Source organism: Anopheles arabiensis, chromosome 2 (assembly GCF_016920715.1).
Source record: "Anopheles arabiensis isolate DONGOLA chromosome 2, AaraD3, whole genome shotgun sequence".
Classification (NCBI taxonomy): domain Eukaryota; kingdom Metazoa; phylum Arthropoda; class Insecta; order Diptera; family Culicidae; genus Anopheles; species Anopheles arabiensis.
Genome location: NC_053517.1, coordinates 46,471,799 through 46,615,977, shown reverse-complemented (window position 1 = coordinate 46,615,977; position 144,179 = coordinate 46,471,799). Strand labels below are relative to the sequence as shown.

Here is a 144,179-nt window from a genome sequence, read left to right as displayed (position 1 = left end):
ACGTTTGGCAGAAACCATTCCCAAGTCGCACAGACACGCACATGTGCATCGAAGAAAGGAAGTCGAGTCCTTTTGTTTGGACGCGACAGGCAGTGCTCGAGCTTCGGTGGCGGCGGCCCGGCCAGCAGAACAATGGTTCATTTAAATATTAGATATGGCCGTTGAATGAACCTTTCTCCCCAGTAGCAGCCCCGTGCCCGAGCAAACCGAAGCATAATGAGAGTCTATTATTATGCTGAAAGTGAACCGCCGCCGTCGTTTCGCCGAATTCCGCAAAAAGCTCAGGCGCCGGGGGAGCGGGACGTGCACCTATTATCTGCGCCCTCCGTTTCGAATGTGCGCGGAAGTTGCTGCCACGGTGGAAACAGACAGATCGGGGAGGGAGTAAATTAATGATAATTGATAGCCGTTCCGTGGAGCGATCCTTTTCGGAACCGAGGGAACCACCCACAAACCACTATGGTGTACGTTGGACGATCCACGCTTGGGGGATGCAGAAGAGCCCATCTAACGCGAAACCTAGAACCGGGGAGTGCGGGCAGCATGAGTAGGCTAACCCCTAAAGTTTTGCTTCTTGTTAGCTATCGATTTATTATCTCGCAAGCACCTTGCTGCAAGTTACCGTTAGGAAGGAGAACAGTTTGTGAGCGATTGAAATCAGCACTAGATTAATGTGCCAAAGTATGAAGGTGGAATCGGGAACGAAGCGGAGAAATAATGAATAATGGGGTGTGGTTCGCTCTAGGATTGCAAAACTGTTCGGAAGGGACAAAAATTCAACGTGTTTCTGTATTGTTCTTCAACTACTACTGCCAACTTCGTTTGAAAAACAGTTCGATAAACTAATATTTTCACTACAAAGCTAGTAACTAAGATAAAAAAAAATCATAAATGGTAAAATCTACGGTTGTTTGGATTGTTTCTGCTTAATAAAAAATAAATAAAATAAAAATCGAAAAAACAGCACATCGATTCTATGAACATGTCACACGTCCGTCCTACTAATGTACAATAGTAGTCTGTCAATACAACCGTCAGCAAATTGGCCAGGATAAATGTGTCAATTATTTCAGTTGAAAATTCAACCACACGGAACGACACATGACCGAACTGAAGCATCATACAATAAGCAAAAAAAAAACACAACACAAAAAGGAAACGTTTTCCATCATCATTTGATATCCAACATTAATAAGCAGAGAAAGAATGGACAAGAACGAAAGCAAACCAGTCTTGCCGACCAGACCGTTGCTCATATGATTGACACGAGCGGAATAACGAACGAAAAAATGTTATTATCAGATGACCGAAGCAAATGCCACTTCCTGCCTCAATCTATCTATGCGTCGTGAAGAACCCTTCAAGAGTGGAAGGAAATTAGGACTCAAGAGGAAGTGAGAAAGATAGAGAGAGAGAGAGAGAGCGAGAGAAAAAAAGAGAGAAAACACAAAATTTTCCTTTCCCGTCTGTCAATCCTTTTTCGATCAATCAAGGGACAAACATTTATACGCTTCTTCCCATACCACTGTGGGGTGAAACGTGTCACTACTTTGCCTCTTTTTTTTCTCCGTTAGACAAGGTCGAACATTTAAACCCAAACAAATGTACAGCCGGGACAGTTTAGGGGTGTATTTTGTTGCCTTCAGTAGGGTAGAGATTTCGGAAAGTTTGTGACATCTATTCGTTTATTTGATCAAATTGATTTGCTTTATTTTAGCATTTCCGAGATTTGATCGTTTTGATAGTACTGTAAAAAGAGACGATTGAAACATTTTACGCATCCGTTTGCAATCATCTATTGTTTGGCGGAAAGGATGAACAGCTGGCAGTTACATTGGAACTTTGCCGACCTTTTCCAAATGTTTTAGATACAGCACAGATAGTTGAGATTACCTTTTTGTGTGCCAAAATATTAAAGCTTGACAAAGGAAAGCATAACACTACTTCACTTGTTACCCATGCTTTTTAAACCATTATCTTTGGACGATGCATTTCTCGTTAGCTCATGCATTAAACTCGATGCGAATGAAAACACGGCGTATTGAAACGTATTGGCCGCTCACTCGAGGCTTCTTGCACCGATGTCTTAAAGCACCAGACAAGAAACTTGAGACTTCCGTTCGAAAGAGCAAAGGCACACAAAAACAAGCCACCCTCCAACGTCGTGTTTTTTATTGTTTTCTCTCACGTTCGACGTTGCTTTCTTCAGATTACAACATCCGCCGTTGATGAAGTCGTATAAGGAATCCATAATTAATGACATCAATACGCCCGTTCTTTGGTGTTGCGGTTTGGTACCAGATACCAGGCTTCTGGTACGCCCGAGCAGTCCGAGAAGTCTTGCGCCATTAAGGTGCTGGTGCGTCTCACACAGCAAACCTCCGCACCGACCCGGAGGGAAAGGAGCGCACGCATCCGGAAACAATGATGACAGCATGGGATTTCATTAAAATTGATTGCTTTTGAATTGAAGTCAATACTGCACATGCGGCCATTCGGTGCGGGATGGCAAAGGGTTTTTTTTTTGTTGTTCACTCCCTTCTCAGTAGCTTCCACCTAACGATGGCGCCCCTCCATGGCTTCCGAACGGCAATGTCGGCAATGCCGCTCTTCTGCAATCAAACGCTATCAATCGAAACGAAACGACCGAAAAGGCGAGCTAAACTTGTGCCATTACCATCGGTGGATGTGAATTTGAGAGCTTTCCTAAAGCGATTCCGGGGCAGCTGGAGCACCGCGTAAGTGGTTCAAGGAAGGATTTTATGTAGCATTTGGTTCCTTCACTATCGGTGAAGCTAATGCTGTCACGGTCGGTAATGACATGTGTCGCTGATGAGAGCCGAATTTCCCTTCCAGCAGTGCGCCAAACCCATCGGTGTGCACGGCCAGAAAAATCAGGAAACCAAAAATATAAAAGAAGCAGCACAAAATTGAACCTCTGTGTCTTGAAAATCGTACGACATCAGAACCGAAATCGCTTTTGTTTGAACGTAGAAGCCAATCTACCATTCCATCAAAAGGCGCACCCGTGTTTCGATCGAGCAGTGGTACCGTTTCGCTTCCTTCTGCTTTTTTGATTTCACTTTCTGGGTTTCTGATTCCTTTGAGATGAATATTTTATGTGCATTTACCGGCAGACAGAAGCAGAAATTATTGAATCGAAGACGCAGAACCACGATTACCATCTCCACTGGCAGGCACCACTCCCGCTTCCACATCCAATCAAACTCGTGACTTTGGTGCGATTGTTCGGTCCCGGATGGAGCAGCCAGGGTTATAAATTTATGAAATGGAAATTTTTATTTTCTCTGTGTGTGTGTGTTTTTTTTTATTGTTGGTTTTGTTGATGGTATAAGCGCAACATCCATTCCCACAACGCTGCGCACTGCAGATCGGGGGGCATTGTGCATACGCGTATGTGTCCGTGCGACGGTCACAGGAGGGCCATGAATAATTCATCCGCAACCGGGCCGGGTGACGGCTGCGTCCCTCGTGACCGGGGAGCAGAAATTAGCCTGCCAATTGTTTCACGAAATGGCCACGTATGTGTGTGACAGTGTGTGTGTGATGTGTGCCCTTTTATAGGAGCTGCGTTGTGTTGTAATCGGACAGCATCGACACACTGTGACAGACTGGTGGTTGGCGGTAATCCTTGCTTTGTTTAATTTTTGAAACGTTCGATGCAGTATGCTATGCGATCGTTTAGTAAAAGGGCTTTTGTTTCATCATCATATTACCGGACGGAAAATTACCGTTTACCGATGTTAGGTAAGCGATTGTTTGATGAATAAATCTGTTTGCTTGAAGCACAATTGGCTACACTGAACTGCATTCGTTGACAGGTATTTAGACGATGTTTGGGTAAAAACATTGCTGGCTTCATTGAAAAAATATACATAAATAAAGTTTAACGTAATGTTCACGTGAGGAAACTGTGTGTCATAAATGATTTGCACAATCCTTTATTTATTGATTTACTGCTTAGTTGCCACCGGAAATAGCTTCTGTGTGCATCATTACGTCCGGTGAGGAGATTAAATTATTGATTTTCCTTCATTTTAATTGCGGAAAACTGATGTCAAGAATTGGTGAAAAATAATTTTGATTAAATAACAATACTATTGCAACAAAAAGCCGAAGTGTAATTGTTTTAATTATTATTGAGCGAAATAAAGTAAAATCACTTTCGAAAAAATGCAGAGAGGAAATGTGATATTGTGAGACAAATTTTTTTTCAAACGAAATGAGTATCTGAAATTGGACATTTAAGCATTTTTTATATTAGTTGTATGCAATACAAGTTGTTTGCGAGCTATGAGATGATCTCACTGTCGCCCTACTGCGGGATGGTCTTCTCGTAAATATGGCACTGACTGAAATAAGATTTTTCGTTAATATCACGTCCGACGCTGATGCTTGACAATAAAAACACGATATCACGTAGCTGACTACAATCCGTTCCAAACGTTGGAAGCTACACCAAGCGAAACATCAGAACTCCAATGGATGTTTAATTTATGTAATACCTACTTATCACATTCTCCAGAATAGTTTCAAGTATGTTCCGATGTCTTTAGCGCATATTTTTAGCAATTTGGGATATAAAGTTTGTTGCGTGACTTTCAAGGTATAATGAACAAACAGAATCTGACCCAGCATCAAAATAAGTTTATGTAATAGTTCAAATAAGGTTTTTGCAATGTGATTCACTGTCATTTGTAAAATCCTGAATCGAAGATTCCCTAATTAGGCAAATATATGGTTGGTTTATAGAACTGCTACATTATAGGCTATTACTAGCAGAGAAGAGTTAAATGGTTACGCTTTATTAACAATATAACACCTCTTCCTAGCTTCCTTCTTCTATTTGGCGTAACGTCCTACGCGGACATGCCGCCGACCTATACAGGCTTTCGAGACTTAATTCAATACCACGCAACCGGATAGTAAATCCTTGCTACGGGGACACGGTCCATTCTAGGCTTGAACCCATAACGGGCATGTTATTGAGTTGTTCGACGACTGTACCACGGGACCGCCCCAATTATCTTTCTAGCTAATACTAGTTAATAATGTAGCAATTGTACAAACCATATATTAGACTGACAAAGGAAACTTTCGCGATTCGCTGCGTTTATTTTTAAAACACTTTAAGAAAATTGCAATTATTCCGTAATAAAAAGCGATTTAGTCTCCTCACATTTTTTGCATAGATTCCAACGCATAACAGGCATAACAATTCACAGCTATCAAATCGCGATAAACAACTGGTAACAGCTCTAGCAATGTACCACTGAGACCGCCCAGTGCGATAAATGTAGCACAGAATAGCAAGATCACGAGTGCACGAATTCAATCAGCGGTTTGCCTATCACCTCGTGACTGTGGATCGATTTTTGCATGCATTGTTATTGCGCCTGAAATTGGATCTCGAAAGTTTCCACATACCCTAGCGGCTGCCGGTGGAGAATTTACTTTCCCAGCGGCAGCTGAATTCGTTTCAGCTGGGGTGTGCTCTCCCACTCTCTCTCGCTTTGGAACACGATAAAAATTAATATCGAATCCAATAAATTTCCCCCCATTTTCACGCAAGGTCACCTACCGCAGCCCCCTCGTTTGCATCCACAAACACTGGGCGGCATGACGACAGCGACCACCATCATGCGGCCAGCATGCATACCAACGTGAAAGTGAATAAATCATGCTACCGAACTGCCGCCGATTCCCAACTGACCCGGAACGGATGGCATGAAAGACAATAGAGTGCAAAAACGAAAAGCAAGACCAACAAACCGAACACGGTTGGCCAACCGATCGACTCTGGAATGACGTGCTTGGTGGCCCTCGTGTGCATGGATAACGTGCTGGCGTGCCTAAGAACAGCGGGCTGCCCTCCCGAGCACGGACGCTTGTGCGCGTGTTTTGCTCTTCCGATTATGTCCTGGTTGAAAAGAAAGTGAGCCTAAGCACGGTCGAAGCCCATTAGGCGAAAGCCGCCGTAACGCAGCCCCCAGAGCACTGCTGCAGGGGATTACGAAATGATGAGCATTGCTAATGCTTCTAATTACCAGCACGGCCGACGCGGTGTTGCTGCGTACGATGGACCAGACCACCAGTAGGTTGGGCATTGTGTTTCCGCGAAGTTTGCTGCAGTCGGTTCCGGCTTCCATCGCCAGCGAAAGGTTAGAAGGGCGCACGGGAGCTGGCAAAAAGGTTTCCTACTGACCCTGTTTGCATGCGCACGCAAAGAATGGTGTGCCATAAGGTGTGTCTCAGAGCCTGTGTGTTTCTTTTTATTCTTATCTTCTATTTCCAATTTAACCTTCTCCCTACAGACATCCGAGATTTTCCTCAAGTATTAATTTTCTCCCAATAGCCCAGGTAACTAATGCGTACCGTCGCCAGCCGCCAGAAAGAGTCCCCTGCTCGTAGACTACGCGAACCAGCCAATTAAGGTGGGCCGGAAATTAAGCCTTTCGGTTCGCAAGGGAGGGTAGAACGCTCGAAAGCCACTCATCCGCAGGAACATCAATCAATCGATCGAGCTTCGGACGGATCGATTGCTGGTCGCAAATCGCCTTAAGAATCGGGGATGGGTCTGTTGCGAAGCGAAACAAACGACCTTAACGACGGCCTGAACCGACGACCGCACACTTTTCCGCCGGACGGGCGGGATGAGCTGTGCAAGGATACAGAAGGACGAGGGTGCCGTAGTGCAGCAAACCACTTCACTTGACTAATACGGATAGCAGCTGTTGCCTGCCTGCCTGCTTCGCAGGGTTGGCTCGCAACAGTCTGTATTTTTTAGAGAAAACATGGATGAGAGGATGATTTGAGCATATTATAGATTTTTTTCCACGCCGTCATCTCGCTCTGCAGCCATTCGGGATTCGGATTTCATTTCGTCAAATTTCTGGCAGCGGGGCGGGACAGGCGGGCTTTGAAAGATCGATTCCGCTGCAGACGGCGGACACATTTCTCACACGGCACGAAACGGCTACGACTGCCGGTCATGTCTCTAGCGGCGGGATGGGACCCCCGATATGCACTAATTATTTAAATTTAATGGTAAAACACTTGAGTCGGCCCCGAACAGTGCGCGCACACACTCGGCGGGACCGGATGGAGTGACGTTCGAACGATCTGTGTTCGGAAGCTAAGTGCTTTCTGTTATTGTTGCCATGGTACTGTGGCCCAGAGTGTTGTTGCCGGGGCATGGTCGTTTCAGACAGCTCAAAATGCGATCTCTCGTTCACGCTCATTAATGCAGCGCAACGTCAGCGTGCCGGGTGGGGGCGAACTTGAAGAGGCGAAGTTTTCCCAAGCACACACTTCTTCGCTCGGTTCGCTGTCTGGCAGAGTGATTAGAGAGCGCACGGTGCTGAGTCTGTTCAAGTACTTGATGTTAAAGTTTAGTGGATTTGTGAGTTGTTGCCTTTTTTTGTTGATTTGAGTTTTTTTTTTATGTTTTATGTGGCTATCAAACGAGAGGCCTCTCGGGGTGCTTTGGAAGCCCCCCGGTCTGTGAGCACATGACATGGCCACAGAAAAGCGAAAAACTTGAAGATGGGGCAATGCATACAAGTTGCAAACAGAACGCGCACGCGGGACCGAGAGCGAAACGAGGAATAGCTTTTTACCTAATGGCGAAACCGGCTGTTGGAGTGTTAGAAGTTTTTTTTATATTTACCACCCGATGTTGTACGTGCTTGGGTAAAGAGAGAGTGATTCAAAAATATGTGTACTTGGCCAAAAAAACAAAAAATAAAACACGCTACTACTTTACCAGCAACTAGAAGGATGGAGCCGACGGGTTACGTTTTACGGCCAAACTGACATAACGATGGGCCATGTCTTCATGAAGATTTGATGTGAGCATGTCTGGTTAAGAATTTGAGGTCATTGCTTCAAAAGCTATTTATGTAAACTTAATCTCTTCTTTCACTCTGTCCATTTGCATTATTTTTCTGCAGTTTTGAGGATCTCAAGAAATAAAAAATCATTCGTTTATAATATTATGCGATTTTCCCTATTTTTTGTCATCATATATACAAAAAAAACATCCCTCTTCAGGCCCTATCAACAATATTGAAATTTAGATTCCACATATAAACGTTACAATAAACACAATTGCTATTACCACTGCCGGCTTACAAACGATCCTCGTGCTAGCACTTTCCCTAAGCAATATGCCATAAAACCCGGGCGAAATTTTACCTATCGGAGTTTTGTGGCCGACCTCTTGAAATATGACATCATTCTGAAACGAGTACGGCTTCGGTAGCTCTCTTACCATCCTTCTAAAAGACACCAGCGTCCTTAAAGATCTATTGCCGCACGTAATTTCGGGACGCACAAGAAACATCCCTCGATAACCTGCCGCACATCCATAAAATTTAACACTGCGTCCACGCTGCTCAACGGTAAAATCGGTCTCATTTATATGATCAGCAAGCATAAGATTGGCGTCAAAGCTGTCCCACTGTTCCAGTACGAGGTTGACGTACTGCCGGTCAATGTCGAACATAATCACGATGCACTGGTTGTGCAAGCTAACTGTGTAGTAATTTGTAGCAGAAGCGCTCGATCCTTCCACCATACCGATGAGCTCGCCCCGAATCGAGAATGGATGCACCCATCGAAGGGCGATCCCTTTTTGCCGGAAGCAGCTTATGTTCTTGTTGCCGTGAAGATTGAACTGAGCACTGACCAACACGATGGTGGGCAGTAGAACAAATCGGTATATTAGTGGCATTGCTTACACACTACCTTTCGGTACGCTAAAGTGATGTGGACTAGTGAGGCATGCTGGGTTAAGGGAACCTTTAACTCATGCAATACTGCCTAAGGGATTGGAGATTTTTGTAGGTAATGGATTGGAGTAATTGCTTTGGAGTGTTACTTAGCGCATCAATTCCGTTGGGATGGTAAAATCATTATACATTATACCTGGACGGTTAACAGGGAAGGTAATTTCTTATGTGTGTGATTGCTTAGAAACGACTATATTCGCCTTGGTATTTTATAGATACTCAAATAGTAGGACATTCAAAGAAATATGTTTTAACAAATTAAATTGATAACCGACAACGGTTGTTGAGCCAAAATAAGAAAATGATGATATTCAGATAGTTTAGCTATACAAAATCAATTCAGTGCTTCCTATAATTCTTGCTTTAAAAGATTATGAAGCATTTAATTCGATACAACTTTTTAAGCGGAATTAATATTCTTGGTAAAGTTTAGAGACTCTTTTTGGCAGAATAGTTCTTTTGGCTAGCGGGTAATAAAGCAGACACAGTTCTGAACTTGTATGAAACGATGTAGATTTGTACTATATTTGTAAATTTGCCCTGAATTTGTATAGATTTTCCCAAATAAAATAAATAATACCTTCAAACATGGGAATCATGATCGAAATGATGGTTTCATGTTTCTCATTGTTATTAAAATTTTAGTTGAAAATGCTATTCAATATGCTGTGCAGTTACTTACCACCATTCAAACCACTTTAATGTTTGGTAAAAAAAAACACAACATTTTTCCTTTGCTCAACCATTTTATGTAACCGTTTACGACTTATTTTGCTACAGCTTAACTGCGGCACAGATAGAACACCCAAGTGAACGATGTGAACGACCCGATGAGCCAAAGATTTGGATGAATCGCCACCACGTCAGCTCGTCTTTGGTGACCTTTCCTGACGCTCCGGTAAAGAAGCGGTGAGACGCGATGTGCTGGCAGCTTTTCCCTCGTTAGACCAACACCGCTGTTGTACGCCGGATGAAATGAGTACGGTTCGGGCAGTTTGCTTTTCTCGCTCGCATACAAAATTATCTGCTGGCAGGCGGCCTCTATGCAAGACACGTTCCTTCCGATCTCAAACTCCACTCGGTAGCCCTTCGAGCAGCCATAAAACGTAACCGACTCGTTGTCCCAGTCGACGGTAAGGTCCAGCCCATGGATTCGGTCCGGGAGTAGCAGCGCTGGTACCGCTCGGTGTGCACACCATTCGAACGTGATGTTCACGTGGGACACGGTAGCACTGGCGCAGGCTATCAGACAGTTGCCCTCCAGACACAGTGGAAAGTGCATCTCGAGAACGTCCGGGTGTTCCCCTTCGGCCACTCCATACACGTCACCGCACAGCGCAAATGGCTTTATCCACTTGAGGGCTATGCCTTTCTGCTCGGTGCACTGGACTGCGTACGAGGTGCCTGCGGTGCCTGGCGTACGAAAGTACATCAAAAGGACAACAGCAACTATCAGCACCATAGTACCTGCCGACGGACGAACCGTTACTCTGGTCACGGTGGCTGCTCGGTGTACTGGGGCACATCGGTAGCAAGGTTGATTATGAATTGGAGATTGCACGACACCAGGGAATTGGTGTAATTACCATTGGGGCACAATGACGCAATCGAGCGGCTTCGGTGCTTTGGTCCGAAAATCCATAAGACGTCAATATGGACTGTCACCGTCGCCTGTAGACCGATGGAGAGCTGATGTTGTGCATATTCAAACAGCACAATAATGATGGCAATGAGGATTGAAAGATGAACAATATTTGGGTTGAAATGGCAGGTAAGAGGTTGTTAAAAAGGTGCCAAGATGTTCAAGTTGGCTGCATTCCAGGAATAGTTTGACAAATACAAGTACGTTCTAGGACACTTCTAGAACACTTCTCACTTCAGTACGTTCCTATTTAACAAAATAAGTTCCTTTTAATTGCACCTGGCTTTGAGGCATCCAGCGACGCTATTACAAGCGTGATACGATACATATTAACATTTAGAGCATCTTGCGAACATGAAGGAGTCCTGGACTACACACAGAAGCGTAAAATCACGTACATGTAGCTTTCCTTCCATTCTGGAATGTTGAATAAATTGAACTTTCTCTTCCAAATTCAGTCATTGTCGCTTGAGGTCATTGTGCATTTTTTTGCAGTTACAGCAGAATCTAGTTTAATCAAACGTCAAGACAAATGTTTCAAATACTCTAGGCAAATGCTGCTCTACGGGACCGTCCAGATCTTATATGTATCTTTTATAGTAGACAAAACTTTTGTAGAAACCTCTAACGCTGATTTTGGAAAGAAAAACGACAAATGCGGAAAGCCAAAGGCCAATATGGAGTTATCTCAAACTCCACTCAACACTGACATAAAATGTGTGACTGGTTTTATGTGATTAACACTATTGTTAAGTTTCTATCGTTCAGGCTTTTCAGTTTTTATCGATAGGCCCCACCAGCTTAAATGTCTTAATCAAGTCAGCGAAGGATCCGACCGAAAGATCTTTTCCATCGTGACGTGACGACCGGACTCAGAATAACGCTCGCAACAATGCCATGGATTAGTTCCAATCCAAGGAGCTGGGCAAAGGGAAAGGCTTTGCTTACCTCCCCCTTGATCCCTCGGCTGTACGTTTAGAATGTCCAAACAGGCGGCAGCGAATGCTACCGGGAACGGATTAAATCATAACACGAACACGGACAAAATTTCCCCGAACGGTCATTAAAACCCTTTCCCTCCTCGATTGCTGCCGCGTCGATGCGTCCCTTTAACAATGTACGATTGCCGTAAAGTATTTATTTATGTTTTCTCTATTTTTTATTATCTTCCCGCACTGACAGTCCTTCCCCTCAAGCGGTTGCTTTCCGTTCTCCGACAGGAACAAATTCTTCCCAGCTCGACCGACCGGGCCAATGAAACCGAAAGAGAGAGAGAGGGAGAGACAGAATTGGAAGAAAATTCCCCTGGCAAAATAAAAAAAAACACTTTGTATACGAAATGGAAAAACAATAAACCGCCAACACCATGTGCGACATCGTGACGATTGCTTTTGCGTACTGCGGCCGAGCATGAAACGGTTATGGCCCCAGTTGGCAAGCGAATGCAGGGGGAAATAGGTTTGAAGAAGGAGCTCGGAGCAGAAGAAAATAAATAAACGAAACGATTTCCAAACGAAAATGGTAACCGATTTTCGGTAATTCTGGCGTGGAATCTTTACCGAGTTTTCTTCTTGCCCTCCCTCGGTGCAGTGCGGTAACAGTGTTTGGGTTATCGTCAAAAAACTAGCACCGCCTCGCTCGCTTGCTCACGCATCAATCAGCCACGCAAGGGCATTGGCGTACTGCGTGGAATGGCTCTCGTTCGGCAGCCGGAGATGCACGTCCGGGATGGTTGCGTATAAAAATGTAATGATCCGAGAGGCAATTAAAGTTGTAAAAATTAGAGAACCATAAAACATCCCCCCGGCTTTAGATGCACATCCGTGGCCCGGTTGTAGCATTGTGCTAGAAAGCACGCAGCAGCACACGAAGAGGTTGCGACGAGGTCGGATTCCGTAAATTCTCTTCACTACCCCGATCACGGGCCGTGCCTTTCCTCGGGGTTGTGTTATTGTGCCGTTCGGATCATTTCAGCCAGATAACATCGCTAGGACGTGGAACGAAAGGGAGGGATACAGAGAGGATGGGAGGGAGGAATGAGGGAAAATTTATCACAATGCCCTTTGCACAGACACACACATAGTAGTGCGCGCAACGACAGCCTGGATAGCTGTTAAAATTATTCCACTTTACCATCATCTCTCGGCCGGGCACGCTATATCGGCTTTCTTTCGGTTGGCCTGCCTAGACCAGCAGCAGCGGCGGCAGCAGTAAAACGCTGCAGAAGGAACCGCCGGGCCCCGGAGGACGATTTTTACGACATCCCGAACTCCGCGTGTACTGGGTACGAAATGGGCCGTAAATAATCGGAGAACAAAAAGGGAGTTAATTAAATATAAAAACTTGCCAAGGCCCTCCAATGCAGACGGCTCGAACCGTGCCGTGTTTGGGCCGCATTCGTGGAACTAGCCAGCAGGGCTGGAGAGACCGGGAGGACCCAGCACGGGCAGCGAGCACCGTTCCAGAACCAAGAATGCCGGAAGAAGGGAAGTGTGGCAAGGGCAAGCAAAATATCAAATTTACGAAACGATGCCAACACGGACACGCAATCGATTGCCTTCATCTTCATCGGTTGCCCCGTCATCTTTATCCTCCCCCACTTCAGGCGAGGAGAGGAGAAGTGTGCGATCGGCCGGCGTTCCGTCGAGTTCGCACACTTCGCAGAAGGACTCTCGAGAGCAGCAAAAGGCAGCCAGGCCGCGAACCGTGCCATGTTGGACGGAACATTACGAATCGGCAATGGCAGGGCGCAGCAGTAGTGCTTGCTTAACCGTTTCGCTTGACTGGGTAGTGAGCCATATGTAAATCACGTCGGGCTTGGGTTGGATCGGTCGAGATCTTCTCGTTCACGCCCGGAGTCCCCGCAGTGTGATTGTCTATGGCGTGCCGGCACACACACACACACAAGTTACAGACAAGTACGCTGTGCCGCTGGGTGGGTGTTTTTGAGTACGGGAAAGTGAATAAAAAATTGAAATAAGCCCGGGTACGGACGTACGCAACGGGCGGGCCGCTTATTGCGTATGAACCGACTTAGTGTCGGAGTTAAACAGCATGCATGTACTATTCTTGTAATTAATGCCGCATGGCAGTCCACGTTCAAAGCATTTGCTTTGAAAGGCGCTATACATTCGCATTGTACGGTTCAAAAATTAAATGAATGGATTCAGCGGCGAGATGCTGTATTTTATGTAGACTTGTGTCACAAGTAATCTAATCGGATTTGTATTGGAAATAATGGGTGGACTTAGTGATCAATTTTTATTAAAAATATGCATTGCCAAATAATGGAAAAGGGATGCCGTGGTTCCTTTCGAACACTTTCTATACTGGTTCTAATCTATCTATTAAATCAGAGAGAGTTGAGTTATAGGTTTGTCAACTGTATGAGATGATTTGCAAAATCTTGTGTTAATAAGTTTTAGTTCTCTTCTTGATATAGGATATTTCTTAGGATATTGTTTTTAAACTTTTGAGATTTATGCCGTAATGCCTAGCTTTATACAGCTTTGCTAGGATTAAGTGTAGGACGCTTCAGGATAGAGCTAACTACGTGAGGACAGTTCAGATGTGAAACGAATAACATCCGGCTTGCTGGCTTTAGATTACCCAGCTGTCTCTTATGTTTACACATACCTTGTTTTTTATGGTATTCTACTTAAATAGCTATGATTTTCATTATAGGATTGTTTTGATGTTGCTTTTGCCATGCTCTAGTTTGTTTCTTTCTTCACATTTCGATGTATACACAATGATTGAGATTACTCCAAAATTCGTTCGATATTCGATGATTTAGTTAATATAACAGCTTTACGATTAATTTGAGTTATTTTTCAACTTCTCTGTGAACTATTACAACGAAAATCGCTGCACTGATTATTCAAATATCGTCGAAAAAGCTTATTTAAACCATTCCTTTGTAGATTAACCTTTCTATGAACTGCATGTTATTGAGTGTTCGAATGTTCCTTAGAACAGGTATGAAGTAAAACTAAATAAGCTCTAATTCTAAAGAATAAGGTGTTCGACAGCGATCTCCAGTTCGGCAAAAGGCGCAGGAGAGCACAGCGTACTCGATGGCTGGATCAGGTGAAGTGAGACCTGTCGGAGATCGGGTGTCTACATGTATGGGAGGCTGCAGCCAAGGACCGAGCATCCTGGAGAATGATTGTTGAACGGGCCATGTCACACCGACGTGCCCTAACGTGAGCAAGCCAACAAGAGATAGAGAGAGAGAGAGAGAGAGAGAGAGAGAGAGAGAGAGAGAGAGAGAGAGAGAGAGAGAGAAGCTCTAATCCTTCATTTTAAAAATAAAAACCTTTTTTTTATTTTTAAAGGATTTTTTTTATGGATTTTGATTCCATGGATGGATATGAGGTACACGAGGTACACGATCCTACGTAAGCAATCAACGCATTTTACACCTCATATCCATTTCTATCATAAAGTAAACAAATTAAATATTTACAAAATCAATAAATAAGAAATAAAAAGATGTTATCCATACACAATATTCAGTCAACCCCATTATTCACTCATTTTAAACTATTAAATCTCTAAGAAGTAACTACATTTACAGAAGCAAGTTTATGCTCAATCATCAACAACATCCCTTTTTCCTACATAGCATATAACGTTTAGAAATTTGCAACCTCATACAGAGCGCAATTTATTACATCGAAAGCGCACAATAATTGTATAAAATTCAGCTTCAATTAGATCCACATTCAAAATTCATTGCATGACGAGTTAGGTTCGACTGAAAAGTTCAGTTCCTATTACAGAAGACCGTACACAAGGGACGTTGTGTGCTTTGAGAAAAACATTATCCAGATGTGCTTGATTGCTTATTCTCAGCCAATTTTCAGATACATTGTGATACGGTGAGCAAAAGTGATTAAGAATAAATTCATCCATTTCCCGTGCAGCGTTAGCAAACTTTCATTGTTCGTACCATGGAACCCTTAATTTCATTCGCTCAAAAAATCCTCCCTTGACGTGCAGAAATCGTTTGCATCTTACAGCACGTCACGTTCGAGAAATTTGTTTTTGAGAGTGGAAAAGGGAAATCAAAGTTGCAAATGAACGGTTTTTAGTGGTGCGGGCCCGACCGTTGCACCGTTGTGCTGTTTCGCATTCCTACCGTCCTACCGAATGTCGGTGCCTCGCGGGGTCGGGTATCAATTTTCCTTCCCCGACTCCCATTCGGGATGAGGAACGCGGGAGCTTCGTGTAAATATTTGATTATCGTCATTAAATTCTCGCCCGTGGCAACGGTTTGGAATTGGTTCGCACGGGAGGTTGAAGCGAAGTGCAGCGGTTTCCAAGGACGTAGTGTGTGGCTCATAAGACGAAACATGAAGGGGAGGAGGTGTGGTGAAGGACGGCTGAGAATGCTTATCCTTCTGTCTCTTGCCAGGCAACATGCTACACGGTTCACATCCAGCATGTAGTTTGTAGTGTAGCTGAAGGATGGCACACCCGAAACCGACGGTGATAATCCCCGGATGTTTGGCACACAGATGAGAAACCAGATCAGAAGGAAGGCGCAAGGCGAAAACCCTTATCCCGGTACGCGGCAGAGCACAATCGCCCTAGAACAGGCTCGTGTTCGTTAATGAATTTAAAATCACTTTCCCAATCCCCTGCGGGAACGTTACGGGCAGCGTAAGGGACAGCACAATCCGCTTTAATATGTCATCATCAGGCCGGTCTATCCGGTCGGGTTCTTTCACCGGCCGGGACGGTACGGCTTTGGGCGTCAAAAGCGGATCAATCGTCAAGTTTTGTTCCGACCGGCCGGTGAACACAATTACGGAAATTCGGGCAGCTCCGGTGCTGTTTCAATTGTCCTTGGGATAAAACGGTTCAGTCCGCCATAAGCTTGCACTGGGTCGAATCCTTACCGCCGGAGATAACTGTCAAAAATATTGAGCTCGCGATTACAGCACGATCCGCGTCCTGCTGTGCATTCGATGTCTGCAATTATGATATTCCCTCTGTCGTAACCGAAGCCGCTTCTGCCGGGCTTCCCGAATGATTGCGCCTGAATGTATACATGCAACCGTGGAGGGTGTCAACCAATATCGCCCGAGCCCTAGACGTGCTCCCAGAAGCGTTTTCAACGGTGACGATGCTGATGGCGACGATGACGATGCGGTGGCATTTAAATTGTTTTAATATATTCACCCCTTTTGAAAACCCCTCGTTTCCAGGGCAAAAGAAAACTAGCACGAACGAAAAGGGTGGAAACGGTGGAACGTGCCCCGCGCGGACACTGGGACCGGTCGCAGCCTGCTCGGATGTACGAAATTATGGATTCAAATCGGTCGCCACTGCATGTGGCATTCGCTCGGTATGGAGTGCAGTGAACTCGAGGCATCGGCAATCGGGTGCATCGGAGAGAAGAGCAACCAACAACAACAACAACAACAACAAAAAAAAACAAAAACAGGGAGCGGGAATTAATCATGAGCGCGTGTGGATTTTCCTGATTTTCCATTCTACCTCCGGCCGGTAATTGATACTGACAGGAAGCCACCGCGTACAGTGGGTGTGTCCGTGGGGAATCCGGGATTCGTGCATCTCAACCTTTCAACCATGGTTAGGGAATATCCGTGGGTGTGGGCACTCTTCATCGGCTGGCGGGTTCATTTCCGGTGTTTATCTGACTCGTGGTCGTTGCACGATGCAAACGTTTTGATGTGGTGATTTTATTATTCCTTTGGACGGGTTTTACAAAACTGCTTCGCCAAGGTGGCGAACCACGGCCAGAATTTGAGGCGGAAATTTAAATGCAAATGCATCACGGTTCGGTATCGTATGCTAGCACTGCATGGGAGCATAAGTGTGCGATGCAACTAAAGCAGCGGGAAAAGGCCATGCTAATGATGGTGCATGATAAGCTAATTTTGATTGCGGTGTAATGGGGTTCGACGGTTGTTATGAAATTATGATCGTTCCGTGATGGTGCAAGTTTGCAGTTTAGTGTTTTTTCGTTTGTTTTGTGGTAGTGATTAATTGAAATTAGCATATTGATATTATTACACAGCAGATAATGTAGCTCAGTAAAATTATACAGTCTCCAATAAAACTTATGTATTAAAAAATCTTGCTATAAATCAAATTGGAATAATCTTAAAAGTTCCCGAAAATTGGCATCTTAATGCATTTTTATATACCTTTGTATACGCTGCAAATCAATCGCAGGAATAAAAAAATGTTTACTACAATTTTGAATTTTGCACAACATCCTTGCTAGCTGGAAAAATTAACCTTTTTACCATACATGACCTTAAACTACAAGACGTTACCTTGAGATCTGAGTTATTGATCACATACTGTTAATTAAAATTACAATAAGAATGTATTGTCTTTATGAATCATACAAAACAAGTCATATAACGCCACACAATATAAAATACATAAACTACAAACTGTAGTGTTAAGTTTAAAAAAACTAAATTGACTTAATAATAAGGTAACTGCCAGCAGGGAAGTAAAAGGAAAGGAATGATAGGTATCAATTTTAATTTTATGTTAGAAGCGTTATGTGTTGTATTAAGATTGGGAAATATGTGTTTTATAAATTTTCACAGTCTCTACTGTATCTTTGGCTCAACCTTTCAGAAAAGGATGACTTGACCATACAAACATAACTATTTAAAATACATAAATATAGAAATCCCATATGCCTGTTATGGCTTCAAGTCTAGAATAGACCGTCCCCTCGTAGCAATGACTGACTATCCGGCTACATGATGTTGAATAACTCTCGAGAGCCTGTATAGGCCGACATGTCCGCGTAGAAAAATACGCGAAATAGAAGAAGAAAATTAAAGTAAAATAATGACAAAAAACGTTTAAGTAAAACGTAAAGCATAAAACCTTGAAGTAAAATCAAATGAGAAGTTCTCATGCAATAAGAGCACACTCGTTTGTGGTACAAGCTTCATTAACATTCAGATCCAGCTTATTATTATTATTCAAATATCAATCATTATCGTAATGCCATGCTCGCGAGCAGCGTTCAACATCGCATTGAATTTCGCTTCCCTGTTCGGCATGAATAATTGTTTGATTGATGGCAGTAACAAAAACTCTGCAAAAGGACAGATGCGCTCAATGCATCAACGAGCATCGCTAGACAATTCTTTTGTGTGGTGTACGTACGAGGGCATCTTAGCCAGAGTTGCTCGTTGGACGCTGTATTAAACAATGATTCCGGCAAATAAATCAGTACGCCACAGAATCTGTGAAGAAAATTAATTCACTCCGCTCCGATTGGTAGTTGGTTTGCCTGTTTGGCCACGGGGTGGAACTCCTGCTGGGAACTGTTTTCCTCGACCGCACACAAGCGCACATACAATTTGCGTTTCCTCTTCATGAGCCCTTTGCATTAGTGATGCATGCGTACCGGGGCCAAAAAATACTCTCGCACACACACACTCAATTAAGACCATTACCGGACCGGCGAAGGAGCGCAATGCAAAAGAAACATTCATTTCATTCCGTGACAGATACTAGGAGTTTGTATTGAAATTCGTTCCCATTCTTTTTCCCCGGGCTTGGGTCGGGTTCGTCCGTTCGTTTGCGTTTGAATTGCAAATTTTGCCTCCGCGCGAGCTTTACGGCCGAAGGAGTGGAAGGTTCGACCCGCAATACAGTCGTCTCCCTCCGCTCCCTGTCTGTGGCCATGTGCTGGCGGCTTGGGGAAGCATAACGCAATGCCATGCATGTCTGCATTTGATCCGGGCACGGCCTCCCCATCACCTGCACATCTCCACACCAGGCACTGCACGCCTGGTGCATATTAAATATAATCTGTGCCACTCGAAGTCCCTGCGGGACGGTTCCTGTTCACATGGCCCGTTCGCTTCGCGTGTATGGCTTCCTTGTAGCGCTAGCGCGCGTACGGCGAATGTGTCCTCGGGGGATTTTGGTGGCCTCGGTCGCTCCGTAGGTTTCCGTTTCGATCTCGTGCCCGTTCCCTATCGTTCGCGAGAGACTTTCCGCGTGTCGCTGTGGCAGCGGTACGGAATAGCATCAGCGCTGAAAACTGATTAGACACGATTGAATTTAGTGCCCCGTTCGCCCGGCTGCTCCGGTTCGTTTGTCATTCAACGAGAACATCCGGTGGTGTGGTTGGGACCGGGCGAATCGAACCTCTGTGACCTACATCCTGCTGATGGTGATAGACAGACGGTGCTGCTCTGATAAAATGCTCCGACACTGCCGGTACATTATTAGTCCTTGCCGGGCGAGCGTGAGCAAAGAATGGACGCACACGTATTCTCGGTTCACCGGTGTGTTCGGTGGTAAAAAACTAATCCCTTACAACAGTAACATGAAGTCGGTATTATTTTTTTCCGCCCTGTTAAGATTGTTTCCGGTTTATCGAATCTCGAAAGGGGGCCAACGGCTCATCTTGCTCGCTCCGTTACATGGACCGCTCTCGCCTTTAACTTGACCACGGGCAACGTAAGAGAGTGCACGTAACGATGTCGTTACTGTCGCGCGGCGTAAAGGTTTTTGCCGGGCTCCGGGTGCCACACAGCGCAGTAATTTAAAACCCTCGAGCCGCTTACCGTCCTTTCTCCCATCCACTCGCCCACCGCTCCCAGGGGTGGGCACGGTCGAGCGGTTCTAAATGATGCGGCTCGAATGCCCATGCGAGGCCGCGTTCCATTTCAGCTGAAACGGGAAACGGGCCACAGATTTGGATCGATGAGTCCGCAGGTCTGTGAAATCCCATGCCCGCGCGCAAACTGATCCCGACAGCCCATCACCTCTTACCGGGCGGCGCACAGTCCCGGGGAGGTCCGTTCGCGTTTGGCTTTGATGGAAATATGAACCATTAACCACATGCACGGTCGGTTGGACGGGCGCGGGACTAAAGTTCAGAAGGAAAAATCCATCCCAAGAAAAGAACCCCGTCAAGCAGGCACAAGATCGAAAAAACTCGAGCACAAACACACACACTCATTCGATGTGGACGTAAAATTGAATTCGTCCAAGATCGGTTCCGCGGCATAGACAGTCAAACGGACCGCACCGGAATAATCGCTACCGTTTGTAGCGCCCCGGGGGGAGGAGGATTGAACTAATCGGGAAACGGGAAACGGCAGAATTTATGACAGAGTATCTTCAAAGAAACCCACTGCTTCCGCTGGGTGGAGGGAAGAAGGCGAAGAGGACAAAGCGAAAGATAGTTTTGTGTTGTTTGGAAAGCATTAGTTTGGCTACAGCATCAGTTTGCTAAAGCACTGTGGTCGAAAAGGATTCGAGGCGAAAAATATGGCACTTCTGATCGTTCTAGAAGTCGAATCGTTTGTGTTGTTCTTGGAGAGATATTGTTGTGATTTGTGGTTACGTTTGCGCTAGGCAGAAATATATCTTCTGCAAACATTTCTCCCCAGTTTAGAGATGTCGGGATGAACAAAGCCAGTAGAAGAGATTTATGGCAATCGATTTTCATGGTGTTTTTTTCTATTCATTGTGTTTCATGGATTGATGAGTTTTTTTTTTATTTGAAAATCCTATCAGTTTTATAAAACTTTTGTAATATTGATATTAAAACGGGTCTATAGTTGTGTCCTTTTCTCTCCTGTCTTACATTTACTATTTCCATGGGGCCGATGCAATGTCAAGTAACTTTTTCCCTGAAAGAAAAGGAAAATAATTGTAGGTTTTTTATGGGTTTACACTAGTAACCCAACAGTCAGCAGCCAAAATTTAACTGTATCTGTCGAACTTCAACAGTGATGACAGAAAAGTGAAGCAACTTCTTTCAGAATGGTTTACGATCAAAGTACGGCATCGCGATACGATGGACGGAAGAAACGGACATCGTGAGGCAGTTTTTGGATGACGGATAAGTACATTCCGACATCTACAACATCTTGTCACTATTAGACAACAATCAGAGCATCGATAGAAAGACCGGTTCCGAATGGCCGACAAGAAGCTCCAAAGGAAGCTGAAGAGGAAGGCCTAAGGAATAGTGGATACATTACTGCGTTCGCTTGACCGGGGGTTGCTGCAACCGGCCAAACAATGAGAAGGTACTTGGGACATGTCAGAAAGCGGAAATCACGTCACTGGTTTCGCAGAGGCAAGCAAAGAGTCATTGCCAAAGTGATCAATTGAAGAAATGGAGCAGCTAAATATCGATCTGACCTTAAGCTGTGTTCCCAGCTATCAAGAATTTATGAACCAACATGAAGAGTAAAATCTACTCCTACTATTTTGTAGCGAAAACTTAGGAGGAGTAGGTAAAACAGAAGATAGAAGCTAAAAACATGTCTAAACGCATGTCTTTGTAAGCAGTGGTGAAAGTACCGGATAATTGACGGAATGCAGCTCGCAAAGGTTTAGATTTTTGGCATCAAGCTTTAAAGATGACTTTAAATGGAAGATTTCACAAAATCAATTATTTGTCTTAACTTTTTATTTATCAGCCATTTGAAGAAGTTTTGTTTGTTATGCAAACGTTAAGAACAGAACCTCTTTTATAAAGAACATCCACACACAAAGAATTACTAAAACTGGTATTAAGCAAAAAGTTTAGACTTGCGATTCAGAATGAATTAAAAAGAACTCAATTGATATACCTGGATAGTGAGACCTGGATAAGATAACGACTCGTCGAAAAAAGTTAACTCGACATTTTTCCAACTATCCCTAACAAAACTTTTACTTCGCTTATACGACCGTGAAGATATGCCCTTTAGATGGTGCTCAGTTTTTCGTTAACATGTCACTGAAAAATAACATAACAAAAAGAATAATATCTTTGTTGTTTTAATGTGTCAGTAATGTGTAGTTTATATTCCTTGGGTAATATTTATTAGGTCCAATTAAAGCAATGAATTATGGTGCATATGAATTGAGTACAATACCTTAATAGTTAAACAATTGAGGTCTATACCGAATACAATATAATAAAAAGTATAGAAATAGTAATATTGAATTTAGCTGATAAAATAATGTTTATCGCCATCAAAAAATTACAATGAGCAAAATTTAACTGTGCTTCTTTTATAAGCCCAAAACAATAGAAAGAAAACAATAATTAACCTTCCAGCAGGGCAAGTCGAAATGAATATCATCTATTGACTTTTCTGTAATATAAAAGGCCGGGAAGTATATTCCGCATCTTTTATACGTCTTTGCTAAACGACCTTGGAAAAAACCGGAGAAACGTAATTAGAGATTTGCCCGTCAGGTAGGTTCAAATACGACCGTACGAAGATCTAGCCCTGCAGATGATCCGCACCGTTCGCTCGTTGCTTCATTACCCAATCAGCCAAAACAATAAAAAATAAAAGCATCCCTGCAACGTTCAACAGCGCGGCATACGCTGTTGTCCCAGGGAACAACTCTATAAGGCAACTCATCATCAACTTTGCGAAAGCACACTTGGTCTAACAACCGACCGTAGTCCTTGAGGGTTAAGGGAGCAATTTCCCCGGGACAATGCTATTGTTTGTTAGTTTTTACGCTTCGGCCGACCGACAATAGCGACGAACATTCATAAATCAATTTATGGTTAGATGAGACTGCACCTTGAAGAACACACACACACACACACACACGTGAACCCTGTACCCATACACATTCTTTCACTTCCTATTGAAGACCGAAACTGGGCAGCATTCCGTCCCAAAGCTCCCTGTCCCCCCTCTGAGGATGGCAATTGTCACTTTTTCTAACTGTGTCGTTTCCCTTTCAATGTTTTGCACCGAAACCTCCCAGCTCCGGCATGGCAGTCGTGGAACAGGGCGGAAGGCAACCCTAAGGGGGGGTTCTTTTATTTATCCATCACCGTTCCCATTCGCCCGGTTGGGCCGGGTTGCCCGCCGCGCCATTTATTTTTATTGTTGTCGCAAATAATAATAGTAGCAGCACGAGAAACAGAGCAACACACAGCACACAAAACAGAGATACACAATCGAAACAACTGCGCTGCCAAACCACCGTCAACGGTTCGTTATGCTAGCGCGTCACACAAGTCATGTCTGGCGAAAAAGGGTGTGGGCATGGCAAGGATGGAACGTTCTTAACAAGGTTCGGTTTCATTTCGAACTCGCGCACAATTCTTTTGCACTCGCGCCAAGTCTTCCAGCAGCAACGGAGCACGGCGCGACGCTAAAAAGACTAGCGGAAAAGTTCTTTTTGGCGTGTCACGATGAGGAATAATGGTACAATAATAGCTCTTTACGCTTTCAGTAAAGCTCCGTGACGAATCTGCCACCGTTTCGCTACTCGCCGGAGCTGCCCGGGTGTGTTCTTTATCGTGTCCTATCGCATTCGCCACACGCAGACACACAGACCATTTGGGTGCTATTGTATCTGCGAAACGATGGCATTACGGGGTGTGCTTCCGCAGTTTCCGCAGCCGCCCGGTAGGGCATTGGAAACGCGAAGGAGCATCAGCTCAGGCCGGTTTGGGGCCATGATTTCAGCTCCATTTGCCCCGAGCAACTCAGGATGCTATGACGTGCGGCAATGCTGGCAACTTTAACGCGAACGACGCCAATGGCCGAATGCTGGAAGCGCACAGGTGCAGCTGCAACTCGCTGCACCCAAAATCGGCTACAGTGTCGCCGTTCATCCAAACCGTTTGCTACAAACTAATCATTTCACGTTTTGCTACATTGCACTTCATTTTGCGCAGTTTGGCGAGTGTGTGTGTGAGCGATGGAATCGAAAAGTTGATACCGTTTACAGTGTGCGCCGAATAGTTCCAATTCGTGTCGAATGCGGCCCAGTCAGCCGTTCGTAATTCGGTCGATTGTAGCAATCATCTGCACCCGGGACACGAACAGAATCTCAGACAAAATCCGTGTAAACTAACGTATCGAGGGGGAAAAAAGGTCAGAAGAAGCGAAACTTTGTACCGAACGTTGTACCGGGGCTGGATGTGTGTATGGATCCCGCTCGGTACTTATGGGCTACAGCAATCTCTTTCGCTCGACAGCTTGAGCGTAACAATAAACACATTTTCGCTTGCGCTGTGACTTTGTCGGAAGGTTTTCCCTCCAACTGCCGGGCTGTGCTGGTAGAAAATTAGTTTGAAAGTCGTTTTTTTCTTGGTTCTTTGTTGCCGTTCGTTCGTCCGTTCAGCGCCTGTTCAGCGCGATAATGGGAAGACGCAAATCGGTTAGAAGCAATTCTAACGGCGCAGTCCGTATGATGGCCGCTAGTGCTTATCTGGGCGGAGATTTGGAAGTGGAATAAGGATAAAGCAAACATTAGTGCAACCGAAAGCGGTACATTCGCTCAGATCCTGGTGCCTAGGTCGTAAGAGTGTGTTCCATTACGGCGGACGGCCTCCCTCTCACGGGGCTGGAAAATGTGGCCCGGACACGGCTCGTAACATCGGCGGGAAATTGTGTTACGACCATTGCTTCCACACGCTGCCACACATTTTACGATTTTCGATGGAACAGCGCGTGAAAAGTCAGACACATTGTAATGATTTCGGTTACGGGCTTCGTGGGTGATGGCAAATGGTGTTTTTGTTTTGTTTCGTGGTTGTTCTGAGATGAAAAGTCGGTAGAACCCTCCTTTTTTGTTTCTCCATTCGTCTAGCGATAGCAATGGGACGTGATCGACGCATACGAACGTCCTGTCGTTGGAAGTTTGTCCGTGCCGAGGGTGGTTTCCATTAGAACGCGTAATGAGGTTAGACGAAGTAACCGAACGCTTCGTGCAGAAGAGGAACTTTCTATGGTGAGTGATATGATGAAATGCCACAAATTGAGCTGTCGGGCTTAGATGCCGCTCGGAAACGGTAGGCTCTCACCCAAATGGAGAAATTCACACCAATTTATTCGTCTAATCAACAAACTAAGTTGGTTAGCGTTTTGGCTCAAAAGATATCGCATCTGGTTCATCCTGGTATGTTCATCCTATATGCTATAAAATGTGTACAATGTTTCAGAATTGGAGATTTGCGACTTAACGGTTTAAAATCGACGTATCTAGAGCAAGATAACAACCCCGGGCTATAGCGATTCCCCTGAATTTTTAAATATTTTATATTAAAAAAGTTTTTTACTTTTAATTTAAGATTCATACCACATTTGTTTTTTGTGCTTCTAGTATAAGCGAATGGAAGGCCATCAGTTTAGCTTTGGTTACTTTGGGAATTAGCTGAGCTTTGGTTTTTGACCTCATGCTTTAGTGCTCAGTCATGAATTTAAAGAACCAATGAGATAAATGATTTCCGCACTTTTTAAACAGCTTTCTTTTTCCTTACGCGTTTTGTTTTTGGCATCAATCCTTGCTTTTTTCTAGTATTATCTTGGTGGATATGCTATGAATACTATCTTTGTTGGTAATCAAATGTTATGTCCCAGGTGTAAACCAAAAGTTACTACCTATGTATAACGATCCCTTTAATCTGATTTTAGCCTTTTTGACATAAAAGGAGGTTGCTATACACGCGAAAACACGGTTATCAGTTATCAAGCTAAGATTATTGAAAATATTGATGACATACTAAAAAACATAAAATTTCTTTTAAAAAATCTTAGAAACACGCAAAAACAGGAATTAAATCAAAATTAACTCAAGAATTAAAAATTATGGGATACAATCATATATGCATGAAGTATATGAAATGTTGTGGAAAAGGAAAGCTGGAACAAATTCGAGTCGATGCATCTTGAATACTCTGTTGTAATTAAAGAATTGACAGAAATTGAGATAAAATAGCGTTACATCTCACAATGGGGAATAAATAAACAACAAAGCATAGTAAATATTATGTTGTATAATATGACAGTTTCAAAAAACCGGATAAAAAGACATACAAATAGAAAAAATTGTACAATAAAAGTATTTCACCAAAAATATTATTTATATAATGTACGTGATACGTACTATACGTTATAAAATATTTGTTTATATTCGTAAATATTCGTTACGTACAAGTTATAAGCAACGTTATAAAATAATAATAACGTAGACTAAACAATCAAATGAAAGGCTAAAATTAGCAGGAATGCATCAAATAGTTGAAAAAGATATAAACACATGTCCAATCCCAAGGAACATTTTAAGTCTTATCATAGTTGATGTTGCTTTTTCCTTCCTTTATTTAAAAGTCGTTTGGACTTTAACTTAAGACCCTTAGTTTTTGTTTTAGTGAGTATATCTTGGCTGGATATGCTATGCAATACTATCTAATTGGTTGGTTATCAAATGTTATGATCCGCAGGTGTAAACCAAAGTTACTACCTATGTATAACGATCCCTTTAATCTGATTTTAGCCTTTTGACATAAAAGGAGGCTGCTAAATACCACGATCGAAAACACGGTTATCAGTTATCAAGCTAAGATTATTGAAAATATTGATGACATACGCATAACAAATCATAAATATTATTCTTTTATTAAAATTTAGACATACGACCTTGCAAAAAACCAGCAAGCAATTAAATCAAAATCCCAACAATCGAAGAATTAAAATACTCATGGAATACAAAGTACATATATGCATGAAGTAATATGCAAATAAGATCAATGATGGAAAAGGAAAGCTGGAACAAATTCGAGTCGAATGCATCTTGAATACTCTGTTGACAGTCTTATATTAGAAGAAGATTGACTGTTAGGAAATTGAGTATAAAAGTAAACGTTACATCCTCAAAATCAATTCAAATAATATAATAAAGCATAGTAAATATTATGTTGTATAATATGACAGTTTCAAAAACCGGATAAAAGACATACAAATAGAAAAAATTGTACAATAAAAGTATTTCACCAAAAATATTAATATTATATAATGTACGTGATACGTACTATACGTTATAAAATATTTGTTATATTCGTAAATATTCGTTACGTACAAGTTATAAGCAACGTTATAAAATAATAATAACGTAGATAATAAACAATCACAAATATTAAGACAGGAAAAAGGTTCAGTTCCGAAAAATGATATAAAAACATGTACACAAAAGAATAAGGACCCCTTTATGTTTATATTTGATGTTTGCAAAGAACTTTAGCAACGTTATATATTCTAAACAGTCAGATTTTTTTGCAAGCTTCAACCAAATCAAATGTGATTTCAGAACTGAACTGTAATACATAAGCCTTCTCGTGAGCTTCCAATGACAGCATCCCCATATTGCACAAAGTTGACCGGTAGAATCTTGTCGCTTGACGTAGTACGTATTTTCCACAGAACTACGTATCACGTGGCCAAGGTAAATCTGACTTTAACGTCTTGCAAAAGGCCACTGCCGGCAACTCTCGGGCAAAATGCAAGGGTCGCACTTGCCATGTCGGGGACGATGGACGGTGGCTCAACCAAATCGAGCCGGCATGTCATACGCAAACACAGCGCACAAGACCCCGGGGTAAAAGCATTCATCTCTCCGAACGGCGTACCGTACATTCACCCTGACAGTGGCACAACAGCCCGGGTTGATGTCCCACCCGGTCTCCTTTAGCGTGTGTTGGCGTGGAATTGTTTTCGAGAACGTGTATTCAATAGTTTTCCAGCACCTTGCCACCCGGAACACGGACACGGGTACATGGTGTGCAGCTGGTGATTTTTCAACATTTTCCCACGCGCACCACCAACTGTCTGCACTAACCGCCTCACCTGCTCGCTCCGCGGGCACCGACCGATGTGAAAAGGATCGTAGCCGGTCGAGCCGGTTTAAAATGGGAACACACGAGAATAGGATGGACCAAAAACTCCAACCAGACCCTGGGAGCCCAGGAGCGGGGAGAAAAACAAAGCCCAAACAGCAGTTCAAACACATGATCGGGATGTTACGAAAGGCAGAGGAAAAATGGCAAGTAGGAAAAGCGAAAACAAAACCTACAAAAAACGCGTACAATTGAGGAACACAAGCAGAAACAAAATAAAAACTTGCACATGCCGGCGTTTTGGCGAACCCGAACGAACAAACCGGGCGAATGGTTGGTGAATGGCAGAAAAACAACACGACGGGGCAAATGTTGGAACGAAAATACGGCCCGGGCCTGTCCCTTTCCTGGCTCGTGTTGCGCGAACACTTCCCAAATACAGGGATCGTTCTCGCTCGTGCACAAAACCCTGCACCGTACTTGGAAGGATTTTCCACGTGTTTCGTGTACTGTTTGTTCCTTGCTGTCAGATCGGGTAGATGAATGAACCAAGCCGGCAAAAAAAAGGGATCAGGCAAGGATGTGTGCCAATCTGTGCGGTACAAGAAGCAGTCGAAGGAAAGGTCCCGTAGCAAATTTGGGTTTTTGAAGCAGTGCGGTAGGATGAGCACATAAATCACGGGCTAATCGCTTGAATGGATCATTTTGGGCAGTTTTTCGGCAGATCCCGTACTGCGCTCTCAAGCGAGCGATGCTTTTGGGCGGCGAGGTGCATAATCAGATTTTGCTCTCCTGCTTCCTTCTTCGTTGTGCAGGACAGACTTGCCAGGCGGTAAGAAACGTGTTGCGATGCATATTTATAGAGAGTATCGATGAAATATGAGAGCTTGTTATTCGAGTGAGCGGATAAAGGAAAGCCAGCGTGCAGTGGTTGGGCCGAACGAAATGGGTCGATTGTAAAAATGGTGGAAAAAGGAAAATTAGACAAGCATAGTCTGAAGATAAGTACACTATTTCTGTTGCATTGGTCGCTTTGAAAGTGAAATGTTTTTATTTATGGTATACGTTTTTACAGCACCATCTGCCATATATCTTTTGATTTACCTTTGAAAAGTAGCAAAATCGTCCCGTTTTAAAATATTGCATAAAATAAAGTATAGAACGTAAAACAATAAAATTCGGAAAAGATGAATTCCATTACGGAGAAAACTATTTGTCACACTTTTAATAAAGCGACCCATTTTAGAGAATTAAACGTTCATTAAATGATATGACTTTTTTCATTACTTCGTAGATGTTCAATTATAATCGAAAATACCTTAATGCAGAGCCAGATAAGAAATTATTAAGAAACAATGTTTTTAACGTGCTGTGTTACAAACCGATCTTTCAAAGTGTGTCTCAGTACAACATCTTAGTAGCTAAATAATTAAAACAACAAAATATGGCAGAAAGTTATCGAAAAAAATGGAAATAATTAGAAGAAAATATAATTTAAAATATAGCACATAATAAGAAGTAAGCCTAACTAAGGTTCCTTGGGATCTCTCTTATCCAGGATTTACTGCAGTTGCAAATCTACATATAGGCTTACAAGAAAATGTTTAGGAATTTAGATACGAACAGAGATCGATTCTTCGATTAGTTAGTTTATAATTACGGCCCTGCCGTATTGTCGGAATTTTTCCAATGAATGTGCATCTGCCTTATCCTGGACATACACGGTTGTGTGAAATTTTACTCAATAGGATCGGACTAATTTTGCGCTGGCTGATGTTACTCGTCGTTATCCTCTACGGGGATCCATTTGCATCTTTTCCTGGCTTCTTGTTGAGTAGTTTTGTTACGGTATTTGCAGGACATTTTAGATTCTTTCCTCCTTAGGAATTCTTCTATAGCAAAGGTCTTCTGCCTCTTTGCGGGTATACTTCAATATGATATTGTCGTTGTGTTATGTATATTACATATAACGTTCATTTGATTACCACATTTTGTATACGTTTACACAACTCCATCTCGATATTGATATTTCTACAACATTCAAATGACATGATATGATTTAAGGTTGTCTATATCTTTTAAATAATTAATATTAGATTTTATTTTTATTTATCTATTATACGGAAGAACGAACCCGAAATATTTAAATAAATAAGTTATAAATGTAAAATATTGACATTTTGCTCATTCAGTTTGCATTGCATAAACTAAGATAAAACACAAAACTTATCACATTGAATGGAACCGTTTAATATTGCGCTATTTGATTCAATATTTTCTATCCTTAATAAATCTTTTAAACCAATGACCTTTTTCAGATCCTTCCTCAAAAAACAATCATAAACATTCGTATCATGAATAATTTATGCTATCTAACTGCCATTCATTATACAGTTCTTCTGTATTCGTCAACGTATCTTATATGAAATTATTACAATAGTAACCGACGCAAGTAAAGATATTACACTAGGCCGCTCGTCATCATTATCCTTCGTAGGATTTGCTTCAACATGACGGGCTGCTAAACATCAGAATGAATAAAACACGCAGACTTGGCGCGTTGTGCTTACGCGAAAGAAAAGGCTACAATTGACAGCTGCCACGGGCAGCGACATTAGCAAAGCTGGCGCGACCATTCATCCTGTAGTGATTGGACTTTTATCCTTCCCTTGCTTGTACGCTGGTGTTGTTTCTTCCATTCGTACGAAACCGGCGAAGCCGTACGTAACAAAAAAAAAAAACATAGCTGCACCCTTCATTTGTTTGTCTACTCAAACAATAGAACAGCGTTTTGTGTGAGTGCTTTCCATTGCAAGCTTTATTTCATCAAACGAGCAAAGATGAGCGAATCCGATAATGCCCATTTAAGTGTCCTTCACCCTGACAAAAAAGAAGCCAAACCGCCCCAAACCACCAACGGAAGACCTTCGCTTCGTCCTTCCGGGTTCGGGGTGGCCCCCTAAGGAGCGAGGAACTGGTGACGATGACATCGAATCAACATAAAACTGCCTCCCCCACGATGATTAAAATGACAATGGTGCTGTCGTCAGCGTGCAGTCTTAGTGCCCGAACATGCTGGTCGGTCGATCGCCGAAGCCGTGGAATGTAGCAGAACGGAAAACAAAATAAAACCCTAGACCTGGGACCCTAGGAATGGGTTTTTGGCGTTGGCAAGCGGTACTCCCATCGGGCCGGGCCATTATGCTGCATGAAATTGAAGCAAATCGTAATTACTGTCCCATTATATAATTTATTCAATGGCAATGACACGACGAAAATCGGTCATTCTATGGCAGCTTCGTCACAGCGCAATTGTGCTTCTCTGTCGGCTTCGTGTGCACACATTTGCAGTGTTCCTGCACACGGCGCGAATGGATAGAGCAATGCAGGAGGGGACGGAAGACAGGCTTCAGGAAGTGTACAGAACACAAGAGTCGTTATTTTGGAATGCTTTTTTTATTGGTCGTGCCCGGTCGGTTCCGTCGTTGTCGTCGTCTGTTTTGCGGATGGATGCATTCATCCAGTAACGACGTTGGCGCACTCTGTCAGTCGACCAACCAATTTGGCCAGCGCAATTCGAGAGCGTAGCAAATGGGTCGCTTTTGTTCGCAGCATGGCCCAGAGATCGATTCGCTGCACAGCCGATTCTAATCGCTCTGGTGTGCTACTGGAGGGACACATACAGCGATGCACAGATGGACAAGCAAACGAGCCAATAGAGTCTGGATGATGGTGTACATGTGTTTACCAAGTTCTGCTCGTTACGGGTGGGTCAAACACATGCTCACAGAGCACACAGAGTTACAAAAGTGCGATATTATTAATTCCCCGTGTGCTTTAGAATATGGAGTGAAATAGTGAAAATAAAAGGACGATGCCTCCTTAGACAAACATCGATCGTTTCGAGCAACAACACGAACCGAAACACTGTAATAACTTGAAAAAACGGTCGTATTATTTCGGTTTCTATATGAAGCTCCAACAGCTGAACAGAAAACGGAAAAGCACGGGATGAAGCAATTGCGATTCGGATGAAAACATTCACAACACACGTCCTGATCGAAACCTTCAACGGATATGATACTAAAAACATAACATGTTTTCATTACCGAGAAGCTGGCTGGCAATCATAAAACAAATTTGAAAACAATAATACAGAGTCGCAGTAAAAGCGAAATTTCGAATGAATAAACTTCGATAAAGATACAAAGCAAACAAAAACTAGAAAAGAGCCAAACTTTAAGGGGGATGAAGTTTAATAGCGTACGATGTAGGATGCTAAAAGGGGAATGAAGTTAAATGATTGGAGCATGATGGCGAAAATCGTATCTTTATCATATGCATAACCTATCCTAACTATTTTTGAAGGCTACAAAATGTCCTTCAGGCCTTGTTCCTTCATTTGATCAGAGTTTGGCCATTTTTCTGATTCTAATTGTGTGACAAACTGTCACGTAAGCAGCCATTCTTAACCGTTAATCTAACGAAAGAAGCGGTTTAATGTCCAAAACATCTAATATTACTCAGTAATCAGTGCATTTTGTGATGGCCAATAAGATCATAAAAGAGATGGGTCTCATTTTTTTGTTTGCCATACCACGCAGCATTCTAAAGAATAGCTGGTCAGTCCAATAAGCTTGAATGAGTGAGTTTTTACAAACATGTTTTGGCCGAATAATACCATACACAGAAAGTGGCCAAATCTGATAAGGTGCATCAAATAATTCAAAAATTTATTTCAAATTAGGCTCTACCAACATATCAAAACTATGTCGTTCGATCGCCAAGGTCATACGTCCATCTAGCTTTTTAATTATTGACGCTGGACAAATACTACGTAGACGTGAATTAAATTTATTATTATCAATCTACTGGTGACTTCCTTCTAAAATAATGCATTTCTGTTGTTTCAATTGCTCATTGAAGCGGTAAGGTGCACTAAAGGATTCAAAATGATAGGAGACATGATGGCGAAAATCATATCTTTATCATGCATAACCTATCCTACCTATTTTTGAAGGCCCAGTGTCCTTCAGGCCTTGTTCCTTCATTTGATCAGAGTTTGGTTATTTTTCTGACGATTCCTAATCTCACCTATAGAAGCGGTTTAATGTCCAAAACATCTAATATTACTCAGTAATCAGTGCATTTTGTGATGGCCAATAAGATCAGCAAAAGAGATGGGTCTCATTTGGTTAATGGGTCATGCTGCATTTCATCGTAGCTGGTCATGTCATAGCTTGAATGAGTGAGTTTTTACAAACATGTTTTGTTTGAATAATACCATACACAGAAAGTGGCCAAATCTGTTAAGGTGCATCAAATAATTCAGGAATTTATTTCAAATTAGGCTCTACTAACATATCAAAACATGTTTAAATCGCCAAGGTCATACGGAACATGAAAACATGATCGAACAGAAACATGATCAGGACATTTTTTGATTCCATAACCTTTGTTTTCTTACGCATATTATGCCAAAAGTCTGATGGACGAATACTTTTTGCGCTCCCCTCAAACGACTGTTTTTAGTGTTTTATGTATTTTGGTTCCTATTGCACTATTTAAATACTTTTATTAGCAAAACGTGTGCATTGATGGTCCTTTTATCAAACCCCGTGATTACTTTTACCACCCCATGCCTATTGCGGCCATTATTCACCTTTTTCTGCAAAATATTCAGCTCGACGAATACTTTTTGGACTGATTGTAAACCCGTCACTGCTCACAGTACCTTCTTATGTGTGAACAAGATTTATACTCACTAGCTGATTTATACTCCAACAATGACGCAACTGTACAGATTATTTAATAAGAAACTCGATCACGCATTTTTAGAATCGATTCTCATAACCTTTGGAATACTTGACGCTATTATGCAAAAGTCTGATCAGTCACCCATAGCAAAATTCTTCAATCTTCATACATCAGTGCGCTCTAACCTTTTGAGGATCATGAACCACTTAGCTTTGCATAAATATTTTCAATGAGCCACATATATTGAGGATATATTTTTTGAAAACAGTTTTCTAAAGCTTCTTGATCAATTAAGTTTAATTCTTATTCTTGACATACCCATTGCAAATTTAATTTTGTCGAGAAGGAGAAAAAATACAATATGTATTGTTATAAGCTTTTCTTTTAAAAACAACAATTCAAGGGGTCTGTAGATCATTCAGAATCATGCATGACCTAACTCCACCTTCGTATCGTTTTCAAAATTACAAAATAATGAGAATTTGTAATTGCCACCATTTGTTACATCTAACCATTTATACCACATTCGAGGTCCATCGTTTAGAGTCGGTGGCGTGTAGAGGCTTTGTTCCTTAACAAAATCTTATTTTTAAACAAATCTTTCCATCATAAGTTCACAAGTTTCTCACTTCCTCAGAAAAGAATGATTTAAAATTGAATACTTTATATTTTCAAACAATACTTTAATTAGGAGTTGTATGAAGCAATCCGTCTCGATTCCAGCAGCGAATCACGTCCCATAAGATTGATCTCTTCCAATATCCTAAGGCATCATTATTCTCCTCGACTTTGAAATTCAGCTAGATTGGCAAGTTTGTCTGCATTAATCATGCAAACTGCAACAAAGAAAACAATTATTCCTCCCCCTCTAAAACTCTGATTGCAGCCATTATTGCAAACGGTAGGTTCTGCAGTGAACACGCCACCTTGCTCTGAACAAAACCATCGATAGCGCAAGGACAATGGACGTTGGGAAAGTTGAAGAAAAATCGAATGCATTCCAGCAAAACCGATCGGCACCGGATAATAAAACCCTCCCGCTGCTCCCTTCCTTCTTTCCACAGCGAAACGATTATCTGCTGCACAAACGCACCCTGGAATGCTGCGAGAACAAAAACATTCACCATGGAAAACAAAAGCCTCAATGGCACAATCATTTCCAGCTCGGTGTGTCGGTGGCCCGCATGTCTTCGAGTTCCGAAAACTTACCCCGGGAAATTCCACCCGGCGCACAACTCTGGGGTCTGGAAATTTTCTGTCGACTCATGTCGGTATCAAGTGCACAGCTCGGAACTTTCAATGTGAAGAACGAAACGGGGTCGGTACGCGCCGCAGTGTCCTTTTCAGTCCTTGTCCTTTGTTTGTCGCCCGGCTGTGTGCGCTCGGCGAGGCACTTCTTTTGTTGTCCCGGCGAGCCAAACGAACGTCAACGGGGGCGTAGCTGGCCAAGCAGAGCAACAATAGTGGAGTGGAGCAGCGCGCCCGGTTCCTTTTTTCCTCTCTGCCGAGGACAGTTCAAGCAGCAGCTCTTCTGCTAGCTTCAGAGAATCAGCCCGGATGAGCTGACTGCGTTGGATTGAAGGACGGGAAGATGGACGAAAGATAGAGCAGACAGAAGGAAGACGAAACCAAAAAAACAAAACGAAGGAATCCCCTAATTTATCTTCCATAGCAATCTCTTTCACATTGCTGAGCTGAGCCTTCAAAAACTTAAACCTTCGTCTTTCTGGTGAGTCAACACACCGTTCGCATTTCAGTTTAATCGATATGCTGTAATGAGGGTATCAAGTTGGCCGTCCTTGCCGTTGTCCGGGGCAATCCCAAAAGGCCCAGAGCCCCTGGCAGATTCTTTACAGTTTTATCTCTCCTTCTCTTGTGGGCGGGATGGTTATAGTACGCCAGAACGCTTGTGCTTGTCATGGCCTATTTAATTATCATTTCCATATGTTTTTTTTGCTGTTGTTTCAAACTTCATTCTACTCTCACATGCTCGGCGTCTCGCTTCCCATGCCCTTCTTAAGCTCTTTCAATATTATTATTGTTGTGCTGCTATAAATGCTAATCCACACTCGGTCGGTCATGCTCGGTTTGCCAAATTTTTCACAGTTTCAGCCCAACAACAAAGGGTATTAAAGTCCGCCTCAGAACCCGGAAGGCAGAGATCGTGTGTTGTTCTTGCACTGTACGCTTTCTCCCAGCCCTTCCGACAACGACAAGAACTTAATCCACCATTTCAATTCCCCCCAGGTTGCATCGGGCGCAATCAATAGTAAGAATAATGGCCGCTTTCAGTACGCCTTGGCAGAAAGTACGATTACGGATTTGGATTTTCGTTTGTTACGCCATAGTTCGTTACTCAGTCATGCTGCTTTCTAGCTTTCGCAGCGGCCCAAAGCAAATCATTCATGCGATATTAACGGCAATAATGAAGCAAGGCACCATCTCCTAAAACCCCCTTCCTGCAATCGATAATCTGAACCGTGCAAAGCGGTTCCATCCCAATGAGATGCTGTGCTGCTGCTGCTGCACGCCATCCTGTGATCGAATCCCGCGAGAGGAACACCATCAACCCCAGAGAAGAACACACCCGACCTTAGGGCGAACGAACGGGGGAGGGAGAGGCAAGAAGATGAGGATGATGATGCATATTGATGGGCGTCAGCTGTTGTTGCTCGGGCATGGATAATGATCGCCTCCGCGCCTTGTCGTCGCTACGTACCACGGATTTTTTTCTCTCTCTCTCTCCTGTCGCATTTATGTAGTCATGTGATCGTGTGCTGCTGTCGTAACTCATAAATTAATCCTTTCCCATTCGGGCCCACCCATCCGCCCTGCTGCACTCTCCCTCCCCGGCGAAAAACACGAATGCCGTGTTTGTCAAACATGGTATGCTTGGCCCGCACTCCTCTCGCCATGGATGGCCCGCGATGGTTAATGTACTACTGGTGGGTTGCTCTCTCGCTCTCTAATCATCACCACGATAAATAAATGTGCAGAATGAGCAAACGGTTTCCGACCGAGAACGGAAAACGGTTTCATGTTACAGGGGCGCAGTTTGGAATTCTGGTTACGTTACGTACCGCCGCTGTCGCAGCCATCCGCCTCCCGGGGCTGTAATAGCGTTGGAAAATCAGTCGATACGGCGGACACCCACTTGACGATAGCCAAATGGCTCGAGGGAAGAGAAATGGCACATAACACGGGGTTCGTGCCTGTGCGTGTGTTCTGCGCCGTTTGAAATACAATATTCATAACGACAGTTTGTTGAAAGTTTCTTTCCATTCGCAAGATAACGTAGTAATGAGTATTCGTATTCTGGTTCCCTCTCTAACGCGCGTTGTCTGGAAAGTGTTTTCAGTTCTAGTGCCGAGCCCGCCATCCCATAACTGAGCGTTTTCTGGCTGGGATGACTCTACTAGGATTCCGAGTCGCGTTTTAAAATTGTTGAATATTTGAAAACTGTTTTACGATGCAGCAAATGATCATTTTGTTAAGATTATGCCAAGGTTTGCTTGCAATTTAGTTGTCCCATTGTTCCACCGTTTCCACGCCCTTTATAACGAGTTTAATCTGTTCCAGTGACTCTCTCGTAATATGAAAAACTCGTTATGTGGAATGCTCTTTTCCGTATGATTTGTATGAAAAGTGAAATAATTGTTTCTAGGACCGCAAATGTGGCGACCAAAAAGGGATATACGAAAAAAGGTTTATTATTAGTATGGGCCAAATATGTATAGTTCACTATTGCTGTCGTTGGAGTGGTGGTCGGTTGGTTATGTCTTTTCTTTATATTTCCCAAGTACATCGTTTTTTGATATATTTTGGTTTGTTTCTAAGAAAGTTTTGGTCCGCAGATAGACATTTCCTGCTTGATTTTTTTTAAAGCCGGTTTCATCATAATTTAATTTTTGTGGTTCATATTAGTAGTCACATATAGTAGTCATATGGATGTCATCCAAGTGGCTGCAATTAGCAGGAGAATCTCTCTCCCTCATGAGTAAGTAGATCCAGAAAAACGCACTAGAAACACTAGTTACCATATAGCACACACTTGTGCCTCACTCAATTATACGGCGCTTCTCCTCGTGGCAATAGTTTTATATTAAACGATTCCTTATATCAAAACTATTATTTTCCTAAGCGATAATCAAAATTAAAGAAATGCTTAATGTTATCGCGATCTTGATTTCACAACGGCACCATAAAATGTGATAAAGGAACACAAATGATATTGCTCGTCATGCTTGTATTTGTTGAGCATTTAGATTTTCTCGTTATCTGAAAAACTAGTTATAAGGGGTACTCGTAATAAGGGGATCCCCTTTTTTTATTCGTGCCTTATACTGAAGCATTTCAAAAATCATACGTTCAGCTGTACTTTCCGTAAATTGTTCGTTGATTGTATATCACTATATACATTTAATTGTATTTTAGCGAAGCAAAGAATCAAGTAGAGTTATTATTATTTGAAGACAGGGTACATCAGTCTGTTCCTTGGTTACAATATTTCTCAAAACATCTTACAACTATCATGTAAGGCATCTACTTTTATACAGAATAAACATAGACATAACACAAGATACATATTTTAATTCTAAGCTGGGACAACAATTGTCGTCAATGTAGGTCACCATAATCCACTAATGCTTGTTGTTTGAGACTAGTTACAACAGTCGATCAGAGAGTTCAATCCATAGCGGGCATTAACGAATAACGGCTATTGTTCGGACGTAACATGGCGTAACATGTTAACGTTAACATGATGTTAAATGAAAGTTTACGTCCCGTGGTATAGTCGATCGGTGTAGCTTAATACTCCTCATGGGTTCAAATCTCTAACGCATCGTGCTGCTAAAACGCAGGAATGCCTATCTCGCTAACAGGGCACGACATTCAGTTACAATAGCTTAAGCAGACCTTTAGTCTTATTACAATTATTGTGTCAAATAAAGTACATTCTCATTATCTACCTTTATGTAATAATTAAACAATTTTAACTTGAAATTAATATACATACACCTAGTGAATATATTTAAATTGCATTGCGATCGATTTTTCTAAAAAGATAATAAGCATGGCAATATACATTGCAGAGGCGAAAGAACTCCGTCGGAGCAAAAGCCTCTATTAACTGTATAAACAACAACAACATGAAAATATATAAGCATAGTTATCGCATGAAATGGAAACACTCGTTATGAACCTGAGATAAGTTTTTTTTTAACTTTTTTATGTTTCTTCTTTTTTATATTGCTTCCAAAATTTCTTCTTCATAATTTAATTTATAGCCTTTTCTATTTAATAACCAAACTTGCACCACGTAACCGGTTAGTCAAACCCCTGGGGAAACAAACCCATCCGTAGCAGGCCGGTAGCCAGCATGTCTTTGCAAAATGTAGTACCCCGTCGCCTCGGATTCGATTTATTTTAACAATATCTGTTAGCTAGATTGTGAAAGCGTTGTGTTATTGAATAACAAAAAGTGCAGTGCTGTTCGGGAAGGGTGAATCTACGTTAATTCATTTATACACTCGTTTCCCCACAAGGGACGATTGCTTGGTCGCATTGCTGGTTGTATTATTATGGTTATTTATGGCATTTCGCAGAAGTGTAATTTCATACATCACACTCGACAGTGACGAAAGCCGCATATAATCAATTAAATCTTGCACCAAAATGGTTACTCCAAACCATTTTCTATCGTCAGCAAACCAACCAGCCATGGCCGCGGGATTATGTGCACAGATGTGTGTGAGCGCGTTTTAAGAATCATCCTTCACAGCGCACCGAAATGATCGTTGATTGATGGTAAATACATCTTTTCAAAACTTTAACGTTCCCGGCAGCACCGGTTGAGTGATCGCCACAATCGTCAAATTCAATTAGCGTAGTCCCGCTGGCTTCGCTCTACAGATTCCCCCGCTCCTGGTAGAACATCCTGGCGGGCCAATGCAGCTCGGAAGCGCGTCAGGTCAATAGCGAGCGTTTGACACACACCAGTAACAAGGGGGAAACAGAGGAGGTGGAAAGGGAACGCAAAATAAATACACCACTCGTGCGATTCAGCGCGCTCTTAAGTGCCCTCAGCCACTTACGCCATTCAATGCTCCCGGGACCGGGACCGGTACCGCATCACCCAGCGGATGGGTGTAAATAAATAAACTGTTCAAATGGAAACGCCGGAACCAGTCACGTGAAATTTTAAGCGAATGTTGGGACTTCCGAGTTTTTGGGATAGATTTTTTTGGCAGACTAAATGCAATTCTAGCTTAGAGCATCACCCATACCACTGTTGCTGTTCAAAATCGAGGTAGAGTGAGAATTAATAAAGAAATTCTCTAAAACCCTGTGCTCTTCTGTTCTGAAGAGCTAGTCAGCGCTTTACCCTACATAACGTTTTGCTCTGGTGTGTGACGTGCGAGATGGTGCCGCCCTCTTTCCGAGTCGCAACGCCAGCATGATGTTACGAGTGCTGAACGCGTGGTCTGAGGAATTAGCCGCTCGTTGGAAGGGCGTACCATCGGTGCAATTTAGTTTCGCTAAGGAATGTTAATTTTGTCTCGTAACAAATCGGTTTCAGCAGATTAGGCTTGAGCAGTTATTTGCCTGTCGGGCGAGGCGAGTTTAGCTGCTTAAAAGTGATTGAACATGTTGCTCTCGTCGTATGGTTAACACATTACATGAAAAAAAAAAGTTCCAAAGCAAGCAGATTTTGCTTAACACAGCACAGCAAATGGGTTAACATTATCTGTTCGGGGTTCCGTACGGTGAAGGAAATACACATACACACCCGCCATTAGATAATATTTCCCCCAAAAAGCCCTACAACGCACACACCGTAAAAGGATGCCAAAATGAGCATACATTAATTTCGCATTATTCTCCACACAACCGAACGCAGTTTTCCCATTATTCTCTCCCTCGTTCCAGGCCTGAGCTCCGTCCCGTGGCCTGGCCCCGTACCTCGTCGCGCTCGGCCTTCCAACCGCAGAGTTTGATGGTTATTCGTGAGTGCGTGTAAAATGTTTGTACTGCGAATAATTTATCTTGCCGTTGCAAAATTCTATTCACCGTGACAAATTGTGCGCCGCTGCTGGCGGAAAGGGCGACGGCAAAGTTGGCAAACATTCTAATCGCTCCGACCGCTTTGGAAGGAATTTATTTATGCAACGTCTTCGGCGTACACCGAGCTGTTGGGGGAGGGCAGAGTGTGGTGCTGTGTGCTGTGGAAATCCGCCCGAGAAGCAGTTTCAAAAGCATTCATCCCAATAATCCCAATAATGGCTTCGAACTGCTTTACGGTTGAAGCGGAGAAGCGGCTTGGCACACACTCGACTCGGTTTATGCAAACTGGGTTGTAGAGTATGGGGAGGAGGTGAATTTATTAAATTGTTTTAAAATAGAAATGCTTACGCTGCTGGAAAAGAGAATAGAAATATTTACGTTATAGGCCATATTTTATTGTGATCCATATTTGGTGATAATCTTTGTAAAAGATAACAGTTTTGTTTCATACTTGACAATGAATAATGAGTGTAAAATCACTACTAAAAGATTTACATCTCTTCGTTTCAATGATTTGCAGATGGTAAGAAAAGAATAACATTTTCGAAGAATAAAAAAATAATGAAAAAAAACTATCAACAAAGAGTATCTCGTTATAAATAGTGGAGTTTTGGTCCTTGGTAACACTACTAACTATTGTGAGATTCGCGACGAGAATTATTGATAAAAGAAACACGAATAAGAAAGAACACTCAATAATGTTTTATGGTGATTTGGACTCGCTAAAATTATTAATCTTGTTATGCGAGGGTCTAGTGTTTTATTATTGAGATTTAACTATGCATGAAGAATTCTTCCCACCACTTTGATTATCATCTTTCCCTTCCCAAGCGACAAAATCCACATGCTTTCTCGCTCTCTCAGGTTTACTGATCTATTGGGTAGAATGAGAAAGCATGTCGATTTTGTTAGTTGGGTTACATCCTTTCGCAATCGCCTAAAATCCTAACTATTTGTACCCTGCTTGATCCCGCGGTTGTTGTCCCTATGCTGCCCTTTAAATTTTACAATGTTTTATAAGTCTTAATTGCTAATTACTTTGTTAAGATAAGAGGATTAGATCTAGTAGCGTATATCAGTTCATAAGAATATGTTATGTAAAGCCTTATTGGTAAAGATTGAAATACATCCAAATATGAAATATATATGAAACAGTCACATCCTACAATGTGTCATACTGTTGTAGCAACAAACGAATACAATGACTATCGGTAGTTCTGGACCCATTCATCGATTTAAATTTTTGGTGAGTGTTAGAAACTGCCGCTCTAACTAAAAAAGAAAACAAAGAAAAGTATTTAGGCTGCCACTAAAGATGCGCTAACAAAATAGTTTTTCATTATTTTCTTATTATCTTCGCTCGTAAATATTTTTGATAGCAATCAAACCGTTTCCGCGGTTTTTTCCCCTTTTTAATATGCTTGCACACAACATCGCCTCAGCTGACAGTCCGTTGGAAACCTTACAACAGTTTCCAGCAGTGAGTAATAATCAATTCAATATTTTTAAAAATTTAATTCAATGGGAAAAAAGCAAAAAACAAATTTTCTTCTAGCATAATTAAGTTTTAACTTTACTATACAAACACTTTCCGCGCAACCACCAACTAAGTCTATGAATCACTGCAAGCATAAACATTCATCTAAATTAAACATTTTCTTCAACTTCTTCTGTTTGCAACTGATGCTCCAGATTTGAAAAAACAAATCTCTTTCGCAATTACCATACTTTCCGGTTACATCATACTACGGGAAATAAGAAGCACAATCTTTTGCTAGCTGTTCATTAAGTGCAAAGATTTATCGCAACGCGCAATTGTACGAATGTGTACTTAAATCAACGATATTAAATGCGGCTGCCTTTCGGCCGGCGCCTTGGCCTATGCATTTGAACAATATCCCTTTACAGAGCGGGAAAGAGAGAGGCACACACACACAAGCAGTTGTGATTCATGTGCCTTTACATAAATGCACAAATTCGCATTGTGACATGCTAATAAAAGTCTGCTTCCTCTACGCCGAGCGGGGCCGGAAGAAACTGTCCTTATAATTTACGATGTTCTTCATTTCCAAGCGAAAAACCATTCCGGCAATGCTGCCATAGGATGGCCGTAGTAGAAGGGCAGACATTTTAAGAAACTAGAGTCGCGAAAGAAGACGACAAGAAAGAAAAAACAAACTACAACTGGGGAGACACTAGCGTCAGCAAGACGGCAAAACTTTACTTAAAAATGTAACAAAAGCGATCCAGTTTTGCATTGTCAGTTTCAGGTTCTAGTCGCTTGTTGTCTTCCTTTCCTTACCAAAAGGCCTTGCCGCTATGGCTATGGAGAGGATGGCTTTTACAGTGTTACCGAAAATGTATACGGTCGCACACATCGCATGCGGCCATTAGTTACCGGCATAATGGTTTCAAAATGTGTAATAAAAGTGAATAAATCTCCATCGGCAAGCGGCTAGAAAGAGTGGACCAGACACGATGCGAGATGCGTAAGATGTGGAAATAATGAAACTAACAAAGTTCGGTCTAGTGTGGCCGTATAGAGAACCCTTTTTCCCCCTCCGGTAACTGTCAACCTTGTTGTTTGTGGCGATTTGAAATAAGCAATTGATAAGCACCCTGAATTATGCGACTCATGGTTCGGGCGAATGTTTGCAAAAAAGAGGAAGATAAATCGAACAGCAAACAGCTGAAACCAACAACAAATAAAAAGGAAGAGATCACAAGCCCAACTGCAAAGGATCGGCAAACGTGGCTGCGGCTGTTCTAACCCCTTTACAATAACAGAAGACACGGGCAAGGATCCCGTTTCTGGCCCATATCCCGTGCTTCAAGTGGCAAGCGGCAGGTCTGAGACGGTTTCGCCGAGGTGGGCAAGCAAATGGGGTGGCATTTTATGGCTCAATAAATTCAGCACGATGCATATCGCGCGTGTCGTCTACCCCGTTGCTGTCGGTTCTCGTATCTCGTAGGGGACACGGCACCAGGAACACCGAGAAACCCATTTATTTCTGCATGCTTCTCTCTCCCTTTCTATCTCTGCCCGTGTGCGATGTAATTTTGAATGAAAATCATGCACCATTCATCACGAAATCCGATAGTAATGTCGGTTTGGAGTTGTTCATGACGATCATGCTGCAGAAATGATAATATATAAAAAAAAAAGCAAAAGGGAACCATCGAACATCGAACCGGGTGGTGGTGCGGTGGAACAATAGCGGAGAGAGAGAGAGTGAGATTATGCAGCAGATTATAAATGAAATGTCGGCAGCAGATGTTTGCATCCTTTTTGTTGGAAAGCGGGACAAGGACACGAGCTGAATGGGGTTTGGTTTTTTCGGTGGGTAAAAGTTCATTTGGAAATCGTCGAGCTCCGGCTACGGTCGAAGGAAAGCTAATTATGCTGCCATTGTTTTCTTACTTGTAACGCAGGCAGGAACGCAAAGAATGTACTCGAAAGCAAACGTCCTTTCAAAGGCACTGCACAGTAGTGTATCGTTAGTCGAGTGTCCCTAAAATATTGCAAATGTATGATAATGTTCGTTTAGAGAATTCCACCCATTTCGAGTGTGAAATGTCCCATGTGTTGTTCTTAATGTCTTTTTTTTGATAATATTTTTGAACCATATCTTTTTACAGCCATAGTAGGGAGAGTAGAGAGTGGGGTGGACAGTTGTTAGAATGTAGGGAGGAATTCAAACGCCTAAATATGCACCAGTGTACGGATGTTAATGTAAGCGACTATTTTAGGGCTCGTGAATAAGTTTGAGTTTGGCTTCTTTTTGCTTTCTTTTTCTCACAGATAGTGTTTTTTTACGTTTTAAATAACAACATTCACGACTCGATGACAGTTCGTCATTTTATTCTATATCACTAACGCACTCGGCCATCTAATTACACGTTTGGCCGGGTAATTTGACAATGACCTTATGCAAATCCATCCAACTGACCACTCCCACAAAGGGGGACAAAACGGTTGTTTTACTCTTTTTTGTGCTTTTCCGTCAACTGTTGGTGTGAACAGTGTGCGGACGAGGGGACATATAATTTTCAAACATTCCAAAACAACTGGGTACGTTTTGGCGCGGCGAATCATTCATTTCCATCTAATAAATAATGAATTCAAAGTGTATATCCGGTGCAGTGTTGTGATTGACGATTGACGGCAGCGTCGGCCGGCCGCCTTCTCATGCATTCACACTCGGGGCGGTGCTTGGCTATCCCTTGAATAGTCATCAGGTCGGACGGTCGGTTCATTTTTATTTCATGCGGAATTTGTTAATGTAGTTTTTGTTTAGTATTGTTGTGAAATATTTTATTGTTTTTAATTAAACCGTCCAAACACGGACAGTATGTTAAATGAGAGAGCCATTAGCATATGTTTCCATTCGCAATGAACACAACAGACGGCGATTATTAAAGAAGGAGCCACAATGTCGTTTCACAGTGAAGGTTGTCAACAAAAAGTTAGAAACATTAATGTTTGTAATGTTTTGTACCACACAATACAGTTAATTTCAATCGAAGGTAGTATTCCACAGCTAAAAAGAAATAAAAAAAACTACATCAAAACCGTGTAATAATATCCAACAAATATTGCGTTTTACACATTTTCTTTGATGTATATCGTTAGACAAAACACCATATCACTCTGTTCATAACAGCCACAGAAAATGCGGTCCGTGGGAGTCCAGTAAAGCACAAACAACCCGTCGCCGTCCCTCATTTGTTGCGCGATAATTGATTGATCGAATGCACGGGCGAAGCGAGGACCGTTACCGTTCACAGCCCTGACAGTTACGAACGCATCTGATGCACTTCAATATAGGATGCGATAAAAAAGAGGGCAAAAATATATACACACAAAAAAAAGGCAAATAAATATATTACAGGATATTGCTTTGCGCTACGGTACGAAATGATAAATGCATCGAGCGCATTGATGGGCAGAGATTTATTGACGGTTGTTTACTTCCCTGCACCGCGGTTGGGTTGTGGTGTCCCCCGAAGCATTCTTACTCATCGAAACTCTGCAAGCCCTTCCCGCGGTCCACTGCGGTATGGAAGGAAATGCCACACCATCATCATTCGGACGGCGCGCGATGGATGAATACCGCCCTGTAACTGGGTCAATGTGAAAAGCCATTTTTGTCCGTTTTCTAATGGAAAGAATCAACCCTCAACTCGTCCATCCAAAGCTGGGCGTTCGGGGCAATGTGAAACGAATTATTTATGTTTTTTTTTTACTGCATCACACAACCCCACACAACCGGTGCGTGTGTGCGAGGTGCACCATGGTCGGTTGATCGGTTGGTCGGTTTTCGGAAAGCAGGGAATTAAATTGCCATTGACACGTTCGGCGGTTGTGAATAAATTACTGGCACATGTCAAGTTGCTGTTCGCTATTTCCTTCTTCCTCCTCCTTCTTCTCTTCCTCTTGTTTGTTGGATCCTCTAATGGACCAATTCAGTTTTTCAGTATCCACCGGGCACCATGGGGGACGACAGCACGAAACCATGTGCACATTAAGTTTGGTTTCATCGTAATCTCCCCTTCTGCGGTACGTGTGTGTGTGTTTGATGTGTGCGATGCATTTGCCGGTTCCGGTGCCGGTTCAATGTCCCTAGGTAAAGTGCCAGCGGGCCGCCACTTATTTGCATTGATGGGTTTTGAAACAGTAACATGGAAGGAACGCAAATGTGGGAGTAGTTTAAAGTGATGAAGGTGAGAGGAAGAGTTTTTTTGTTGGTTCTGCTGCTAAATTTACGCGAAAAATGGCTCATTTGGTGGCAGTCAACACAAGCCTGACGGATGTAGCGAAATTTAATTTATTTCCCACCATGAAATGTGAAACGCTCGAAGGCGATTGTCATTGCTGGCTGAAGAGCGAGACTGGGCATAATGCGAATAAATTGAATTAATTTTATCGCATTTTATGTGCCCTCTTGTTTGTCTATGGCGCCTCTTTCATTTCATGCAATTACATCGCATATGCATGGCAATATATGCAGGAACGTTGTCACACCGCTTAAAGTTCAAGTGTTGTCTGGAAACTGAAACTAGCGCACACGCTTGCGTCAATCGTTTATCATAGCGAAGCATAGCGGCGTGTAACATCGTGCACCAAATCATACGTCGGGAGATGGGACGTTTCGAATCTTTCGCTTAGGAAGGCCGGAGCCGGCGATATACAGCGCCCACCGTCGGGGTGTCAGCTTTAAACACCACATCTCCAACCCCTACTCACCCAGCACACTACTAGCAACATCATCGTAAAGCGTAAATGGAGCATGAAATGTAAAATAATTTGCTAAACGAATTACTCACGTTCAGTTGCGCGCACACACAGACGACACAGCGGTTCGCTCCAGTACGCCGGTCCGTCCCTCGGTTGGCTTGATGTGTGTTTCTGGTCGCACTCAGTCCAGTCCACTCAACCGACCATTCAACCGTTCCGACCGATTTGACCAGCTCACAGTCGCGCGTTTGTCGTTTGCCGGTCAGGCACGGCACGGTCACACGGTGGCGTGAAAACGGTCCGTTGCGACAACACAGACATCCACATGCCACAGACACATTACGCAAGCCGTGAAGTGTATCGAATGAAACGTTCAAGCGGAAGCACACGCACATTATCACCGTTCGATGGATGGGCTGCGCTGTACGGATTTGTACGCCGCCGAGTCGGTTAATGATGGGTTTTTGCAGGCTGACGCTGGTTTTCACTGACCACCGGGGACATTACCCATTGGGGCCCGCCGCCGCCACCGCCGCCGCCGATGACCTTCGCGGATTGTGCGCTGAGGAAACAAATGAAAGCGAAAACGTGAAAATGGACAATGTTGCAAACCACGAAATAAAAGTGGGTCAATTAGAAGCCTTGAAATAACGGCGCAGAATTATGCTGAACTGAACTGAGCAGCGTATCGCTCAGCTCCAGCCAGATAGCTTATACAACTAAACCAGCGAAAAATAACCAATAAACGGAAGGAAGTCTATTGTTGTTCAAACTATTAACAGCTTCAAAGAAGTGTTACATGTCATCATGGCGGCCACAAGAGAGAATGGGAGAACTCGACATATTTCATTGGTTTGCTTTATCTCAATTGTTACTAACATTTACATAGCTGCATTTTATGGTTTGCTTAGAGTTGGAAAATAGTAATTATTGAGTAAAGATGTAACATTTCTACACCATCCACCTGCCTGTGTAGTTGTTTGTATTGGGTTGTTTTTGCTCAAAAATCGCTCTAATGTATCGCAATACTTTTTACTTCCACGCGTTTTCGCCACTACGGGTACATATGCTCTGCCCAGTGCCAACTCCTTCCTTTTAGCTTAGTGTTGTTATCGAATAAAATCGCCAATTGCATGCCTAATACTACATCACTATAGCTAATCTTTTTTTACCATTATTCCTTTACAATTCCGTTGCGGTACGTGATGAGAAGGTACATGGTTAATTGTACATCTCTCTTCGATTGCGCGAACCTACCCCTCGCATCGGTACACCGTGCTATGCGCTGCTTTCCACCAATAACGCAATACTTTACTATCGAGAGTTATTTGTTCCAGCATTGTTTGTTTGTTTGTTTGTGTGTTTTTTTTGTTATCGGTTACAATATTCTTTGCTCTCTCAATCTTTACAAACGATCTAAACGTGTGTTCTCTTTCTTCAATAGGCTGTCACACAAGGATTGAGGATAAAAATATGTGCTAGAAATCGGTCAATCCGGTGTTTGTTATTAAAGAGGTAAATTCTTCTTAAAAGTATCGAAAAATCTTGGAAATTCTTCAATAGTCTCTCTCGATTGCGATATAAAAATATGTTTATAACAAATAAAATCACTTCCCTATCGTATTGGTGATTTCCACTATCAAATCTCTCTACTACTACTACTACTGCTGCTGCCACCGTTCCTTCATCGCGTTGTAATTTTACCACCCGCCTTCGCTTTTTCGTATCAATCGGCCGTGGAAAGCTATTGACTCAATAATTGCAACCACTAATGGAATCTAGTGTTACTCTCGCTTTGCGCTTCGCACTCGAAAACTAAAAAAACCACATTCGTGCATTGTGTAAAAAATCGTGGACCCGTTTGTTAGTTGGTGTACGACGTGGTGTGGTGTATGAGTAACAGAGGGAGATTAACGCTACGGGGGGTGGGAAAACATGGTATTTCGAATTTCGAAAGACGGTTTTGCGGGTTGGGAGGCTACTATCTTGCGTGCAAGTACGAGTAAACTTTGTCGTAAATGTTAACAATAGTGTGCACCACCGTTTATATCATGTTTGTTTATAGTTTTGCTTTGTTGTTGTGTTGCTGTGCCATCATATACGGCATTTGCACACATTATCACGTAAGGGGAGGTTGGAAGGCTACGAATGGGTGCGCGTTATAGATGGACTAATTAAATTGACCTTTCTGTATGTTTTTTGTTGTTGTTTTGTTTATATTATGTCGTGTGCATTTGTTTGCAACCACGCGAACACGACAACGCATTCCATTCTAGAGGGTGTGGTGTGTCGGTGATTTAGATACTTGCACGGTACTATCGTAAAGAGAACACTTCCTTTCCATGGGATAATGTTTGTAAAACCTTTGTTGATTCGAGAACGCTTACCTAACTCTGCCACATATACCTGACTACGCGATACCTTAAAAGTGACGCTCAACTTTTAACAGTTCCGGCTCATTGACTTTTCCTGCCATCATGCCTCGGTTTTATAGATAAATATAGTGTTTCCTTTAGCTGACTATTGGTTGTCTTCATTCAGTATACATATAGATATGTATGTATATAAAACAGAAACAATTTCCTATGCTGATTCTTAAAACTTTTCTGTTAGTATCATCTTGGTCCATTGGGTTCTAGTATCAATCGTAACGATCATCTATCTGGTGATCCTTATTGTTATCATCTTTCACTTTGAAACTCGTCGCTTGGTTGGGGCTTCGACTACGAAACCACTGCACGGACAAGCACGCTACCCTGCACCGTTATGTATGTATGCTCTGGGGAATATTTATCTTGCTGCAAGTTTTTAACACGATTTATAAGATTTTATCTATCTACGATTAAACCCACAACATACCGATCAGCTGGCCTGTGCCGGGACAACACAATCGAAGTAATAAAATACTTGTATTAACAAAAGCACTCTTGCGCGTGAGAGTGTAAAGATTCAAGAACTGTGTACAATCTGTTTCGACGTACTCTGCGGAGTGTTTGGTAGGGTGGGGGATTATTAACAGGTCGCGCATACACCGCGGTCGGTGAAAATGCTAACGATCGCACTATGTCAGGGGGCTTAACAAACTAATACAAATGCATACAAACTATCCTTGCGTGTCGCTTAATGGACTGCATCGATGTCCCTTTGGGCGCGGGATATTTTCAGCTTGTCCTTCGGTGTGTTGTTCTCACCCGATTCCAGCGCAAACATTTTCATCTTCTCTTTGAATGACAGCTTTTCTGGTACGGCGTCGGATTTCTGCTTCTGCTGCTGCTCCGCTAACCGGCGCGTACGAGGATCGCTGAAATTTGTGAAGAAAATTGTTGTTACCAAACCTGTATACAACCTGTTTTCATTTAATTGTCCCTTACCGATAAACTTCCTGTGCACCAATTACTCCAGGCGTCGCCTGAATTTGCATGTTCCAGTTTTCTGCGTCCGGTGTAGTGGGCGTGTGCAGCATTGCCGGCATAGTTTCGTCGATAAAACGCTGTAGGAATGGAAAAGCATCGAGAGAAAAATGAGCTTTTATCCAAGCTTCTAACCAATCGTCGATTCTAATCGACAGTGGCGCCATCTTTTGGTCGCGCCGCGAATCGCACGGAGGTCGTGTACTTACGTCAGGATCCGGTCGTTCCATGATGGTACCGAGCTCTCCGCTTCCACCGGTCGACTCGTTGCCGATGCTGCCACCAATCAAATGTCCCGCCTGCGTATAGCCGGCGGGCCCAGCAGCCATCATCGGAGTCGAGGGGCTATTGTTGTTACCAGCGTCCTCGTCGTGGAACGATACCCGTTTGTTGTCCTTGTACATGCTGTTGGTCAGCACCGAGGAGCTACCGGATGTGGCATTGTTGACACCACCCAGCGGCGATGGTTGATTGCCGAGCGGATTATTGTTCGGAGCTGTCATCAGCAGACTGTTGTTGTTGCTATATCGTCCGCCCATGGTATTGGCATTGTTGTTCATAATATTCTGTTGCTGCTGCTGATGCAATTGCTGTTGCTGCTGCAGTTGCTGTTGTTGTTGATGCAATTGCTGCTGCTGTTGCTGCTGTTGTTGCTGTTGTTGTTGCTGATGCTGCTGCTGTTGCTGCTGCTGTAGCTCTAACGCAGGACTACCGGTGTTCGGAGCACCAAAGGACAACTTGGCCGGACCGGTGCTTGTTCGCAGTTTCTGCTGCTGCTGCGACATGATCACATACGAGCTGTTTCGTTCCGGAGGTGGTGGTGGAGGAACCGCACCATTGCCATTGTTCGCGTCGCTTGTCATCATGTACGGGTTCGACACTCCACCGTTCATCATCGCCTGTTGCTGCTGTTCGTGGCCCATCGGATGTCCATACTCGCTATTTTCACGATCTTCGCCCATCATTGCCGTCATGTTGGAGGACAAATTCATTTGGTTCATGTCGTGCACCATTTGAGACATCATCTGGTTCGCGTTGGTATTGTTGGCCGTAATTTCGCTCAAGTTTAGCTGCGAACGTGCCGCGGGATTGGTTCCGTCGTGCGCAAAGCTGGCTGTCTTGGCGGCCCCTTTGGAAGGCGACGAAGGCGTGCTGCTGTTTGTGTTGTGTTTCAGAATACTTTTCGGTTGAATTAACGGTGGTGCGTTGCCGCTTCCCGAGCCCTGCTGATGCTGCTGCTGCTGGAAATTGGCAATCGTTGTTGAAACGGACGGCACACTCGACGAATGCTCGCTTGAGGTGATGGATAGCGTGTCCGGTGCAGGCGTTTTAATGTCGACCTGCTTCAACTTCGTCATCGGAGCTGTAAGGGGCCCGCCGGCGTTAGGCTGTGCCAAACGCACCACCTCCTGCACGTTGCCATGCTCTTTCGCCCCGTAAGGTGCCATGTCGTTGTCGTAGTCTTGATCTTCTTCCATCGCGCGTCGCTCGAAATCGCGCTCCAGCATGAGCGTCCGCAGCTGTTCTTCCTGCTTCGGTGTACGCTGTGGCAACGATTGCAGCTCGCCAATCTGCTGATCCCGCCAGGCGCGCACGTGCTCGCGTCGCAGCTCACTTTCCTTTTCCTTCTCTTCCCGCTCCCACGGATTGCTGCCTGCTTGGGGCAGGTTTTTGCTTTGTGATGGCATCGTTGGATAGAATCCCACCTTCGGAGGTTCCGCGCTGCTGTACGCATTGTTGCTGTTGAGCTGTGGCGGTGCTCCACTGCCCGGCTTGAACAGCGGGTGAGTTGATACAGGAGGAAGTGGAGGTTGATCGTCCTGCGTTCGCATCGGTTTCGGTGCCGTTGACGGAGGCATCGTGGCATTCGATCCCTGTTGCTGCTGCTGCTGCTGTTGAGGAGGCTTGTTTGATGATGTAGCAGTGTTGTAGGCAACCGGCTGCTGTTGCTGTTGCTGGCGACGCTTGATCAGCTCATTCATTTCGGCCAGCTTTGCTTGCCCGCGCAGCAACGATGAATGATGCTGCGCACCGAGCGGTTGCTGGCCGTCGTGCGGATACATCTGAGGAGAAAGCATTGGGCTACCGTTCGCACTGCCGTGGTAGTTGTAGCTGCCTGCCGGGCTGCCCGGACCGCCCGGAATCACGTTTACGTTTTGCATGCTCTGGCTAGCCGAAATGACGCCGGGTGCCGGATAGTTGCCACCGGCACCGCTACCGCCCGCCACCGAATGGGCAATGTTGGGCATCGATGGTGCCATCATTTGATTCATGCGCAGACTCTGTTGGGCCTGCACGTCACGCATAAAGCCGTTAACGTTTCCACCGTTGCCGGCACCTCCCGGGGGCATAGCTGGCTGTTTTCCACCCATGGTCGATGCCAGTCGGCTGTTCATTGTGTTCATATTACCCTGCTGCTGCTGCTGCTGCGATATGTTTGTTAGATTACCGTTATTACTATTATTAGGCTGCTGCTGATTAGGCATCGTATAAGACATGGTGTTTTGTGTTGTCAGTAACAAATTGCTAGGATTGGCATTGCTACCGCTATTATTGCTATTAAAATAGGCAGACGCTGGACGGTTTAGCATTGGGTGCTGTTGGTGCTGCTGCTGCTGTTGCTGCTGGAGCTGGTGTTGGTGTTGATGTTGCAGCATTTGCTGCTGTTGCTGGTGAGCGGTGCTAGAAGCTCCGGGGGAATTAAGAGATGTTTGCAGGGGCATGGGAGGTCTAGAAGCAAACGAAACAAGAGCATACCAACACATACACATAAACTAATTGTCATCTAAAATGCCGCTTAATTTCATACGTACCGTTCGCCAAGGTTTGGATGGCTTTGATTTTGGGCTCTATATACGCTAAGGTTTTGATAGAATCCTTGATCTTGACTGCTGCCTGCTGTACCGATCGCACCAGCACTTCCTCCTCCGACACCACCACCTCCGGCAAGGTTATGTATGCTACGAGATTTATTCGCGGAAGAACCTAATCGAGCGAAACGAGTAAGAGCAAATAATGTTTACTGTAGGTGCTAGGTGGCACAGACACAGCACAAGCGCGCCATTTCGTTACTTACCAATATTGCCCACATGGTGCAACGCTGGAACGGATTTGCTATTTAATAACTGCTGTCCGGCGGATGATGCTGGCATTGGTGGCTTGCTGATGTCGCCACTGCTCGTACCGACCCGCGTCATGTCCCGTTCGGACATTCGTCGACCACCTGCATGAGCGAGTAATATAATAGAATCGATCGTTAGTACAAGCCGTACCGACAGGACACGCTCAATGTATGCATTAAAATAAAACTCCAAGATCGAAATAAATTCGTAAGAAAACATAATGTGATGTGCAATTATACAATTGTTTACAAAACGGTTCTTTTCGGTTGATATTTTTCAATTATTATCGGCAACTTTTCAAGCAGTTGAAGGCATGCAACAGAACATTATGGAATCACATTAACTGTCTCTTACAGTCGGGGAAATTATCAAGGCAAATACAAATAATGAACAGCTCATCAAAATTATGTTTACTTCAACAATTTACCGCCAAAATCGACTACAAAATAAGTTGTGTATTAATAGTAAGAAACTTAAATAAAAAGGTTTTCAGCTTTTTATCAGTGTGGCGCGTTCGAAACTTTGTAACCAGTCCATCAAATGACTGGTCCTACGGGGTAACAAAAAGGCATTAGGCATTATAATAGAGGTGAAAGATGTGAAAGAAAAAAGAGTATGGCGAACACTAAACTAAAAATTCATAAAAGTATCAACGAATAATTCAGTCCAGAACAACCAACTGAGCTAGAAACTGTTGTGCGTCGCGTAGCCTAGTTCCGTTATCGCGGATAGTACAATATTTAACGTAAATGTAACTACGATGCTGCGATGAGTATACGCAATGTAGAAAAAAAGTGAAGCACGGCGTGTGGTGTAGCTTTTCGCGAGAAAAGCTTGCTCTGTGTGCTGTGGGTTTTACTTTTTCTGCTCCAAGCCAGCAAACAACAGATGTGGTGGTAGAAAACGTTTGAAAAGAGTGGTGCACAAAATTACATTCCGGTCAACTATCTTCCTCGTTTGCGGTCGGCGGCATGCTTTCACTGTCGGATGCGTCGCCCAGCTTATTGTTGATCTGCTTCAGCAGTCGCAGAATGTTGTGCTGCTTTTTGAGTTGGCGCGGAGTTTGACGTATGTTGCTCAAGTCCGGACAGCTTGTACGATGATGCCGTGGCTGCTCAACCGGGGGCGAATTTCTACCGTACAGGAAGCTCAATGTCACCTTTTGATTTTCGATGTTTTTACAGCTTGGATGACACTTTTTAACCTTTCGTAGCAGGAACCCGGAGGGCAGTGTGTGTGGATGGAGTCCGTGGTGAGCGGCGTGCAGGTTGCTTGAGTTAGGTGAGGCTTTAGTTGCAGTTCGCTTGTAGCTGTACGGATTGTTCCCACTGTCCAAGCGTTCGAACGAAAGCTCACAGTGCTCCTCAACGTTATTGTTTCCATCTCCCTCGGGAGGATCGTTCAATAGTGTGTCACAGGACTGGGAGCGCCTGAAGGACGACACAGGAGCTAGATGTAATTCTTCACTATCGGAGCCGAATTTACTCCACAGCTGTAATTGATTCATAATCTGCCGTTCTTCATCCTTTGATAGATGATTTGCTGTGATGTCATCCGGACAGTTCACCGGCTCGATGATTTCATACTTTCGAACGTGTCGCGCGGGCGAGTCAGTACAATCATGCGGTTTGGCATATTTCTTGATGGGATTGTTATTCGTATCCTTCAGGGAATCGTAAAACTTTGTCAACGCCTTTACCTTGCCCTGCCCAAATTTGATCGTCCCGTCGGGATGAGAAGTGTTCATCTCTTCGGGTGCGGTTCCAAAACATGATGATGTCGTTTCAGGTGGTTTGCTTACTGAAAAGGGTATGATTTATGAGTGAAATATACATAAAAGGAGTACTGAAATGCATTGCTTTTTTTTCTTCGGCTCAGGCCAACACAAGAGCATTGCACACAGGTGGTAAGAGTGTAATGGGAATTGAAGAGTAACGAACAGACACATACACACACACACATCCACAACGCAATATATATGCTCACATTCACACGAAGAAGGAGTTATGCGAGGTGTGTAATCAATGCGTATGGGATGCGCACATTTGAAGTACAATAGACATTAATGCAGTGTACAGACCAATTTGATTGGTTCCCTTGGGTGATGGATAACAGAATGCAATAAAATTATAAGCAGGGAGCGCACATATTGCGACACCGATGGGAAGGGCTGCATATCCAATGTAGTACGGTCATGCGAAGTATGTCCTCATCAAACATGTCAGATTAATGCTGTGGGGGGATGATGTCGTTAGCACTGCATACACCATATATGCTTGTGTAAGAAAATTGATTTTGTTCTCAGGCCAATGCTTTCGTACACGCGCATGACATATCGTTTTGTTCAGATTAATCAACATATTTAAATATTTAATAGATACAGCATGCAACATAATCGATACAAAGTAGCAGAGTCGTGACATTCTGGGAGAAAATATATGCGCAAGTATGCTTGGAAGTGTGAGAACTTGTTTTACCTATGCACACACCATAAGACAACAACGTATGAAAATGCTTATAACATTAAGGAAAAATGATGATGCTCATAATGCAGATAGAAAACGAACGAATTTGGAAGTGGATGAAATATTGAATGGAAAACATTGTTTCGAAGTTTCCACGGAAAGTACAATAACAACAATATAAACGGTAACAATCAAATTGAACAAAAAATAACATAGCAACTGCAAACAGAGAGTGTGGTAAACTGGGTGCAAAAATGGTTTAAACAAATGGCCACCAACACAAAATTCCCTGTTTGGCGACTCACTTACTCAGAGGCAAAGCAGAACGGAAGTGGTGGAGCCCGATGGTCGGGGACGAGTTTTAAGCCGAGTGGATACGTCGTGTACGTGACACGATTGGATAAGCGAAAGATCCTATTTAGTCACGCCGTTTTTACCGTGCAACGAAAACATTTGCTTTTTTCTGTTCGAATGCAGAAAACCAACATATAGAACAATAGGAGGCGCGTGGCACAAAAAAAAAACAACTCTCGCCCGTTTGCGGAACGGACGCACGCTGGCCGACCGAACACAGAGAGCGGCACCATTGCACATGCTTGAGATACGTGTATTCGAGTGGAGTGGAAAATTCAGTATCGAACGCCCGAACAGTTGGTGGATCATTCCTCTCGCTTAACGGAGCATGTTTCGAAAGAAATGAACAAGCTGTCTCGCCGTACCTTTCGCACCGCCTTGCCCCGTATGGTGAAGATGATGATGGTGAGGATGATGGTGGTGATGAGGGTCGTTGTTGCCGGGGTCCCCGTTGCTATCGTTGTGCTCCACTGGCGCAACAAACGCCGCGTCGGCTTTGAGCAATTGAATGTTTCGCAATAGATTACAGTGATCGTTATCCAGCGTGGCACTAGGTGCGTAATTGCTATCGGTTGGAAAATGAGCTCCCGTTCGGTTATCTACCAGCCTGCCATCACCGTTGGTGCCGCTTTTGCGCGGCTCTTGCTCCGAGGGCGTACCCACACCCTGGGGATACACGCTGGTGGTAGTAGTTTCGTCATCGCTATCTAATTTAATATTTCGTTGTCGTCTATCGACGCTATTGCTGCAATAGTAGTTATTATTGACATTGATATTCGCCGCCCCACTAAAGTGGCGAACGACGTAATCCCTAATTGTGTCAATTGGTCGTTCCTGTGCTCTAGACTCTCCGCCGGTGGCATTCGTCGTCCTCGTAATCGTGTTGTGCGGATCTTCGACGCTTTGGCCATTATTGTTGCTCTCCACGTCGCCAGCAATCCCATCGAATCCTTTCGCAATGCCGCCGCTACTATGCAGCGCCGGCTGGAGTGACCCCACAAAGCTAGCAACTTCCGAGTGCTCCGCCGGACTATTGTCGATAAATATTTGGTTGTTGTTCAAGCGATTTGATACCCTGGAATTTGCCGGCACAGGAGCGGCAGCAGACCATGCATCAGTCTGCAAGTCGGTCGCCACATTGTTCTCGACATTGCTTTGTCCATTATTGTATTGCTTTCCTTTCGCTCTGTCTCCTTCCTCACTATCATCGTAAGGATGACGATCGTTAATTATGTCGAAACTAACCGTTTTACGACATGATGCATTGCTACCTCGCCTACTCGCCGTGTTGATCATAATGCTGGGTAAAGGCCCCCCTCCTACTGCAGTAATATTGCTGTTGACACTGTGGTTAGTAGATACGCCCGCCGTCGCAGTGCTGCTGCTGCTGCTCGGTGGATTCACCACCACCGAAGGGGTGGCGGCGGCAGTTTGCGTCGAAACATTTACACCGCTGCTGTCGCCTGCACCCCGGCTTCTCGATCCCGGTGCATCCTCCTCGTCGGCGTCGTCCTCGTCAATGAAGGGTATGTCGTCGAGGTTCACGTCCGCCACGAAGGATAGGTTCGATTCGGTCGACGGGGCCTCGATCCGTATCTCGAACACGCACGACGGTCTGCGCTCCGCGACGACTGGCGTTTCCGGCTCGGCCGTCTCTTCGATTTTTATCATCTCCCGGCTGCTGTGGCTATTGCTTCGCGAGTCGTAATCTTCGACGTAGATCGATGGTGGCGTATCGTACCGCACCGGTTTGATGCCGGTGCCGATGCGGCCAATACTGTTTAGGCTATTGCTTCTGCTTCGCTGCTGATTGTAGTAGATGCTGTTCAGGCTGTTGCTCGATCGGCAGTCCCGGTAGCGGGGATCGAAATGGATTTGCTGAAGCTGATCGTTGGACAGTATGTCTTCGTGCGACAGCGATAAGCTGTAACGCCGCTGGCTGATGTCCGGATTGGACATCCGGCGGTATGCCGCATCGTTTTGCGTCAGGTATGGGGTGGAGTAGGTATGGTTCATCATCACCGAGGACAGCGGACGGCGCAACGATCCACGGCGCGATTGATGGCTTCCGCCACCGGATCCGTAGAAATTGAGACTCTCGTTCGAGCGCCCGAAATGATAGCGATGATTACCATCATTATCGTACACATTACAGTTGAATTCGTTTTCCATCTCTGTGTTATTTTACAAATAGCAGATAATGAAACAGCAGCAAAAAGGATCACACAAACGGTAAAATATTGCCACCAGTTTCACAAACAAATTTAACAGATACAATCACAGCCGAAAAGTAAACACATACAACACCAGTATATAAGATTTTACCATTTAAAACCATGTTATAACGCCCCAAACAAGTTTCCGTATGTAACCGGGACACAATCCAGAGCAGCAAGATAATAATTTGGAAATGGGAGAGAAAGTATCAAGCGATAAGAGAGCATATTACGTTACGCACTATAGTAAAACATATTTAAATAGCACTATTACAATTTCTAACTCATCGTTGTGCCACGAAGTTACGTTGCAGCTGCTTTCGCATGGTTGAATGCAAAATCGTGCACAAACAATACTTCGCGGTACAACGATGCTCGTCAACGCGGTCGTACCGTAAACTAGCTTCGTACATTAACCGAGCTGTGTAGGCTTACCTCGCTGAATGACGGGACTTGGCTGCTGGAGAAGGGTTGCTAATCCATGATAGATGGCACCTTGCTTGGCTACTTTCAGCGTTACAATCGGTCCGGTACGCACCAAATGATCTGCCGCGCGCTCCTGGGTAATTCCGATCAGGCTTTGACCGTCGACTTCCAGCAGTTGATCGCCCGCCTGAAGCCGCCCGTCCAGATCGGCGGCACCACCGCCGACCACCGACTTGATGTAGATGCCGAGACGTTCCTGGCCCGCGCCCTTTGCCGCCACAATCGACAGGCCCATTCCGTTGGCATTTTTATGCAGTTTGATTATCTGCACTTCGGGCTGTGGCAGCTTGCTGGACATAACACTCGGCGAACGGCCGTGATTGAACTGGTGCATGTACACCGTCCACAGGCCTATGCTCGTCGGCTGTGATGCCAGTCGGCACCAGCCGGCCATTTGGAACGGGTTCAGGAAGTCGACCAGCCCAGCCGGGATGCCCCGCACCACGTCGCAGCTGAACCCATCGTCCGGTAGGAGCAGTGCGAGCGGCAGTTCTGGCGACTCTTCCAGCCGTATCTCACGCCCATCGGCACGGCTCAACTCGTCGGCAACGGATTCGGCCATCCGGACCGCTGTGTCGATAAGATTGCGCGGAATTGTTTCCTGCGACAGCAAAGCGGCCATCTGCAGCGAGTTTAGTCGAAAGCAGGAGCATGCCAGCTGCTGCACGTCCGAGACCGACGTTTTGGGAGCCTGCAGAAACTGGGCGCACTGGTTTATCTTCGCTAGGTGGCAGTCGGCTGCCAGCTCGAGGCCTTGCTTCTCTGCCCACAGTTCTAGCAGCGACAGACGCTCGCTTAAGGCTTTTCCCCATGCGCTGGTGCACATGTGTGAAGTAGTGACGAACTAACGGGAAAAAGAAAGAAGGAAGATAAAATATCTCATTAATGGCTGGTACTGGCTAATTGCAGTCCTGTCAAACCGCCCACGGATGCATTGAACAGAGAACGATGCTTATTTGTTTTACTCAAAAGAGCAACTAATCAGAAATGAAGCCTTTGTAATCCAATAAATGAATGCCCCATTCTTGGTACAGCGTACCATCTAAGGATAGATTCACCCATTACCTTGTTGAAGCACACAACGTTGATGTAGTGGAACAGCTGGGAAAACAGTTGTATCGTGAGGGCAGCATTGACGCGACACCGGCGCAGCAGAGCCATCGCAGAGCCGAGCACGGACAGCACCAGACCGGCCGCCGAGTCGTGATCGATGTTTTCCGACAGAAACTGGTTCAGCGTCTGGGACAGCTCGACGTGAAATATCGACACGAGATTGCGGAACGCCGTCTGCACACTCTCCGCCAGCACTTCCTGCGCCTGCACGCTGAACGCCGAGATGTGTCGGTCCGATTTGAGAAAGTGCAGAAACTCGGAACTGTTGGCCATCCAGAAGGACAGTATTTTGGCATCGGTGTACTGCTCCTGGACAACGTTTTGGATCAGATTGGCAACGTGGTGCAGAAACACGGTCAGCTTGTGGGCCCGCTCGGTCGGCTGCAGGTCCGGACGGTAGTGCGTCGAGGCGCGATACCGAGCGCACAGGTAGAGCGTATACACGGGCGCTAGCTTGAAGTTCGGCGAGTTCACGTCCAGCTCGCTGATGACGGATTGCAGAAACGGTTCCTGGTTTTGCTCCGGAAACTCCAGCACAGCCGGCAGAATTGGTTCCTGTCCACCGGGCTCGCCCGAAATCGAAGTGGCCGCGTGCGATGGTTGCAGCTTCGGAAAGGTGCTCGTCCTGCAGGAGAGTAAATGGCACGGGGACGTTGGATTAGAAAATGGGGAAAAATACTCGCGGGCGAAGAAGCAAACACGAAATTTGCATCTCAAGTAGCGGTCATAACACAGTGACAAAATTTGGTGTTATGCAAAAGCCAAAGCATGAACGATAAAACAACAGTGAGCTGTGTTATGAATTTCTGTAGTGAGTGTGCGTGTTTGTTTGGCCGAACTCTGGAAGCATCGGCGGAAGTTTGTTTGTGCATGTGTGTGGAGATATACAGTACCTGTCGGCAGTTGATCCAATTGATTTGAAGCTGGAAATAGATTTCGTTTCGGTTTCCCCACCGTTACCGGCCCCGAGTGGGCCGCCGCCTCCAGCATGGTGCTGCTGCTGTTCGCCCTCATTGTGATCGTTAGTGCCACCAGCGTGGCCTCCTTTATAGCTGGCCGTATCGTCCGCACCCATTGCTTCCGGTCCGTCCAGTGCCGTCACGAGCAGACCGCTCGGGTGATGGTGATGGTGGTGGTGCATGTGCGGATGTGGTTGGGCCGCCGTTGCCGATTGCATGTCGAACGATGCTGATTTCGCGAACGCATTTGCCTGTTGCTGTCCTACTGCTGCACTTTCGGCACTGGTTGAGGCAATGGGGCCGTCTAGAAAACTGCCACCACCACCTCCGCCCGGCAGCTTTCCACCCATCTGTACCGTGCTGATTGGGCTGATCGGACGGCTTTCTTCGTCGTTCCAGGATGTCGGCGAGGTTGGTGATCGGCTGGATTGATTCGTTCGTTCGGTGACGGGTTTGCGGTGTTTGGGTGTTTTTGTTTTTTTGTGCAAAGGGCAGTGAATTTGTGTGCAATTCCATGATGAGTGTGTTTGAAAAGCATTTGTAATTGAGAAGCGGAGCGTTTTGATGTACGAACAACACAAAACACACATACACACATAACATGACGACAATTGCAACGAAATGATAACATTTATATCCACAAAATAAACAAAACAGAACACACATAGAATGAAAAAATAAAATAAAATAAAACATTAGTAACTGAAATGAACTTCATGTAGCGGGATAGCATGATATGGACACTGACAGACACACATGAACAAAAACATTAATTGAACCATAAACTTACTGCTCAATTGCGAGCACATGCAGTTAAAAAGGTAATGTATGTGTTTGGAGAAAATTGTCTATCGTTTAATTAAAAGCCAAATATAACACACACGAAGAACAGGCGACAAAAACAAAACCAACCAAGTCTAAAAAGCAAGCAGAAACGCACCAACAACTGTGTGCTGCAAAATCAAGCCAGTGCCAACACTATAAATTGGGCAAGTTAACGACTACCCGTTGATACTACGTCGTCAGGCCAATGTCAGGCTAATTTGAAGGCCCATCCAGAGGCTTTTACGACCGAACTTACCTTTCGTACAAACAGGCCGAATCCAGCTGCGATTGAGACAGGGCCAAATTGTATCGCCCGTCCGAGGGCGAATCGACGAACCGGTACGAGGCAACCCTGCCAAACATGACCACCGAACCATTCTGTAAAGAAAGAGAAAGAACAAACATACATACACACCATGAGCCACAAAATGAGTACTTTTGAACCACCAAAGCGCAGGTGGGTTGGTCCCCAGGAAGGTTTCGGGGACCGTACCGTACCTGGCAGCAATGAGATTAAATATTTTAGACGAAAAGGACCTCCCCTTCGGAAGGCGGTGATAAGAGAGCAATAAAAACACTGCTAAAAAGCGGTGACCCGGTGAATGAATTGCTGTGTTACGCAGGAACAACCACCGTAAGTGGTGTCTTGCTTCGAAAATCGCAGAACAACCTTGAAGGAGATTTCATTTTTATGGCTACGAAATGATTTTCTCATTACGCCAGTTGGTGTTCAATGGATCCCGTGGAGCGAAAAATTTAATCATAAAACAATCCAAAACACATTACGAATCGAGCGCACTCGGAGGATTTCTGCTGTAAAATGTAAATGTTAGCTAATCACAAAATTAGTGTAGTGAATTAATAATTTCTTGCATCACAAAAAAGCGGTCTGCATTTCCTGCCGTGCATAATGTTTATTCGATTTCAATTACTTCCGCAACACAAACCAGCGCACCATGTTGCTTTAATATTTGTTAAGCCATGTTCTGTGGCGGCGAACGGGAAATATCCATCCATTTCAAGGACTCGTCCGTGTATCCGCTTCTCGGGAAGCAAGGATTTTTAATTAAAGTCCCAGGTGACGCTTAACGGCCCAGCAACGGTTGGTGGTGCTGGAACATTCCGAAACGGAAGGTATATCGTACACATCGACGTCGTCGTCATGTCCGCAACCGTACTGCTAGTTACAACTAGAGAGCGAGAAAGAGTAGAACATTCCAGGCAAGCTTAATTTTAATCCTTTTTCTCTCCTTTTTTCGATCCATTTTACTCCTTCTCGCTTCCGTAGGCATGGTAAACGGCAGAGCTAAAACAGCGCGGTACAAGCAGCCAGGTACGGTAGAGATGCGTCCATTTTCTTTCCCTTGCAAATCTTTCGCAGGAGGGCAAAGCTGCAGCAGCAGCAAATTGCAAACTATTAATCATCATCAGCTCTTCTGGTTGGCATATCCGGAGCCATTCGACCTCATGCTCGGTCGGTGGATTTTCTAGCACGTCGAGAGGAAGACCATGCCATCAACCTCTCTAGCACTACTACTACTACTGGATGGTTCTAAAAGTTTCACCGACTGAAAACCTCATCAAGGTTCTGGGTCTTACACCTTTTTTTTTCTTACCGAAGATCGGAGAGCGACAGAAGCGGACTTTCTGGGTTGTTCTATGCGCTTCGGTTAGCAAGTAATCGAAAAGACATTTAACCACCAAAAAATAAAAAAATAAAAATAAAAGCTCCCCGCCAGAACGATCCAATACGGGCGGCACACTCAAATTGGTTTATTTCGCACGACTGAATAGGATGGCACGTTACAGTACTAGAACAAACCACACGCCGAAGAATCGTGCGACGTTTAACCTTTTTCTTTGTGCATGTTTTTGTTGTGTTTCGTATTTTTCAAGCGGGAGGCCACACTGACAAAAACTCATGATTCACGGAGAAAAATGGTTATCCCTTTTTTTCTCTCGAGAGGGTCAGAGTCGAGAAGACACTTGAAACCGTGGTTCGCCATTTATCCTGCGATTTTCTACGGTGCAACAAAAAAGCTAAGATAAAGAACTTGGATAACAAAAAAATGGGCAATCTTTTCTAATTTTCTGCAACCACAATTTTTTACGACGTCCGCAACCCTTTTTCCAATCTTTTTCGTTTTAGTTATTTGATCGATTTTATGTTTTTTTATGGGTCTTTGTTCCGATTGCATGACCGGTGCTATTTTTTGCCTTGCGGTTCGTCTCAGATTGGACGCACGACAGGTTTTCCAAATTTCACTGCATGATGATAAATTGTGATCGTCATCGAACGGAGATAGACTCTGAAAAATATTTATTCATCTTCTCGCTAGAAACTTTAAACAATATGTCACAAGCTGCAATAAAATTCGCCCCATCACCAGTACTGCATTGGGGCATAATAATCTTTTATCAGAACTCAAGCCAACGCTTGTTTTATTTTTAGTACAGTCAAGCTGGAGTACAAACTGCACAACACAAATGCCCTTGCATTAGCACAAATTACAGTAGTAAGCAAAGGAAAAATGAACAAAGTGGATAAAACCATTTGATAAACTTTGTTCGCTACCTTTTAGAGAGCCTCACCCACAGTGTGTCATTCAGTTGTGTGGTTGTTTAAAAATAGTGCATCAAAATCTACAACCTAACGGCAGCTGATGATGGTGCCGGTGCTGCTGCTGCTGGTTCCGTTCCCGGTGCACTTTGGACGCACGCTCGGGAAAACATGCACAGGAAATAGGTCAATGTTTCCCCCTGTATTCACATCGTGCTTTACAGGGTTTCTCGGATTATACTAAGACTGTTGGGCCCTATCCAGAATCATTTTTAAGCAATGGCAACAGACTGCGGCATGGTGTTTGAAAACGTTGATGATAGACTCTTTTGAAATCATACTCTTGCAATATTTCATATATTTTAATTGGTGATATTTTAATTTCAGGGTACCAAGTTCACTTAAATCGTATATGCGTCTTGTAGATAATGAGGAAAGAATGGGTAAAGAAATAATATACAAGATGTATTAATTGATGCCTTGATGATTTGAGCCGGTTTCGTACTACAGTCGTCAACTCGTATGATTTAACTAAATGCCCGTCATGGGTTCAATCCCCAAATAGACCGCGCCGCCATACGTAGGATTGACTATCCTGCTATGGGGGGAATCAATTAGTCACTGAAAGCCAAGCCCACAAGTGGGTAGAGGCAGGCCTTGACCGACATCGGTTGTTGAGCCAAAGAAGAAGAAGATTAATTGATATCCTTAAATGTGTCTCCAACATAGTGAATTTTAAAGTACATTCACGAAATAGCACTTGTTTTTATTATTTTTAGCTGCAATTCCTGGATTCAATCTATATTTTAATATTAAATAAGAACCGAAAGCTCAAAATACGTTTAAAAAGTACATTTAATCTACAAAAGTTGTAGACAAAATCCACGAACAAGTAAAAAACCATGAATGAATGAACAGGAAAATATAAACAATGGTTTGAATCCCGGGGACGTGACATAACGTACGTTACAAATTGTCAAAATGCTCTTTATTCCACCACCTAATCTCCTTAATCCACATTGGCCTGGACGATCAAGTGCCGATATGTTCGCATCGAACAAGTTTAATTCCACCTCGGCTCAAGTATTCCACCGAAACGGTACATGACGGCCACTGTGACAGCAACGGACTATCATCATCACTACAACTGGTGACGGCCACTGTGACAGCAACGGACTATCATCATCACTACAACTGATGATACACAAGGCTTCTACATGTAAATGATGTATCAAACCGCGTGTCCTGAGTGTACAAATGTGTGTTGCGAGAAAAGTGCTACAGATTCGGCATTGCGTCCTATGAATTCAGGTATCATCAACGCAATAATCATGCCGCAGTCTCGGCATTGCTTAGCAACGATTCGGCAAAGGGTCCCAAGGAAAGCGAGGAAACCCTGTACCCGTTATACTGTTCCCAAGCGTCTGAGCAGTGATGTAACCAAAAACACTCACGGGAGGCAAATTCTATCATCAATAAATTCACTCCTCCGACGGATTTGGGTTTATTTGCATAATAAATACAGATAAAATATAACTCAATCACAACGTCCCGGGAATGTGGACGATTGGGGTTGATAAGACAGCAAGGAAATGTTTTTTTTTCTTGTCCGTGTGTCTATCGGTGAACTCTAACCTTTCATCCCGCGCGTCCATTTACAGAAATATCGTGCGAGATAGAACCGAAGCGCACTATTAACTGCGAAACCATATCCACAACACCGGTCTTTGCCATCGCCACGCCACGTCACGCTGAACCATAATCATCGATATAAATTATTTAACGCCACCACCAGCACACTTCTCTGCGCCAGTTCCAAGGCACAGGTAGCAGAGCGTATCCCGTGTGCGAAGTAATATCATCGGTCTTTGGTCCGATCTTTCACAACCGTTCGCACATCGTCTACCAGATGCTTTTGGAGAGCAACGAGGCGGCATCGGGAATGGAATATTCAATCAGATCAAACCCTTGCCACACTCGGCAGACGACGCGAGATGGCAAAAGAAGTCGAAGAGGAAGAAGAAAGGTAATCCTTTGCAAACACTGTCGGTAGAACAAATCGCAGCCGACCGGTAGCAAAACAAAAAGGGGAAAACATCGGTTGAATGGTCCCACATGCAACGTGAAACGCTTAAGCGATAGATTATCTTCCAATCGAGCAATTTCCAGCAAAAAGGGAAACGGCTCGAGGAGGGGTTTTTCGCATTCGATCACAGTGCACAGCCCCCGTCTCGCGCTCCCGGGTTTTGGTTGATCACTAACGAAAAGGTGGGATTAGAAAAAGGTACTGCCGCTGTGCTGCTACAGTCATCTTAGTATCTGTCACACCACCGCACACACCAACGCCATGCCATCTGCCGCCTCCTACAATGTTTACATCCGTTGAGTTTCATCGAATAGGAACGTAGGGATCGTCCTCCCAGCCGCACTACACTGTGAGACCATCCATTTCATCAATGATTTATTCTCGTCCTGATCCGGGGATCAACTGGCATTAATGGAAGCGAGAAATGATGCTGGGAGAGTGAAAGGCAGCGGGACGGGGAATAGAGCTGAACTTGGAATTTGGTTGATGATGCTTAATGTAAATTAAATCGTTGATGTGTATTTAAGACGAGATCGGTTGCACGGGATGATTTTGCATCTCAACCGTATAATCATTCAACACCGCTTACACAGCACACTCCGAGTGTTGTGAAGGACGAGTTTTATTCACTGTTCAAAAACGAGCAAACTGTTATGGTTATGAGCTATTAACGGCGCATATAAAGCTTTTAAGTGAAGCTTCGTATACCATTAAATGGCACGTTTTATGCCAACATTCACTTTCGAATTCTCCAAACCTTTACCATTACATTGAACACCATTTTGGTTGATAAATAAGTAATCGCACTACTGCCGGGCGTTTACTACTACTTACGTGCAGTATCGTTGGCTGCTGGATGTGATGGCCGTTGACAAATGTCGTTCCGTCGGCGTGCAGGGGCGTCACGGTACAGACACCGTCGTGCATCGATATTAGACAGTGACGCGCCTGGATGGAGGGACCGAACAGCTGCAGCGCATTAGTGTTGGCCGACCCGACCTCGATCGGTTCGCTTCCCAGCTTCACCCGCCGGCCACCGTCGCCGCTGTGCGTGATCTCGATCAGCATAGGGCCTTCGCGGTCGCCGCCAATATTGTTGCCACCGTTCGATACGCCCAGCGGTTTCTTTTTCCGTCTTCGCGGCTGCGAGTCCGCGGGTCGGCGACGCACGTGAAACATGATCGATCCTGAAACGAAAACAAGAATGAGTACAAAAAATCATGTTAGCAAGAGCGATAACGAGTGGATAACATACTATATTTTGTAACGTATATGTGTGAAACGAATAAGATATAAAATCCCGGTGTATATTATAAAAGCACAAAGTTTTTCAGCAGAACAACAGCACACTTGTTTCGTAAGTAAGCCACATTACTCGAAGTACTCGTTTGTAGGAATTTGAGATCGTGTTTGTTTCTTGGTACAGACGTAGCTAACCGTAACCGGCCGTCAGCGTTCAAAAGCAAATCGCCTCGAGAGTGGTTGTGCAAAGTTGTATGCGCATAAACGATAAACAATCGCTCCCTCCCGCTCCTTCAACGCTTCCTCATCTCGGCAACTCTTCGCTCGAACGGTAAGAAACAGTATCTTGCTTCCACACCGCCCATTGCTAATTACTACATTTGTTCATAATTAAACACTCTCTCCGAGCTCCAAGTTGCGTCTGAACACTCGCTGATCATGACCTCGAAATCGTTTTTAGAAATTCTACTTCTTGTTCGTACACTCGACTAGAAGATGATGTAGATGCTGCTGCATCGGATTGCTTTTTGTTTTTGCATGAACTTTCTTATAGCAGAAGCAGACGAATGATTATTACTTAAGGCCGGGGGACATTGTCCGTACTCGCTAGTGTAATTTCGATTTTCACTAGTGCATCTGGCGGCGGCTGACCAAAGCATTTTGCGAAACAATTTGGAGCCGCTTTTGAAAATACGTTTTTTTTTTCATGTATTTTACATAAACTAGACTGTAAAAGGTTTGTAATTGATAGATGAATATGTTGTTCAAGTATTTCAGCCAGTTTTGCGTAAAAAACGATGAAAATACTACTTAATTTTGAGATCCGTCATTACCATTCCCAGAGATAACCGAAATAAGCTTCCACCAGCCGCCGCCAGATGCGCTAGTGAAAATTGAAATTACACTAGCGGGTACGGGCAGTGTCCCCCGGCCTTTATACTACATATTATTTAAGGATTAGGTGTAGGATAGCTATTAGGTACTCAGTGTGTCTCAACCTCAAGAGAGCAAGACACATATGTTGGTAGATAAATAAATAAGTGAATAAATAAATAAACAAGTAAACTATAACTTATTCTTCTTCTTTTTCTTTGGCACAACAATCGTTGTCGGTCAAGGCGTGCCTGTACCACTATTGGGCTTGACTTTCAGTGACTTATTTGATGACCTATAGTAAAAAGCACACACGAAAATAAGTATAATCACTGATTTCTTTTGATCATGAACTAGATGTTAAACTACTTGGAAATGATTTCCATCCATTAATAATCCAGAGTAGGCTATGATAAATAGAATTGATAGCATAAAAATCTTATCGATTGTTAAGCTTATATAAAAACTCAGATAAGGCATACCGAAACCGAGGTCAAATGTAATCCTTAACAAGTCGTGTATGAATATTAAACTTGGAGGCGTACAATTAAGGTTCAAACTCGTGCCCAAGAGTTTATAGAACAACATTTCATGGGTGAACTCATCTCCAAACATCTGAATGCCCGAAACGAGCCACCTACTACACAAGACTTAAACTAACGTCTTGAAACCATACACTAACACGTCACCTTTACACAGAAAAGCAAAAACTCCGACGCATCGCGTTCACCCTGCGGTGTTCACAGCAGGCAAAACATTGATATCCCTTATTCCAGTAATCCTTTCGCCACACACGGTTGTGTCCCCGCCCTAGTCCTACCGCAAAAAAGAAGGAAAAACAAAAACCGAACAGCTTAGTGCCGGAGCTACACGGATCTTTTGGCACGTGGACGTCGTACGCACATGCTGAGCCACAAAGAATCATGCCCGAAGCATGTGGGTCTCCTTGCTACGGTAGCGTCTCTTCGTTAAATCCTATAACATTTATTAAAAGCTTTTCGTACGACCATCGGCGTGACCGATAATGGTAATCCGGGTGAATCCGGGGGTGGGGCGAGGGCATCGTTGATGCCGCCCGTGTGAGATGTCGTGCCGGACGGTAAAGATCATGCGCTCCTTAAAGCCATCCGATACCGATTGGACCGAGCGGAACCGGCCCCAACGGTAGCCGGGTGCGGTACGCCGGCGAAGAAAAACACATTACTTCACCACAGGTTGTCTCAACCCCCGCGTTGAGGGGAGAGGACAAAAATTGAGTTTATTTTTTCGTTGCCGCGCTTGCCGGCCGTTTTTGTTGTTGCTGTTACGGCTGTTGTGGCTGTGTTTGAGAACACAAAAACACCGTCTTCAAAGATTGGTCGATATAGTATGGCGCCACCAAGGATGACCCTTAGCTATTATCTTCTCGGCTGAGCTAGCTAACACAACGATAAGCACACATGCACACACAGACACACATACGCGTACCGACATGAAGAAAATCAGAAGCTCTGGTTTTGCAATGTTTACGAGGAGATGAACCAAAAAAAAAACTCCCACACAAAAAGCGAATCTTTGTGACTCTCAAGCGAGTTTTAACTTTACGAATATCGCTGTGGGATGTTACGTTACTGCTTATAGCATTTTCGACAGTGGCCTTATTGTTAGATAGGAGGAGCAACCATACTAAACCCACTTACAAAGAATGGCCACTATAATCACAAATTATATAGCGAAGCTGAAACACCAAACAACGACGCACGAACTTAGAAGGCTATTTAGTATGGCCATACAGACACACGTTCGCTACGGTCCGCAGTAAGTAAATGGCAAAGAGGAAATATAAATTAATCAATAAAAGCTTTAAAAATGAGTTGCTTTTTATAGCAACAATTCCATGTTTCCAGGTCTGCTAGTCGGCAGATTCATAATTAAGTTCCCATTTTACGATCGTTAAAAATAACCATGTGGCTTGAAATAATACACTTCGGAGTATAAAGAAGAGACAATTTGTTCCATCCCCGTTTTTCTCAGCAACAATCAAGCTGACACTGTGGTTTTTAGCCAACAGCAAGACGACGCACGTTCGTAGCGAAAATTGTTTGTTTATGTGATTTGCTCACACGTCTGCGGTACCGGGCGTCTCCATCGCTTGTGAACCTTCGGAAAGACATCCGGCAGCGGGAAGGGGAAGCGAGGAGCAAATGAGGAAGCGGCCAAACCAACGATGCATTATTGGTTAGCCCCCTTACCCCTTCGTTACCGATATATCATGCTGGTAGAGCTTTTGTTTACAGTGCGCATTACGAGATTCATTAGAATTGGCACATATCGTTCGGGTCGTGTGGAGAGGGATACGGTGAAAGGACGTGCCCCTCCATCCCCTCCCTTCACTCGTTCGGACGGACGTCAGCGTGCCGTATCTTGGCGAAATGGGATATTTATGCGAAATGCTGTGTGCACCAAGAAAATGCTGACGTCATTTTGCTTATGAACGCAAGGCACACACACAGACACACAGATACTACACAGCGCAAAACCCGGCCGCCATGATGAAGCAGGCACACACGTGTTTAGTCGTCGGTCGGTCGCTATTCTGTGCCCGGTAGCACCGTTCTGACTGACGAAACCTCATCCGTAGAATGGGACGGGACGGGATGAGCGGGAAAGATGAAATTAAGAAAAAGAGGCAAGAAGGTAATAAAAAAAAAACATTCTTCCGAACGTGAAATCCCCTTAACAGGATCTTCCGACGCACGCTGTGGGAAGACATTAGGCGTAATTTGCCGGCTGTTCTTTCGCCTCCTGCAATCGATCTATCTTTCCGTGTGGATCACCGTTCTTTACCGGGAGGGGGACAGGCAGAGAATTACGATTCCTTCCCTTGGTGGGTGCTGGGCTACGACAGAGGGCGGACGGGTGGTGCAGCGCAGAGCAGTAGCTCCCACTCTCAGCTGCGTATTTTGCTTTCCTTCGCTTTCCCAGTGCTTATCTTCATCAATTAATCAAGTTCACTTATGTTGACTGGAAGCGATTTTTCATCCCGTTGTTTTTAGTCTTGGTCTTTTCACACAAACACATACACACACTCACACACTCTTCAAAGCATCTTGAACGGCGGCCGGCTGCTTCGTGTTTGTAGTAAAATCACGCTCGACTCAAGGGTGAGCGGGCAGTGCATTGGGATAAGACTGATCGAACGACGGATCTTTTCCTGGCCACCATTAGAAGAAGACCTTGCACCATGCCCTATCGTGTGCGTGATGTTGTTGTTTCCCGCCTTCGGGAAGCACTACAGCAGCGTCTCGAAGAAAAGAACAAAAAAAGATCATTTTAAAGCATTTGAGTCGACCGCCAGGGGGCACAAAGAGATAAGGGCCCAGAGCTGGAAATAAAGGAGCATCATCGAGAGTAGTGACGCGTTCGTGGCAAACCTTTAGCGGGAGTGGAGTGTGCTATTGGCGGGTTGGTGGTGATGGTGGACCAAGATAGCACACACACACACAGCAGCGCTTTTCACAGACTGCTCCACTGTGCTGTGCTTGGGAAATGTGACAGACGGCGTCAAGCAATGGAATTTATGTTCGGGCAAACCACCTGCAGAGTGGGCAATGGGGAGCAAAGGGTAGGAACAACGGCAGCGACAACACAAGAAACTAATTGCACCACAATGCTGCTTACCGGCAGAACAAGGAAGGAGGGAGGGAGGTGTCAGCGTTTTTCGTTTTGGAAACGAAATTGATTCTAAGGTGCAGAGGTTAGCAGCAACCGGGAACGTCGTAAAATTAATAATGCCTTTCGTACGGTACCGTTCTCTCTTTCTCTTCCTCCCTCTCTCTTTCTCTACCATTATCTCTGTTTTGGAGGCCTTGCTGACGTACACGTCAAGCTGAATGCGACTGGTGTTTGATTAACATTTATACTTGGACCTTACATTAATGATGGCATACCGATGTCTGGAATGGATTGTTTCCTCCCCCTTTGTTCCTTTGTGCTCTAATTATGGATAAAACTAATGTGAACGAGCTATTCAACAATCAATAAGTGAGTAGCATAACAAATTGTATTAAAATGTATTGCATGTATTAATAAATGAAATGAAATGAAATGAAATGAAATACATTTTTCCTATTAACAAACATCAATCAATTAAACTTTAAGCTTCCATTAAGCATTAACGAGAAAGCCTTTTGTTTTCGGTTTAATTATGTAAACAATCAATTGTGCTAAATCCAACGGCAGATTAAAATGATTCAATGAATTGCACTGCAACTGATATTGTAATCCTCCCTCGGTTGGTTGGTTGGTTTGATACTAGGCCTCCCCAGAAGCGCATAAATCAACGAATCATTGCAGCGAACCAGCGGGCTTGAATTGGCGCAGCGCATACGCACTTAAGGTACGCCCTGTTATTATTTCACCATGCCGTTATCGGTAGGGATTAAATTCCGTGACACATCTCACATTCACAACCACCCTCCTTCCTCCCCCAGTCACTTCCGGGAAACCAGTTCAGTTCGAAAAAAGGGGTGGTTTTCTCGCTTATCTACCACAAATGATTTTTACGTCTCCTGCAGCCGATAGCACCCTCGCAATCCTCGCTTTCTGCTCGCCCCCCGACACGACAGATAGGAGAGCTTATGCTAATGGCATTCTACTCCCCACTCCACCGCCATTTGGACAGTGCACAAAGCCGCGAGAAACTTCAAAAGTAATTCAACGCTTCCACACTGCGGAAAGTATAGTGTACACGGAGGACAGAGAGGGAGAGAGTGAGTTGCACTTATGGTCGGGCAGTCGGATCGATAAACCATTTCTCCATCGTCCGGCGACGACGTGTGTGTAAGCTGGCCGGGGGGGTGAAATCGTTCTCGATACTCCTCCATTGTTGCGCCATTTTTATTGTCCGTGCTGTGGTTTTATGTTGTCCACTATTTCATATAGACCTCGGCTCGCGACGATCGAACTCGAGAACCCGCCGGTTGGATAATCACTATCCATCAACTGAACGGAATTTATTGACAATTTCCACCCAACTATTATCGGAGTGGCAATACCACCCACCAACACAACGTTCGATTGGATTGAAGGATGTAGAACTTTCAATTCGGTGACGAATTATCAAACGAACAGACACGCCGCCTTTACGCCTCTAGCTGTTCGTTGTTGGTCTCTTATTATCACATCAGCAGCACCTGGTCGATGGAGCGTGGAAGAAGCTCAAAGTCTCGGCCACAACACAACCCAAAGCACAACCTGCTTCTAATCTACACTGAAAATACGTACCGCGGCACAGGGCAAAATGCCGGAGCACAGCACCACCTAAACGTACCAGAAACCCGACACCGACTGCACTCGACAAAAAAGCACCACAACGCCGCCGGCCACAAAAACCGATCGTGTGCCCCCCCGCCGAACGCCCACCTTGCCCGCTGCCGTCCCACTTCGCTGGAGGAGCACCCGAGCACACGCGCGCTCACACAGGCGTTAAGAGCGCCCGTAGACCTCCCGCGTCGATGGCAGCGAAGCTCCGCCCGCCACTGGCCACAGCTGTTTCTTTCCGGGTTTTATTATCCTTTAACCTTACCAACACACACACATACATACACACACTCCATGAACTCGACTCTTGATGTGTGTGTGTGTGTTTATTTGTGAGAAAATGACTGCCAGAACAGAGGAGCATATGTACAATAATGCCGGCTCCTCCCGAGACCCCAAAAACAGTCCTCCTTCTCACGGGCCATCCATTCTGAGAGTCTCTTCAGTCTCGTCCTGTACACTACACCCCGGTGTCTCTCGCCCTTCTTATACAGCGATATGCATGTGTTTATGTGTATGTGTGTGTGTGCGTGGTGGTGTCTCGCGCAGCATTGAAGTACCCAGATTCGCACACATTCGTTTTTTCCTCACGCTTTTGGGCCATTTGAGGGGGCGAGAGCGAGCGCACACACGCCTTCCCTTCCCAAGGCAGCAAAGATAGAACTACGAGCTCGTGGTGGTGACAACAAGCAGGAGGACGACGGCCAACAGCATAGTGGTAGTAATCGACAACAAAAGAACGTTTGACGTCGAGTGCGAAGACAACCACCCTCCGCTCCGATCCTCTGTTGTCTAACAACATTGCAAATCAACGGCGGCGAGAGGCAGCAGCAAGGGAACGCGAGGAAGGAGAAGGAGTAAAATTTTAACCCCGCAACTATCCCCATTTCCCTTTCCGCCAACCTTGTTTCATCACACACACCGCAGCTGTGCTCACACACGTGTTTTGTGTTACGTGCAAGAATGATTACGATATTCGGGGAATTAAACTCGGGATAAGTAATTTTAGTAACCCATTCGGGACCTATTACCAACACGCTAGGGTACGGGGGTAAAGTCTTTGTGACTGGCGATGGAGATGGAAGGCAAGTGAGCGAGGAAGCTGGCACGGCAATGGAAGGATCCATTTTTTAATATAATCATCAGTCCCTCCCCTCCACCCAACAGGAGGATGGTGGATTGGCGTTGATATTTGAATCTCGGGGTCGAACGATGGTTTAAACGGTGCTTCCAAACATGGATATAGCATACAATGTGCGAGCGTGTGTGTGTGCGTTTTACATATTTCCCAGTGGATGTGGGGAAGGGTGACTTACGCAAACCCACTCCCTCTCCTCATTACTGGTTTGATGTCTGTCGCGTCGGTTCTCGGACGGTCACGGTTCTGACGCTCCCACATTTACTGACATTTCGTGATCCCTGCCAGGAACCGACCGCTCGACCGTCTACACGAACATGGAACCGAACACAGCCCAGTGGGGACCAAAGGGACATGGCACTGAAGAGTATGATACAACTGATCCGTTACCGTTTTAGCCAACTCGCTAGTGTAACATGCGAGGACGCAACAACGAGGACTTTCACAACTCACTGGGCGGCGTACGACTGAACGAACAGCTGATGCGTTTTTTCATTGCATCTGTGTTAGTATCGGCTGACCGATGTTGTGCAAGGACAGCTCTTGGCACACGGATATCGCGGGGGATTTTACTTTTTTTTACCAAAACAATCAGACCAAACCCACACATTTCCACCATAAACCCGAGAAACCATTCTGATTGCTTACTTTTATACCTTCGCTCGGGTTCTTTTCTTCTCAAGTGAGGTTTTTTTTATGAAATAATGCAACCGTGTCCGGTCGTCCATTCTTCGTTTTTGCTCCATCGGAAAAATCTACCGAACTTAAGCGGTGTGTTGCATTTTCCTCTTTTTTCCCTTCCATCCCAATCGAAGTAAAGTTAAACGAAGCAAAAGGAAACGAAAAGAGACATAATCCATTTATGATAAGGGTTGTTGTGCGGATTAGCCAGCCTGATGGAGTTGAGATTGTTTGAAATGGACAATTGTATTACTGTTTGAAGGAATGGAACAAACACTTGGGACCGTCTTAGCGTGAACGCTGGCAAATTCGATACGAAAATGATTACACAAAAACTTATTGAAGTACTATGAGTGAACTGAAGATTTAAAGAACGATTTCGCATGATGCAAATTGAGCGTTCAACGTTTTGCATCACCGGGAGAGCAGCTACTACCGGTGGCTCTGTTTCCACTCACGCGTATTTACTTTTGATTTATATACAATTCTCCATCAAACATGCACAAGCAACGGGCAAATAAAACATGCTGTCGGTGCTCTTTGTGCCTCAATATACGAACCCTAGGCGATGTTTGTCTTGTGTTTGCTCTATCAGCGTCCATACCTTTTGCTTTAACGTAGGTAGGGGACCCGCCCGACAACTCACGGGGAAATAATGCTGTGAGCCGGTGGTTGTTACCACCGAGTACATTATACATAAATCGATAGCATAGGGCACACAGCCAAAGCAACCACCGCACCACCGGTCCGTACACCGTCAAGAACTTTTCAACTTCCTTGTTTCCATCGATAAGGTGAAGGAAATGTACCTCGTCCGCAAAAGGTGGCCCCGGTGGGTAAGAAGCTCACCACGATGACGCGCGGCTGGGGTGAAAGGTCGTGTGTGGTGCTTCGGGGGTGTGAGTCCGTGCCACTGGGACACTGAAGCAAGGACAACGACGAGCAGAGCAAGGAGGTAGCAAAGCGATAGCAGCACGACAAAGCAACAGCAAGAAATAAAATCGTCTATGATACGGGCAGGTCGGAGAAGGTAACGTCGTCACACGCGCGCATGAATATACATATGTATATTTTATTTTCATCTCGTTTGACATGCATACGAATCGGGTTGTTAGCGAGACCCCGAACCAAAGAAACCACAATCGCGAAGCAAGTGAACATTTTCTTCTCCCGTATCACACAGCGGGAAAAGCTAAATATTGCGCCCCGAACGCGACATCACAGCGTGTACCGGAGTTTGGCCGAGGCACCACAGACAACCCGGGGCCAAAGAAAACAGGAAAAGTAAGGCGGAAAAAATCCGTCACACTAATGTCCGCAAGGTAAACAGCACACTCCGCAGCACTGTTTGTCTCTTGAGAGTAAAGGGGACAGAGAGAGAGAGAGATTGTGCGAGTGAGTGAGAGAATGGCACAACTTTGTTCACGAGCTGTGAAGATTGTAATGCGGGCAAGACCGCAGAAATATCTGAATGGCAAGACAACGCAACCAAAGCCCTGTCTACATGGGAATTGCTGGCAGTGTGGCCCAGTTTAATGTACCATTACTGCAAGATCATCGTTTTCTGGTCCTTCCGGTTCCCAGGTGCGGGGCTTATGAATAATGGACACCGATGCCCGGCGGCGAATAGTCAACGCTTGTCGCGCTCTTCTCGACACCGAACAACACACACCGTGTGGTGTGTACATGACCGGATGCAACGTGTAACAGTGTGTCTTCACACATGCACCAGTGGCAACCAGAGTAGAGGAAACAAACAAAAACACGGTCCATCCCTGGAGCAAGCCGTGCAGAAAATGCCCGTTTGAGCCTCTGCGTATATCAGAGCATTGTTTGCCCTCTCCAGTTGACTTGGGAGGGTACACACAAACACGTAACGTGCCGAAATACGTACAACCGCATGTAATTCTGTTGCTTTGCTACCTCTCTTATTGTGCAGCCAGAATTCACACATGCACAGAAAAGGAAGAAACTGTCGGACAAATTTAACTTTTCTGTTCCGGGGTTCAACGAACTCGGTGGTGTAACTACAGGCACAGGAAAAAGTTTTCATTGAATACCGTGGAGCACTGTTTGCTCATGTTTCAATTATCACGTGTAAAACTTTTGCCCGAAGTACAAATATGCACGCACACACATTTATACTTTCTTCCTTTTTTTCACAGCGTTTCACACTCTCGCGTCTTTTGCACAGCAAAACTAAATAAGCAGCCTCAATTAAAGCCATACTCCACCATCGTACCCTCGCCGTCGTTGTGAGTTCTATTTGGAACACTTTGCACGCGATGATAATTAGCACCATTAGAAGGAATAAAGGGGACTGGGCCTGGTAGGGAAGTAGTTAGAGGTGAACGGACGGTTTTTTTTAAATCAGATAAGCATCGAGCGCTCAAATGTTCAGGAAATGTTTGCTAAGCTCGAGCCTTGATGGGAAGGACGACATTAAATGCTGATTAAGTGTCATGTCAGAGCAAAATATTATATTTATTAAAAAAAGACATTACTTCGCCTAACTTTCTCTTTTGCTTTTGCTTGTAAAAACAATTAATCAATATTTAAAACACGAAAACTTGGATAAGCACTTTAACAGCTACTCAAGCTGTGCTTTGAACAACCACTCGAAAAACAACTCATATTTGATGTTTCGATAATTGTTAATCAATGTTCTCCACAGAAATCTCCACCGACACCACTCATAAATCAATTAACCCTTCTCTGAAACCCAACATCTATCAAACCGGTTACACGTAAAAGCTAATCACGCTTCTACGTTTTTGTTTTGTTTTTTGTTTGTAATAAGTTATACCTCTCCGTCAAAATCTATCAAGCGTCAGAGCGTAACACAAAAGCGCTCCTGTAAAAAAAAGGAAAAAACAGAAACAGTTTGTTTCTACCCTTCGCACCAGCGGTTGGGATCGACACGCGTTTTCTCTCCCGCTCGCTCCTTTTTTCGCGATAAAGCAGCCAAGCAAATTTAATTTTCCAACTCAACTCCCATTCTTCGCCAGAAGTCGCGCAGGAGGCATGAGTGAAAGGAAGTGGTATACTAATACCGTTCTGCAACACGGTGGAGCGCAGCTAATAAAGAATTTTGCCTATTCCGCTCGGGAATAGTCGGTGCAAAAAAAGAAATAAAAAAAAAGTGTTGCTTCATCAGCGACCGGGCGTCTCCATTGCGCCGCAGGAACGCGAGCAATTATGCGTGCTTATACGGACGTTTTACGCAAGCGGCATAACATAATTAACTTCTTCTAGCAAATTGGGATCAAAGCGTGTAGTGTGGAAGCAATGTGTAAGTGTGAAGTACTCCCACGTCTTAATATGGTGGCAAAGCATCAAGCTGCTTGAAAAACGACTTCGCCACTTCCATACAAATAAAGGTACACGATGGAAAAAAGCTAATTATAAGCGACGACATAAAAAATGAAAGGGCTTCCGTGGACAACACACGGAGAGAGAAAATTAAATCGTAAATATCATGCATCGTGGAGGGTTGTTTTTTGTGCGGTGAATGCGGCACTTTCCGAAATCACAGTCACGACACACGAAATGAGAAATGTCAACATAACGCATAACGCCATACACAACGCTCGTCGCTCGGGTACTCCCAAAGCAGCGTAAGTTGTCTCAAGAGCCTACACAGCAGCTGGAAAATGGGTTGTGAGGCAGCGCGAACAGCAGGACTTGATGCGTTTGTTGTTTCGGCTTTCGCTTTCTTAGCTGGCTCAAGGACAGGATCGTGTCCTTCTCTGTTTTTTGTATGTGCGTGTGCGCGTGTGTGAGTGTTACGCAGCTCTCGCTAATGGAAGTGGTACAAGAAAACACATTATAAAAGAATGAAAGCGAAACAGTGTAGCGGCCGTAATGGTGCGCTACAGCAAGAATACACATTCTCAGTCTTAGACCGTATGTGTTAGCTCATTCTTTTCGCTTTCCGACACTAAAGGCTGACGGAATTATACTGTTGCGTTGCATGGTTTATTGTGATAAAGGTTTAAAAATGTTAAAAATCCAACCTTAAGCATTGTTTCAACACATTCCTTTCAAAATAGCGATGCAAAAAGAAATATGTTCCTTTATTTTTAATTATAAAGTCTCAAAACGCTTTAAAACAAGCAAACAACATAGAAACAGTAACAGATATAGTTTACACTTACGTCGTATGCCCCAGTCCATCATGGTGCCGCCGCTGAGAATTTAAGCCGATTGTCACTGATCGAATGCCAGCGCATGGGGGTGAATGTTGAGCACGGGTAGCACCTCCGAAATCTATTAAGATATATTGTGCTATCTTCTTGTACAAATGTGAAAGACCCAACTTAGATGTCGCGCGCCGTGTTGTTTGTTTGCTATTTGAAACTGCAAATCTGGTTCTGGTTCAATCACTGCTTAAAATCTGTTGGCTTAAGCTTATGCATTTCCGATATGCTTGCACAATGTTAGGTAAAGCTTTTCGTTTCCGTCCAACACTCTACTGCGCCACGTGTTCGATATACGTCCCGATATATACTCTCTGTGTTTGTGTTTTAAATCAAGCAGAGCATGCGTAACTGAACGGTAGCAGCAAAACGTAACACAACAAAACCCCACTTTAATTATTCAAAGTAACACAGACGACACAAACTGAGGAGTATCACTTTTCATTTCTTAACGATGTGCCGGACGACATCGTGGAGCCTAAGGAAAAGAAAACAAGGGAAATCCCCAATCCACAACACATGGTGTAAGCAAGGCAGGGCTGATGATAACGGTCGACGGGACGTGATTTTGCAACAAAGCTTGACTAATGAGAAAATTAACATGCCGTACAAAACAGCCGCGTACAAACTGTTTCTCGCTAACACGCTACATTGTATTGATTTCCACCGACATCCCATTACACATACACACACACACACTCAACTCAGGAAGTGGCTGTGTGTATCTAGTTTCAACTGTTGCCCCAAGTGAGAGCCAAAATGCATCATTCTCAGCGTACGATGCAGCGTGCACTCGAGAATGCATTTGTATCAATTTCACATCACACGCTCTTCCGATACACCAGCCAGTAGTGCAGTTTTCTGAATCGTTCTCCTGTACCAGTTCGTAGAAAATTGGATCAGAGAAGAAGCTGACAGTTTAAAACTTGAAATTTTATGCATCGAGCACCTACTACACTTATCATACACCACACACACACACATATATTCGATTGGAAAACCACTCGAGAGTAACATAGAACACGCCCGTCCCCACACTGCTCCCACTCAGCAGCTGCTTTTCGCTCCAACACTGCCGTCGCCCCACCATTTGTAGCTTCCAAATGGTATTGATTGGTTCTGTGAACCGCTCACCATTATTCGATCTAATAAACCATTTTAATTGCCTTTTCCTTTCACGAAACTGCACAACCTCAAGAGCGTTGGTTTGTGCATCCACAACCAACCCCGTTCGCCAGATCTGCCGCCAGATATTTGTATTCCGGCGCTTCAACGTTTCGAAAACTCGCTCACGGCTGATGAGGAGCAGCAGAAGCGTTGGTTCGCCGAACGGGTAGAGCGGCATACCCGACGCGAAACACCGCAGAACGGCCTCGGCGGCATTTTTCTTTCGACGATAATCACAAACACAAACACAACAAAACGCCGCGACTAGGCGGCCAGCGACAAACTAATTGGGACACAGCGTTGCTGGCAACTCCAGCGTAGAAGCTCTTGTTTGTTTGTGTTGTGCCGTTTACACTATCCCACTTTTTCTTTTTTATTCGAAGGCGACGCAATGGCCAGCAGCATTTCGTCGCCTGTTGTCACTCGCATACACCTATCGCTATCGCATTCATTCGGCTAAATGCGCTTCCTGCTACTCGGGAAGATAATTCACGTCACAAAGATTCACTCGCTCGTGAGTAATGGTTCCCTCGCTGGAACTGTTTTGGTGATTCTCCCCCATCACACACCCAGCGAATACTATGCTCTCGTTCCCTTCCACCAGGCACCCCACCGGGGGCAGAAGAAAAACACAGACACACACACACACGGGAAATGCTTGTGTGCATTCCGGTTCCGGAACAGGGAGCGATGTTTACCCGTAACCCGCACCCGAAACTTATTGGTCTGCACGGTGGGAGAGCATGTTGGTGACTGACTGCCGAACGCACACGACACTGACCGAGAAACGATGCGTTGAATTTACGCCCGTCACGACACTTTTGCTCCCGCCGCCGGACATTCGGTCGGTGTGCGATACCAGCGCAGCCAGCCAACCAGCCAGCTGCATGTCGCGGGCATTAGAGTATTGCCGTGTCGTGAAACGCGCTCCGGGAGTGCGAGAATCAAAGTCCCGAACGAGAGAGAGCGAACCAGACGAGAGCGAATATGACAGCAAAACTCTCTGGAAAACGGGGCTCTCGGGGTCTTTTCCCGTAGGATTTTATGACAGATTTTGTACTCACTGTTGAGCATAGCTTTTTAGCATTACATTCGTTCCACCAAGATACTAAGGCGGCGGTGGATGGCGGACGAAGTGCAACGGGACAGCAACCGAAAAAGGAAGTGCTCACAGCTACAGGTAAAAGGAATGCTCGAAGAGCACAAGACACACGCATTTTGTGGTAGTAGTAATTGTAGTAACAGTAGTAGAAAATTTACAGGCGAGCGATGGTTGAGCTGATTGGTAGTGATAATGCTACTAAACAAGCCGAGAAAAGCGTTTTCTCTCTCTCTCGCGCGCGTTCCATACCAGTTTGACCTCCAGCCCACTACGCCGAAAGACGCGCTCTAGCCCGGTTGATAAACATTTCACGTGTCAGGTCGTATCGCATCAATCATCGAAATTTGGTTGCGGGGTGGGTTTAGGGGACAAACAAAAGTACACTTTTTCCATTATTATTACGCACAGCCCAGTTGGCAACGGCAGCAAACAACAAAACGGTCACCGCGCGGGTAAATTACACCATAAATCACCACGCAATCATAAGAAAGGCTTTCAAACAGTCTAAGATAAGCGATCGTTTCTAACTTCTTTAATTTAGCCTGAGCCCGTCCCGGCTTTGTTTCGCTAACATACCGCAAAGAGAGTTGTTTAACCATTGGCGTTGGATTACTTCCGGTTCGAAATGATCGTTTTGATGCCTTTAACATGTAATATTGATTTACACGGACACTGACCAAGTCTATCCTAAAGACTTAGCAAAGAACGGTAGTACACAGTAAACATCTTCATCATTATTAGCCTCGCAAACATTAGCTGGATAACGCTTAATGGGTAAACTGCGCCGTTATTTCATTTTATCATGAAACGTTGGTGCGCTTGGAAACATCCATCAACTCATAATTATCTGTGAGGCGCACAAAGACACATACACACACTGTGTTTGAATCATAAAATGTGCAGTGCTGATAAACTGGGAATAAATGGTGTCCACCACCAGGAAGCAATTCTTTCACGTGCGTCGACATATCGAACAGGTGATGTGCTTTATCGCGCTATATGGACACTGCTGGGCAGACAACAAACAAAAGCAGTGTCAGCAGATAAGAAAATCCAGTATTGAATCGTACCCTATCTTGACAACGCTTTAATTGGTTCGTTCAGTGCAACGATAGCAATGTAGGTAAAGATTGGAGGAAAAAAAATCTGTCCTAAAAAATTGAAATCAATAATATGGAATAAAAATTCACATAATTGAAAAACATGTTTGTGCTGACTTTGAATGTCGCCAAAAAATCGATAACGTTTTACCACAGTTGATATCCGCAGTTAGTTGCTCTACTGTGCAACAGATGGCGCTGGAAAAAGCTTATACTTTTGAGCACGCATTCTGTTCCGTGCTGGGCCTGGCGTTGGAAGAATTTTAATAAAAAATATAAGATAATTAAATATGCTTGGTTTCCTTAATACAATTTCCCTTAACTTAACTAGACCAAACGTTGTTACAATCAATTTTACATTTGATTAAACAAAGTGCAATGCGATGTCATGCAAACACATTGGTTGCCTTCATGTGGCCAAACAAACAAAATCATGGTTGTACACACGAACGAGGTTGTATAATTTTGGGTCAATGTCGATTCCTTGCCTTGCAGCAGTTTAGAAAATACAATACGCACTAAGTTTCGCTTTCAATTGATTGCTGGGGCGCTCCTATTCCATGTCCAACACCACCATCAACTACACCATTAACAATGGATTCGATGACAATTGGTAGGTGTAAACGCTGAATTATCGAACAAAATGTTTTTAGCTAACCGTGAGAAATACTGCTGTGCTTCGAATATTCTAAATCAGATTTGGTTGCGATCAAGGTGAAATATTGTGTTGAAATAATAAAAATGTGTACTAAATCGGGAGGGCCACTTACCTCGAGAAGTAGGGTGATTCATTAGAATAGAGAGCGGACACTCGTCGTCATCAAGGATATACTCGGACCCGTCGCTGTTAACCTACGGAAAACGGAAAATGCGATTAAATTTACATCAACTGTTCCGAACCCCCACACTTGAAGTGGGATTCGCACAACTAATCCATCGACCACCAGCACCCACCAGCGAACCTTTTGCGTGTCGTTTGTTTTTTCCTTCCACACGTGCGGGGAGAACCTTACCTGTACGAGACAGTAGTGAAGCGGATCCACCTTATCCATGCCATACTTGGACAGCATCTCCCGTACAACGGCCTGGGCACAGTCCCGAATAGACAGCAGCAGCGTTTTGTACGGCACGTCCCGGCACAGACTTTCGCCGTAGATTTTCAGCGTGCCGCCAGTGTCCGGCCCGCCGTCCCTCGACCGGAACTGTTGCAACTTCTTCTCCAGCTTCTGCTGCCGGCGGCGCCGCATTACCGCTTCCGGGTTGGAGATGGATCGTGTAAACGATGTTTCCGGCAGCTCGGTGTACAGCTTCTCGGCAACATGGTTCTCGGAATCGGGCCCGCCAGTACCACCACCGGCCGATTGCAGTTTGTTCAACTTTTCCTTCTTTTTCTGCTCCTTCTTTTCGCGCTTGGACAGTTTGCGCTTGAAGCTCGGCTGATCGGTGATGCTGTCTAGGGTCTGCGAAGGGCAAAAGTACAAAATTAGCACAGTTAATAAAAGCACACTTCACCGAACGGTTCTCGTGTCTTCCAATGGCATTGTCCTCCGTGCCAACGGCAACAAACGCAAGAGCACAGGCAACCAGTTGCAGCGCTGACAAGCCGGAGTGTTGTTGGAAAAGGTCAGGATGAGCTACTCTTAGCGAGAGCATTACGCACGCCTACTTACATTTGTCTTTTGGGCACAATTTTTCAACAGAAATCGTCCCTCGCGATCATCGTTATGCCAATTGAGCTGCACGAGCAGCGGCTTTTCGTCCGGGTTTAGCTTGCGTTCTTCGCCGTTCGCATGGACCACATACAGCGCGTAGTTTGGCAGGGAGAGCATTCGCATATCGGGGCGAAACTTTTCTATCAACGTTTCTGTAAAACCGGAAATAATAAAAGACATGATAAGCGACGGTACAACACACACACACAGGATATTGATAAATTGTTTTCGCATTGTTTGGGCTTGCGTTCCGCTCCCGTATAGGGTTTCCCACGGCAGAACGGAAGCCCCATGCGGTCGAGCAATCTATTAAAGCAAAAACTTACCGATAACGTCGGAAACGGTAGCATCCGATGCGACACGGATACATTTGGTTGCTACCTTTTGGCCCTCGTCTTGGAAGTAAAATCGCATCACTCCGTGGAATTCCAGGTTCTGCGAAAGGTGAGATAAAGAATAGCATAGCATGGAATGAGACGAAGCTGTAATGGGTACGGGTACCATCCGGCGCGTCCGGGGAACGTGTTATCGCTTTGAAGCGCCCAATAGGGCGACACGAACCTGAATGTCATTTCCTCGAAATAACATTCATCGTTCTTCGTCGGGCAAATCCGCCACTCCGGTAGGAGGCAGGCTCCTATGGAACGCTCCATCACGTTGGTGGCACTCATGCGCAACATATCAACGGCTAGAGGGTATGACTAATTCTGCCAGACACTGTCGTCTTTGCGCCGTCAATTGGCTTCAAGCATCTTGAGGAAGTTGTTGGGACAAATCTATGTTCAATTTAACATAATTCATACTATTGCCAGAGTGGAAGAATGAGGATCGTTCGGCAGATTGCAAGGTTCAACAAACTTTGTGTTAAAGCAGCACTCGCGTTCATGTTTAAGCACATCCCGGGACATGGCAATACTTGTTTTTCTGTACAGGTCACAACGACCGCGGCTCACATATTTCGTGGAATTGCAACATTGGCAAACAAAGTGTCTTTACAATGAGGAATCAACTTTGACATGAGTCAGTGTGCTGTAGCCAAACTATAAAAAGTTAATATCAAAAACAAAAACAGTTCAAACAGTGCAATGAATTTCTACGCTAATGATGGCGTTCTTCCTCAAGTTAAACTCGGTTTTGTATGTTTTTATTGGCTCTGAAAACTTACCTCGTTCGGCTCGGACAGCGCGAATATATCCAACCGAACCGTGTTCCATTGCTGGATGACGGAACGGAGTGTTTCACGGTCAAACATCCGTTTTTCGTTGAGCGACATTTTCATCGAGCGATGGAGATATGACCGGGTGTGGAGGGTTAAGATGCGATCGTCTGTTGCCCGCTCATTTGCCGAACACGATGAGTAAACGCCTTACGATTTTCCGACCGTAGTCAGCTTTGGGACCAAGCGGTATGCCCTTGAGTCGAGGTAGCACTAGTCAATCACATACACACACACATACACCCCTTCCTTGTCGGAATGTTCAGCGCCAAGGAAATGCTTCACAAGAAGGAAAGCGAGATAATTGGTTCTACGATCGTGATGATGCAGTAAGATTTTTCTGCTTCTAGCGGTACCAGCAGCAGCTGTTGCACACACTGTTGCTTCTCTCTACATCAGCAATATTTCCTTTGCTTTTGCACGGCTACTTCTCGCTAGTCGGCGTGCTGCCCCTGGAACGGTCTGAAAGAAAGAAACGCAACAGAAAACAAACGTGTTAAAAAATGGAGCAAAGATTTCTTTCTACACCACGAAAGAGAGACAGAAGAAACGAGAACCGATTACAGGCAAGTTATGAACATTCAACCCGGTGGTAATTGTGCTTTTATTACGATCAATTAGAATGGGAGCGCGCAAACAGTGGAGGAAGAGAAGAATAAGCGCTTGGGAGTACTTCCCACCCGTCTATTTACTCTGAACGGCAATCTTTGCACAGACGCACCCCGATGACCTCCTTCTGGGGAGGGACACAGAAAGCTAAGGCATGTCACTGGTTAACGTCGCCCGGAAGAAAATATTTTAACAATTTATCATTCTGTTGGCTTACTTAGTGGGAAGAAAAGTCAGTTACGTTAATAGTTATAACTGGATTTGGACATTAACAACAAGCATATGAATGCTAAAAGCCTAGCAGAAAAATACTCCACTAAAGCTAAGCCGACGGGTACACTGATCAACGAAGAAATCCCACCACAGGTAACGAAAACCCCCAATACAGTAACGACCTAATCGAGAGAAAAAAAAAACAATCATAAAACATGGAGTAATAAATGTTTTACCATCAAGTTTTTTTTAACATCATGCTAGCCGAGTTATGTTTGCCTTTTCCCAGAATTTGTTCTTCTCCCAGATGTACTGTCGTGTCGCATTATTTCAGTAGCGCAACTTTGTCCCAGTGCTAGCAGAAGGTGGAAAACAAATTGAGACGTTTTCGCGGTTGAATCATTTTCCGAGCCTAAACTTTTTTGCGTGCGGAGAAGAGAAAAGGATCCCAAGTACCTTTTGCCAACAACCGCTGACGCGGTGGTGATTGTTGTGAATGTACGGCAATGCCCCCGAGATGAGGAGAAAACCGAGAAACTCTAAATTGAACCATCATGATGTTGTCGTGTAACGAAGAAATAAATTTTAAAAGAAAACCAAACCATCTTATGCATTTTTAGTCGTGCGTAGTACACCTCCCGCATCTCCCAAGCCTGCGCGCTCGTGTTTGCCATTTTCTACCAGTACAAAAAGCAGCAGAGGTTTGTTTGGGTAATGAATAAATTGTCGGTCCTGTAATTCAAATCATGAATGATGAGAGGACGCAAAAACGGTATGTTGACACAACACAGTACAGTGTATACACAGCGGCGAAACGGCTATGTGCAATTGTGTAATGAATTTTACCATCGGTAGCAATTTAGCTGGTAAACAAATATTTTTTCACATCACTTCGCAATTTAATTGAAATATGTGTTCCTCCATACTGAAAAGGGACAAGCGAAACCCCATCCGAACAGAAACTTGCACCATTAAAGGATGCATCATTGCTCATTTAAAGCAATTGCCAGTTTAAACGAGCGGTGAAATATTAAAATTACAACCTAGTGCGTGAATCAACAAACAAACAAAGACATACGATACAAAGATGAGATCGTACGATCTTCTAAGGGTGGGCCGGTCGGCTACATCTACATCAGTACCTAGTCTCAAACTCGTCTCGTTTATTTTGCAGATTTGAGTGAGTGAATGGAGGAAAGTCACCAGGAAAAAAAAACCCGAATTATCTGTACCATTTAACACAAGCTCCTCATCCTCCTGTCTCCTCCACTGCATACACCAATAAACACTGCTGAAAAGTACCCGGAACCACCTCAAACCCCGTTGTTATGACAGTGAGCCGTAACGCATCATTACTCACACCAGGCCGGAGATCAAATAGAGCAAAGTAAGGTAACCCACATATAATTTCTCTTCGCCCCGCTGCTGGCGTATCTTCTCCTCCTGCCCTCTCCTGGCTGCGTGTGTTCGGTGTAATTGCTCGAAGGAACGTTAATTCACATTGGCGACACAGTTCCACCACCCCAACGCACCACTGTGCTCTCCTCCCTGGAGGTGGAAAACAATGGCTGTTCGGTGTGTCACAGAATGCTTAATGGGCGTATACAGCTAAGCATATATTTTATGCTCGCAGGCGCGCGCGCGCTCGTAGCACTTCGCCCGGGCACACAGGTGTGCACAGGTACAGGAAGATGCGTCGCTTCCATGCAGCACACCCCGCTACAAGACAACAATTGACGAGCGTAGCAACCGAGAGGGAGGAGAAGGAAGCAAACTCAGGGCGCAGTGCGTGGAAGAATGTCCGCCTGGCTCCGGAGCAACTTACTAATGGGGCCCATAGTGCTCTTCGGGGAACTCCGAATCAGCTGCCACCGCTGGCAATGGACACACCACAGTGTCTGTATGTAGGCTTTTTCGTACGCTGAATTTAAATGATTCATAGTGGAATGTAGAATCCAATTATCTGGATCTCTCTTTCCTGCTCTACCTTATTGGGCAGGCTAATACGAGGCTCTGGATCAAGACACACTTCATTTCGCCATTCTTTTTTTTTAAATAGATTAACGCCTATATACTGGCAGGAAGTATCGATGTGATCGTTTACTCCAATAGAGTACAAAGTAACAAAATCTACACGAACACGGCACAGGGAGTAACCAGGGGGCGGTCGTTTGGAGGTGCAGATTATTTGGCGAGTAAAAAAGACAAAAAAAAAAGTTTGATAGAATTCCATTAGCTAATTAATCCAATTAGCGACGTACAGGGTAAACAATTACGCATCCCAATGTCGTTCATGCACAGCAAAACATGACAAAACGTTGGAATAAACTACGATCTAATGCATCACACAATGTGGAACACAATAGAAATAGATTTAAATGATAATGACGAGACTTTTATGAGGCTTTACGTTTAATTTCCAGGCCTTTCTAAACATTCCTTCAGACAACGGACAATATACAACGAGTCATATACATTTGCTTGTATTGATTTATCACAAACTCATCGAGGCATCTTGGCGTCCTGCTGCCGTACACACACACACAATATATCACTACACTGTGCACATAGTGATTTTGGTTTATTAGATCGATATTCTCGGCTATTTCCATTGTTTTGTTTGTTTCCTTGGTTTGTCCAAACTGCACGTACATATCGCCGCTAATTTATTATCTTACTCCCCTTGGTTCAACTGACAAGCCCACACACACACATACAATAATAGGGTAGGATAATACAAACCGCAAAATTCCAACCATTCCGACCAACGGGTATCGGGGGTGGAATTTGGTGGGCGTTCAGTGTGGATGACACCAACATAAGAAAGAATTTGATCGATAACTCCACTATCGCAAACCGAGTCGAGCTGCTCGAACGAACGTCAAATAGTTGCACGTACTGGTAAGAAGGGGGGAAGAAGCCGTATTGACAGGACGGCACGGAACGTGTAATGTGTTTTTTTGTTGCCACGAGTCCACAAATAAAACTAAAGGGACTGGCAGTGCTAGAACGAAATTCCTAACAGAAAATGAACTATTATTTCTGTGCAACTGGTGCGTCCTGCATTAAGTTCGTGTTTTGTGTCACATGATTAATTAACTACGGCGCGTTAAAACCTTGATTTGTAAAGCCTTGAATTACATTAAATTCTACTTATTTTTATTGAGTTCATTTGGCTATAACACAATTGTCTTTTGTAAAAAAAAAAAAACATTTACGCAGGTCTGATGTTGAGAGACCATTTGGTAATCTGAGCTTTGTTTGAAATGTTTTGAATCTTTCGACAAGAAGCAAATCAAGCGATTTAATGTATTAAAAAGTCACCATCACCATTCCAGCATGTCACTCTAGTATACATCAAACGAAGTTTTTCGGTCACTCTTTTTACAATAAATATGCCACAGAAATATGCCTCCATCTACAGAAGATCATTTGGCACCACGAACAACAATGCAAACCAGCAACAAGCAGCTATCTAACCTTTATCCTTAGAGCATAAAATGTATACACACTCTCCGAAAAAGAAAAAAAAACAAACTCCAAAGGTAAACCCGTGGGTATGGGAGCCGCCGCGCAGTAAGTGTGGGAATTTAAAGCTTCACTGCACCCACGGAACAACCGACGGATGGTGGTGGGTCCCCCAAAAAAATGGTTCTACTTCCGACTCCGCACACACGACAAACACTCCGCACTTCATTCCATTTCGCTTCCCCTTCGCTGCTTGTGCGTATTTAATGATACAGTGCACCCTCTTCTGAAACGATCAAGGTGATGGTGTGATCCAGCTGGTTCTCGATGTGTGTGTGTTTGTGTTGTGTGTTTGTGTTCGCAAAACATTTGAAGAACCCTTCGGAAAGCGTATACATGCAGTTGAGCCATGGCATAGCCATTACGGGAGACTGGCGCGTACACGTGGTCATTGAAGTGTGCAATTTCCCAGAGCTGTTTATGGCGCTATCCACCCAGGAGCTTTGACAGCTCGAATTTTCTCTCATACAATGGTGGTTGGGTTTCGATTTTTGGAATGTGGTGTAACCAACCATTATAAATGTAACAAATCCAGTAGAAAAAGGCTCCGACTTAGTTAAAGCTGTGATGTAGGGCCAATTAAAAGAGCATTAGAGTTATTCATTTTTAATAAATTTTCACCTTATGAACAAGCCATCACATTTTCAAAATATTGAAAATCGACAAAACATATTTTTGCAATGTAAAGTAATAAAAACAACAGCGCATAGGTGTACATATTTCAAGCTATTATCGAAAAGCTTTCACCTACGCACTTTTCCATTAAAAGCATGCATCGGCTGTTGCATACGCTGCTCATGGTTCAGCATCCTCTCGATGAAATGGGAAACAATCTGCACCCAGCACGTATTTTGCATGAAGTTGATTCCTATAAATTGAACGAAACTTCATGAGCTCTGATACCTCGAAACGGTACTGGGTGCATGAGCATTGAAACTGCTCGCAAAGTTTGTGTGTGGGTAGGTACTGTTTAATCCCGACAAGCTCAAATGAGAGTTCATCGTTGAGTCAGTAATTGCATGACATATACAGACGACATGTGAACCTGACCAGTGTGTAACGATCACAGCTTCGAATTAATTAGTTATTAGAGTTGAGTTAGTCTCATTCTAGTTACATATGTACTTTTTTTTCTCATAGAAATGTATCCTTGCCGCATAAACAAACGGAGAAAAAGTGTGAATAGGATCATAACTGAACCTTCTCAACAATACTTAGTATCAAGAACCATTTTTGCAGTCGTTAGTACAATCGTTCATCCAACGAACACAGCGCCAATAGCAACAGCAAAAAAGTAAAGGGATTGACTCTATTCACTAGTAGTTTGTGTACTCAAAGGCAATCAGTGCAATCAGGGCTTAAGTTGGGCGAAGAATTTAATTGACCTCGAGACGATAACTGTTCACGGGAAACGACGACCGAACATCGCATCGGGCTCGCGGTAACAACAAGAACGGTCCGGTCGGAACAGGCAAAACTCACGAGATTGCCATTGCAACTCTCGCCCAACAAGCGGATTGATAGCAGAATGTATTATGTCGAATGATTCATTCGTTTGCACTGCACTCGGGCAGGCAACAATAATTTGTTGGGGCGAGAGATCAAATTGATGACGAGGAGCATGATTCGGAACGAACCATAGCGCACCCTTGGATGGAGGGCCACATTGTTTCCCATGCCAGCAGGAAAATGTACTTTCGCGATGATAATTAACTTGTGATGGATCAATAACACAGTGCAACTACTTCCACAATTGTATATGAATTTATATTTAGAACTAAAGCGAGTTCTAATAATGTATGCTTGAATTCCAATGTCCAGTGAATCAGCGAACTTCGATAAATATTTGGAGTTTCTACAGAAGCTAGAAAATAAAACTAGTACTGGAAGCATACAATTTACAGTGTAATTGAGGCTAGCGTGATATGAATAGACAACAGTATTACATCGACTTATTTATGAAGGGATTAATGCTCTCGAATATCAATTCCAAAGATCTACTTACGTGAAGAAACTACCCTGAGGTCAACAAAAATTAAAACATTTCAATATCATTGTCTTAATGCATATTTTTCATGAAGATTTTTATCAGTAAAACTCTTCCTTTTAAAGGACAACTTGTATAACTATTTGCTCATATTTGTCTTTTTTGTATCGAAAATTGAAGCTTTCTTGACACAATCATCTGACGCCTACCACGGTCAGTTAATAATGACTGTTTTCAACTGACCTGGATATTGTTTACTTTTTTGGGACAATATTTCTTCAAATATTCACCCACACGCTACCAGACACACTACTGCGCCCTGGGTCCTAATTAGCTTCCCATCCAATTACAGACAGGCGACATTCTTCATTGAGCAGATCTCGACGATGCTGCACCCCGCCTTATGCCAAACGTTTGCATAGACACAGAGATTCAGCTGCTCTCATATGCTACCGGCACAGACCAAATCATATCTTCGCCCCATTTTGATGGATATTCCCCGTCAGTAATGATGAGACAACCTCATTATGAAGCTACCTTTGCTATTTGAGCCGTTGCCAGGGCTATCCTTTCAGAGCGAAACGTTGATCCGGCTGGTGCCAATTTTCCTGCAGAAAGGGGCTGCTGGCAAGCCAGGTAACACAATACAACCACCACTTCGAAGCCGTCTAGACTGCTGGCCGTGGCAGGCGACTCCTAGACGGCCTATCTATCAATGAAAGACAAAAGTCCAAAAATAAAACAAAAAATGTTTCATATTTTTTGCCGTGTACAAAAAAGACATAATTACTGCGTAACATTTTATCAAGATATCGTATGCGGGGTTAACCTATTAATTTTACACAACATTTATCAACCTAAAATTAAAGACTCTTGCCTATTGCTAATCGTCGTCGTCGATAGCGTGCCTCATCTCTTTGCTGTTTTTATTCCGGCAAACATCCCACTTCCGGCCTTATCGGTCGAGTGAACACGGTGGACGAGGAAAGTACCTGAACCATGACGACACGGTTTTTGTTGAATCAAAGATACGTTTCATAAGATAGAATAAGGTTAACTAATTAGTATAATACATATAAAAAATAGATATATCTTTATCACATGAAATGATTAAAATACTAATCTGATGATGGTTGGAAAAACTCTGGAAACACTAAGCCATCAACCTTAGGGACACCTTACCAGTTTTAGACATCTCTATTTCTTCCAAATACAAAGTGTTGAGCTCCGTCTAGGTATCGCTAACAACAATTAAGCCTATTGGTTTTGATTCTTTGGTATGAATGGTTTAAAATACATTTTCCGAGGTTTGATTAACAATCAGTTTCATAACCTCACGGATCCAGCTCCTGGAACTACATACATCAACTAGCACTGCTACAAGTAGCAACTCGCCTCTATCGCTCTCTCGGTTACCCATAAGTACCATTCGCTACGGCAAAAATTAAATAACATGCCACTCCATTACAAAGGTAATCAGTTTTACTGCACACTTTGCTGCACATTTTGACCATAAAACGGGCATATTGTCTGGGCCAAATCTTGCTTCTTGCTGCAATTGTACTTTGGTAAACACAATTGCTCAATACGCCGCTCAATACCATCGGATGCTAAAGAGTACCCCCTCCCGCTGCAGCAGGGAAATTGTCTTTGAAATTGTCCGAGCGTAAGCGAGAGTCCAAGTTATACTCCACCGATTATATCCGAACTGCGCCCACGAAACCTAAACGAACTGGCATAAACATCGCGCGCTCTACTTCCTTTCGATTCATTGTGCGATTATTCCACGCTATCTATCTGCGCTAAGATAGACCCAATAAACTGGAGAGGTTACACTACCAGCAAAGAGGTTGAGAAAATGTAGCGCAACAGACGGGCGCGCGCGCATAAATCGCGCAACCATTACAGTACGCATTCGACCGCGCGCGCGCCCATGCACACACACGCACACGCACACACAAAACGGAATGCATTTTTGGGATGCAGTCGGAGTTGAGACAAATCTGGGCATCAGCAGCAGCCAGACACACCAATTCAACTCGTCTGTTAGTTGTAACAAACCAACGGGGAGGAAGCCACAGGCGGGGTGATGTTGAATAGCCGGCCGTTTAAGAAATGTTTGTAAATTTCCCCCCGCCCTTGCACACACAAACACACACACACACACCCAAACTTTACCGTTTTTACGGGCGATCTTGCGAACGTTGCGCCCCTTTTGCTTGGCTTTGCATACACACACACACACACCCCGCCCATGTTTAAATGCTGGGCTTGGCGCTGCCCGCTGTAAAAATGTTCCTTGCCATCGTGTGTTCACAAGACCACATCACCAAGAACGAACGAACGGCTACAAGGAGGAGAAGAGGATCGCAAGCGCGCGCGCGGCGGCATTTTTTCGTTTCGTTCCGTACCGCTTGAGTTGAGTTTGTTTTTTTTTTCTAGCCCATCTCTATTTTTTCACCCCTTTTCCCGAACTCCGCGGAACACGATCTGGCCGGCTAAAACGTGAGAAATTTGGACGACGCTTTTCAATGGACACAGCCGGCCACAAACAAAGGGAACGGGGTGTGATGAGGGGGGAATACTAACTAAGGTGTGGAAGATGCTAACGAAAATACTCCAACGAACTGAAAAAGAAAAAAGGCGCATTACTTCCGCACTCTTTGCAAGGGACTACTCGCGCACACACACACAAGCGGGCACATTGGGTTACATTTGACAGCCGGGGATGGTTTGAATACAAACCAAACAATTTGGTCTGGGCTCATTAGACGGCCGGTTTAGTTTTGCCGAACGCGAAAGGGGTTACAAAAAAATGTAAAAATCAACTGTGGCAATTCTGCAAAGTTGTTTGAAAACAATTCGCAAAGTTCCCCCAGGGTCCGGCCGGATCAGATTCGCACAAGAAACGGCGACCAACCACACACACGAAGCCGGCAGGGCATGAGCGGTGCAGTAATAAACAGGGACAAAGCATTCCCATCTCGTCGTCGATTTTTTCAATGTCAGCGAATGCATTCGCAATGCAAAACAAAACCCACCACCCGACATCGAGGCATGTCGTATAGGCAACCATAACGCAGACAACAGAGGTCTGTATGAGGCGAGAATGAAATAAAACTAAACAAAACGACCAACACTCATCATCTGCTGATTGTTTTTTGCTTTGACAAGACATTCCCCATACATCACGTACGTAACCGTTGTGCACAGCGGAGAGAGGATTAGATAGGCAATCGCGGAGAGCAAGGTGGTTCTGCCGTTGTTATTTATGAGAAATCAATTCACACATGGCGCGATTTGTTCGAGAAACTTGACGGGGGTTTTAACACGACAAAAAAAAAACATCTTTTGCCCATCGGTATGAGAATGTATTGCATAAAACATACATCGACAATTGTGATTGCAGAACCATTTTTTTAACGATCGATGATCGACAGACAACCTCCACTTTACGGTAGAGACCATACAAACACAATTGACGGCCGAGGAGAGAGAAAGAGCGAGACCAAACACGCTCGGCAAACTACTACTCGTGACATGAATAATAATATTCCATTCACGGTACCAACTCCCCGAAACACGTCGACCACAGTCATCCAATATGACACACTCCCCAAGCGAAGTGGAGAAAATGACAACAGCAGCAAAAAAAAAAAGCCGTAAATCTTATGGCTGACATACATCATTACGCGTTCAATTGCATCGAATGACAGTGAGTAAACACACAATATGTCATAAAAATATTGAATTTCCCCTGCAGTCGGCGCATTCTTTCGGCCGCTTTAATGGAAGCGGCAAAATATCGTAACAAAAATGGTAACTTTTTTCACACATTGCAATAAAACCAAGTAGAGGGATGGGGCATGGGCGCTGCTCACATTCTTCTGCTTGCTTATGATATATTTCCAGGCGAAGCGATACCGAAACGGAACGAATGATTGTTTGTAAATAATGTGCGTTTATGCTAAACAAAAACAAAGCGAAGGTGTTTTCAGCATTTGCATTCATACATTAAAGAGTATTATCGCTATACAAAAGTCATGAGAATCCATATATTTGTTTTATGTTCAACAATTCTTTTATGTGCATTATTCCAAGTGTTTTTAATCATCAAGATATTGACATATTATCCACATTAAAATTACTTTCTTAGTATGATTTGCTTAAAAAATATGAAATATATATTTATTTATACACATTTTATGGAACTTTACACAATCAAGACATACAGCGTAGGGTATGTCGAATAAATTTGCGGATAACTATTTCACCAAACATTCCCTGCTAAATACATAAACGATTGTTCTTTACTCATAACAATAATTGCTCGTCATTTTCATACCAAAATCTTACCCAAAGACATTTATGTGTTCAATTGGTTACGTTCAGTGCGGAGAAGCTTTACGACAAAGCAACAAATTGCAGAACAATTTACAGCAACAGATGAGTTACAGCGACAGCTCCTATTGACATCTTTTTTTTTTTCTTTCCTCCCACCGGAAGTCTATCCGTAGTCATGTGATGCTAGAGAAAGTCAAGTTTTTTTTTTGTACGAATAACACAAAACTCCTTTATCAACTCAACCGCGGAATCTGATACTGTGTGTGTATGTATGGCCTAACGATAGAGTATATTTTTAACGATCACGACATCCTTCCGGTTCGAAGCGACACAAATGTCAATGCAATGACGAAATGTTTCACGCAAACAGTTCCGAAAAACCAGACAAACACGGCCCAGTGAAACCTCGTGTCAGATCAGCGCAGAGGAGAGGAATTTGGCAATGGTGTGTAACTGGCGGGTACATTTAACGACAAAGCTTTGTTGTGCTTACAGCTTCGTACCGTTGTTTACGGTAGCAACATACACAGTGGAGAAGCAAACGGAGGGGCGAAGGAGGAGAAAGCGCACGTTGGGTAAAAGGGAAAGTGAACCCAAAGGTGAATATTACGACATCCGAAACCACTCGCTTTCAAATGCGACCACCAGCGACCAGTTCCCGGGAGAGGAGTGCGTTCGCGGTGTGCCGGAATATGATGAGACAAAATATTGGACGGACACAACACTGACTGTCACTGACGTGAAAATCCATCTCTTTTTTGATTTTGAGATTTGACCTTTTTTTTTATCTGCTCCATATCCAAACCCCGTCCCCACGTTGCCACCGAATCAAACGGAAATCAATTTTATCTGGCAAACAAATTGAATATAGCCTTTTTCTGCGAATTTGTGTGACACGGTATCCCTCCGGCTTCCCCATGGTGACAGGCGCCGGTATGATCAGCGGGGATAGCAACCCGTCAATATCGAACTAACGAATTGGTCAGATGCTTTTTTCTTACTGTTGTGGCACTGCTTGGTAGACCCTGGTAGACTTAGCCGCCTCAAGCAGCCCATCGATGGTTCCCATTCCTGAGAAAAGGTTAATTTATTTTGCAAAATGCATATGGCAGTCGCTTCAAGCATCTCACTACTCTTCTGCCTACGAAATTCACTCAAACAATGATATGGACGGAAGAGCAAATAGCATAGATGAAACAGCTCCTAACGTTGTCCGTTTTCTTTTTTTTAGATTTTCTTTTTTCTACTTATTTTATTTGCCCGAAAGCTGTACATAGCACAATGTTTCGTCATAAGACGCGTAACATCGTTTATTGAAACTGTTTTTTAGTCCTTTAGAAACAGCTTGAAAACACAAGAATTTTACTAACAAGAAATGAATTAAAACTAAAATTAAATCTAAATAAATTATTATTACGTGACGGTCGCCGCTTTCCTGTATTGCGATAAGCATTTAAGTTTTTTGCAAGTTTTAAAGCATTTGGCGCTGTCAAACGTTTTTTACACAGTGGTTATTTGCATCAGTGGTTTAAACTAGTGATGGATAAGGTTGGCAAACATCCGGAGTCGACTCAGATCCGACTCTGAAAATTTCCGACCAGCATTATCCGGATCGTTCAGAGCCGCCTGGAGTCGTCCAGAGTCGGAGTCGGAGTTGTCCGGAGTAGGAGTCGCCCGGGGCCGCTATCGACCAGATTCGACAAGAGTCGGAGAGGCCCGGTGTAATGATATTTTCGCAAAGAATTACTGTCGTTGCTAAGCGATATTCTTAGAAACATAGGTCTGTTTGCAAAGCAAAAGACGAAATGAATTCCGGACGACTCCCACTCGTGCTGCGGGTGGACCTAGCGGTTTCGATTTTGCCAGAATTTAACTAGCAATGATCGGTGTCGGATCAGAGTCGTGGGTGTGCTCCAGAGAGCACATCACTAGTTTAAACGTAAAACTACAGATCATAGAACAAAGATTAAAAGAGAACATTATCATTCCTCATTCCAGAAATGATATATATATATATATATATATATATATATATATATATATATATATATATATATATATATATATATATATATATATATATATATATATATATATTTTTTTATTTTTTTGGGTATTTACATACCTTCAAATAATTAAATTTCAATGCAGATAAAGAGAAAAAAACTTTCCACGTGCTGTACAGAGTCCGTTAAAACTTTCACTTCCATCACATCCATCAAACGCGGAGTACCGACCAAGCTGGATACCCTTCTTTTGCATTTCACCTGACCTTGCAGCAGAGGTAACATGATCGACAGCTGCCACCGGCTGCACATTCCCCAGCTCTTCCAGAGACGGTGTGCGAGGAGTGTGCAGCGTATTGTGTGTACGCAACGTCTTGTAATACCATCCCACCGCCATATTTTACACCACCACCACCATTATTCGGTGCACTCATTACCGACATAGCAAAATAAAAAAGAGCATCGCTGGAGTATCGCTTTGCCGATCGGTAATACAATAATTACCTCATCAAATTAATGGCTCGTTTATCATCCACCGAATGCGGACTGTACACACATGCAGGCCCATGTTGACGCAGGCTAATGTGATGGAGGCGGTGTGTGGCTCCTCTTCTTGAACTCTGTGGCCATCATCAAACACGTTCACGGTTTCTTCACCGTTTTTCTCACGCGATCATCTTTCACCCGACCGACCACAGGCCGGCATGGAGGTGAGGGGATGTGCGGACAGGTGACGCGCACACGAAACGCATTTGTGTGTACATAAAATGAAAGCGATCGGCCATTCGGCCATTGCATAATTTTGCCTGGCCCATGTCGAGCATCGGGTCGTGTCGACGAGGTCAGTAGACGCTCGCGGGGAAGGCACACATCTGTTGATGATAATTTGATGCTACACACACACATACACTCCCCGGGCGAAGGTTGCCAAACACAGTGATGAACACAATTTGCCGAGCAGGTCGTATTACAGAATGGCTTTTGGCCCAATATTGGGTTTCTTTTTGGAGTTTGTACAATACTTCTTACAAACTATAATAAGAAATATTGGCGGAATTGTAATCAGTTTTATAGCACAATTACATTTTATATGAGTGAAACAATAATATCTCTCCTGTATTAAGCAAATTCAAAGACGCTAAGCAAAATTTATTATGAAAAATAAATATCATGTGGAGTAGCATTCTTCATCAATAAAAAAATTGTTAATCTTATGTACCAGTAAACCACTATACAGCAATCCTATCTAAATTGAGGCTTCGAAATACCATCAATCTTTCAAAGGTGTCGAAGCGGCAAGTTGCCCCACGCGTTTGTTTTGGATTGAGAAGCTTGGTTCTCTGCTTCCCTTTTGCTTAATCTTAGTTTGACGCTGCATTTTTTAGTCACGCTTCGAGACTAGGTTTAGGCGCAAAACAGGGGCACAGTTGCATTCGTAAAGGCTACTACGAATTAATTACGCTACGCAATAAGGCGCCTCGCGATGGGGGCTAACCACTTCACGCATTATCGCCATGACATTGCACGTGCGCACGGTCCGAAACGGGACAAAAAAGGTGCGCTAAAGTGCTCTTTCGATCTCTCTCTCTCTCTCTTCACTGCCCGGTGCAAAGAACGGACCGGAAACCGGTGGCAAGGGTGCACTCACTTAGCGTACCAGCCCCCGATGGCACAACACTTGTAATGCATCCCAACATAAACACAACCGCACAGGTGAGACGGGCTTTCCTTCTGTGTTCCTGGTGGCAAACGGAAGCCGCAATTACTTACTCTTCTGTCCCCTCTAACGCAGATATTTCCTATCCTTTGGCCGTATATACCTGTCCTGTTCATCGTTGCCGCTCACAACACAGCCAGTGCAGCGAGCGCAGTCCAACGTTTTTTCTTTCATCAGGTGCGCGCAAATGCATATCTTGTTTCCAGCTTCTCGATTCCATTAACCACACACAAACTGCCTTCCTTCTCCGCGTACTTACTACGGGAGAGCACGAGGCGCACAAAACACACCCGGAAACCAACGGTATCGGTAAGTTGACTTCCGGTGTGTGCGGACAAATGCCACACATCTGATCCGGTTTAGGAGGCTCGGGCCGGTTGCACGGTCGATATTACACCGTCCGTTGGTGAACGGACATAAAAACACAACACACACAACAGACTACAACAGGCACATAGTAGTGTTGGGTGTTGCATAGTCTGAAAGGTCGTGTAAGTGTACCTTTTTTGTGGGAGTTTTTCCGTCCCAGTTTTTATCTATTTGGTGCAATTGGCCTACGAAGTTATCTTGTTTGTCTACCAAAAGACGCCATTCCAAACGCAGGCCAGTTAAGACATTTCTCAAGAACGTCATAAACGTTTGCCTGATAATTGTGTCAATGTTTGAAGATCATCTCCGGTCCCACTTGTTCTCCGGTGGTTATATAAAAGTTGCGACCATTTCTTACGGATTTCTGTCGCAATTAATGCACACATGTTTCATTATTTCCTTTTATTCGTCTTATCATGACACATGTGAGACAATATATTTTACAAACTAAATAAGGTTATAGCCATTATTTTGAATTTCCAATATCCAATTAGATAATGTTTTATTTAGTATTGAGGCTTACAAGGTTTTCCAATAGAACTCAAGACCGCGGGACAGTTTGTTGAATTGGCGGGAGTCTATCGCCAGACTGTGGAACGATACATGAAAAAGTTGAAGATATCGGGATCTGCGGATTTGTATCGCAAGACTGCGGCACACTTTTTCGGGCACATTATCGCCTCCCAGGGACATATGATATTACAGCAAGGATGTTTTAATTTCATATTTTGGGCGTCCACTATTTGAGGTTTGGAAAATCACACTGTATTGGCTTTTTATTTGTTTGCAAGCGAATTAATTAGTGATACACACTCCGAAAATATTTATTCCCATTGTTGGTTAGGGTAAAAATGCATATTTGATCTAAGCAATTTCAAAACATCGGATCATACAGCGCCTACCATAACATTATGAGCATTTGTTTATCGGGATTTATGGAAAATCCGTAAGAGATAGATAAAAACAGAGAATGTATGAGTTGTTCAAAATACTGTTTCACATCTTCGTATATAGTTTTATAAAAAAAATAAGACATTTTTACACGACTTATTGCGAAAAAACAAATTTACGGTCGTACCATAACTGTAAAGGCACTTCGAAAAACATTTTTTTGTGCTTACTAATCCATTTAAAAATTGTTCAAAATTACAAATAACATATTTTAGAAAAGTTTTATCAGAAAAATATTAGTAAACGATTTTTAAAATATGTTTTTGTAATTTGTTTTTGGTTATAAGAGTGTTACAAGAATAATTATCAAAATTTATTTTTTTAGATATCAAAAGTTTTCAAAGAAATTTGTTTTCTTCGCATGTAATGATTGTTTTGAAAATACAAATCAAAATATGTAAAATATATTTTTTTTATATTTTAAAATTTGCAAAGAGAACCTTATCAATTTAGTGAATAACGGCTCAAAACTGATCCCATCAAATAAAAGCGACACAAAAACCTCAACAGCGATTTTTAGCAAAATCTTAATGTTTGCTGATGTTACATACATAGTTAAGGAATGTAATCCTAGCCCGATATTTCTTTCCTCCCACCACCCACATGAACATCGATGTTCTCTTAGACCTCTACCAAGTCGCCCGTAGCCGTCTGCTTGTAAAGTTTGGTCGTGAATTCGTAAGGTAGTTTATGAGCCTATATGCTGAATTAGTAATGTGGTATTTACATGCATTAGATAAGTATTTGTAATGCCGGAAGATTATGTGGAAAGGCTAATGTGGTAGGCCCATTGCAATTGAATTCCAGGCCCATTGCGTTTTTTACAAAATATTTACGGGCACTTTGTAGCCGTCTAAGAGAACATTGATGGTGAAGTGGGTGGTGGGAGGAAAAAAATATCAGGATAGGATTATATTCCTTAACTACGTATGTAACAGCAGCAAACATTAAGGTTCTGCCAAAAATCGCTGTTGAGGTTTTTGTGTCGCTTTTGTTTGATGGGATCAGTTTTGAACCGTTATTCACTAAATTGATAAGGTTCTCATGGCCATTTTAAGAATATCTAAAAAAATATGTTTACATATATTAATTTGTATTTTATAAACAAATATTACATGTGAATAATAACAATTTCTTTAATATTTTTTGATATCTAAAAAACTAAATAGTGATGATTATTCTTATAAAACTCTTAAAACAAAAACAAATTATAAAAACACATTTTAAAAATCGTTTGCAAATATTTTTCTTTAAAACCTATCTAAAATATGTTATTTGTAATTTTGAACAATTTTTAAATGCATTAGTAAGCACAAAAAATGTTTTTCGAAGTGCCTTTATAGTTATGGTAGGACCGTAAATTTGTTTTTTCGCAATAAGTCGTGTAAAAATGTCTTAATTTTTTTATAAAACTATATACGAAGATGGGAAACAGTATTTTGAACAACTCATACATTCTCTGTTTGTATCTATCTCTTACGGATTTTCCATAAATCCCGAAAAACAAATGTCCATAATGTTATGGTAGGCGCTGTATGATCCGATGTTTTGAAATTGCTTAGATCAAACATGCATTTTTACCGTAACCAACGATGGCAATAAATATTTTCGGAGTGTGTATTACTAATTAATTTGCTCGCAAACAAATAAAAAGCCAATGCAGTTTAATTTTCCAAAACCCCAAACAGTGGACGCTCAAAATAAGAAATTAAAAAATCTTTGTTATCACGCCATATGTCCCTGGGAGGCGATAATGTGCCCGAAAAAATGTGCCGCAGTCTTGTGATACAAATCCGCAGATCCCGTTATCGTCAACGTTTTCAAGTATCGTGCATAATATGCATTAAACTGTATTATTGTGCTAGGATCACGAAAAGAAGTGTTTTGTAGCAAGATTTATTCAAGGTTGTTTACACTAACACTAAAATCTACAGTGCAATTTTTAAAATCGTGTCAGAGCCAAACTCAAAAATTAAATACAAAATAATGGTCTTGGATTAAGGATTGTACTGGGTGCACGAAAGTTTATGAGTGCAAAAAAAAAGAAATTATTTTACATTTATGTAAGGGGAATTTTGAGGAATATACCCCAAATTGACGAAACATGTTTATAGAATTTAAAAAAAAAAAACAATAATTTTGGATCACTAAGAAATCTCATTACTGATTTCCAATACTGCGAAACCGACTCCTAAGATAACAGTTACTAACAGTTGCAGGGTATTTGCCGGGCAATAAAATGAATATTTTGTCACACTTCATGTACTGCCCAAAAAACGAGAAATAATCGCATAGTTTTAGTTACCGATTCCAAAGAAACTTTTCCCCCATGCATCGACAGGACAGAAATGTACGAACCACATGGGGCGTGTTTCGACAATGTTTTGCTAGCCCAAGGGCCACATATGGCTAGAACGTAAAGCAACAACAACAACAAAAATGACAAACTATTTTCCTCCCTTAATCCAATTAATAGCACATAACAGACAGCGTCAGACACACAAACGCACGGGGCTGTTGCGTGTGCGTCTCAAAGTCACATTCGTTCTTACATTTTGCCACGAGTTTAGTAGTTCGTTGGATTTAAACGCTCCTCGCCCAGTTCGTGTCACCCCACAGAGAGCCATCTGTGACCTCCCATAGAAAATAGTAGAAAAATAGAAAACGAAAAAAACAACAAACTAAAACAGTCGATACTATCGAAGGGGTAAGGTTGGTAACAAGGTGCAAATTGAAGCACTACTTCACATATATTCTATCCAAACTCGTGTCCATGTTCAACGACGTGAGTCATCGCCCAACCATTGCCATCGCCCGGTTTTCTTCCGCGTGCATTTAAAACGATCAGCTCGTATTTTCAACGGCTCACACACCCGTGTAAAGATCTCGCCCAAATTCGCACACATTCGCTCGCTCGTTGTGTGTAGTGGTGTGATTGGATGCTTTCCCCCCGGGGGCAGCGGAGCCCTATAGCTCACCCAAAGCTCGATCTTGAATGATGATGACGATGATGATGATGATGCGAACGATGACGTATACACTCAACGCGTACTCATTCCCGGCACACACGATCGCAGACGCAGACGCACTGTTTTTTCGTGTCTTTTTTGCTGTTCCTCTTTGTTGTCTCGCTGGAATGCAGGCGTGTGCTCTTTGCCGTTGATTCACGGCCCCCCGGAATCCGTTTGCGACCAGGCAGTTGTAATAACTTGTTTTTTTTTCTGGCGCTTTTCTGCCTCTTCTCGCTTCTTCGAGGTTGAATGAAGTTTCACTCACGCTTGAAAGCAACTATTGAGAGCACAACACACAACTCTACGTCACCGCATGATGCAGTAATGGCCACACAATCCGCACGCCACGACTTGGCGAAGTTTTCTTACCCTTCGAGCAGGTCAACCGTAGCCTTTTTTTTATTTCGTTGTGCCTTTTTAGGCACCTTGTTTTTTATTGTTACTATTTTTGCAACAATCACACACAAACACACACTCCCATATACGCAAACACACAGGGGTCTTCACTCTTTACAACGATGTGCTGGCGACTTCTTTTATTCGCACCGGTTTCAAGCTGCAGAGATGAGACACACACACACACACACACACGAAAGAGATTCGCAAACCAGGCCTTCTACTTTGCCGTCATCTTTTGGCCAAAAGGGGGCTTAATTTTTTTTTGCCTAATCTTTTATTGCCCAAAGCAGGGGATAGCACTATCGCACCCCGCAGATATACCCCGCACTACACCCTACTGCAACTGCGTGGAGAGAGAAGAGAGAGAGAGAGCGAAAAAAAAAAACGGCGAAAAATCATACTATGGCGAACAACGCGTAAGCACCTACAGGCGGAGCCACTTTTTAGCGCACCAAGAGAGACGGCAGAAAAGGAGAGAGAAAGAAAGAGGGAACACACACAAGGGACCTTCTTTCTTTGCCCGTTCGCGAACACGGGAACATGCAATGGGACTTGTCGTGTTGTAAAAAATGAAAGATATTTATTACACACACACATACACATATATACATACAGCATCTTCGCGCACAACGGACCCTCGACGATTGTCACACCGCGCACACACCGCACTAAAACGAAGGTAGAACAATTAACAAGACCCCTTCAAATGGCACGGCGTTCCGGGTGCATGTCTGGACGGGGACAATGTACAACCTTCCAAAATATTTGTTTCCTTTTTTCGGTAAATTCCCTTCGCTTACCCAAACCCATCGCCCTCGAGGGTCTTCCTCTGCTGCGGAGCGGTCGGGGGGAATGTACCGCAAAACGCAGAGAACCTTGAAAGAGAATCACACTTTACACACACAGACGGACACAGATCCCTGTACACCTTGAATAAAAAAGGCGATACACAGGTACACCACACCGGGGATGATGATCACGCGAATCAAACAGTACCTCCTCCGAGGGTAGCCATTTTACGATCCTCGTCGTCGCGGCGCGTCACATCAGGAGAGAAGGATAATACCAAACACACAAACACACACACACCGGCAGCGCGACACTCTGCGCCTGTATCTGCTTTCTTTTCGCGAACCTTAATCTAACAGCCAAGTGAGACACGCACCTTCCTGCCACTTACACACACAGCTCTTCCCCGCACTGGACGAGATTGCACGATCGGATCAACAAGCTATCGGGGCGCACCACACACGCACACGGCTCACCTGGCGTCGACGGTCGCTCGAACCAAACTGAGCGACGAACACCGCTCGCACCGCGTTCCAGAGCCTGCCGTGACGGTGCCGTTGCTGTCACTGCCACTGCCCTACAACGTCGTTAGGGGTTCTCAAACAACTTTCCTCAGCCTGTGTGTGAAGCACAACGCAACGAGGTGCCTTGACGACCACGTATTCACGCATACCTGCGCACAGCCAGGTGTGTCTCTCGGTGTGTGAGTACGTGCGCGCGTACGAGAGTCAAGTAACTTCCATAGCAACCAAACAAGTGGCACAACAGTGTGGTGGGGTGAGCACTCAGGGCTGCCTTCGATGGCGGCGATGTCGATGACGCTGATGACGATGACGATGATCATGTCATTTGAGTGCACTACCACAATGTCAGCGACGTGCACGTCCACTCACGCCCTACACACTCACACACCCTCTCCAACACGCATTCCTCCACAATATTCCCCTTTCTTTAACGGCCCTATTAGTGTGTGTGTGTGTTGCGAAAAAGAGTCACCGAACGAGCAACGGGGGAGAGCCCCGTTATAGTGCTATCTCGCTCGCGTCCCGGTCGCTTTTACACCCCGTTTTTCGCTTTCTGCTTCGAATGCGTTTTTAAAAAGCCTGACCACAGCACACCGTCACCCTTCCCTTCCATAGCTCCGTTCTCTTGCCCTCTTCCCTGCCCACTAGCCTATTGCGCAGCGGTATTTTCGTTCTCTTCTCCTTTTGGTGGTGGATGGACACTCTTTTTCACGATCTTCGCGATCTTTTTTTTTTCGTTTTGTCTCATAGCCAAGCGCCAAGCGCTGGTATCAGCTTTTCCTGCTTACCCTCCCTCCCAAGAGGGGAGGACGGACAACAGAATGTGGGCGGTTGGCACAAAACCACAGCGTTTTTGCTTCGGTTCCGGTCCAGTGCAGCAAATGGGCGCGCGATCCCGGCCATCGCCCGGGAAACGTTAGACATTCAGTCAGCCAGCCAGCCAGCCAGCCGATCAGTCGGAAGGGGAGTAAAACAAAACGCAAAAGGTTGTTGTACTTGTGTGCGCCAATATCTTCGTTTCGATGTTCCTGCAATTTCTCTCCAATTCTTGAGGGAAGGGAGCAAGCTTGGAGTTCTTTGGAGTGCGCGTTCCCGTTGTTGCTCAAGTTGGTGTACGTGCGCACGAAGGAATACCAAGCTGCACAGGTGTTCTTGCTTGTGTGTACTGTTGGTGCAATTGTTCTCGAGGGAAGATGGGTGTTGTTTGCGGATCCACCAGCAGGCCAGGCCGGGTGCTAATCAGACGACTAACAAGCTTAAACCACGGACTTTTGAAGTCGACGTTTACTTCCAACAATTAGAGATGGTTAAGTGCATTGCTTGATACACAGTGCCGTCAATTGAATTTACATTTAGGTGGAGATGCAGACTAACAATTAGTGAATCTATAAAATATTTCTTTTCTTGTTGCAATTGCACATATTCGTAAAATATGGGGAACATTTTATAGATGAATATTATACATCAAATTATGGATAGATAAATCAATGTATGCTAGACCGTTTGGTGATATCTACTTTGACTCAGTTCTAATACAATATATGCTATAGATCCTTCATATAGAATTCTCACCGATTCATCAGGGACTATCCACAAATTAGGTAACGTCACAAGCGATGAGTATCTTCTACTATTATTCGTTACATATCGGCATGGGAATTCGATATTTTGTTACATAAAACAACACGAGATGCTGTAAATACGTCATATTAATATGAAATAGATTGATCATGCAATTTATTTTTATTTGTTGTCTTTCAATTAAAATTTGAACAATAATATATTATTGTCAACACAATCCAAGAAAATAATTTAAGGACATTTTATTCAAAATGTAAGGCCGACCTTATTGGTGGTACTTCGTCAACTCGTAAGACTTAACAACATGCCCGTCATGGGTTCAAGCCTCCCACCGTGCCCCCATACGTAGGACTGACTATCCTGTTATGGTAACAATAAGTCACTGAAAGCCAAACCCACTTCCACAGTGGGTACAGGCAGGCCTTGACCGACAACGGTTGTTGTGCCATATGAAGAAGAATTCAAAATGTAACAAAGACCATTGGTTATAAAAAAAAACAACAACAACAACAACAACAAAACAGGAGATTCAAAGCAGTTCTTTTTCATCTTACGTATTGTATGGATGATACCTTGAAGTGTAACTTTCTGCAACTCGTTTAAGAATTTCTTGATTACATTATCGATTGTTGATACAAATATATAATTTAGCTTTAATGTATGGCAACATTTTAATCGTACACCGACGCTTATAATTAACACACACAAACAAAACTATCAATGTAGAACAAAGCTTACAGGGTACAGGCACAGGTTGCCCTTGAAATTGCGCCCAAAAACAACAACAAAAACGTAAATCGGTGACCTAAAACTCAAACTTCACACAACTGCGAATACGCTTGTGTAGCCGCTCATGGCAGGCAGGTGGCACCGCCACCGCCACACCAAAACATGAAAACCTGTTTGCAGCGTCTGTGTTTTCCTTCCTGATAGAGGAGGCACACATTCACCGAAACCACTTTGTGCACAGAATTAAAGATTCCCCGAGCAAGGCCAACATGGAAGATGCCAACAGCGGTATGAAACAGGTCCTACAGGCTTAACATCAGCAGCAACATGAGTAGCATAACACGCATTTAAGCGAATTATCAATTCAAGTTGACGTCAAAGTAGGTAAAACAACATGCAGATAGAGATTCATTTGCAACAGGTAGAACGATATGAATGATGAGAATAGTAAAGCACCCTTAACGGGCTAGATTTGCGCAAAAATGCAATAAATTCTCCCCATCTTACCTGCTTAGCTTATTCCGAACGGCGACGGTGGCATTGACGGTGGAGGAATGTGTGATGGAATGTAAATGAGCAGCTCTCCGTGGAATCTCGGACACACTTGGACGAACACACAGTGTAACCAACACTGCCACAACGTCGATCAAGTGCGGAAGATAATCGATCACGCTCTCGTCTTGGCTACACACACGGCAGATCACGACCCACGGGGCCTGCTGATGCAATCGACTTCGAACGGTGTGAAAACGCCGCAGCAAGAGAAGCGGTCTCTTGCAAGAGCTGTTCACCTTCGAACAAAATGACGCGAAATAATGGAATTTCTTTCAAACTTTTTAGCTGATTTGGCACAGCTTGTGATGATGCTGCAGCACAATTTTTCACAGACCCGCACACACACACACACACACACATACACAACACGACTATGCTTGCTGGTGTAGAAAATGCACCAGCAGTTTCACCTTTTTCGCTGTATGATCACTTGATGAACGCTGTGCTTTGGAATGCTTTGCACCTTTCTTCTTAGCAACGGGCAAAAAGCTGCACTTTTCGCTGCATCCTTTCAATACACCACATCACCCAAGCTACTGATCGCACGATAAACAAACACGGTGCTTCACCACCGTCGTGGCACACCTTGTTGTCTTCGCTGGATACTGTTATTGAAGCAGACAAAAAACACACAAGGGAATGCAAACGGAATCCATTGACTCGCTGCACACAACCTTACACCACTACTAGCACACGCCGACGCTACACACAGCGAACGCGTACGCTTGCTTACACGTGTAGTTTGCTTCACGGAAGGACGCGCCTGCACGCACACACTTGCGCTACCAGCGCTACCGCTACCTACACAACGGAACCAATGCCAATCGCTGTACGGTTGCCACGGGTGACATCGATTTTGCGAACGCTGTTTTCACCGATTTCCTCACCAACTGGGGAATCTTTTTCACACCAACTGCAACACAACACAATGCACCGGCAATGCACCGTACTCAAACGCCACTTTCCCGGAGGAACGTTCCCTTTACCGGAATGCAATACTGCTAAACAAGTCGGGCGTAAAACCGCAAAGCTGAGCGGATGGCGCAGATTGCTGCGACAACACTGCAGCCATAGCCTGCTAAGGCTTATACAAATGCTTTTGCTTTTGACTCACTTTTCGAACGCAAACGTTTGAACTTAATTATAAACACACTTTACGGTGTATTAAACGGAAAATACTAATGTTACGGCCGTCCTACATCGGCAACCACGATCACTGTCTTCGGCTCTGGTCTTATTTTACGTTGAATTGAGCGAACGGCGCAGACAATGACATTTCATCGCGCAAGAATTCAACTCGGGAGCTTGTAAACTCCGAGAAACTTTGTGGTGGTTTATAAAAGGCAGTTGAGTTCGACAAATATTTTAAATATTCAAAAATCGGTTGCAGATTCAACCTATGCTAAAGCTTTGAACATTTAAGACTGATGTATATATTTTAGAAAAGTAGAAAACTAAAATCTAATACGTTTAAGAGGTTTGATTTTTTAATGAGCCAAATGAAACTCCATTCCATTTCAAAAATCTTTATAAGTTTTTTTTGTCTTCGTTTTTTGCATAAAAGTAAAAACTGTCCTACAGTGAAAGAGTATTTCGTTCTAAAGGTGTTTTCTTGTTTCATAACCATCCAACAATAGAAACAGTTAAAGTAGTGTCGGAAATGTTAGTAAGTAAGTAAGATATTCAACATTTTATTTTATTCTTTGCGACATGTGAGTGGTCAAAGTGTAGTTTTGGCTGACCAGACATAATTCATGACACGAAAGCGGGACACAAAGTAACAAAATCGGATTTAAATAGTATTTTGGATTTTCTAAGAGGACAATAATTCTGCATACATTTTTCATTATTTTAAAATGAATTCAGTTTTTATTCGACGTTGAAGGTTTATTTTCGATGCTGAACAGGTATTCAATATACAGGGTTTCCCACAATTTATTAGTTGGTTCCCATCAATGTTTGGTGGGTTCCCGTATTTTTTTAGTGCGTTCCCACGATTTTTTGGCCGTTTTCAAGATTTTTTTGGTCCAATTGTATTGATATCCATTCTGAAAATACCAATAATTTATGGGAACGAACCAAAAATCTATGGGATACGATAAAAAAAAACGTGGGAACGCACCAAAAAATCATAGGAACTGACCAATAAATCGTGGGAAACCCTGTATTACACAACAAGTGGCTAAATTTTTAAGTAGCTCTTCAAATCTTTGCATAATTGTATCAAATTATTTATCGCCTTTCATCGATTACTATTTTCAAAGGCCAGTGGATTTGCGTCCGTAGATTTTGAGTCTGTGAGTTTTGCGTTTGTGAGTTTGTGTGTATGAATTTTGCGTCTATAAATTTTGCGATTGTGGAATCTACGTCTGTGTAGCAATTTTGTGACATGATTTGGCTACCAATCATTTTTGTACCAAAGATTTTGGGAACAATGATTTTGCGAGCAAGAATTCTTAAGGCCGGGCTACATTGACTGTACTCCGTAGTGTAATTCTGATTTTCACTAGCGCATCTGGCGGAAGCTGGTGGAAGCTTTTTTTGGTCGTCGAGGGAATGGTCATTCCGGATCTCAAATTTAAGTTATTTTTTCACCGTTATGCGAAAATGGCTGAAAATCAAAATTACACCAGCGAGTACGATCAATGTAGCCCGGCCTTTAGATCAAGGATTTTGTTACCGAGATTTTTAAGACCAAGAATGTTGTGAGCAATAATGATGCGATCAAGGTTTTTGCGACTAAGACTTTTGGGATCAAACATTTGGTGACCAAGGAAAATTTGATCTAAAATTTTGCGACTAAGCATTTTGCTACCAATACTTTAGCAAGGAAGGAGTTTTTGACCCCGGATTTTGCGTTATTGAGTTTTGCTACCAAGGATTTTGCGACTAAGTAGATTAAGACCAAGGAGGTGGCGAACAAGGATTTTGCTACATAGACTTGGGCAACCAAGGAGTTTTTGACCATGGATTTTGCGACCAAGTATTTTGAAACCAAAGATTTTGCTACCAAGGATTTTTCAATCAAGTATTTTACGACCAAAGAATTTAAGATCAAGGTTTTTGTGACCAAAGATTTTGAGCCTAACGATGTTGTGATGTTGCTCCGCATATCTCGTTAACTACCTGTTCTACAGCAGCAGATGAAAATGTTCATTTGTTCTAGATGTCATACAGTACAAAGGTGTCTGGTTGTGTGCAAATGTTTGTAGCTCTTCATCTATCTGCCAAAAATCCAGTTTGAAAATGGTAGACCTAAATCGAGATATGCATCGACTTCTATATTACGAGAAATGATTCTAGAAATCGACATTTTCTTTTGTGCAATAAGCATAGTACACTAGCGATCTGTTTTTATTAAACATGCGCACCCAGCAATCTGTAACTGAAACTAATTCTTTATGTAAATTCTCACTCTTTTTACATTTCATTTGCATAACCAATAACAGGACATTAACTTTTGGTGCAAAAACGGGACTGTTTCGTTGAAAATATTCTGGTCTGCCCAAGTATTTATCTGTTTAGGAGAAACGGCACCAACATTATTGCTCCCACGCCAAAGCTGCATAATTTGGCGTGGAATCATTTAAACTATTTTTTTCATTAACTAAAAACAGAATTGAAAATAAACTCCCACATAACAAGCTTAACACTGCGTAACGCAAAACATTCTGAAATATTGCGAAAAAAATGATGTCACGTAAAATATACCATAACGACTCGACGCCAGAATGAATGTTAGGGTAAATAAAAGAGTATCTATGGATTATTATAGTGATATCGAATCACGCATTCGTAAGTTATGATACCAACGCAATTCCTGGATAAAAGGGTGTCCTGGTAACCTGGAAAAATGCTATTAAAAAGAAAAGAAAAACTTGTTTAATCAATGCAGAAATCTAACTAGAAACAGTCATACTAACCATAAACATCATGCATCTTAAATGATGGTCTTTCATGAAATCAATGAAACATATTTAACAAAATTCGTTTTTGGTTTGCAGCCCCAGTAAATGGTTTGGCAGAATAAGGTCAATGAATATCACATCACTCATCCATAAACTGGATGGCTAGTAAAACATATGCTCAATATTTTAACCATTTCAAACGCAAAACTAAGTTATTCAATCGAGCATAGAACAAATGGTCTGCTTTTTAATAACGTTGTGCGCTGCAGCACATCTTTTATTCGAACACAACACAACAAACTACAAAATAGTGTTTCCAGAAACACTCATTTAAAACACGAAACTACACAAATACACCCTGCCATACTACAAAGCAGTACATAAAACAATTCACCCCACCCGGCTAGTGACCCCTCCAGGCGGACAGATCCATTCCGACCAGCGTCTGGCACGGGACGGGCGGGTTATGCTCGCTCGGCTGTCTAAACGCATCCCGGGGCGCGGAAAACCCGTCCGCCTGGTCGAGGTTGGCGCAGATGACCGAGGCGAGCGAAACCTTGCTCAGTTCGCGCAGCTGCTCGCCGGTAAAGAAGCCCGGATTGGTCCGGGGCCCGTTCGTGTAGTAGTACCGGTCGCCAAACTTGAGCCGCGCGAACTGTTCGCTAATGATGGCGGCGAACGTTTCGCCAAACAGTGCCCCATCCTGCGTCGGGGGCTCCAGCAGTCCGCCCACCCACAGGTCCACATCGTCCGGGAACTCGTACACGCTGGCGAGCCGGGCACCGACCGGACCGAACTGCTCGAAGCTAGTGAGCCGCTCCAGGCCGGCCCAGCTCCGGTAGTCGTTGTACGGGCGCAGCGCATGATCCCGGCCGCGCTGTATGTTGAGCGACGCCAGATCCGAACCGAACGGGTTGCGGCCCGCAAACAGCAACCGCGTCAACCCGAACGTGATGGAATCGTCCAGCTGCTGCTGCGGCTGATCCATCAGCGAGAAGAGAAAGTCGTCGAAAAACGAGCGCTGCAGCAGACGGGACGGGTTCAGGAAGACTTCCTGAATCGGTACCAGCTCCGTGCGACGATGGCGATGCTGGATCCTGGTGGACAGGAGAGTGTCAATTGATGAGATTGGAAAGCAACCGAGACCCTGCATCGAACTTACAAAAACGCTCCATCCACGGTAGAATGTCCGAAGCGGAACGCTGCCCCGGACAGTTCGTTAAAAACGGCCGGCTTCACGTCGGGACTGTAAAAGTCCGTCTGCTCCCCGTGGCTGTCGAGCAGCCCGTACTGGCGTGCCTTGCTATGGCCCACGATCGACGGCAGGTACTCGTTGTAGAAAATCTTCTGCATCACTGCTCCGACGATACGCCGCGTCTCCTGGTACAGCCGCTCGTCGTCCCAGTGTCGGTTCAGGGCGGCCAGTGCCGTGGCGACGCGGTTGTGCTCGCGCAAGAACAGCGTGTGCATTTCCGTCAGCGAGACGATCTGGTTCACTCGATCGTCACCCGCCCGGAAGCAGGCCTTGGCCCACGGTTCGCAGGCGGCTCGGGTGCGGGCAAACGGAAGCAGCTCCTCGCCCGTCGGGAAGCTGCTCCGCAGCCGGCCGCCCTCGAACGTACGCAGGGAGGCGGCTAGCGCTTCGTTCGACCCGTACACGGCAGACCCGTCGATGAAGTGCGTGACACGGTTCAGCTGCTTGGCGTACCCGAGCCGGCATTTGCCGTCGCGGGCCAGCGCCAGCCGCACAAAGTTCAGGCACCGAATGCCGAAGCGAGAGTAGAACGGATCGGCCGGGCTGACGGCGATCGGCATGCAGGCAAAGTGGGCCTGCTCGCCGCGCAGCGCTCCCGAGTGTTCCGCGTTGCAGCACTGTACCTCTTCCTGGCCTGCGAACACAGAAATCAAAAGTCAATATTTGAATTCAACAAAAGCGATAATAGGGAGGGGATTCCTTCACGCACCTATACGAACACTCGCACTGCGGGTGAAATCGTGTGACATAAACTGGCCGAACTGCATCAGCAGCAGGTTGAACTTGCGGTCGCGCCGATCGACGTCCGGGAAGACCGCTACCGAAATGTCGCGCGCGCTCGCCAGCAGCCGGCCCGAAACGCTCGAGTGCACTCTTGGCGCCCACACGCCGTCCTCGTAGGCGGGCGGCAGCAAACGCTCGAACGGATAGCCGGCCGCACCCCAGCTGCTGCGCGCCGGAACCGGATTGTTGCAGGACCCGTCGAGCGAGCGGTAGCGGGCGTGCGGATCGCACGACCGGGGCGGAAGGCAACGCTTGCGACGCAGCGCCGGGTCAAGGGTCAGCTCGGGCAGGTCGAGCCGCTCGGCTACGCTTAGATTGAGCGCATTGGCAAAGGATCGTGCTACGAACATGTCTTCGTAGGCCGTCGGATCCTCGGCGCCCAGTGGCTCACCGGGTGGTGCGTGAAACTGGCGCACCAACGTGTCGACCGAGCCACCCCTCATAACCTCCCGATGGTGGTCGATGTTTGCCAGCTTCCGGGTGTAGACGCGGTGTCCCTCGCCGACGGCATTCTGGAACAGCTCCTGCGTCAGTTCAAACGGCAGTGAGCGTGTTTTGCGCTGTTTGCCTTCCTTTGCGACGCTGCAGCACACGCCTTCCAGCCCGTCAGCGGTAAGGCAGGGCACGAGTGTTGTGCGGGCACGTGGTTCAACCTCGCACATCACTCGCAGGACACAGCTTTCGTGGGACGAGGTACATTGGCTCGAGGGCGCGGACGGTCGTTCGATATCGTTGGTGGTTTGCACGGTTGCAAAGTGCTGTACTAAAACTATTAACACTAAAAACGAAAGCACACCTTTGGGTAGCATCGTGACGGCGATGATGCTGACGATGCGTACGTGACTGCAGCGATCGGTGCACTGACCGGGAACCGGGAGCCGGATGCTTCAGGCGGAACCGATCCTGGTGACGTGGAACGCCCGGAAACGGGCTAACGCAGCGTTTTAGTTGACAAGTGTGAACGACTCAAAATGATCTAGATCTAATTTAGACATGGAATGTCAATTATATTAAATTAACTATTTGCTTGAACGAAAAAAAAATGTGGAAAATTATACAAAAAAGGACATTTTCATTTTATCAATGCAAAAAAACCAACGATTTTGTGTGACGCAAATGACATAAATTGACCGATGTTTTTTTTTGCTGGTCGGTCTTCACCATTAGACGTCCTTTAGCCGAGGCGTCATATGAGTTATTGCAAAAAAGAAGAAGAACAAACAAAAAATAAAACGACACCAATCTTCAGCGGCCGATCCAGTTTCAGTTCTGCAAGCCAACGAACCGGCACCGCTGGTCCATATCAAGGGTCGTGTGGTTGGTGACGTTCGTCTTTTATCGTGCCTTAATTAATGGCCTTTTTCGTTCTCTCCGTCGTCGCTGCTGTGGAACTAATTCAATAACGCTGCGTCGCCTAATGGCTTCCAACGATCTGGGAGGAACAATTTTCCTTAAAATGAAACATTACACCGTACCGCTCTGCTTAGTGATATTGGTTTGCACGTCCGAAGCGCTGGCCCGCAGTGACGGCACTCGTACGAATGATTTATTCGCACAGGGCACCGATAATGGTGAGTAACATGCGCAGGCACTGGAAGAGATTCCCTTTTTTTGTTAAAATCAAACGAATAGTAAGTGCTGCCGATGAAGCCGATTTGTTAGTTTGCAATAGTGTTTGTGCTTGAGCGGCTTGTTTTGCTGGCGAGTAAAGATAAATTTAGATAACCTCATTCCGGAACGGGCTTACTTGTTTCGGAGAAATTGTACTGCACGCGTAAGCAATGGACAGCACGTGCCTTGTTCGGGTTGTTTGCACGGAGATGTGATGTATGTGTGTTAGTAGTAGTAGTAGTATCTAACGGTGCAATGCTCGAGTGAAATGAAACAAAAAGTTGTCGTGCGGAGTAATTGGAATTGCGTAATAACAACTAAATTATGAAGAATATGGATTAAATTGATTCCTTGTTAATCGTTGCACGTGCTAGAAAAAAAAAAAGAAAAATTGCTACTATATTCGGGAATTAAATTTAAAGTTGTTGAAAGTTAAATTACCAGCAAAATAATAAAACGTCTCACTAAATCAAGTTGGTGGAACGTTTTGCAACGACATAAGTAGTTTAGAATAAGAAATTTATTTAATTTTGCTATTAACATTAAACTGCACAATTTTGTTAAATTTAAATTACTTTTACGAATGGACATTTTATAGAGTGACGATACAAGAGATTTATTTTGTATTGTTTATACTTCTCATATATTATTTGAACTGGAGCGAATAAATTTAAATGTAAGTTTATTGTTAATAGCTTATGTCTAAAAACACAAATAATTCTAGCAATTTTGCACGTGGTGACCTTACCACCCGATTTATAGAACGTCGCAGGCATCATCAACTATAATTTTTAGACACCGAATTCGATAGCGATGTAGGCTGCACGACCGTCACCATTTGGGATGAAAAACGCTTCTTGTACAAACAATATAGACAATCATTAGGTGTTACTGACCCTGAAAGTAAACTCCAGACATATCTTTCAGATCTAGAAAATAAGAAATCGTTTATTTTATATACGGCCGCTTGAATGACATCAAATCAATTATTATCGTACACACAAAGGAACATTTTATGAACTGTTCATGTTCTATTACACAAATCACTGTACAGTTTAAAAAGGTATTGGCCTAGAAATTGGCACTGAACCAGCTATTGTAGTAATTGTTGTTGATGTATGAGGTACAAATCAACGCAAGTAAAGAGATTTAGTCTGGCTTGAAACGTTACAACGAAATGTTATAAATACAGTCAGAAACCAATAGCAGAACGATTGTTTGATTGAATCGAAGATGGTAGTTGGCTGACAATGAACTTTGTACAATGAAAGTTGTATTTTGTTCAATGCAGACTATAGTTTTTGGGTAAGACTTCTAGGAAACTAGGAACAATTTAAAATCACAAAGGGAGGGCTATTTTCAATTCCTATCAGTACACTCTATTGCCCATACAAAAACTTATCTGTTTGAGTTTTTAATGCTGCATGCGACTTTAAAAAAAACTTATGATTGGATGTATAATTTCCAGGTACAAAATCTATTATTATCTACGTTTGGCATCAATTTTGGAAGTTTCCTGAAACCATTAAAAGTTTGAAAACCATTAAAATCAAAACAAGCATTTTCCACGCAAGGCAAATTCATGCGTATGTTTGAAAAATCTATTTGTTTTACAAATTATTAAAACTTTTTTTTGTATTTTTTGAAATTTTAAATTATCATGTAATATGAATGTTTCACTCGGACTGCGATTGTTAGGTTAGTTTCAAATTAATTTTTAGTACATATTTTAGTACATATTTTAGTATTGCAGATTCCATTAAATTATAACATTTGTTGGAACTAACGTACAGGGTTGATAGGGTATTGTCTGTACTTTCAAAATTACATAGTATAGTAATCCTAAAACAAAAGCAAATGTTAGAAAATGGGTATATGTCTCTCATTGACCATGAGGCACAAATAGACAGAGACGCCACGACAATTCTTAGGAAACCTGCTCTTGCTACCGGTTTCCTATTCCATTGATGCTCTTGGCGACCGTCTTATCTGCTAATCTTTACGCCTATCCTTGGGATGGCGTGTAGAAATCTTTTTGCGATAATGCATTGGATTATCTAATCTTATTATCATTAATTCTGGTTCATTTAAACAGCTATCGAAGATCTTCGCAGAACGGGTTTAATGGTAAATTTACGGGTCGTATCCATGGCACGTGTTAGACCAATTACTAAGCCTATCGTGAGCAATTTGGTTCAAGACATTAAACAAAAAGAAAGGGGAAAAAATTACAGGCTCTTCTTCATTTTGTTAAGTGCAACATTTGTGGATGATCAAGGCTCTACTTTCAGTTCAGAAACTCTCTCAGTGTAACTTTTTCGGTCATAAAAGTATCAGTTTAAATACCTGGTACAACAAAACATCAATAACATAATAACATCAGATAATGGTCAAAAGCTCTACAAAAAACACTCATTTGTTGCAGCCCAATGATGTATTGTCAGAAACCTAATTTCCGCTCAATACTCTCACTCCCAGTAATATGCATACTATAAGCTTTTTTCCCACATCAACAGCAACCACCTCTCGTTTAGAATGTCCACCGGAAAGTACCTGCGTGCGGTTGCTCCAGTGCCCGGATGTCGACCGGATGGCCATCGTCCGTTACCTTTCGCGGCCACCGCACCTTCGGCCACCAACCGAGCGTCGCTGGGAAAGCTCTCACTGGCCCCGGTGTGCGCTAATGAATGGCGAATTTGCTGGCATTTGTTGTCGGATGCATCCGGTCATCGATACGGTGGGCACCAAAACGACGTCCCTATTGTCCACGCTCCCGTACCATGAGCAGGAGCAACTTTTACGGCGTGCGGAAAAAATGGCGTACCATGAGCTGGAAACATTTCTCACCCACGGCGGGAGTGCGGAGGAAGACACGCCGGCCACTTTTCACGGCGAGTTGCCCTTGTCGGACGACGTGCTATCACCGGAGCTGGTGCGGCAAGGATTGCAGGATGTGCTGACCTGGCAGGCACTCAACAGCATGTAAATTGAGGCCGCGAATCTTGTAGTGGGTGAAACGACTTTTGATCGAATGTCCCAATTGCTCTTCTCTCATCATTTCCAGCTCAAACGGATCGGCGATAGAATACTTTCAGCGGCCAAAGCGCTGCCTGGTAGGTCCGGCCTGCGACAAAGGGCACTCGCGCTATCGTCGCTTTGATGGCCGCTGCAACAACATCGAACCGGGCGGCAGCCTCTGGGGGGCAGCGGGATACCCGATGGAGCGTTTGCTGCCGCCCGCGTACGGTGACGGTATCTGGGCGCCACGGATAGTCTCCCACACTGGCCGTTATCTTCCATCGGCTCGCAAACTGTCCTCCACGCTGTTTGCCGATCTGCACCATCCGCACGCTACGTGTAACGTACTGTTCATGCAGTTTGGGCAATTCTTGGCGCACGATTTCTCGCGCAACAAGCCGATCAAAACGAAGGCCAAATGCTGCACGGAGGATGGGACTGGGCGGGTGAAGGATGCCTTTCCCGGCTGCATGCCTATTCCGGTGTCGAGCGGTGACGACTTTTACTCGCAGCACGGTGTACGCTGCTTGCACTTTATGCGCTCGGCCGTGGCACCGACGCGGGACTGCCATTCCGTCGGTCACGGGCGGCAGTTGTCCGCGGTAAGTCATTTCATCGATGGTTCGGCCATCTACGGCACCGACAGCAAGCAATCGCACGCGCTCCGGGCGCTCGAAGGTGGCCGTTTGAAGTCACTGTTTCATCGGCGCTTCCACAACGAGCTGCCACCGCTCGACCACACGAAGGACGCTTGTGATCCGGCGGCCGAAATGTGCTTCCTGACGGGCGACGGACGATCGAACCAGTTGATCTCGCTGGTCGCGGTACACACGCTGTTCCTGCGGGAGCACAACCGGTTGGCCCGGCAGCTGCAGAAGCTCAATCCACACTGGAGCGATCGTACACTGTTCCAGGAGGCGCGCCGCATCGTCATCGCTCAGCTGCAGCACATTGCTTACGGTGAATACTTGCCCAGGGTGGTTGGTCCACGGTACATGTCGCTGTATCGATTGCATTTGCCCGTGCCCGGCACGTACAGTGAGTTCTACAGTCCGCACACCAATCCATCTGTATCGAGCGAGTTCACCGTCGCAGCATTCCGGTTCGGTCACTCCACTGTACCCTCGAAGCTGGAGTAAGCGTTTCGTGCGATATCCACCAATCGCAGTATCGTAATACCACATCGCCCTTTCTTTTCAGCCTGCAGGATGGTCCAGTGGAGACGTGGCTTACCTTTCTCAATCCCACGCGCTTCCGCGAGCGAACGTTCTACGACGATCTGCTGTGGTCGCTGCAGCGTCAACCGATGCAGAGCGTGGACGAGCTGTTTTCCACCAGCCTGACGCGGTTCCTGAACGTGAAGCCGGGCAAACAGCACGGTGTCGATCTGGCCGCCATCAACATCCAGCGTGGCCGGGACCATGCCGTTCGTCCGTACAATGACTATCGCCGGTTAAGCGGCAGGCCCGGTGCCTACTCGTTCGATGACTTTGGACCGGAAGTGGGATCGAAGCTGCGCGGTCTGTACCCGCACCCGGACGATGTCGATCTGTACGTGGGCGGAATACTGGAACCGCCGGTGGATGGTGGTGTTGTTGGGGAAACGTTCGCTGAGCTGATTGCGGATCAGTTTGCGAAGTTTCAGCGCGGTGATCGGTACTTTTACAGCAACGGGCCGGACACGAATCCGGGACATTTCACGGTGCCGCAGCTGAAGGAGATTCAGCGCGTTACCTTGGCGTCGTTGATCTGTGCCAATGCGGGCGATCCACACCAGATGCATGTGGTGCCGGATGCATTCGCATTGCCGCATGAAGGCAACCGGCCGATCGATTGTACGGCACCGGAGATTACCAGGCTGGATCTGTCCTGGTGGAGGGATTAGTTTAGAGCAAGTGTTTTTTTCTTTGTTATATTTTCTGTTTTCACGCTCATTGTGTGAGTTGTTCTATTAGATAGTGCATGTGCGTATTTGCTATGTTGTTTAAAATATAGTACATTTTACTTCAATCGATCTAGAAGGATTTTACTTATTTCACCAAGTGAATTCCAGACGTTGGGTACAATTACGAGGAGACACGAGTAACATGAGAACGCATTATACGCATTATTTTCATTTCATTAGGCATAGGCCGGCATTCTATCGTAGTAAAACTGGTTCCTGGAAGCTGAGGCACGAATATGTGAGGCCAATTTTCTATTGAGTCAATCAACAAGATTTTCATGCCTTAATGCCTTAACCAGAGATACCGATGGAGCGATACTTGTGATGGGAACACTCCTTCAGACATGTCCATGCTGGCGATATAGGAATGGACCTCAACAATAAAGTGGGTGGAGCAATAGAGTTGCATTTGAAAAGTAATTCTTCGTATATGTTTGAAACGATAGTCATTTGCAGCTACATCACACACACTCAGTGCAGTGATGTATTAAACCGTATCTTGAGTTGCAACAAGGAATTGATTATTTGTGTCTAATACTCTGTTAGGTTCCTTTCACCTAGATATTCTGTTTACTTTGCGTCTTTATAGTGAACATTATTCGAGACTCTTTTTGATAATCATAACCATCCAAACCAAAATCCACCAAAATGTTCCTGTGATTGCCACGCTAGCAAGAGCGTTTGTTTGAATGACGGATTGGATAGGTTGCCCAGCTTGGTGTGCTGTTTGCTTCCCCTCTGTCAGGTCATTATTTAACCGCTCAAAGCCAGCGAGCTCTTCGCGAGCCAAACATTGTTTACCTTTTCCGACCCAGCACAACGTTTCGTAAATGGCGTCACGGGTGTTTTTCGCGCTCTGTTTGCTGTTTGCTGCACAAAAAGGGCGATGTTTGCACTTCCTGGCGCAGCCGGGTGGGCCCGACTTCTCGCGCTCGCGCCAAAGTCGTGGAAACAGCTGAACGGTCAGTTGTGGCCGGAGCCGGGCACGTTCTGTTTACCCTAGGGAAATGATTTACTTCATTTCAGCTAGGCACAAATGTCATTTCGCAAGTAAAGCAACGCTTTTCACCATTTCCTTGCGAGCGAAATCGGTTCTCCATTCTGTTTCCATCGATGTGGATGATGCTCTGGCGCCGTGTAACAGTGATGCGGCATAGGATTTGTTGAGCTTCAAGTTAAGCGAGGTATCATGAACAATGTGCTATGATATCCAGCACATTGTACAGTCTATGCCTATAGTTTTCTGAAAGCAATCCAAACGGCGGGTGCATCGAAGTGGAAATAAAATCCTTCGCCCAGACAAAGAGTGCATATGCTGAGCTAATGAATGTAATGAAAATACCTGCTCCATGAGGTATTGAGCAACAAGTGGCCATGTAGCCAGTACCTACACGGCACTATATACACAAACAGGGTGTACAAAATCCATGCTACCAAGGCAACGCACGGTCGCTACGTTCATCCGATTCGAGCTGCCGAACCCGAATCGTGCAGTTCGGGATGAACACCGTTGTTTATCTGTTTCGTTGACACTTATCTCGGACTCGCTGGCATGCACACAGTCCGATCCCGCGTTGGTTGGGCTCCGGTTAGCTGCCTTTTCTGTGGGTGGAACGACATTCCATAACTTTCATCTTGAATTCCGTACAGTTTTGGCGAACTCAACCGCATAATCCAGGGCAAAAAACCCCCTGAGCTACCCTAAATAAAGAAAAGCCTCTTTCACTCTCAAGGACGGGCTGTGATGGACAGGTTTGCTTGCTGGTGGGTCACCTGTACCATAAGTGCTGTGTGGTGCTGGGATGAAGAAAAAATCACGCATCGCTGAACACGCACACAAACTCCCGCTCAAAAGGTGTTGGTTTGGTTCTTTAATTGAGGAAGGTTTTGGTGGAGAGCATTTCGGGGAAAAAAACATTCCAGCTCTTAGATTAGCTTCGAACCGTGAGGGTGTTAATTATTTTTCAGCAGCACCAATGTTCAGACATTTTATTTGAAAGCGTAGCGTACCCACCGAACGGGAGGTTCGGTGCTGTCTGTGGGATGAATGGTACATTTCATCATGCGCCCAGATCGGTGTTTGGTTGGTATTCTGTATTTGTTCGGTCGTGATCTGACAAGCGAATCGTATCGACTGTTGGAATGGGTAATGTATTAGAATTCCGCTAATTGATGCATCTTCGGTATGGGTTGCTGCCATCTGCTCCAGATTGAACTAGTTTACGTCGGTTCGAGGGAAACGCCAATATGAGGAAGGTATCATATTTTTAGACGAGCATTTTTGCGATACTTTTTAGCGAGAATTTCGTGCTCACCATGGGACAGCATTAGGTTTTTATTTCTGTGAATACTGAAAATTGAAATACATGTGTTTGAATCTCGTTGATACGATTTTTGCAGTTTTATTTCTGTCTCTGTGGTATTCTCTATTGTTGACAATTCATTTATTTTGTCAGTGATCTCCTTGTGATGCTCCTGTATCTATTTTAGTAGAGTTGTTGTGCTACTGGTGTTTTAGTTTCAAAAATTTCTATTATTCCTTATGTATCCTATTAATCCTTATATCCTTATGTATTATAGCTCGTTATCCTTTTCTTTTGTTTTTATTGTGATTTGCATTCATCGTTCTTATTTTTTGTTATACAGTTTTGCTATTATTTCTATTCTTGTTTAAATTGAATTGGATGTTTTAAATAGTGAAAGTTGTCAAATGTCACTGTTCAAAAAACCCGATCACTAGTTACTGAATACTACTTACATGTTGATTACTAGATAGTTTTTTTATTTTTTACTGTTTCGTTAAATGTTGCCTATAAAAATAAAATTGCTAGCTAATGTATGTACAATATTTTGTAACTCATACATTTGTTTTTTGTTTGTTTGATTGATACATTAATTTAAGAGTATTTGTTTTCACTAACTACGGTTTTTACTTATAATTGTCAAAGTTATTTATATTTGAACTTGTTTGTTCTATTTATTTTATTATTATAATTCTTATTATCTTGGTAAGTATTATTATTAATCTAATTCTATTTTTTTTGCTTTTTTGATTCTTCATTTGTTTATTTTCTGGTAATTTTTCAATTATACTAGTCCTTTATCTGTTTATATAAAATCATTGTAAGCGATTCGATTATATAATGGAAACCAAGGTCTAAAAGAGAGGTTAAACGCTTTTGATAATATTTTAATCTTCGAATTAAATCATTTTAAATGTATCAAATTTTACCTTCCATGGTTCAACATACGAAGGAGATTATAAGAAATGATTACCATTGCACCTTATTCATTTTGCCATTGTTTTTATGCTTTACACACTCAGCATTGTTATTTTTGTCCTTGTCTAATCACTGAATAATGGCTTGCCTATGTGAGGAAAGAATTCGCTACATTAGAATTTGCAATTCCGAATAATTGTGTTGTAATGAAGTTCGCAGAAGACGAACCCATAAGACTGTCCTAACTTCTGTGTGTGATTTTATTTTTCTGCGTAACCGCGTTATCATTGCTGAAACGAACATGCAGAATACTTTGGTTAAAATGCGTGTTTCAACTAAGCTTGTCACTTTACGCTGAAACGCTCAACGTTTCGAAGAAAATGAATTGTCTGTCCTATTCAAAAGAATTACTTTTGCTCGTCCGTCATTTCTAGTTTCAACAAAAATCATTGTAGGTCATTGTTTAATAAAATCAAACTAAAAAGCGTTAAGACTTGCAATTAAATTTTATATAATTCTTCGAAATATTTTAAAATACAAATTTAAGTCTAAAATTCAAACGAAGGAAGCAATGAGAAAAGAAATTTTCTCACAAATTCAAATATTATGCACATTACGATCAACTGTTTAATGTAAGCTACATTTTGTATAGTTACTATGATTTCATTACAGTCATTGCTTGTTGTGTCTTCTTTCTTTTTTATCGCCCAAGTACTACACTTTGAAATATCGATGGCGGGTAAAATCTTTTAGAAAACACAAATGCAATACCTCGTTGTGCCGATGCCACCTATACCTTACCTTCTCTGCTCGTCAAATTCCCTTTTGAAACGACGGTACCACCTGTACCAGCAGCATCAGCCGTGAAATCACTTTGATGGTCGATTCTTCTGTGAATTTGTTCCTGATGATTTGATTCCACTTTCGGTGAGGTAAACATGCGTCAATTGGATGTTTACGGGCGATCCATTTCGACCTCGCTCCTCCCGCCCGAATGAAGAAGCAAAATAAAGCGATGTACATTTCAGTTGCAAATGGAGTTGTCTGTTGTTTCTTTTTTCGTTTTTTTTTTTGGTCTGCAAATTGGCCCAGCACATGCACGAAGCCACATTTAGGTGGGATTTGTTTGGTTCCTTTTGATTCGTGAAATAAATTCGATAGAAAAATCCACAAGTTGAGGTCAGCAATCTGCTTGGTCGCCTTAGATCTCATTGTTGCTTAATAGGATTGTGTGTTAATTCGTGAAATTTTTATGAAAAGTCGATTTTCCAACAACGGAGCTAATAAACACATCAAAGATGGGGGAAGAAAGAAATGAGGAAAAAACCAACCAATGCAATAATAAGAGAATATTCCAATCTTTCTAGCCAAACATAATAGAAAAAACAGAAGCAAACGCAGTTTCACGATTCATTCCGATTACGATGAACACCAACTGGTGTTCGCACACGTTGGATTCGGGTCTGCTGCCGTTCGTGTTTGAAGTTCACTGCCGGGCGATGCTGGCTGCTGGAGCGTTTGCCAGTGTCAGTTTGCTCGTGACTTCGCGCCCGGACGGATTTTCCTGGTGCGCTTTCCGTGCGCACAGCCGCCGCGGTACAGTGCCATTCGTGTCGGACCGTGCATCGGTCCAAGCCCGCAGAGACGGCGCTTGTCTCCGTTGCGACCCCTTTTGTGTTTGCCCTTGATGGTGGCCGGTGTCTGCGGGTATAGAGTTACCAGTGTGGCGCGATAATTGCTCAAAAACCCGGCAGCCCCTCAACTAACCGCGTGAAGGGGGCCAATACCAGTTGGCGGGCTTTTAATTAATGAAGTCATCTATCTGGTGGAAAACCGGGTGTACCCCGAGCCCTATCACTGCGCCACCGCCAGTCTCGGCGGCTCGATTGTTGGGGCTACATCAAAATTAGCTTGGCGAAGGGCGGCGGTGGTACTGCTGCTGCTGCTGCATAAGATCAAGTGCGAGAGGAATTATTGTATCTGCAGTTGAGTGTGCGTTTGCAAGGGTTGGGAATGTGTGTGCGCGTGCAAGCTTTTGTAGTGATGTCCAAGGTTTCGTCTTGAGCCCGTCGCAACTGTACATATCGACGATTGGGCTCTCCGTGAGACTTCCCCCGGTTGGATACGGTCTGTTAGACGGTCGCCCAAGAGTGAGACGGTTAGTGCGCGACTGAACGAAATTATCATCCCGATGCTAATTTACCACGCCAACAGAGAGGGTGTTTTTTAAGATAGCTAAAATTGAGTAAGAAAAAAAAGGCCACAAATATTTCCTCTGGAGCAGGCTCCGCGGCCAGCAGCTGTTAGATCTACATCTCTATTGTTCTCTCCTCCTCCCCCGGATCGGTGTGTCTGTGGCATTTGCGAGAGTGTGTTTCCACACGCAAAAAAAAAGAAAACCCCGGACGCAGACGTGTAATGATATACATGCGTGCGTGCAGCTGTGGATATGTGTGTGAGATTTGGTGTATGTGGCTCTGTGCTTAAGCCGTGATAGTGCCCGTGATATCGAGATTTGTGCTGGCGGAACACATTTGTCCTTCGGAAGAGCAAAAAGCAAACACGGTCGCAGACTGGTCGACTCGCTTGTTTGCACGATATCGTGCGATCATGATCTAATTTAAGGTTGCAAATCGTCTGCCGAAGGTAGAGCAGAAGCGGAGAGCACGATAACCACTTGACAGGGAAACGAAGCTACAAAAAAAAGGTAATAGAAACTCTTGGCAAGTGTGTGCTATTTGCAGGGTTCGGAACACTTTCTGGAGTGCCAGTGCCAACCATAACGTCCTGGACAGTCGCGATCCGATGGAAACCCTGCGCGAACGGGTCTGGTCAGGTAAGTGGACGACACGGTTGTAATGCCAAATGAAGTGTTTGCTTAATTCGTTGGCTTCAAATTCGAAAGTCTGCTCGTTAGGAACATTCCTTCTGTATCTGATAGTAAGATGCATAAACGTATAATCTTGTTTGTTGTTGGTGGGAGGTGAACACAAAGCACGCTAGACGTTACACTGGGCACAGCGTTGTAATGGAGCACATCGTCACGGTATCCGTATGTGGTGCGCTCTGTAATAATATGCATTGCAAATAAAATTACAAAACTGTAAAAAAATGTAAAAGACGGGGAAGCCAAGCCGGATAATGCCATGCAAAATCCTCAAAACGTATGTGCAAATTTGATGAAGCGGCTGAGAATAAAATGCAATCAGCGGCAGAGGAACCAATGCTGGTCCGACTTAATCCTTGAGTTGATTATTTCCATTGGTGCTGCACGTTTTGGAGAGACCGGATTCAGGCTCTACCATTGTGGCATACCAATTCGTTGATGTTGGCGTTCTTCAAATACTAGTGCGAAACTGCATTACATCTTACCACTCCAACAAAGTCGCTTCTTTATTTTGTGACTGAATATTTTCCATTTTCAATGCCAATGTATGCAAATGCTTGGGAACCTAGGGAGATGGGACGAACAGACATGCATACACATTTTCCATCGGAACCAAGAGCACCAAGAGCGATGCAAGGGTAACATAAAGTTGGCAAATTCATTTAAACCTTCAACGAAGTAATCAGTTCTCTCATGAGCTTGATTTTTTTTTTGTAATGTATTAAAAAAAGGTAATTTTATTTGTTTCCCTGAATTCCATGCATGATACACTATACACGGGTTCGCTTTTCCGCAATCCGAACATATTTTACAGTTTCCTGTTAAAAAAAGAATATTAATTACAAACCTGCAAAAGCAATGGAGATGAACTTTGCTCAATACGCATCAATAGCATTCGATATAGCTTATTCGAGAGTGAAACATTTGACATTGGTTCAAACATACTTGCATAACCACTTTAAAATATACGTTTTGAAGTTTACAGCATTCACACATGTTTCTGTGGATCGGTTTTCATAACAATAGAAAATTAATTGTGTTCCGTGGCGAAATCAAATTGGTTTTTAGTGGTTTACATTTAACATGATGATTGCCAGCCTTTTGAAGTTTGCAGGTTTCTAACAATTAATATGTAGATTGAAATGAAGTCGTACAGTGGCCCAAGCCGCACACATTTATACGAACACGAGTTCATAGCATTTGCAGGATTAATTTGTTTGGACAGTTTACAAAAGACCGCTTTAATGTGGTTTTAAATATGATTGTTATTAAAACCATGCTATTCGCGGTCTTGGCCTGCCTCAGGAGTGTCCGAAACCGCTCGCGGTGTCGCGCCTTCGTCTCCCAGTCCGTTATCCCGGCCTTAATGACGGACGCCTCTACGCCATCTTGCAACCTCAGTTTGGGCCTACCACGCCTCCTCTGTCCTTGTGGACGACTTAAAAAGACTTTACGGGCTGGGTGATCCGTTTCCATGCGTACAACATGGCCAGTCCACCTGGTGAGCTTGAGCTGCTGTACCCAAAACGAAAATGCTGTCAAATCAGTCTTCTGTGAGGCACTTTGGTGCAGCATTATTATTATTACATTATTTTACATTTTTATTACAAATTGACCACTTCCTTTCTCTCCAGAGAGTGAAAAATAAGATAATATCATGCAGCTAAAATTACTCAAAGCGAGTGGGCGCTTCAAAAGGATTACGATGAATTGCGTCCGGCGAACGCGAGCAAAATCCAACGCCTCGAGGGTTGTTGTAGCTCCATTTCCGAGATGGAGCTGAAATAAAATATTGCAATTAGTACACTCGGACAACGGGTAGCTTGACTCTACCTTGCCAATAACAGTTGTTCAACAAAATTTCAATTTATGAGCAATATGACCAGTGCGTATTTGGATTTATATTAAAGCACCGCTAAGCTCCCACGAGAAAATGCAAATGAGATTGCCATTGACTGCGCCTTCGTGTCTTACCTTAGCGCAAATGATACGATACGAATGGGTGTTACTATTATTTAGACACTGTGGGTTTCAAAATCTACTTTGCCGACAAAGTTACTGCGAGACAGACAGACGATGACAGACGTTCGGTACAGTATAGTCGGCGCTATCTGCCGCGCAATAAAACCTGAACGAAAGGCGTACTTCCCTGACGTGCCCGGGTGGTCGCCTGGGCGTCGGCCGAAAATAATTGCACCGCATAGACGCACGAACCTATCGCATGCCATTGAACCGTGCCGTCGATAAGAAACATTTATTGAAGAAAGATGCTGGTCGGTCGTCATGCTTTTGTGATGCGAACGCTTCATCGGCCCTTTAAGGTAACTGGGGCATTGCGGGTATGGCAAACTATTGCGTCGATACTACGGAGGGGCAGTAAAATTTATGAGCTCTGACCATCACCACCGACTCGGTAACCTCTGGCACGTGCCTAAGGCAAGGAGTGTAAAAGAAGCAAAACAGTATTTTACAAGAAGTAAAAAAATGCTTCCTTCGTTTCTGTGTATTTTTGATATCCACTTCCCGGTAGAAGTGTTTTATAAAGGGATTAAAAATATGCCGATAAAGGGCCGACACAGTAACGAACATATTTTCTGTGCTACATTATCTCCTATTCAAACTCTCTGGGATCCGGCTGGGTAGAGAAAAAAGTGTTTGGACTATTTTATGAACCCTTGAAAAATGGAGCCTTTGGCTTGAATATGCTCGTCGCGTTTAGTGAGGTTTGGGTTAATGAGATTTATACCTCATTGTGCAACCACTCAAAAGGCTCAAGTTTCACCAGAATCAAGAATTTATGTTTATTCATAATATTTAAAAAAGTATCCACGATGCCAAACGTGCACAACGCGTAAAGAATCAAGTTTTCCATAAACTTCTGAGAAGACCTTTCCCTTGGAACTGGAGGATCTGCTTGCACGACTAAGCTCATGTTGTTACTACTCTCAAGCACTGTAATTAATAACAATAAAAGTACAATCATTAGCTTGACGTAAGAGGAAGGGAATCGGCGACGATGAACTTCAACTAGTTAATGATTTCAGTGAACATTCTTACACACTTACATTCAGTGCAACTTTTACCTAAAAGCGATCATGTTTTGTGAGATGTACATGAAAGCAGCAAACGAAAGTTGACTACAATCTATGCATTCTTGGAACAACATTGTTTGATGTAGCTATAAAACACTGACCCGCCGGGGCCATGTTTACTCAATTGTAGTTAGTCAACCTTTTGTTCGTGGTTGGGCTCGAACAAAGAATAACTACAGCACAGTTATTGTTAGCGGTCATGGTGTTGATTTAGTAGAAAAACCCTCCCATCCTGTGCCAACGAACCCCCGGGGGATACTACCTTAGCTAATTAAAGTAATGTACTTATTGTGGACCGTCGTAAAATTTCCTTATGTTATGAACCGAAGCTATGCATGAATAGTTAATGCTCTTTATTTGTTGCGTTACTTATTCTCAGACAATAAATGCCAGCAGAGGTGGTACGGTGCGATCAACTGGAAAGGTTTGCCATTGAAGATGGGCAAGATGGGCATGTATAAACCCTCATCAAGTTCCCTTCTTTATTGAATCCCGATCCCGAAAATACAAGATCCTAAAAACACAATAATTCAACCAAAAGTAAAAAAGCGAATCACCCAAGAAAAGGAGAATCGGGTTTTCGGTAAAAGTAAGCTAGAGTTTTATTGAAATTCTTTTGCGCTTTTTTTTCTTTCTCTCGCAACATTGAAGCTTGAACGACTTGATCTCATTAAATTGAGGGAAACCTTCCCGAGATTGATTAAGCGGCGGGCAAAAGGGAACTAATCTTTCTTTTATCCGTTTAATTTCTTGGTGGAATGTTGGTTCACTGTTGCAGCAACAAACACTTATCAATAATTGAGTTGGGGCTTTTGGGGGGAAGCGAACGGAGTAGAAAAGAACCAAGCAAGAAGTTCAAGGTCGCACAGCAAATATTTAAATAATGAATTTCCATTTCTATTCGCATTCTTTTCTATTTTCCACCCACAAATCTTCACAGGTATCTTCGGTGATTTCGGGTACGGAAGATTCGGTTCGGATTCCTTCCGGTGGTTGCCGGTGTAACGCGCCCAAAATATGACAATCACATTCGGCCGCTACTGGCTAGACGGCGTAGACGCACAAATTTTTCGACAGACGGTGGCGGTGGCCGTTCGGCAGGTCGGTGTGTTCGAGAACGAAATCACGTGAGCAGGAGGTGGTAGTAGCAGGGTTTCTCGATCAAGCAAGCCTTGTTCGGCTACAGTGGGCTCACCCGCTCCACTCGGTGTGAACGCAACATACGCAACCCAATAGCCGCAAGCTTCAAAGTGAACTGTGCAAACATATAACAAAACGGAGGGAAAACAAAGAGAGAAACCCAAACGTAGCCAAACTTCCGGCAGCTATTTCGAAAACCGGTACGCACCGCCGCGGTGTCCATCGCGAAAGGCGAAAATAAAATAATGACAGTTTGGTGGAACCGCGCCCGGGGCCCGTTTTATCGACCGTGGGTGTGTGTGTGGTTGTGGTGCTCGGTTAGTATCCTGCTGGCAGGAAGTCAACCGATCGCGGTGGTGCTGGCGGCCACGCAAGCAAGCCCTAACAGTGTTGCGGTTACGTCGGTCAACAATGTGATTGCTGCACGGACCGGCAAACCTGCGGTGTCGGGGCTGGAGGTAGGGCTAGATGCCGCCTGGGGCAACACAACGACAACAGCAATGCTGGACGCGAACGGTACCCGCTCTCGGCAGCCGGTACACGAGGATGCACCTGCGGACGGGCTGGAATCAGGCACAGTGCCGGTGATTGAACTGAAGCGGGGCCAATGCCGGTGCTGGAACTCGACCGAGGAAGCGGCAGGCGAGGTGCAGTGCCGCTGCCTCGGGCAATCGATCGTCCGGGTGCCCCAGAAGCTGACCGGCATGCAGCGCCTCACGCTGGAAAAGGTTGGGATCAAGCGGTTGCGCACGAACGCGCTAACCGTGTACGCGGACACGCTGCAGGATCTGTTTTTCATCTACTTGCGGGAGTTTCATCGCATCGAGCCGGCCGCCTTCGCCCGGCTGCGCCATCTGCGTACACTGTACATTGCTCACGCACCGAAGCTAGAGTTTCTGCCCGCCGACGTGTTTGAAGGCATCTCGACGAGACTGAAAACGCTGTAAGTATTGGTTAAATTGAAGTTCGCAACGTTGGCGTTTCTTATTATTTTAGGCCAAGTCCAAAGACAATATAACAACAGGAAATACATGCTTTCGTTTATAGAAGAACAGAGAAAAAATGGTCGCTCAGACGCTTACAAATAAGATTAATATAGATGTAACAGCATGACAATCTGTTTAAGGACAGAGCCTGGAACGCTAGCAAACCTGTGATTGATGGCAATAAAGTTTCTGTTATGTTTTCATCTTATCACAGTGCTGCTTTCACATTAAAGCATTTTTTACTAGCGAACTGAAATAACACGCTTTCCTCCCGGAGGACGTCTCAGACCATGCAATGGTTTTCGCCGTTCGGACGAAAACATACCTTATAGCTAATTCAGTTTTCGTTTGAAAATTAAATTCCTCCCCAAACTCGGCCGAGCGATCCGTGAGCTTTGATTTTGGCGCGCAGAGATTGATTTTTGGAAGCACGACAGTAGCTACCAACAACCTTTGCGACCGTTAAGGTGAATGTAGTAGGTAGCAAAGTTTAACTTTTTTAATTTTTCATTCGTTCAAACTTTCAAAAGTCATAAGAAGCAAACAGGAAACAGAAAAACACGTTAGACATTACGTTAGTTATAAGGTGAGCTGCCTGCTTTGAGCGACGATCTCCATGTAAACAGTGAGGCATTTGAAGGAAAATGAGAGAGAAAAAAATAGAATACTTTAAGTTCAATCTTTGAACATTAATAGCAGGGTCGTTGTCAAGCCATGATTATTTTTCTGCTTCTGTGCATTTCTTGTAATTTAGTCTTATTTACTTGTGATTAATTATTTAAACAGCTTAATTGTTTCATTTTGTGTGTTTAAATTTAACATTCCTGACATATAAGGCTCTGGTTTTGAATATCATATGTTCTTAAAGTGAACATGAAATATTTCCCATCAAGTTTATCAGATTTTACTTTTTTTTATATAAATTTTAGTAGGGTGAAGAAAAAACAGCAATAATTTAGATTAAGTAGCTGGCGTTATGTGTACTGCATCTTTTATTGCCAAGAGCAGGGGTAAACTGCACCGCCAGAGTTAGTGGAGATCAATGTGTTACATCCCTATTGCACTCGTTTTATTGTTAATGGGTTTCACTATTTTCTCTGACAAATAAATCAAGTTTCTGAGCTTTTTAATTTGCCTGTATTGGAAAAAGTGGGATGGACTTTTTTTAGTGATGTGTCACAAATTGAAGTTAGTTTAAATCATAGTTGATTAAGATAATTTTTGTAATTATAGATTAATTTCGTTGATGTTGATTACCCACATTATGTTTTGGACAATTACGGCACAACGGAGCAAAACGGTCATGATAAGCAGTTTTAAGGGTATATCTAGCCAGTAAAATACTTTAAACTACATTTCCAATCCGTAAAATCATAATTCAACACTGTTAAATGTGTGTCGAAGGTACACAAAGCAACCAATGAAAGATGATTTTTTTGCTCATGGTGTTGAGTTTGCTAGAGAACAAAACATGAAATTTCAAAACATTGGGGCAATATGCTTGGGTGCGACAGCGACCGGTTCATCAATGCTTATAACCGGTTTATTTTCGTTTCTTTTTATTGACCATTAATTTTTTTGTGTTGGAGATATTAGTTGTCCCTCTGTCCTGATAAGTGTAATGTTTTATCATTCACTCGATCCCGCACTCCCATGTTACATCCTTATACCATAAACAGTGTAATAGTGTCAAGGGTCAACATGATTAAGGATCTTGGGGTATGGCTGGATAGCGGTCTAACCTTCTCCGTCCATTTGGACAACAAATTTGCTAGCGCTCTGCATTTTGAAACCCCTTGTTCGTGATTTTTCAGACCCAGTATGCCTAAAATACTTGTATTGTGCAATAGTGAGGGCAACGCTCGAATATTGCTCAGTACTTTGGACCCTCACCGCTCATCGAGCGGGTCCAACGAGCGTTCCCCAAACCGAAAACTGGAGGTCTTCCTCGATGTCGTCGACGAAGATAGATGTAGGCTTCTGGGTCTTGAGACACTTGAAGCCCATCGTTCCCTGACTCAAGTCTCCTTCATGTCATGCGCCGGATAAGTTGGAGTACTTGTCGTACTGCTGTTGGTCGTAGTGACCCGCTACTGAGTGCAATGATTGTATTTATTGCTTCTTCCCACCAATTTGATTATTACCTTTTGCAATCGCCTAGAATACTAACAATTATTTGTACTCTATCTTACATTTTTTTGTCTTGATGTTGCCCTTTAAATTTTACAATGTTCTATAAGTCTTACTGGCTTATTACTTTTGTTAAGATAATGAGATCAGATCTAGGTGATAGATTTGCACATAAGAATATCAGAGACTTACTGACAAATATTGAAATAAATCGAAATATGGATGTGAAAAATATCATCTGTTGTATACTGCCCCGCCAGTTATGCTTTTATACCTTTTTTAAATATTAAAACATTTTCAAGTGATGCCAATGATAAATCCGATATTTTGAAAGTGTGCCCTTAACCTTAAACAGGTTGTACGCCATGTCTTGCATTATGAGAATTACAGTGTTTTTTTCAATTGGGCCAAGTCATACACAAAGTGGTCATTGCAAGGCATTGCACTGTATAAAGACAAGTGTTTCAGTTTTTATTAGCATGTTTTGCTGCTTCGGAGAAAGTAAGTGCATAAATTAAAAAAAAAATCAAATGTTTTCTATTTCAAACGTGTGTGTCCTGTGTGTTCTGATAAACCGTGTAGAAATACCACATCCTTAACAATATATCACGTAAAACTTCCCCGCATTGTTAAAAATTAGCTTAAAGCTTATTTTTGAAATGGTTAAAATAACATTTAATTAGATGGATTTTGTATTGATTTAGTTAAATGGCCGATCAAATTGTTTGTTGAAATGATTTTGAATTCGCAAAACACAAACTTGTTTCGAACGGTTATACTTTGTCGAATAATGTAACCGATCACAGCTCAACGTTTTACGTTAAATTTAGCAGTAGGCGTTCCGATCCCATCAACCAAATGATGCGGTTATTAAACTTAAGGGCATAATCCGAATATGCTGCCCATTGGTGCCGTAAAAGCATCGACAAACCGAAGTCTAATCAAATTATCGTACTAAAATCAAAATCGTAGTGAGTCTACGTTCCCAACTGTGGCAAAACATATTTCTTGTTTTATAATTTGAATTAGCCTGCGCGATATCACCGAAATCTACAAACCACTTTACATACTCTTTACCCCGTTTACTGCATGCATTTTCACCACTGCATTTCAATTCCATGATAACGGACTGGATCTGGGAAACAAGGCGGATTATACACAGTGGACTACTTGCGGTGCCCGACCTGCGCGTTCTCTCCGATCACATAATAATGCATATGGTGTAAGTAGATTGCATGAAGCAAATACCGAGTATAAAATAAACCCTACCCGTTGTTGTTACGCTTCCGTGAGGATCCATAATGCATGCGATTTGGTTGTGCGCTTCGGTTTGGTTCTAGTGGGTTGCATTAACGTTAGCGGCCATTCAGCATGTGTTGGAAACCCACATCATCCACCCCACATCATGAATCTCGTTCATTTTTTTCCAGTTCTGAGCAAGGTTATCGTCTGCCCTGGCAAACTATTTTTAGACCACTATTTCGATCACCTTTCATCAACTGCTCGACCATCAGCATCATCACCATCATCATCATCATCACTACCACCACCATCTTCACTAGCACTTGTTTATGGATCGGGTAACATAAACTGTTGCCGATGTTACTAACGCTTTCCTTGGAACTAAATCAAACGAGCAACACATTGCTGTACAAGGGTGCGAACGTATGTTGAAACACCGCATGTATTTTATGTATTTATGCTTGCCTCATGCAGTGATTTGGATGGAAATCAAATTCGCGAAATCCACGAGCGATCGATTCAACTGAAGACTGACGAGCTGTAAGTACTGGGAAGACGGTGCGGCGTCTATCGTGAAGACGGAAGCGACTGTCTGATTGACCGATTTGTTTTTTTTTTGGCAGAATCCTCGATAATAATGCGCTCACCGAGATTCACGGTTCAGCTTTCCATGGCTCTGAAATAGCAAAACTGTAAGTAGGGCTACTACAGCTGCTTTAAGCTCGTACAGCTCGATTTTGAAAAAAGCAACACATCTCCTAACACATTTCTTACACCCTTTCACAGAAGCATCAAAATGAACTACAAGCTAAAGGAAATCCACGAAAAAGCGTTTGTGGGCATAAGCAACATAAGAGAGCTGTGAGTGTAATGGATGGGTAGTGTGAAGCGCAACCGTCAATCATTCTTCATATTCTCTTGTTTTCTTTCGCATGTTTTGCTGCAGCGATCTCTCTGGTACCGCCATCGAGGAGTTGCCCACGGAAGGCTTAGCCGAGCTGGAAGTCCTACGCATTCAGCATACACACTCGTTGAAAACTATTCCCTCAGTGTACAACTTTAAGGTAAGAGCAGTGCTATTTGTGGTAGCATTAAAGTCAAAGATTATCCCAACAGGATATTAGGAAAGAATAACATGTTGGTCTTGCCTTCGCATTGCATAAAAACAAAGTTATCCGTATCAAGAAGCCAAGTGGAATACTTGACTTTTAACATTTTAAGGATTCTTCCAAGGATTTACAAGTCAGCAAACGAACATGTACATGCCAATGTTACTTTGGAAAAGCTCATTCATTATAAAGCAAAAACAAACTAAGACGTCTCGCTGTTTCGTGCACTTTACCTTTGCTCATTGCAGAACTTACGGACCGCCTACCTGACGCATTCATTCCACTGCTGCGCGTTCAAGTTTCCTGCCCGGCACGACCCGGACGCACACGAGCGCAATTTGAAAAAGTTCTACGAAGTACAGCATCGGTGCATTGCGAACGGTTACTCTACGCCACACTTTAAGCTGGAGGTACCATCCAGCGCCGAAACGCCGCTCGTGCTGGATGCGGATGGAAAGGAAGGGAGTGGCCCAGACCGGACCGATCGGAACCGCCGTTCGGCCGATTTTCGACACTGGTTTCGGTTGACGGCGAGTGACGAAACGAACGGACGGTCACCCCGAACTGACACGTTGCAGAAGGGCATCGATCTGTCGGACAAGCGGATGGGCGAGATAGTTGATGACAGCTATCTGCTGCCGATCACGGGTCATCCGGTAGACGATGCGGGCGAACTGGCAATCGCAGGTGGGCTGTACACGGAAAATCCGCTACTGGGCGAGTTTCACGAAACGGTTGCACAGATTTCGTCGATGGAAGCGCTCTGTGGTAATTTGACGCCAATGTAAGTACCGTGGGTGCAGATGTAAAGTACACACGATGCTGGGTAGTGATTGCATGGAGAGATATTTCATCATGCAATATCGATGTTCTTTGATGACTAAACGGTTGCGTTTTGTTGAGTTGCATTCAACCCAAAATTTTAAAAATATCGTTTTTGAGTATTTCTGCAGACTGTAGCTGCAAAATGTAGCAAAATGCATTTGTTGATTCGTTGGGTTATTTTTAACACAGATTAAATCACAAACTGCTATCTTTGTAAGACTTTTAGTCGGAGGTCGATATTGGTTCTGTAGTTCGAGATGTAAGAAGTAAAAGCAGGATACAGAAGAAGGAGAAACATGACCACAATTTTGAATCATTTTAAAAGTTCGTAAAAACCTTACTATTCTATAATGCATCAGAAAAATTCACAGTAAGTCAGTACAATAAAAGTGCTACGATTGTTTATCAGGATCTGGGTATACTTGAATGTTTGAGACGCTTCTAGCCTTCCATTTTCAACATATTTCAACTAATTTTCGAGAGTAAATACATGAAATTTTCAAACATTAAAATAATTGGTAATTTTTTCACACAACGAAAATTTCCCATAAAGAACGATAATTATTTTTACATGACTTGTAACCCTTGGCCTTTCTAGAATAATAATTTTAAGAAAGTTACATACTTTAAAATTAAATTTCATTTATTTTTTTAAATATTCTATCTTCGTTATGATAATAACCCTAGCTTATTGATTCAGGCAAATTTGTTGTGTTAAGAAACAACCAATGAATATGGTAAAGGATTATAAAAATTTAAAGGAAAGAAAATATAAAGAATTTACAGAGGAATGGAACTCGAGCAAAAGGAACAGACTGTTGAATTGACGAGGAAAGACAAGGAATGGACCATTTGCACCGAACGTACTAACGTTTTTTGGAGTCCGAAGGGAAAATAGAAGTGAGGTCAAAATTGATGTGTAGTGTAAATGTATTGATAGTGGTGCAATTTATAGTGGCACAGATGTGTTTTAAACGATTTAAAATATCAGGAACACATGAAACATCTACCATGAAACACATCCAATTTATGAAAAAATACATTTTGTATTGTGACTGCTTCATTGTACCTATAATGGTGGTATGGTTCCTATAGTCGTCATATTGTGTTGATATAGTGGTGGTAGACATGAATACCTCAAAAACAGTGTATAATATTAATGGCACTTAGTTTTGAAGCTGTTTTCGTATGAACAGCAATGATTAATGCCAGAATATTGATTTCTTGCGTATTTGATCGTAAAAAATGTATTAATTTTATGGATGAAAACAGTGACAAAAGTACTGTATAACACCTGTCTTCAACCCACATCCGGAGGAGTGTGCTTGATTCAAAGTCGATTTTCACCCAGCCAGATGTACGATTTTTTGCCTTGTTTGGTAAATTACTTACAGAAAACTCATTTCTGTTGCTTTTTTTGGTGAAAACAGTACGACATGTCAAAAATATCCTGGAACGAAATCTAATATGTCCTGTTTTTACTAATTTTATCACTATAACCACCATAGGAACATGTCTGTTTTGTGTACCTATAGTGGTACTGCAATAAAAAACACTTAAAATGAAAAATATGATCAAAAGACAATTAATTTCTGTAAACCAATAACATTTCATAATAGTTATGTTAAAATAAAAAATAATTGCGTTGTTATGTGGTCATTAGGAACGTTAACAAAAATATGAGTTTTGTTTTGAAATGCTAAGGATATTGAAAAAAATGTTGATACATTTCAGAAAATAATAGAATTTTCGGTCACTAAGTTTCGGAATAGCCCCATTTAACTTTTAAATTCTTTGTAACAGACCAGAGAACATTTCACACTAACATAAATAACTTATTAACTTCTAAATTATCGTATGAGACGCCTTTTTGTGCAATACCACCACTATTGGTACTACCACCACTATCCTCTAGGTACTAGGCACCCCTAGGTACATTTATCCAATTATATTCTTGCAATCCAGTCAAATGGATGTCTCGTTAGTAAAAGTATGAATAAATAAACTACAAATTGTTGCCCATTTTCTCCACTCAAAATCAGAATAGAAGCATTTAACGTGTGTAGGCTATACATAGTCTTTATTTTTTGAATGATTTCCAATGAAATAAACCAACCCTGCACTATTTACTAATACGTTATTTGCTTTCCACAGGATCCTGGATGTACAATGTTACCCGATGCCAGACGCGCTGAACCCGTGCGAGGACGTGATGGGATCGCACTGGCTACGGGGATCCGTTTGGGTGGTGGTCCTGCTGGCCGTGTTTGGCAACGTGGCCGTAGTGGTCGTGCTGTTCTCCAACCGTAGCGACCTGACCGTCCCAAAGTTTCTGATCTGCAATCTCGCGTTCGCTGATCTGTGCATGGGCCTCTACCTGCTGCTGATTGCCTCGATCGATGCACACTCAATGGGCGAGTACTTCAACTACGCGTTCGATTGGCAATACGGCGTCGGGTGCAAGGTGGCCGGCTTTCTCACCGTGTTCGCCAGCCATCTGTCGATTTTCACGCTCACGATCGTTACGCTCGAGCGCTGGTTTGCGATCACGCACGCGATCTATCTGAACAGGCGTATTAAGCTATCGGCCGCGATGTACATCATGATCATCGGCTGGGTGTACGCGATCACGATGGCGTCGATGCCGCTGTTCGGCATCAGCAACTACTCGTCCACCTCGATCTGCCTGCCGATGGAGGCACGGGACAGCCTGGACATAGCCTACTTGCTCACGGTGCTGGTGGTGAACGGGTGCGGCTTCGTGGTGATTGTGGTTTGCTACGCCCAAATCTATCTCTCCCTCGGCAAGGAAACGCGCCAGGCAGCACGCTCGGCGCACAGTGGCGAGATGACGGTGGCCAAAAAGATGGCGCTCCTGGTGTTTACGAACTTTGCCTGCTGGGCACCGATTGCGTTCTTTGGTCTGACGGCCATCGCCGGCTACCCGCTGATCGGTGTCAGCAAGTCGAAGATACTGCTGGTGTTTTTCTATCCGCTGAACTCGTGTGCCAACCCGTATCTGTACGCCATACTGACCGTTCAGTATCGGAAGGATCTGTTTTCGCTGCTTGCAAAGTGAGTGTTAACCAGCGTAGCAAACAAGCTTTTGCCAACCCCTGCTCCACAGTAATGTCCTATCTTTTTTCTTTATTTTCCCTTCCTGCCTGGCTTCCTTTCCTTTCAACACCTTTGCACACGCAATCGCACACACACACACAGCTATGGTCTCTGCACGCAACGGGCGCAACAGTACAAAATGACCTATTCGATGCCCACCAACACATTCCAGGTTGCACCGGCGCGAGGTTCCGTGAACTACAACAGCAGCAACAACGGAACGATCACGTCGGCGGCCGGTATGGCAGCCCTTGCCAGCACCAACACGGACACGATCACCACCACCGTCACGTGTGGCAGCGTGGTACTGAACTCCAATGGCAACCACGGCAATGGGACGGCTACGGGTGACACCAGCGCTAACAGCCCGTCCAACGGGACAAGCGCTGGGCCCGGTGTCGTGGAGGACGAAACGTTTCTTTGAGCCACTGTCCGCATTCGACAGTGATCTTGGCTCACCATTCCCGGTGATTGGATGTGCTTGTGCTCTCTCTTTCTTTCACTTTCCTTGCCACCCTCATTACCTTCACGTTAGTGCTCAACAGTGATGCACAGATTCAACGTTCAGCTGGGACAAGTTGAGTTTGGGCATTCGCGTGCACGGTGGCGCTTCCCCAGCAAAGTAAAGGAGCACCAAAACATTACATGTTACATGTGTCCAGCTGTGTGATTGTGTAAACATGTGTTACGATGTGTAAGCAGGCTCTGCAGCAACAATGTGTGTTATACGGAAGTTAGAAACACTTTACAAACGCTTACTAAAAAAAATCCAGCATAGGAAAGATAGGACTGATCAGAGTTTTGGGGAAATTATTTTTGTACGAAAGGCTGCTATCAAAAGACATGCTCAGCAAACCAGCAACATGTGAAATAATGAAGAAAATGTACCATACTATCGTTGTGATTCCGGCCGCCATACATGTAACAAAAAAAAAGGGATACTCATTTGGAGAAAGATTCATTAGTTGTATGAACTCTGAGTTCCACTGTCAAAATCTTCAGATCATTTCATATAGCTTTAAGCTAGTACGTTGAATGTAACAGTATTACCCCTACCTTTTAGCTTTTGTATGTTAAGGCTGTATCTTATCGAGTTATATTTAGCATAACTTTGAGTTTTATAGGTAGATATGCTAAAATAAAGATGAAATGCTGTCCCATTCAGTATATTGAATCAACGATATTGATCTGGGTAGACTAATGCCATTTTTTTTTATTCCCGCAGATTAAAATATTCTGCACTAGAGGGCTTAATGGTTTTAGAAAATTTGTGCATTTTCTTCCTCAATATCAGTGTATCAGTTTATCCATTATTCACAGAAAAAAAGTAATGTTCTAAGAGAAACATTACTTACGCTTGTCACCAAGCACGTTTTCCAGATCTTCCTTCAATCTGCCTGTTACTGTTCCATGTAATTCTCAATTGAAAGACCTGTGAAATATTTCAAAAATAGCTCGCAAAGTAATTTAGTGTATCTATATGAGCAGTATTATTACTTTTGATGTACAGTATGCCTTATTTCGGTAAAAAAAATGTTCACAATAAAATAGCAAGCATTGAAATTTTTACGTTTAATTTTTCTTGATGACTAAATAGCCCTTTAGGTCAAAACACAAGTGATGATTTATTTATTTATATGTTTTTACACTGCAAAAAGGGTATAACGGATATCTCATTCCTACGAGCAGCTTGAACCGAGACGAATACTTAATTATTTCGACATTATGAATCTTACACAAGTCAATTTCATCATTTAGTCAATAGGAAAACATTTTTATTGTCCTGCATCCTGAAGAAAATATTATTGTGTGAGATTCAAATGCTTGTTTAATTTAAATATGATTGATTATTGCATGATATTTATTTGTATTCAATTGATTTTCAAATAGGACGCATTAAAATGAAAAATCCTGGAGCGTTGTAGAATTGTCTCGAAATGAATGTGCACATGTTAATGTGTCCTTCACTGTGTACTGTAACAACCATTCGATGGAGGCGCCTGGTGCACATCGTTCAGCAGGTTTCGAATGCGTGCTTGAAGTTTTAGTACAACCGTTGTTCTAAAACTAAACTGTGCTTTGCGAATGTAAGCTTACAGCGTGACAGCTATAGCGCCCTCTTTAGTGATTTTCAAAATG

At 43.8% G+C, this 144,179-nt stretch overlaps 4 protein-coding genes across 11 annotated transcripts; 2 read left to right on the top strand and 2 right to left on the bottom strand.

The window, feature by feature from the left end:
- Positions 1–47,974: 47,974 nt before the first annotated feature.
- Positions 47,975–111,004, bottom strand: LOC120898318 (afadin). 7 transcript variants are annotated; one of them, XM_040303995.1, is made up of 16 exons: positions 109,724–111,004; positions 86,409–86,921; positions 85,570–85,678; positions 85,202–85,395; positions 84,545–84,991; positions 84,302–84,383; positions 67,563–67,915; positions 62,339–62,460; positions 61,192–61,680; positions 60,251–60,923; positions 59,135–60,029; positions 53,619–53,765; positions 53,356–53,527; positions 50,752–53,272; positions 50,504–50,622; positions 47,975–50,433 (listed from the first exon to the last, which is right to left on the bottom strand). In XM_040303995.1, the coding sequence occupies exons 2-16, from the start codon at positions 86,520–86,522 to the stop codon at positions 50,253–50,255; spliced, it is 6,618 nt and encodes a 2,205-aa protein (XP_040159929.1). In that variant the 5' UTR covers positions 86,523–86,921; positions 109,724–111,004; the 3' UTR covers positions 47,975–50,252. The 7 variants fall into 7 exon arrangements, with proteins under 7 accessions (XP_040159929.1, XP_040159928.1, XP_040159933.1 ...); XM_040303994.1 differs by lacking the exon at positions 109,724–111,004 and adding an exon at positions 106,759–106,916; XM_040303999.1 differs by lacking the exon at positions 109,724–111,004 and adding an exon at positions 106,774–106,916.
- Positions 111,005–113,918: 2,914 nt separating this feature from the next.
- Positions 113,919–116,603, bottom strand: LOC120896123 (chorion peroxidase). The gene is made up of 3 exons (XM_040300002.1): positions 115,644–116,603; positions 114,842–115,568; positions 113,919–114,776 (listed from the first exon to the last, which is right to left on the bottom strand). The coding sequence occupies exons 1-3, from the start codon at positions 116,524–116,526 to the stop codon at positions 114,083–114,085; spliced, it is 2,304 nt and encodes a 767-aa protein (XP_040155936.1). The 5' UTR covers positions 116,527–116,603; the 3' UTR covers positions 113,919–114,082.
- A 274-nt stretch (positions 116,604–116,877) lies between these two features.
- LOC120896122 (chorion peroxidase-like) lies at positions 116,878–122,360 on the top strand. Its single transcript, XM_040300001.1, has 4 exons — positions 116,878–117,288; positions 119,845–120,310; positions 120,393–121,481; positions 121,547–122,360. The coding sequence occupies exons 1-4, from the start codon at positions 117,135–117,137 to the stop codon at positions 122,229–122,231; spliced, it is 2,394 nt and encodes a 797-aa protein (XP_040155935.1). The 5' UTR covers positions 116,878–117,134; the 3' UTR covers positions 122,232–122,360.
- A 4,700-nt stretch (positions 122,361–127,060) lies between these two features.
- Positions 127,061–143,603, top strand: LOC120895353 (follicle-stimulating hormone receptor). Of its 2 annotated transcripts, none has more exons than XM_040298638.1 (10): positions 127,061–128,348; positions 132,432–133,574; positions 136,895–136,969; positions 137,464–137,529; positions 137,613–137,681; positions 137,776–137,850; positions 137,936–138,053; positions 138,347–138,882; positions 141,078–141,998; positions 142,143–143,603. In XM_040298638.1, the coding sequence occupies exons 2-10, from the start codon at positions 132,877–132,879 to the stop codon at positions 142,462–142,464; spliced, it is 2,880 nt and encodes a 959-aa protein (XP_040154572.1). In that variant the 5' UTR covers positions 127,061–128,348; positions 132,432–132,876; the 3' UTR covers positions 142,465–143,603. The 2 variants fall into 2 exon arrangements, with proteins under 2 accessions (XP_040154572.1, XP_040154573.1); XM_040298639.1 differs by having other exon boundaries at positions 142,213–142,350.
- Positions 143,604–144,179: the final 576 nt, after the last annotated feature.

Coding starts and splice junctions, on each gene's coding strand:
- LOC120898318 (XM_040303995.1), bottom strand. CDS start 86,522: ATGAAAATGTCGCTCAACGAAAAACGGATGTTTGACCGTGAAACACTC. Junction 84,384..84,544: donor TTCACTACTGTCTCGTACAG/GTAAGGTTCTCC, acceptor CGTTTTCCGTAG/GTTAACAGCGACGGGTCCGA. Junction 53,766..59,134: donor AAGTCCCGTCATTCAGCGAG/GTAAGCCTACAC, acceptor TCGCTCATGCAG/GTGGTCGACGAATGTCCGAA.
- LOC120896123 (XM_040300002.1), bottom strand. CDS start 116,526: ATGCTACCCAAAGGTGTGCTTTCGTTTTTAGTGTTAATAGTTTTAGTA. Junction 115,569..115,643: donor CAGTGCGAGTGTTCGTATAG/GTGCGTGAAGGA, acceptor CTGTGTTCGCAG/GCCAGGAAGAGGTACAGTGC. Junction 114,777..114,841: donor ACCGTGGATGGAGCGTTTTT/GTAAGTTCGATG, acceptor CCTGTCCACCAG/GATCCAGCATCGCCATCGTC.
- LOC120896122 (XM_040300001.1), top strand. CDS start 117,135: ATGGCTTCCAACGATCTGGGAGGAACAATTTTCCTTAAAATGAAACAT. Junction 120,311..120,392: donor TGGCAGGCACTCAACAGCAT/GTAAATTGAGGC, acceptor CATCATTTCCAG/CTCAAACGGATCGGCGATAG. Junction 121,482..121,546: donor ACTGTACCCTCGAAGCTGGA/GTAAGCGTTTCG, acceptor CTTTCTTTTCAG/CCTGCAGGATGGTCCAGTGG.
- LOC120895353 (XM_040298638.1), top strand. CDS start 132,877: ATGACAGTTTGGTGGAACCGCGCCCGGGGCCCGTTTTATCGACCGTGG. Junction 137,530..137,612: donor CAACTGAAGACTGACGAGCT/GTAAGTACTGGG, acceptor TTTTTTTGGCAG/AATCCTCGATAATAATGCGC. Junction 137,851..137,935: donor ATAAGCAACATAAGAGAGCT/GTGAGTGTAATG, acceptor GTTTTGCTGCAG/CGATCTCTCTGGTACCGCCA.